General features: G+C 43.5%; 3 protein-coding genes across 4 annotated transcripts; all 3 read left to right on the forward strand.

Moving 5' to 3' along the window:
- Window positions 1–2,880: 2,880 nt before the first annotated feature.
- sall3b (spalt-like transcription factor 3b) lies at window positions 2,881–12,775 on the forward strand. Its single transcript, XM_030120862.1, has 4 exons — window positions 2,881–3,531; window positions 7,503–10,463; window positions 10,549–10,877; window positions 11,871–12,775. The coding sequence occupies exons 1-4, from the start codon at window positions 3,450–3,452 to the stop codon at window positions 12,261–12,263; spliced, it is 3,765 nt and encodes a 1,254-aa protein (XP_029976722.1). The 5' UTR covers window positions 2,881–3,449; the 3' UTR covers window positions 12,264–12,775.
- A 929-nt stretch (window positions 12,776–13,704) lies between these two features.
- atp9b (ATPase phospholipid transporting 9B) lies at window positions 13,705–54,661 on the forward strand. Of its 2 annotated transcripts, XM_030120863.1 has the most exons (30): window positions 13,705–13,810; window positions 16,882–17,055; window positions 20,461–20,611; window positions 21,717–21,830; window positions 22,365–22,473; window positions 23,078–23,136; window positions 23,970–24,021; window positions 26,448–26,542; window positions 29,751–29,831; window positions 32,241–32,316; window positions 33,738–33,814; window positions 36,849–37,009; window positions 37,440–37,582; window positions 39,332–39,444; window positions 40,909–41,160; window positions 44,390–44,551; window positions 44,789–44,881; window positions 46,326–46,409; window positions 47,138–47,308; window positions 47,625–47,723; window positions 47,841–47,930; window positions 48,233–48,377; window positions 48,793–48,857; window positions 49,494–49,649; window positions 49,801–49,865; window positions 49,972–50,080; window positions 50,619–50,676; window positions 52,528–52,731; window positions 52,958–52,990; window positions 53,921–54,661. In XM_030120863.1, the coding sequence occupies exons 1-30, from the start codon at window positions 13,731–13,733 to the stop codon at window positions 54,055–54,057; spliced, it is 3,408 nt and encodes a 1,135-aa protein (XP_029976723.1). In that variant the 5' UTR covers window positions 13,705–13,730; the 3' UTR covers window positions 54,058–54,661. The 2 variants fall into 2 exon arrangements, with proteins under 2 accessions (XP_029976723.1, XP_029976724.1); XM_030120864.1 differs by lacking the exon at window positions 52,958–52,990.
- Window positions 54,662–67,336: 12,675 nt separating this feature from the next.
- On the forward strand, window positions 67,337–113,456 carry nfatc1 (nuclear factor of activated T cells 1). Its single transcript, XM_030120867.1, has 10 exons — window positions 67,337–67,645; window positions 69,930–70,974; window positions 71,874–72,033; window positions 78,834–79,036; window positions 81,362–81,534; window positions 83,625–83,765; window positions 94,682–94,737; window positions 97,740–97,872; window positions 101,230–101,847; window positions 111,149–113,456. The coding sequence occupies exons 1-10, from the start codon at window positions 67,627–67,629 to the stop codon at window positions 111,202–111,204; spliced, it is 2,604 nt and encodes an 867-aa protein (XP_029976727.1). The 5' UTR covers window positions 67,337–67,626; the 3' UTR covers window positions 111,205–113,456.
- The last annotated feature ends 1,660 nt before the right edge of the window (window positions 113,457–115,116 follow it).

A 115,116-nucleotide genomic window follows, 5' to 3' on the forward strand; every position in this document is an offset into this window, starting at 1 on the left:
TCTTTTACTCAGTGTAATTTATTGAAATGATTCATTTTTGCCATTTTTATAGTAATGAATGAGAGTGGGTTCATGGGATCAAGTTAGTGATCTGTTTCTAGGAAAGAGGAACGGGGTAGTCTGAATGCCTTTGTGACTTCCTCCTCTACTTACCTTCACTTTGACACTTTTGTTCTGATCCACAGGCAGCAAAACGAACAAATAGAAATTATAATACTTCATCCTGCGATTCAAATGATCAAACGTGTTTCAGGTTTCATCATTTCATCGTCACTAATTATCAAGTTTCTTTAAAAATACAACTTATAGATCCACAGTGAGTCCCCAGCTCAGTAATCCATGCAGACGCCACTCGGATGGGCTTCCTGTAACTCTCTGAATTCCTCACTCTGAGTGGACTTTCACCTGAAGCCGTGCCGCGTCTTTCAGCCTGATACATCTCTACATTTCTTCTCTGAGTGGCGGGTCAGGGGCCATTAGCTTGTCATATCTCCGTCTGAGGTCTCGCCGCCTCGTACAGCAGCCGCGGCGCTCACATTCCTCAGCCGGCGTCGCCATATCTGCTGCTGCAGTAAATCACCGCAATACTGTAATCTTCATATGGACAGAAAGTGGCTGAAGGGAATCCTTTCAATCCCGCAGACTCAATTTTCAGGTTTATGTGGACACTACATCATCCTTGTTGACGAACGGTTGCTCAGAAATGACTCAGACACAAGCTTGGACGCAAAACTCGAAGATCTCCAGATAGAAATTTCACTCTGGAAACCAAAATTTTAAAGCTTTTTAAAGTGTCTGCATGAGTTTTATAGTTACAAAATAATACAGTACATTAATACTTTTAAAGTTTTTGATGTCTAAATTCCACCAAAATCCTATTTGTGGTCATATTTCACTACAAAAATATATTGAATTGAACAAATGATTATATAGAATAACTTATTGTTCTGACTTTCCAGTTTTCTGGGCCACAGCTCCCATTGAGGTCAGTGATATTTTAATGACGCGAATTTAAGTCGACTCTAAAAATCTTTCATGATGTTTTGGCATCAATTATGTCAGTAAATTTGAGAAAGTGTAATGAAAAGAGTCTGATGGGTAATGTCATTTTGAGATCCTTTTACATCTCTGCTTCCGTTTTGTCAAGATATGCATTAAAATAAGGTTTTCAGTGTAGGTGACTGCATGATGAATCCCAGTGTGTACAAGGCTGAATATGCTGGGGGTAATAAAATTAATAATTAATACCTAAACCACAAAACATTTAAATCACAGCAAAGTAAGACAACCTAACTGCTCTGTAGCCAAATGATGGAAAACCAAAATAAATCCGCTGAAACTGTTTCCAAATATTCTTCGTCGGGGCTGCTGTGGGTCTGAGACTCATTAGGGCCTTTGTGCTTGTTCTCCCTGCCTGGATGGGTTTTCTCCAGGAACTCAGCTCCCACAGTCTAAAAACATGCATGTGAGGCTATTCAGTGAGAGAAAATGCCTGCACGAGAGTGTGTGTATGTGTGTGTGTGTGTGTGTGACGCACTGGTGACTTGTCCGGGGTTCCTCCAGCTCCCTGCCACCCTGCAGAAAGTGGATGAGTCCCATCATGTCATTGTTGTAATATAAACTTTTACTTTAGTTATGATTTATTTTTGGTGTAATCCTATTTTTCCAGTTATTCGCTAACACATATGATTCAAATAAATAGATCTGCTTCTCTCGTCGATCATATCAAATAAAATAAATTGAGTGACGCGTCGCTGTAACAGATGTACCGCACAATTAAAGTCAAGTGGTGCTTCAGGTCCAGGCCAGGGTCTGCGTTGGTGGAGGCCAAGTTAGAATCTGGAAGTGATCATGGTCAAGTAGTTTCTGGTTTGATTTTGTGTGCCGACGCTGGTTACAAAGAATCAATATCAAATCAAGGAGGGTTGAGTTTCCAGATAAGCGCTCCTGGCCACTCTGGCTATTCATCATAAGTCTGTAGAAACCTGATAGGTCAGAAGAAATTATATTCCAGCAGGAGTGGGGCCTCCTTATCTCTCCATAGCAGGGGAATAGGAGACATGCCGATCAATACCAGGCTGTTGTGTAGTACTTGCAATTATCAACAGCTGATTCTGTCCTCCCCCAGCTGCATCTTTTAATACCATATAATTACAAGTTTTGGGACAATGCCTGGTGAAAGGGGATTACAGCTCTGGTGAAGTATGCTTCATTCTTCTCTCAGCTTTGAAATGGCTACAGTTTGTGGAAGGGGAGGATCAAACAAAAGTACCAAGGCAGATTTTATTACAGACATCACAGTCAAGATATTGGGTTTCATTTTCCACTTTTGTTTGTGTTTATTTATTTAATGATAACACTGCTGGGTCTGGTGTAGCTGCAGCCACCAAAATGTATATAAAAGCTGAACAAATAAGGTCGAGTTATTTAGGTCTTTGTCTTTAAACTTCACTCAGCTGGGAAGATTTCTTCTCCCAACATTGAGATATTTTTTTTTTCAGTCTATTATGGCGCCAAATTGTGGGAGGTCGTAGCAAATGAAGCAAGAACACCTCCCGTGGTATCCTGGCAGTAGCCTATCGCAGCGGCTGAGGGGCATCTAATGATGGACCGGAGGCGGAGGCAGCAAGGAGAGGGCCGGTGCCTCCTGACAAACCAGGGAGGGAGGCTCACTTCCGACAGCCACCAGCTTCAGATCGGATCCTCCTCGCAAGATGTGAGCGACATGGTTACGCGCAAAGTTTGACTTTTACGCGCGTGTTTATTCCGGCTGAAGTTGACGCGCCGGTTCATCATCACCTCGGTTGTAAAGCTTTTTTTTTTTTTTTTTTTTTTTTAGGGGGATTCGGTAATTTCCTCCTCTGTGTTTGTGTGCGTGTGGGTTCCTGCTCAGTGCTGCTGCTGCTGCTTTGAGTGTGCGCGTAAGCCCGAGCCGGGACATCCAGCAGCAGACTCCCTTTCTTTTTCCTCTCCACTCAGGCTTATTGAAGAGCTCAGACAGGGAAACAAGTGAGTCCGACTCCTGGACGGACTCTGAAGATGCTTCTCCAGACCTCAGAGTCTCAAACGAGGCTGCTCCAAAACCCCACGACACGCGCGCAGGAGTTCAGCTCGGACTAAGCCATGTTGACGCCTCTCGGAGTTGTGCGTAAAAGCGACTGTGCACCGGACAGGAAGTGAACTGATCATTATTAAACGCCGTCCCTCATTTCCATATCTCTCTGCGAGTTGGATGGACCGCAGCCAATCACCCATCGAAGGGCAGCTCGAGTCGTAAAAGCATTATCCGTCCTCCATCATAATTACACTGACATGCGCAATCTGCGGGCGGGCTTCAGCACCGACCGACGAGCGCTTATTTCACAGACCCCGCTCCCTCCGGAGGGTCCCATTCGCCTCTCGTAGATGATCCGGCGGAAGGCAGCGCAGAGCGGCTCACACACATCGACATGTCCCGGCGCAAGCAAGCCAAACCGCAGCACCTCAAGGCGGACGGAGAGGCGGCGCGGAGCGGACTCCTCTCCAGAAATGGTACGTGTCCGGGCGGCCGAGCGTCTCCCATCAGCTGGAGGACCAGCGGATCCAGCCAGAGCCACAAAGTCCAGCAAGAGTTCCCAGTATGAGAGCCGCCAGCAAACAGGCTTTTCTACACCGAGCGGAGGACAAACTTTCTGCGTTTATTTCACTTTTCATTTTTTTTTGGGCGACTCTTGTTTAATCATCAATTTATTTGCTGTTTTTTTTTTTGTTTTGTTTTTATAAATTTAAAGTAAAGCTTGCTAAGTTTTAAATGATTTTAACAAAACATTAAACACTAAACGAAAGACTTTAAAATGTTTAAATACTTTTACTGAGAGACCACAAACAACCAAACGGCAACACGCCGCATAAAACTTCCAAAGTTTTGCTTTTTAACTACAAACCTATCAAATGCAAGGCAAACTCTAAAACAACTGCACAGTGCGCACAAATAGAGTAAATGACACAAATGTAGTTTAGCTTATGAAATTTAACTTGTTTTGTTGTTTTCTTTCATAATTTCTTACTGGAAACATTTGTTCTTTAATGATGAACGTTCACATTATTAATTAGCAGAAATAATCCTAAAATAATACATCTTAGTTTATTATAGTTTTCATCCAGACGATGTTTAGTTTCTGTAAAATCCTCCAACGGTTTCATAATTATTAATATTGATGATTATAAGCAATTTTCCTATTGTATGTAATCAGATTAAATCAGATTCGGTGCGCATGCTATGATACCCCAGAAGCTTACATATTTTAATATTTAATTAGACAATCGTGTCCTCTTGCACCTGCAGGTCAGCCTGGATGTTATTTGAACCGTTTAATCAAAACAAGACTTGAGCATAAACTCATATGTGCAGTCGTAAATTAATCATTGAATCTGCCAAATCTGATTTAAAATGTTAATTCAAAATTGGAGGGAAATCAAGTTTGGCCTTTTAATCGTTTTACATCCCACCAAGCTTTATTTGACACAAGATAACTATAAATTAATTAGATTATTGTAATTTAATATAACTCTTTTCATGATGGGGAATTAATGATGCATTCATTCACTTAGATTTTTTTTTTCTGCATCAGTCTCTGTGAAGTCAAAAAAAAAAAAAGGCCTGCAAGTTACCAGCCCAGTTTAACATATTTATTAAGATTTTGATGTCATGTGGGTTTTTTTTTTTGGTTTTTTGGGTTTTTTTTTTCATCAGTAAGATTTGACTCTATTATCTTTTGAGCTGTGAAAAGGTGTGGAGTGTGGAAGAGGGCCTCCTCACTCGGGCCCTCCCACAGCCCAGCAGCCACGCAGGGGGCTCAAACACTGAGATGGGCTTTGATTGAGCCTGCTGACTTAACCTTTGTCAGTCTCACCCTGCGAGGGGCAAGTGGTCCATGTCTGGATCATAATACAATTAGTACATCTGAACCGCTGACCTCTGAGGCTCAGGGGTCGCGCAGAGAGGCAAAGAGGCGCTCATGCTGCTGAGAGTCTGTTTGCTTTCCCGCTGCAGCTTCGTGATTTTATTTTTTTCCTCTCCTCTCATCGCCAAACCACACAAGAAACGCACATAAATCCGTTTTCTGCCCCCAACATTAAGGATTGAGCAAGGATGACATTTTAAAATAAATTCCTATCAGTGGTATTCCATTTGGAAATGTATCTAAAGATTTAAATCAAATGCGATCTTTTCTTTGTTTTCACTGGAGGTAAATCTGACAAAGCGTGGATAAAATCCTGAACTACAACAGTCAAAGTGTTTTCACTCCTGTGTTTGCTGAATCGCCCTGGTGATCCTCAGACCACCCACCATGTGGCCCAAAGAATGATTATTTACCTCAGACAAGTTTGACTTTCAAGTAGCTTTTGCCACTTGACTCTGCACACGTTGGTAGTTTCTGAACTTAAAGTGGTTTTAAGTCAGATTTTAATCTCGGGGGCCGCTGGAAGCTTGGAGTTGGTCACGAACGTCCTCATTAATACAGACATTGTGCTGCTTGTTTGCAGGAGGATTTGTAGAGCGTGTTTGTGTAATTGTAAATATACCGGCCGTTTTAGGTTGTGTTTAGCAGGAGCACACAGGGACTGATTCTTTAAGGTGGTGAAATGTGGCGATAATTAGAGTGTGAACACAAACACACACACACACTCAGGGATATATGCACAAGCAGAGCGGGGGTGAGGACGTATGGGGCCACAAATGCACATACTTAGGTTAAATTTGATATTTACGCATGCAAGTGTGAATAGCTTTAAATCTGACAAATGAACAGCACGTGCATTTTAATTATGGTCAGATTGAATGAATGATTTGTTAAACTATTTATTCTTCCTGCCCAGACATTACTACACTCCAGATTTTTCACATTTCTAGATTTAGTTTAATTGCTGTTTTTAAATCAGTTCAGGGAAGGTTGGATGTTTGTAACAATAATTTACTGCTGGTTTCTCCCTGAAGTCTTTCCATCTGCTAAAACTGTCTGTTTCCTAATGGGCCAAAACCTGAACAGATGCAACAGTGAATATAAAGCGTGAAATATTTTCACATGTTGGCCACCGAAACGGGACTAGAGGAAACTCAGAAGTGGAAAAAAAAGTGCAGTTGGATCAAAATGTGTGAGATGAGTGATACGTGTTGTTGTGTGCAGCAAGAACAAATGTTTGTAGTTCTTACTGCCTTTTCATGGCAGGAAATCCTGGCATGTGAATCAGTTTTAATACATTAAATTGCCTGTAATACTCCAAATGCCTCAGCGTTGATAGAATCTGTGACTATAATCTCTGTGGTTTGTTTTAGGTCGTGCCCTTGGTTTTGATTAGTAAATCAGAGTTGTGATGTTCTGTAAATAGTTAAAATTATGATGCGAAAAATGCATAAAAGGATTTTCAAGCATTTTTCAACAATTGAATTGAGTCCATGTTGGAATAGTTACAAACTAAAAAAAAAAATCCAACTTAGAGTTGATGTTGAAAGGTAGAAACACGGATATAAATCTCTGTGAAGGAATTTAATGCCTTTTCCTTTCAATCAAATTTGTTGGAAAGTGCAAAACTGACAAAGTCATTAGTTTTAACCCTATTCTGACTTCAAGAACCTTTCAAAATAAATGCATTTCTCACTGGATTTCTGCCAGCAGCATGCTGTCACATTATCTAAATTACTGAGTTATACCACGACCAATAATAATGTTTGGTATCGGTTATTAAAGCAGGTAATGAATTTGAAAACAAATTGTGAAATGTGCGATTTACCAAATTATGGTGGCTTGTCTGATAAAGTTTATTTCACATTCTCTGAGAACGTTTTTTTTTTAAACCAACATTTTTGAAAACAACTACTTTATTTTCTTTTTGGCAAAAAACATTACACACACACACACACACACACACACACACACACACACACACACACACACACACACATTGTATTATATAAATGCAGGGGAAAATCAATGTACTGTATGGGATTTCATTATTTGTCTGAATGCACAATTGAGAGGTCAGATAACTTCATTGAGCTGGATTGATTTTCAGAGACAGATTAACATCTGAAACTCGCCGTGTGAGTTTGAAACCTCCGAAACCTTTTTTCTTTTTTATGAGGCCTGTTGAATTCAGGCTGATTACAAATGAACAAAGCTTCGTGAGCGATGCACAGATGTTCACAGTGGATCTTTAATAATGTGAAGTGAAACATTAATTTAGAAATGCTGATGTTAATATTTGCAGGTAAATGGTTAAACTTTCCCTTTTGTGGCTTATAATATTAAAATGTGATTCTTATGTAGTTTGGTTGATTCCCAGAACATGTAACCTTGCTTATAGCCGATGATCGTGAACAATGCTTATAAAGACAGAACGAGTTCGGAAGCACAGACTGTCTGCTGTGGATGTGGAAGAGGAAGTATACCCTTCTAGTGAAGGTTTAGGAGAGTAAGTGAGCGGTTTTACAGTCTTTCTCTTGTTTCTTTTTTCTTTCTTAGACATTGTGGAGGACGTGGAGAGAGAGGAGGCCAGCGGAGGCTGCCACAGCAGCGAGGAGATGCACATCTGTGACAAATGCTGCGCTCAGTTTTTCTCTTGGACCGAACTGAGTGAGCATCTGAAGGAGTGCACCGAGGATCCCCTGGTGCTGATAGTGAAGGACAGCGAGGGGACGCCCGCTCCTGAGGACTCCCCCGTCGGGCCCTCTCCGGTTCCCAGCGTCGCGTCCAGCGACTCGTATGCGGCCGAGTCCACGGACGCCGGCTTTGAGCTGGGAGAGGCGCTGGTGAATGACAATGACAGTTTGGATAACTTAGAGGAAGGGAGGGAGCAGGATGACGCCATGGAGCTCGAGCACTGCCCGCAGGACGCGGGATACGCCGCCTCTTCCAGCCCTCCGCCTCCAGAGTCGGCTGAGTCCACCTCCCCGCAGATGTCGGCAGCTGGCAGCTACAGCATGCCGAGCACAAACGTGACACTGGAGATCCTCCACAGCACCAGGGTCGCCGTGGCCCAGTTCTCCCAGGGGATCGGCGGCAGCGGCCCGGGAGGGAAGGTGGCTTCGGCGGCCATCCCGGTGATCCTGGAGCACCTGCTGGCGCTGCAGCAACAACAGGTCCACCAGCTGCAGCTTATCGAGCAGATCTGCAGCCAGGTCGCCGTCATGAACAGACAGCCGACACAGGCGGCGTTAAACCCGGCCTCCAGGTCCCTGCCTCTGGCGCCGAACCCTTTCCCCTCTCAAGGCATCGTCCCTCCTCCCATCCTGCCGCTGTCAGGAACGATGCCTTCAACCATAAACGGACAGGCCGCCGTTTCTTTGTCTTCTGTGCTTGAGAAGTCACAAAGTCTCCCCTCGCAAACTATATGCGGACAGTCCACATTCAGAGACGCTACATGTACCTCAACCCCCTCAGAAAATCCAACCCCGTCTCTCTCCAGCAGCAGCAGCAGCGTCTCCACTCTGTTGCCTGCGTACACAGGCCAACACACCAGCAGCATCAGCAGCACTCAGACGCTGAGCTCCTCCAGCCCGCTCTCCCTGGCCCAGAGCAGCCTCCTCGGCTCGTCCTCCAGCCTGCCGTTTCTACCTCAGAGCCCCCCCAGCAGTGTCATTTTCCCCAATCCCTTGGCCAGCATTGCCGCCACAGCTAATGCACTTGACCCTCTCGCGGCCTTGATGAAGCACAGGAAAGGGAAACTGCCCAACGTGTCCTTGTTCGAAACCAAGCCCAGCCCGGAGGAGCCCTTCTTCAAGCATAAATGCAGGTTCTGTGCCAAAGTGTTTGGCAGCGACAGCGCTCTGCAGATCCACCTGCGCTCCCATACAGGAGAGCGGCCCTTCAAATGCAACATCTGCGGCAACCGCTTTTCCACAAAGGGGAACTTAAAGGTGCACTTTCAGAGGCATAAAGAAAAGTATCCTCATGTTCAGATGAACCCTTTTCCGGTGCCAGAATATCTAGACAATGTGCCAACAAGTTCCGGGATTCCCTATGGGATGTCTATCCCTCCAGAAAAACCCGTCTCCTCATGGCTGGATAGCAAGCCTGTTGTAGCAGCTCTGCCAGCCACTATGGGTCTTCCGCTGTCCTCCACTATTACCAGTATCGGAGGCTCGAATGACCCTGTAAGTGTAACACCATCTGTTAAATCTCCCTATCAGCCAGCTTCTGGTGAATGTGTATCTTTGTCACCTAACCACAGAGGCAGTGAGGCTCATTTCTCTCCTGTTTCAGAGTCTCCACAGTCTAACCGTGAGACAGAAGCCTCCAATATACTGAAAACAGAGGGGATTCACCGGCCCCAAAGCTGCGCCCTGAGACAGAAAGCCAACAACCTCACCGAGGCGAGCAGCACCACCGTCCCATCTGGGACCACCACTCCTGAACCCATCACCTCAGCATCACCCGTGTCCAACTCTCCTCCCCTCTCATTACACTCAGAGGAAACTAAATTCCCGTCGTGTAGCCTCCTGGATTCTATGCAAACGTCTGAAACCTCAAAGCTTCAGCAGCTGGTGGAGAATATTGACAAAAAGATCACTGACCCCAACCAGTGTGTCCTCTGTCACCGAGTCCTCAGCTGTCAGAGTGCGCTGAAGATGCACTACCGCATCCACACGGGCGAGAGGCCCTTCAAATGCAAAGTGTGCGGCAGGGCGTTCACCACCAAAGGGAACCTGAAGACTCACATTGGCGTCCACAGAGAAAATCCTCCGGTTCAGGTGCAGCACTCGTGCCCCATCTGCCAGAAGAAGTTCACCAACGCCGTCGTTCTGCAGCAGCATATCCGCATGCACATGGTCGGGCAGATTTCAGACTCGCCCCTGATGGACGGGCTGCACGAGGTGGACGGCGACGTGCCCGTCAGCGAGAACTTTGACAGTCTCAGCAGCAACGGAAACGACGACATTTCAATGGAGGACGACAATGACGAAGAGGACGACGATGTAGAAAACATGATGGATAAATCCATCAGCTCGGACTGTAACTCCCCCCCTAAACCCTTCCCTGTTGTTTCAAGTATTGCAGCTCTGGAGAACCAAATGAGGATGATTGACTGCACTGTAAACCTAAGCCACACATTTGGTGTAAAGCCTCTGACAAATGGTTTTAAAGACAGCAGCCAGCTCAGTATTGAAGGAGCTTTATCAGAGAGGAGGATGGAGAACTGCGGTGAAAACAGTCCACGCGTGTCCGAAGCCTCACATTCACCCGGCGTGTCGGCGTCTCCCTTTCAAAGCAGCTCAGACGGCATGACGATCAAATCACCGGCGGCGGACAACGGCAGGCCAAAGTCCCGGGAGCCTTTGGCAGCAACAGTGAAGAGAGAGCGATCTGAGTCTCCTACCTCTGGATCGGCGGGTGCCCAGGAGCTGAGAGGAGCGCCGCCCGGCAAGCTGTCTGTGAAGGAGGAGGCTCCTTACACCATGTCGTTCCAGCTGAGCAGAGACAGAGGTAATGCCGAAACGTCAAGGACGCATCTTCAAAAATCCCATTTGGTGTAAGTATCTGAACATATCTGTTTTCATTCCTCCTGCAGGTCAAAGCCTGCTCACCAGCGCTGCAGCCGGTGTGATAAAAGCAGAGGTGAATGGTCACGGTCACTCGAACAGCCTGATGGACGGGCCGCCGCCTCCCTTCGGCGTGCACGTCGCTCCGGGGTACCCGTCGGTCGGCAGCCCGGGCGTGACCTCGCTGCTCGGCCCTACGCCTCCTCGCCGAACACCGAAGCAGCACAACTGCAACGTGTGCGGGAAGAACTTCTCGTCGGCGAGCGCCCTGCAGATCCACGAGCGAACGCACACCGGGGAGAAACCGTTCGTCTGCTCCATCTGTGGCAGGGCCTTCACCACGAAAGGAAATCTGAAGGTAGGTGGAGGACGCCGACAGATCATGTTCGTGTTCCAGTTACCTGCCTTTTCTGAAATGATGCAAATAAGATTATGGAAAATCCTCCAGTGCACAGCTTCTGTGGTCACTTTAAAATTTTCTGAAACAGTGCTGTGTTTAATGGAGGTTAAAACAAGTCTTCCTGCAACAACGTAGTCTCACTACAAGCAAAGAGAAACAAAATGTTTTCATCAGTCAATCAGATGAAAAAGCTGTTGTGAAACCTTTCTGTATGACTCAGAATAGAACTTGTGATAATTGTACCCCACAATATAGTTTGGCTTTCACTATTACATTAACACTAAAGGGAACTGAAAGTATCAGCCTGCACCTTTCAAAGTCAAAATCTCTGCCAAATACACATAAAATTCTATGGGATGAAAGCCTTATTTATAATTTAGTGCAACAACATATTGACTGCTCCACAAGCATATTTTGGAGAGTGGATGAATTGGCAAAATGTCCGGGTCTTGAAAAAAGCGCAGACCTGCAATTAATGATTGCCTTTTTGTCTTCTAGAGTGTCGCAATCAGTCTTGTTCATAAAATGTCACTAAATATTAAAAAGTGCATTCATTGCAAACAGCTATCAGGTGAAAAATTTAAATTGCCTCTTTTGTCGATGAAAGAGGGAAAGAAAAGAAAGTTTTGAAATTCTTGTTGTGAAAAGCCAATGAAACTAAGAAATTATGACACATTTATGGCCAAAACATTGTTGAGTAATTGATGTACAAAATTTTCACAGTTTCTGATTTTTTTTTTTTTTTGACAACTATCGTGTTTGAATTCTATTTTGGAAAAGTCTGTCCAAAGTTTCCCCATTACATGATAAGTATCAGTGCTTTAGAAAAAAATCTTGTAATTTAAAAAGTTCTATCAGCACATTAATACAAGTCAATAGACAGTGTACTCTGAGAGGCTGTTTAACTATGTTGATCTTTTGGAATAAAATCTCTTAAAATGTCATCTCCAGGTTCATATGGGAACTCACATGTGGAACAACGCACCGGCGAGGCGCGGCCGGCGGCTGTCGGTGGAGAACCCCATGGCCCTGCTGGGCGGAGAGGCCGTGAAGTTCGGGGAGATGTTTCAGAAGGACCTGGCCGCCCGGGCGATGAATGTGGACCCTGGATTTTGGAACCGCTACGCCACGGCCATCACCAACAGCCTGGCCATGAAGAACAACGAGATCTCAGTGATTCAGAACAGAGGCATCTCTCAGCTTCACCCTCTGACTGCAGGCATGGACAGAGTGAGCGCCGCAGGAGGCCCGATGAGCGGCCTGACCAAGACCGGCATGGACCTGGGAAATAACAGACATTTTTCTATGCTGATCGACGACAGCAAAGAAATTGGAATCAATTGAAATAAACTGAATGTTGATTAAATTCTTATGCAAATTGTTATGGACATTAAAGTATTTGTAAAACATCTTGTTTCTTCTAATGTATTATATATAGACTTCAAAAGGAACTTTTTATCAATTGACAGACAATAGTAGGGTATCAACATTTTGCTATTTTACTTTGCAGTCATTTGTGAATGTTTTTTTTTCTATACACTGTTCAACTTGTACCTGAGAACTCGGTGCGTAGAAGGACGGTTGCTCTGAAGAAAGAAACATTTGTTCAAATCAATAATGCAAAGAGTCTGCTCTCTCCTCCGGACAGCTGCCCACTTGCTGCTAGCTGGTGCAAAGCACAAAATATGCTCATGAATACCCTCGTTTTTGAACTGCAAAGACCTGCTGTCAATGTTGTGGTGAGAAAAGCTGTCATCCTGAAACAACAGTTTGAAGCAAATAAAAACCAGAACACCTGTATGTTCAGCTCAATACCTCACTCTGTCTGGCATGTCTTGTTATTTCGTACAAGAATTAATGAAGTTTACCTGGACATATCGAGCACATCTTGGTTGCACAGCGATGGTGTGGCAAGGGTTTTTGCCTCATAGTAAAGAGACTCCTGGTTTGAGTCACATTGAGAACCCCTTTCTGTAAGGAGTTTACATGTTCTTCATGTGTTTGGGGCATTCACACATTTTTTCCTCTCGAAGTCCAAAAACATACATTTCAGACAAATAAGTTTCTCTAAAAAGGCGTATAGGTGTGAATAAAGTGTGTATCCTATCGTCTCTCTGTGTTTGCCTTGTGAAAAACTGGTGACCTGTTAAAGGTGTATTTTATCTTCACCCACTGTCAGCTGGAGTAAGCCCCAACCCTCCAGATACTGAGTGGGATAAAGAAGTACAGAAGATGGGTGGATTGATTGATTCATGTAATGAACCAAAATATAATCAGTCTATTGCAACGCTTAAGAAACCACATTCGTTACTTGTGTCAGACTTCTTAGAATGCAAACACATTTTTATCAATACCTGAAAGCTACACTGCTCAAAAGTGCTGGCACATTCTGTAGTTTTATACTTTTAGTCATTCGTTTAAATCAATACTTTTATATTTATTGCTCTTATATTTTTTTCAAACGTACCCCCTGGATCATCTCATCCTGAAGTCACTTGAAAATTTATGCTGCATTAGAAGGCTTCTGGAAATCCCAGAATCTTATTTTTGTAATGCTATTTTTGGGTTAGCATTAGGGTAGTCAAATTTTTACGCATATCTATTGGTTGAGTTATTTTATGTACAAAATATGTAACAAAATACGAGCGTTACTTTAAGATAGCACAATACCCGTGCCCCACATCTTGAAATTGCCGTTCTTCAAATCACTTCTCTGGCAAATCATAGTTACGAAGTATTTGAATAACACTTGAATGCAACACAAATCCTCGGCGTTTTGGTGTGACGTCATGTACGTAATGCCCAGCCAAGATGGCTGACAGCATTCCGTTAAATCCGGTGCGGAAGAACTCGAAGAGAAACCCGTATTACAACTCAGCCAGACTTTCGAGGTATGGAAGGGGCGAAAGGGGCCGTTTCTGGGGCCGCGTACTCAGCAGAAAGCTGTCCGAGTCATTTGGTGACACTGGGCTGCCTGGCGTTGCCCCCCCGGGGTCCCTGTTTGGGTGCGGGGTCGTGGTGGTTAGCTTGTGTTGCTAATGTGACAGCTCCTCCGCATTCTCTCTTGTGACAGTTGAAGTGCTTGAATCATCACTGAAACAGCTGAAAAAACGCCTCAAATACCCACTCTGCTTCCACAAAATAACACACCGATATCCTGTAGCGGAGCATTCGTGTTTTCCAGTGTCGGATATCGTTGTTGAGCTCTCTGTGGCGTTTAATTTCAAGTCACATGATAGTTTGTGTTAACTAAGTTGCTTCTGGTTAGCCGCATACAAATGTCAGGATTCACCAGTATTATCATGTTTCAAACTAGGTTAGCGTGGGCAAAATAAAATAGGCGTTTCAAGGTATTTTGCTGTTTGTTTACAGTCATCTCACGTTTATATTTGATGTGTTTGTGGCTTTGGAGATGATGAGGGCTAAGTGTTGAGCCCATAGCGTGATGTTGAATAGGCTAGGAAATTAGCAGCTATGTTTACAATGTGATTGTCTGGGATTAGCCGGTGGCTTTATATGAAGAAAACTCTGGCAAATTGTTTCAGGTACAAGGTGATAGGTGAACCTGATCGAGATAGTGAGCGACTATGCTGACATCACCCAAAAGCGCAGCGCGTGCTATCAATTCTTCCGCGTTTGGTCAATATGTGTAAGAGGGATTTATGATTTACAGCTCAATCTTAATCCTCCCTTTACCCAAAAGTGCCTGCAATCCGCAGTTTTATAGGCTATATAGAAGTTGACAGCACAGTCAGTTATGGGTAGAGCATAGTGAAAGCACAAAATATTTCTGCAAAGAATCTTGAATTCAGCATTTAAAATGGGTTCAGATTTTTTGGTTTTGCTGGGTATAAACTTGTAGCTTTTAGCAGAGGCAATAGAACAAATGTGTTTTAAGCACTATTCATTTACTATTCATTTTTAAGGTGAGCATCATCTTCAGTCTGTATGAATACAGTCTGTCCCATAATTGTAAACACGATTTAAATGCACTGTACAGGTCAGTCAGTCTTTTGCGATGTGTATGTTGTGCACGTTGATTGGCAGTAGCACTACTTTAAAGCCTTTATTAGAAAAAGATAAAATCATCAGTTACACTGTATTTCTTGTTCATAATGGAAACAATTTAGCTTTTGTATTGAGGTCATATCATATAATAAAGATACAATGTAGGGATGTAGGTCAGATTGTTCCTCAGCAGTGATCCTGAAGCTTTTTCACCGATACTCAGAGTGTTGGCAGCTCTGTCAGTGAGGCCAGTAAACATTTTTACACATCAACCCACGCTCCTGCAGGATCGAGCATCAAGTCATTATATAAAAAACATGTGGGTGTTCTATAGCAAGAAACACTGCTGCTAATGCTGCACTTTGTTGGCAAATGTCAACTGTGTGTAAACACAACAGCAACGTCTTCAGCAGCTTATCCTTCATCGTTTTAGTTCATCAACTAACAGTAAGAATATTATTGAACTGTTTTATTTAATCTTTAGCCTGTGATATTCATTGTGTTGATGTTTTGGGTTTAAGATATTTCAAATTAGTATGCGTTTCTGCTCTGGAGTGAATGGACTGTGCAAATGTGTTACTGATTGCATTTAATTTTCATTTTTGTATTGATTTATTCTACATTTATGGGTTTGTACATTTGAATCGTACTCTGATCGTTGTATCTCGCTTTCTGAAAATTCTCTCCAATGTACAGTCTCTATCCATAGATATCATCCATTCTTTCATCTCTTGTGTTTCCACACAGAATAATGTCGTGGAAAGGAAATGATGGCTTTAGAAAAACCTTTTCGGTGTCATTGTATTACAATGTGATTGAACTTGTCAATATGGTTGTTACTTCTTTTAATGTGACAACAACAATATGAAGACCACTGTGCAGAGTGGTATTTAGCATCTGGGGACTTTTTGTATGTGGGGTGTTTTTCTTTTCTTTTGTGTTTTTCTTTTTATCTTGGTTTCTTGTCACATGCTGAGGTTTCCTCTCGTCGTTCAAAAGCAGAATTTAGGGGTTATCAGTCTGTTTCAGTGGTCTGTAGGTATGACTGTGAGTATGTGGAATTGTCTGTCTCTCTGTGCGTAATATGATGCACTGGTGACTTGTTTATAGTGCAAGTTAAAAGAACTTACTACTGTAAAGAGAGCCACTGAACAGACCAATCAAAATCCTGTCAATTTTGTTCCTGTCTCAATTTCATTGTGGTTTTGTTTGTTGCAAGTTGGTTTCAGTGTAAGACTGATTGTTTGCTTGCTTATTTAATGTACGTCTGTATGTGCGTTATTTTAAATGTCTTTGCTCTGCCTGGTTTCATTGTGGTTCATTCATTACCAAGGCCTTTTATGTCCTTTATGTCAGAATCCCGTCTCTCTAAAGTCATTAACGCCCCCGTAAAAAAAAAAAAAAAAAAAGAGTAGAAGCTTGTCAGAAGTGTTTATTTCAAAACGTGAATCATGTGACATCCAGTCTACGTGTTCAGAGATGGAGGAACTGAACTAACTTGCTGTAACAGTTCTAATTTTGCCTCTTTTTCTAATTCTTTTCCTTGGTTAAATGTACCACATCTGATGCTACATAATATACGTGACTGCCTTGTTTTGGCCACAGAGCTTGTTGTAATTAAGGATGCAAACGGATTGTCTGATGTAGTTAATGTAATGACAAGAGGATTTTACAAGTACATATTCAGTCTGCCCCAGGGCAGCTGTGGCTACAGCAGTAGCTTACCACCACCCAGTATGGAGAGAATGAATAATGCAATGCAATGTAAAGCGTCTTTGTGTGTCCTGAAAAGCGCTATATAAAACCAATGCATTATTATTATTATTATTATTATTATTATTATTATTATTTAGTCCGGCAAGCTGTGTAGAATTTTCAGGACTATTCCACTTCTGCCTCATTGACTTTTTCCCAAAAAAGAAAGCGTTGTAACATTGTTTCCCTGTTCCTCCAGGTATTCTTCAGAAGATGAGCCGTCTAACTTGGATGAGATGCCTCTGATGATGTCTGAGGAAGCCTTTGAGAATGACGAGAGCGACTACCAGACTCTGCCTCGAGCCCGAGTCAACCAGAGACAGCGAGGCCTGGGCTGGTTCCTCCTGGGAGGCTGGAAAGTCCTGTGTGGCAGGTAATTCTGCTATTACCTATTACAATATTGTTGTTGAAATTTTATTTTTAGACTTGGGTAACTTGTGCTCAGCATGCAGTGTCTCAGTTCGTTGTCTGTGGGAGGCAGGATTAGCTTCTTTCTTTCAGTTGATGATTTGTTTTCATTTAACTTTATTTTAACTAACTAAGAACCTAAGTTTATATTTTACTCTGCTTCTCGCCCTACAAACGCATGTACCTGACACATGTGGCAGATTTGAAGGGGCAGCTACAGAATTTCCAAACATTATAACAGAAACAAATTTTATTATTAACTTTTCTCATGTTTGTATAATAGCAGCTATATAGCTGTATCGTGTACTTTAAGTTTTTAGAGGTCACTATAATACAAAAGCAGCAACACAAATACACAGGCCTGATACATGAATGCAACGTGATGTGAAAACTGCACCATGCATGCGTATGCTGCAATAGCAGTGCAAAAGCATAAACAAGAATGGTTAAATGATATTTCTGCACCGCTTCATTTGGGCTTTTTTTTCATTAGTGTGCTTGCATTGAAATTCATGGTTTAATTTTTACCTTTTGCATTGTGGCGACGCTTCAGTTTTGTTTATAAATCTCATATAATTCATGATCTAAGGATTTTTAGCAGATACTTGATAAATTGCATCCAAAATAACGCAGTAGTGTGAAGTTGTTTCTATCTGTTCTCTTTATTTGTTGCATTTTTATGGGTAGCCGGTCTCAGGAGTGGTTTTGTCATTCTGTACCTGCGTGTGTAGTGTATAATGTCAGTAAGTATGCATATGATGATCAGTTTGGATTTCCAACGCACCGGCAGCTGTGCATGAAGTGCAAAGAGAGGATAAGGGCATGTTTTTGGTCGGGTTGCTCGATGCGCACCATCAGTCCAAAAAGATTTTCAGGTCAAACACAACGAGGCGGTTTATCCCGCTAATGATTAATTTGACAGGTTTTGCCCTCTAAAGATGCTCCTTTCTGGCTAAGAGTGGAGGCTTTGTTTATGCCAGTACAACAGATGTATAAACAAATGTTTGTGCAGGACACCACTGCCCAACACGTAGCGTTTACCCGTGTAGGAATTTCACCGAACTGTCTGTTTTCAGGGTGGTTTTATTGTCAGCGGTGCGTCTCCAATTGAAGCCGCGTATTGATCCCCCTCCCCATCCCCCCACTAATGAACAAATCGGATTTTTCACAGCTGACCAGTTTGATGCTTTCCAGTAATTTTATGTGTGCATAGTGTGGGATTATAAAACACAAATAATTCACGCTGAATAAGCCCCGACTGTTCAAATGCCATATTATTTGAATAGCATTCATTTGCTCAAATAATCGCTCTTATGAATCTGGACCGCGAGTGCACAGAGACGGGGCGCGCCGAGGCCAATACAAACAAGACTTTTTACCAAAGTTGGTTTGTTTAGTTTCATGTTTTGCCAACTTGCTTAAAAAGTGGAAAAGCCAAGTCGCTCAGCATGACGGTATACACTGACACTCTCCCCTGTGTCCCCTCAGGTGCCAGTTTGGGTCACGCTCACATCCAGCTGCTCTCATTGAAATTTACCCCCACGCTATGCTACTGTTTGCATTTGATATCAGATATGGGAGATAAGCCCCCCCCCCCCCCACCTCTGCCATTGTAGTCATTATCAGGTTGATGGAAAGTCACATACTTTTTCAAAAGTGAATGTCAAATCTGTATCCATCTCATCTCCGTTCTTCTCCATTCTCAAGTTTTGATCAAATCTCTGATGCGTCCCCAACGGTCCATTAATCTTCTGCAGCACTTTATCTGACTGAAGGTGCTGGAACCCGTCCATCACGGGGCAAACGGGGAGAGGGAAAGCCACTCACATTCATACCTACGGGCTATTCACAGTTAGGAATTACCCAAACATGCAAACGAGAAAGGACTTGAAACGGGGACCATCTCACTCACTCTGAATAGGGAGCGCTAACCATGACATCACTGCATGTCCTCATTGGAATCAGCGGAGTTAAAATGAAGAAAAGTAATATTTATCATTGTCCGTCTGACAGTAGTTTGACGTATAAGGACGAGTGGCTGGTTGAGCTGTTGAAGGGTCACACACTCCCAGAACGAGCAGGAGCTGCGCCTCCTGGAGAGACGATGACCTTTTTATCATCCGGAGTGCTCAAAGCAAAGGACGTCGTCTTCATCAGACTGTGTCAAAGAAAGCCTGGAGGTCAAATGAATTGATCCACACCAAGAGTATAAATAACAGCAGCAGTGTGTAATAATTCAGACTATGCTGATATGAGAAATACTGAAATCAGTCCAAAACACTCAGTTCATCAAGTACAACTTAGAGAGCAGTGGTTATCGTATCGGGCAACAGTCGGCAGTAACTAACATCAGATAGCTGTAGTGAAAAGGATTTAAGACTGAACTTATTCCAACATATTTCTACATTCAGTTTATTTAGTGGCGTCCTGTGGTTCACTGAAGCAATTTATTTATTTTTTTTTAACTTATTCTTTATTCAAAATCTGCAAAACAAATTCCACCATACAGCTGTAAAATACTAAATTTAACAGATACAATGTGGTACAATAGTACTCCTTGTTGCCATCAAACACTTTTTTCCCATATTACAATGAAACATTAACAATTTTTTTCTCAATAAACAAGAAGTCAAGTACAGATATAATTGTGAATTGGAGACCATTTATCTTTAAATATGTCAATTTTCATTTGCAGTCTTGCAGTTATCTGCTCCATGTGATATACTTCCTTCAGTTTGTTCTTCCATTGTGTAATGTTGGGGGGTTGAGGTTTAAGCCAGGAGGTAGTAATCATTTTTTTTGCAATCAAAAGTCACTGAAGCAATTTAAACTGGAAATTATCTCTTCAGGTTCAACTACAGGATTGTTTTCTCATTTTATGATCTGAAAACCAGAAAGAAATCCTGCAAATTCTAAAAAATATAAAGTAGAAAAGTAGATATTTTTTACAAAATGGTCGAAGTCAAAAATTGGAGTCATACATGTGCTTCATATTTAATCATTATTTACAGTGTTGATGAATACTGGAGGCATCAAAGTGATCAAAAAACACACAGAAGATTGTATTTGGTCCTGGTGTGTCAAGGAATGACAACTTTAGTTGGTGCTTGATTGTTTTGTTTTGGTTCACATCTCACTATACGTTTTCTGACCACCTAAATGTATCTTATTTTACCTCGAGTTGTTTTCTCATACATATTTTTATGGGGTTATACTGCACAATACACCTGCAACTTTTTTTTTTTTTGTATGGTGGTAATTACACCACGTTTGGTCAAATATGTACATTAACCACTGTCTTGCCCAAACAGAGAATATAATTCAGCAGTGAATGATCACACCAGATAATTTTAATGTTTTCCTTTCCAAGCTGCTGTGACTGTCTGGCCCATATATGTCGGAGGAAGAAGGAGCTGAAGGCCAGGACAGTCTGGCTCGGCTGTCCAGAGAAATGTGAGGAGAAGTACCCCAAAAACTCCATCAAAAACCAGAAGTACAACATCTTCACCTTCGTGCCTGGGGTGAGTTCCTGCAGCTCCCTCAGGGATTTTTTTTAACTTATGTAACAGAGGTTTATGCTCCCATCTTTGCTCCAAATGCAGCCGTTATTGCTTCGGCGGAGTCTCTGTTCCCACTCTTTTATAGCCCCCAGGGGGTCAGTTTATCCTTTAAGTTGAAGCACGTTGTTGTTTTCTTCCACAGATTAACAGTATGCGGAGCACAGAAGCACTCACTGGATGTAATTGTTAACTATTCTGTCATTAAGAGGAGGGTTTACACTGTCGGGGACATTAGAGATCTATCAGAGTTACTTATTAAAAAGCAAATGGTTCCATGATTAAAAGGCCCGTCTTTGGCCCGGGCCGTAAAATGTCAACTGTCTATTAGAGACGTAGATATTCTCATCGATGGTGAGCAAAACGGCTGTTTTTCTCGCTCCACTTTGAATTATTAAATACACACAAATTGAGTTTAGCAGTGTGCATTTTTCCCTAAAGGTCAGCGGGTTCATTAACTGCAGAGCATCGTCCATTGATCCCATTGTCTCTGATAAGCTGTGACTAGACACGAGACCCTCATTATTGCAAACATTATTCAAAATTTGACCTTAGATGAATGGAATGCTAAGGACCCCCGTTGATGGATCGCCCATTACTGCGCCGAAGCCTCAGCCAGTCACAGGTGCTGCTTCGGTTGCTGTAATGTAAGAAATCCTCTGGCGAAGTCCGCTGAAACTGAATCTGACAGTGTCAAACCCGCGCGGGTTTTTATCAGCAGAAAACGGCCAGTTTTCCTTTTGTTCGCCACAAACGTACTGTATTATTACTCTGCAAAGCTCCAGCAGGAACACAGTGTACCCCGGTTACCTTTCCACATGAAACCCGTACCAGGAGTGGCGTCTCAAACAAGACAGAAGTGTCAGAGTTTCCATTAGGTTAATGTAAAGTTAACGGCATTAACATGTATCAGGTTTCCTCTTGGAGCGAGCACAGTAACCCATCCTGTCTGATTTGTTGTTGCCGCCGCGTCTCCTTTTTGTCTCGTCTGCGGCCGTCATCGTCTGCGAGCCGCCTCGCTGACATGTCCGCCCGCCTCGCTGAATCTTTGTCTCCTCTCCCCTCTCAGGTTCTCTATCAGCAGTTCAAGTTCTTCCTCAACCTCTATTTCCTCGTGGTGGCCTGTTCCCAGTTCGTGCCGTCGCTGAAAATCGGGTATCTGTACACGTACTGGGCGCCTCTGGTAAATGCGCCTCGCTTTTTTTTAACTTTATTGATGTATTTGTCATTTTTTCAATGTCATGCACTGCTTTAGTCCATGACGCAATACAACTACTTAACTTTTATTTTTTGATGTTTGTTGTCAGTGCCTTTATCTATCATTTCATTTAAAAGTTACAATTTGAATGACATTTATCAGACAATACACAGAGATAAATGGAACTTGTTAAAGCCATTGAAGAAAATGATTTTTCTACACAGCCTAAAATTATAAAGAATGAAACAAAAGTTGTTAGTTTCACAATGTTTTCTTTATATTTAAATGTATTAAAATGCCCAGCCTTCATTAGTAATATTTGTATTTAATGTGTCCTTGAATTAATCCTCATTTCTTGTAAAGCGCTGACGGTTTAATACAGCTCTTATTTTGACGTTATCTTTACTTCCACTCAAGTGCGTCCACTTTCCACCCCCCGCGGTGACAGTCGGGCTTCAGAGAAAACCCTCTCTGTTTGTCGGCGGCCCTGGCATTAACGGAGCTGTTTCTGGCACTCAGGGTTTCGTGTTGGCCGTCACGATGGTGCGGGAGGCTGTGGACGAAGTGCGACGATGCCAGCGAGACAAAGAGATGAACTCTCAGCTCTACAGCAAGCTCACAGTGAGAGGTGAGTGGAGGGAGCCCGTCCCCCCGCCCATCCCTCAAACTCTTGGCTTTCTTCGTAACAGCGGGAGTCGCTCCTTTCACTGTAATTGCATTGATTATGTTCTCAAGATTTCTCTGGAACTGTATGATCTAAGATCTGTCCCCCGTGTTGAGTGTGCGGCGAAACCCCCCCCCTCCTGAGTGGTATCGATGACCGCCGCCAAGGTTGTAGCTTTTCACACCCACCGTGCGGTTCTGCATGCGCAGACGGTTACGTGCTCTCATGAGCAGGCCGAAAGAAGAAGAGGAGTCGCGGCGGATATCGGGGCGGTATAATCGAGAGTGACCCTCAGTGCCGATGTTTTTGTCTGCGCTTTGGAGCAGGGCTGGAAACAGAAGGGTATTACATTATCGTCCTGACGGTAATCAATCTGTCAGAAGGTGAAAGAGAAAGAGAAGAACAGTGGCGAAAAGTGGGCTGTGGTTTCAGGAGTCAGCGTCACTTCCAAGTGCCAGAAATCAATATTTGCATATCATTTCATAGCAGATTAAGAGCCTCACTTTAATGTGAGGTTATTTTGAGGACACGTTCTCTTGTTTTGTCTCATTCGTCCTTTTTCTTTTAGGTAAAATCCAAGTGAAAAGTTCAGACATACAAGTTGGAGACATGATCATTGTTGAGAAGGTAAAACTTGCAACAGCCATCTTTGCTTTTAAACCTATTGCTTTTTTTTTTTTTTTTTTACTTTTCAATCAACAAATCGGTTTTTTTTTGGAAGAAAATGAGATCTTAAATGGTTGTAGCTCAAGCTTTTAAAAAAAAATGTCATGTATACTATCATCTCAGATGAATTACCACTGTATTGCTCCAAAGAAGGAGAAAAAAAACAAGCATCATTGAATTTTCTTAATCTGTAGGAGCAAAAATTGTGTCCAGTCCTTCACATTTGTCCCACACTGTTGAAGTTAGAGCCATGGGGGTTGGCGGCTGGTCCCAGCTGACAACAGACAGAGGATAACACATATGACCTTTCACCTAATGAGAAACTGGGGGGGAAGCCAAATCACCTGAAGAAATCTCATGCACGAACAGAGAACATTCAAACCACAAAGACAAACTGCTGGAAAATGTGTGTGAAAAATAAAATGACATGCTGATAGAGTAAAAATAAATATTTCTTGTTCCTCATGTGTTTATATATCGGGTGATCAGGTCATTTGATGAGTAACGGGCCAAATGTGCTTGGTAAAATATGAACATTTGCACACATCTTCAGTAGTAAAAACTCTGATCTTGATCGTGAACTCAGCCTACATGCGATCCCGCTGTAGTGCTGTAAATGTTATTTTTTGTTCCAGCACATTAGACTGACAGAAAAGAGCAACTGTTTCTCCTGCTTCTGAGTGGTCAAAGTATCGACCTTGTTGAATTATTCAGGTGGTTTCAAAGGTCTTTTGTCACGGCTCTCGATAACACACATTTGCATGTGTGTTGTTGTTTTGTCTTTGTGTTTGCAGAACCAGAGGATTCCTGCCGACATGATATTCCTGAGAACGTCCGAGAAAACCGGTGAGCTGCTTTCAGTGAAGAACTGAACAGAGGGGCCGATGCTCAGATTAATTAAGAAATTAGATTTTTAGATTGTCTAAGTGACTAAAGTATTATAAATAACACAGGCTCTTATAATAAATGCCAGTGACATTAGTAATGGAACCACAGTGTGGGTTAGAATGAACTTTGTTTGCCCCATGGCACTTCAACGAGCTGTGTCAAGATCACTGGTGTGAGAAATGTGACTTTTCCACACACTGCAGTCCTTTGACAGCATCGGATCAAGTCACCCCTGTGATTCATATGATTTACCGTACATTGTTCCAGTGACTGATGATGCAAATTCCAATTAATCAATGAGCTGCGTCAGATCCTGGCTCTTTTCTGAGGGGCATCAGGAGGAAATGTTCTGAGGACATCATTTCCATCAATCTCTGATATGTCAATATGCTTGGCAGGGAGTTGTTGATGTCTTTGTCGCACACACACAGAAGCAAGCGCACACGCACGCACACACACCCACACCCACCTCGTATATTTCGTCTTTCACTACTCATACCAACACACACACACGTCTGAGCTGCCACCGCAGCAGAGGCAGAGCATGAATCACCCTCCTTGTGTTAATGTTTTCCATCATACTTAACCCTCCAGGGATGGTTTATAGTTGCCCTTTACCCCCTCTGTCAGATAGTTGCTCTCATCCATCAGTTTCATATGTAATATTACCTCAGATCAATACAGGTCACCACCGCTCAGGTTTTATCAGGCCCCGCGGCGGCCGCAGCGGCCGCAGATGCTCTGCTCTGTGCTACAGGCCCTGTAATAATGGATCGTGGCCATTGCTATGCTGATTTATGACAGGAAGACAATTAGTATACACAGGAAGCCGTGTTCGCTTCATTGCTTCATTGTTAATATGAAAGTGTTTGTGTGACCTCTTTAGGCTTAACCCCGGCAGTGTCATAAACTGAGCTGCGTATTGTTTAAAACTAACAACCTGTTTTTGAATTTTAATCCGAAAATAAAGGATGACCTATTTCATTTCTGTCCAACCTAAAGGTCTGCATCGCCAACATTCTCTGCCAGGAGGTTTTTACACATCATTTTGGATTGCTTTTGAAATTAAACTTGCTTTTAAAAATTTTATGAATCACACAAGCACAGAATGACTTGGACTGAGCTCCCATTTTGTAATTCCCCCAAGCCTCCTCACTTATGCAACTTATTGTTTTTTTGTTTGTGTCCTTGAAAACAGTATAAATTGATAAATCTGCTTGATGACAACTTTCAGACACAATAGTTTGCAAGATTGTGAGCATAAACACATCAAAGCTGTAAAAGCTGCAGTCCAATTTATAATCCTTGATATGATGACAAAACATTCCCAACATCCTCTCCACGAGCATTTAGTCTCTTGTCGACACCTGTGTCTTTAAAAAAACTTGTCAAATAATGTTTTTTTTTTTTTGTCAGCTTTGTGCTACAAGTCAAGTTGTTTAAACATGTAAATATGTCTCAAAACTGATTTCATATTTTGATGTCTACACAGTCATGCAGATAATCAGTCCTCTGTGAGATCGTGTTATATCCCCACAAAATATTGAGATAATATTAATAGTAATAGCAATTCAACATTTTCTATTCAGAAAAATCTGTAAAGAAAAAAAAAACGAGTAAAAAACTCACATTAATACTGCTGTCAATATGACTGCTTTTAAAAACCCAAACTTACATTGAAAGGTCAAATGCAGTCGGTACAGTATTTCATAGATTAAACCCTTGAAAAATGTTACTGTCAAGAACAAGATTTATATTTTGAAATTTAAACAAGATAAAACTGTGACAGAGCAAAATTTCTTTTTCAATCAACATATTTATTTTTGTTGTGACTTAACAGATCACTGTAACAAATTCCAACCTTAATTAAAAATACAAGTTTTCATCATGAACGGATAAAAATTGATTAAGAAATGCATTAGTTCTCTATATTCTAAATATCAGTGAGGAACTCCTCTGAATAATAAAGAAATAGACTCTGACGTGTTGAAGTCGTTAGTAACAACACAGTAAAACTATAGTACAGAACAAACTTTTCTGTTTCTGTTTTACAGCTCATCGTAGAGGTCAGTGAGACAAACAAATACGATATAATATTCATTCTGTCTCAGTGTGGCTGTCAAAAAAAAACATGTCATTTTAATGGAGGTTTATTGTATAAATGTGATATTTAAGAGCTTAAATGTGACTAAAACGTCTCACACACTGAGGTGACTCTCAGAAATCACAGGGATAGTAAAAGTAAGAAGAATTTGCTCAGGCAGCAGGAGAACATGCCGACCAAGACAAAAGGACCAAGCAGAGAACAAACGAGACAGCACAGCAGTCCTGACAGCTTCTGTGTGTGTGTGTGTGTGTCCGTGTGTGTGTGTCTGCGTCTTCAGGATCGTGCTTCATCAGAACAGATCAGCTGGACGGAGAAACCGACTGGAAGCTGAAAGTTGCCGTTGGATGCACGCAGCGGCTGCCAGCCGTGGGGGTAAGGAGGATACATTACGACTGAGCGAACCTCTGCTATCAGCCGGTAAAGCGAAGGAGTGCCGCGTTATCACTAAAAGCATAGCTCATCAGCCGTCCGCGCCGTGATGGAAACTTAATCACTGATGACGGACAGCAGGAACAATCTGAGCCTGACAGCAGCTTTCTTTAACTGCAGGTGATACTCAACACTTCAGATTTAAGTCCACTTGATGGCTTTTTTTCGTTGCCACTTAATGTGATCAGAGAATTAAAGTTTCAGCAGGTCATTCGATGATGGAGTGGTGGACAGCAGTGTTAGCTTTCAGGACATTTGAAAATAGAGCAAGAGTTGTGTTTACTTAGTTGGAGGTCAGGCTTTTTACAAGATAAGACAGCTAATTTGAGTTTTACAGGGTTTTTCTAAGTGAATTCAGGGAATTAGATCCATTTTCTCCCACACATTTGCACACATATCTCGGATTAATCCAGGTTCTATTGAATCAGCTGACAATAACTCAATCCAACTTGTTTCTGTGTGCTCGAGTCAGTCCAGTTTCAAGTGCCTGTATTTTTATAAACTTCATTATTGAAATTTTAATTCATGACTTCACAAAATCATAATTTGGTTTCTAAAACCTCGTGAAAGGGAAGAGGTCATCTGAAAATTGGCATTGTTTTGTATTCCAACCAAGCAATTTATATTCTTGTAAGCAGGTTTTTATTAAAGCAGTATTTCCTAAACACTTTGAATCAAGACAGAATTTACTGTCAGCCACTATCAGATATGTGTTTTTTGTGTTTATAGCACCACAATTTATTACCTGTTTCATTTTCTTTCAGACATGAAATAAAGGGTTTTTGTCCTCTTGTCTGACCTCTGACTGTCACTTTCACTACTGCTTGTCAGATCCACCCCCAGATGCTCTTATCACTTTCTGGTGTTATAAATGCATCAGGAGCTGCGACGGTCATTTCTCAGCTGTAGTTGCGCCCCTCCCACAGTCCTGAAGTCTGCTGATGCAGCTCACCTGGGCCCCGCGGGCTGCAGGAAAGCTTCTATGGCTCGCTCTCTTCTCTCCTTCACATAACATCTGTATGTCTGTGGTCGCAACTTCTTCAGTTTAGGATTTTAGTTACTTCCTTGGATGTTCTCTCTGCCAAAAACACTAGATCTGTTTGTAAGAGCGGTGAACGCAGTAAAATGAAGACCCTCAATAAAATGTGGAATTTCCATATTAGGGAATGGACTGGAAGATCTGGTTTGTTTATTTTATGCTGTAATCAAAGTAAACCGTGAGTAGAATAAGCACTCAAGCTAAAACTCATAAAATGGCAAGAATGCTTCAATAATCTCAACAGGTGTTGTTAATTTCTGCAGTCTGTCGAGAAAAAGAAATGGGCAAACAGACATACCAACAGGCCATCGACATTAGTGAGTCGAAAGAGAGACGATGAAGAACAAAGCACAGAACAAAACATTTGGGACATAAACCTTCACAATATTCGCTTCATACCCCTCGATGAGCTGCAGTCTGATCTCTGAATGCTCAGGAAACTGCAGCAAGCTTGGTCTTTGCCTCCATAACTGCTGGAGCAACATTAGCCTCCATTGGGGCTTCAGTAAAATAATCTTTCCTGCTCCTCTTTGGCCGCTCTGCCCGTGTTCTCGCCCTGAGAACACTATCTCAGCACGGCTTAGGGCTGCTTGGCAGCTGCAGAGGCGGCACGCATGCATGCATGTCTGAATAATTTAATATTTACAATCAATTTTGTTCCACCATGGCTGGAAAAGGCTGGTGTTGGGAACTCGATGGGCTTTAGGCTGCAGACGGGACGACGGAGTGAAACAGATGACTGAAGACTGATGGTTTAATGTTTTTTACTCTTGACTTCTTGAAGTTGTTTCTTTTTGTTCACGGTCCACAACCTTAGTTTGTGGAAGAGCTGATTTGTTATTTCTTTGTGTTTGTTTTTAGAGGATAAATGTGCTGAAGGATTTATTTTTTATGTCAATAAATTTCACTGAAAAGTGAAAAATGAAGTTGCACATCAGTGTGTGTGCGCGTCTGTTTTAAACTTTTGCAATAGAAGCTGAAAAAAATATAACTAAATGATAAAGGAAAGAGGAAAATTAGAAAAATGGAGCACGCATTTTTCTGATGACATCTTATGTCGTTGCCACAACATCAGCGTGTGTGTGACGACGTGAACTTTCATCCACCGTTTAAGTGTGAACTTGTAACTTCCTGCACACAGAAGAGACTTATGGTCCCCGTCTTCCTTCTTGTTACTGGGACTGATTTTACTTTGGAAAAATATTGCATATCTAAAACTATGACTCTGCCGTCTTAAAATAATCAGATTGTGGGTGAGATATGGGCTCCTTTTACCTGCAGTGTCAACAGAGCCTCAGCCATCATTTGCAGATTTTTCCCCAAAACTGTTGCTTTCATACAGTGGGAGTTCTGTCTGGAGGGCTGGAGGGGGAAAAGGTGGAGCAATATGTGTTTATCTATGTACAATTTAAGTTGTTTAACGGTTACGTTCCCTAGTTGGGTTGCCGTGTCTATTGATGCTATTTTATTTCAATGTTTTCTTTTCTCTGTCCTGATGAACTTCTGCCATTGTTCAAAATATACAAATGAGCAACACATCTTCTCACTTATTAGAAAAGAGGATCTATTGTACATGGTCATGAACACGCTTTGTTTTACATCACACACATTAATTTGCATCTGAATTTCTCTTTTTCATGTGATACTCCTCAGTGTGATGTTGTCAGCATTAGAAATGCAGGTCTTTGTTGATTTCCATTTGTTTTCTGCTACATCAATCTATTATTATTTTTTGTTCTTCAGGATAAACCAACTTCTCAGAAAATGTAATGATCTTAATAACACAAGAAGATGAATAAATAATGCCAATCTGGACAAAGTTTTTTTTAAAAAAAAAGGATCATATATGGATATTTTGCACAATGAGTTAAAAGAAATGATACAAACAATAGTGTCCAAATTAAAGTCGAATGACAGAGACTAAAAGTGTGTGTGGGGAAATATCCCTGAGGCCAGTTTTCCGAGGGAAACCCTGCATGTCCGTCAGCAGCCATGTCTTTCTGAAGTGTTGCTCACACAGATGACTCGGTGAAAAGAGCCTGTGTTTAATTTCTGAATGTGAGTCGCAGTAAAGCCATTCAGCCTTTTCTGTTTGTTGTCTTCTCGTCTCAGGACCTCTTCTCCATCAGCGCCTACGTCTACGCCCAGAAGCCTCAGCTGGACATCCACAGCTTCGAGGGGAATTTCACCAGGGTGCAGTATCTCATTGACATATTTATAACCTGTAAAACAAATCTCAAACACATGCAGATTTTTCTCTATAGAAACCGGATTGACACAGAAGATGTGTATCACTGCAATGTGTTGACAAGTGACAACAATGAGGTCTTGTGTGTCCATCTGGGCCTGTTGTTATCTCCAGCAGGCATGCCTCTTACATCACAGGCAGGTTCTCGCAGCTCCGGCTCGATCCATCCCGTCTTGCTTGTTGCTCAGTGATTTTTTTTTTTCTTCTCTCCTTCTTTCTTTTTTTTTTTTTTTTATTAATAGCAGATTAGCGAAGCCCCCACAGAGAGGAGAGCTCCAGTACAAAGGGGGGCTTTGTGGTCCGTCTTCACTCTTGGCCACACACCAGGCTTAGTGAGCGAGCACTTCCTGCGCTCATTCATCCTCTGCGGCCTTCCTTTGCATAGCGTGTGCTTTTAGTCTGAGCAGGATGGGAAAAAAAATGGGTTCCCACAGATCCGCAGCAAATGAACTTACCTATTTATGAGGGCTCCCTTCTTCTTTTTTTTTTTTTTCTTTTTCCCCCCCCCTTTCCCCGAGACGGATATGGTGGCTTTGTTTCTGTGGTCTGTACTGAAACCCTCTGCAGTTATGAACACCGTGGTGCGATGCCAATGTCAGAGCGGTCAAGCATCCAGCAACCTGCCATTTATTTTTCATGCACCTCTTCCCATGTTTGAGTGGATTGACAGGATGTGGGTGCTTAGGTATCATAATTATCATATCAGGCAGGCAATTTGAGACGAAACTGGAGCCTTGACTCTGCACTCCTGACTCCAGCCTTTTTTCAGCATTCGTCTTTATTTAAGAGACCGGGCGAGGCGAGGGGGTGAAACAAGAGGCTCCCCAGGGACTTATTTATCACTAAAACCTCATCTCCGTGCCCTCTCTACACAGTTTTTTAAAAGCAGCCAATAGATGGATGGATAGATAAAGATAATGCTGTATCATAACTTCACTCCCTCACAATGTAACAGCTTTCAGATTATTTATTTTTGACTGTAAAATATTGAGGAAAAGCTAAGAAATTTTACATACTTGTGTAGAATTTGGTTTCAAAAACATGGGATAGAATTTGAAATGCTTGTCCTGCTCATTCTTTTGAATTGAACAAGACTTAGCCAGTGAACTATCCCTTTACTTTTTACGACACCGTCACCTGGAGACACTTAAAGGAGTTAGAAAAAGTCTTGAATATTTACATCGCACTGTGAGTGTAAGGCCACACCCACGCAGACAGAGCCTGGTTATTTATTGTTTCAGGTTTTTGTTCATTAATAAAGTGTCGACGTGTACACGTCTGAGGAAAGTTCGTTTCAGAATCATGACTATATCCACCAACAGGTCCAATAGTAATCATTGACAATTATTTAGATATATATCTATATTATCATTTTAAGCTTCAGTACAGATACTGTTGTAGATTAGTAGAAACTTTAGTCTAACCACAAGAAATTATAGACATCAAAGCTCCCATCTGTGAAACACTGAGCTCTCATTACTTTTTTGAAAATAAACTCGCCAGCATCAGAGAACATACATGAAGAAATGAAAAAAAAAAAACTTGACTGGTGTAGAGCAGGGACAGTAGTGTTAAACTTATGAAACTAAATAAGTGAGGCTGTATAATTTTATTGAGCTTCTGCTGTTTAGAATTTATGGCTTGGTCCTCCACTGGAGTCCGAGCTTTTTATTTGTCCCCCTTGGGAAAATTAATTGCCCACTTCAGCTATGGTTACAATATATAGATAGATAAACAGAGTTAACTACATGTGAAACACTGCTTTTTGTTCCTGTTTTTTGCTCATAAAAGTGAATGACATATGAATTGTTTCATCAGAGTCTATTTGTATTCCTTGAATAAGTTTTTAAAATGTCCAACAGTGTAATTTGTTGTGATCAACATTTTGGCCATAAATAAACTCAGAACGACTTTAGATTAATCTTAAAAAGCAAAACTTTTCAGCGCCTGCAGTGAATAACAGTCACGAGTATCTCAAATAATCACTTTAAGAATTAGTTAAAGAGCTTTTGATTGTACAGGTGGTGAGAAACTCGCATCCTGTGTTTTTCAGCCTTGGTCAGTTTTAAATGTTAATTGTATTTTGCTGTGAATCCAGCTTGTTTCACTTGTGTGCTTCAGGACCTCAGTGAGCAGCACCGGTCAGAATCTGGCTAATTGCAGATATAAATTCATACAGCTGAGGTGTTTCTCTCAAGCTGGTGTCTCTGAAGAGTTGTAGTTTTCTTTCCAACTGGTATCCATAAAAAAGACGAACAAAACATGGACGACTGTGACTGGATGCATATTTCTGATCTGTCTTTCTGCCATATATAGACAGCGATGATTACTTTTCCTGTTCTTGTCTCTTGCAGGAAGACGCAGATCCACAGATTCATGAGAGTCTGAGTATTGAAAACACTCTTTGGGCCAGCACGGTTGTTGCATCTGGTAAGTGAGTGTCGGCTATTTCAGGTCTGTCTGTTATTATTGGCCAAGTGAGCCTATTGGGTAATTTCAGCTTCACTTCCTGTTACTTTCAAACTTGCAGTACTGTATATAAATGTAATCTCTTGGTTTGCTCTCTGAGAAAATGTTCTGTGATGACGGTGGATGACGTGTTCCCAAATACATCTGCTTGTTGGAGAGTGTTTGATAGTGGATATGGTCAGAGGGATATTTTAACATTGAAATTTAGTGATACTGAATGTTGAGTGCCACATTTTCCTGGCGTTAAACCTCACGACGGTTTTGATTGTGTGAAGAAGTGGAGGAAAAGCCACAGCTGAGGTAATCCTCCCTCGCTCCGACTCAGCCATTCCCCACAGAAACGGTTGTGTCAGTTGAGAGTGTTTGCGATGCCGCCACTGATGGCCGCACATCGATTTGCGGTGTTGCTCTCCCCCTCTGGCCTGACCTTGACCAGAACACACACACACACACACACACACACACACACACACACACACACACACACACACACACACACACACACACACACACACACACACACACACACACACACACATAGAGGCACACACACACATGCAAATGCAACCAAAAGCCTGACTTGGACCCCTTACATCATCTGTGCTTGGGAATGTCATCGTCCCTCACCGGGATCTTCTTGACAGGCACTTCTGTCTAATGCAGAAGCGTTGGAGGCTCTGGAACTGGCCCGGATCGCTGTGTATTCACTCGGCTACGGGCCCCAGTCCAGCTGTGACAAGAGAATTGGTGGCTGGCATATTCAAATTGAACCCCCCCAAACCCCCCGCATGCTGAGCCACACACACCATTTGTCACACCGCTCAATATTTCTGGAGTTAGAAGTCAACGAGAGCAATTCATCACCTTTCTCCTCCGGTTCTGTAGCCACTCTTCTCTTCTCTCGCTCCCTTTTTGACGGCGCTTCACTTTCCTTGTTTTGTTTTCGGCCCCGTTTTTTAACTTTCTTGCCATTTTTTATTGTTCAGGGATTTCAGGGGGCTGTATTTAGTTTTATTAGTGCCTTTGCTTTCCCATTAAGCTCATTTAATATTAATGACTCATTAATCCTTTGTAATAAGGCCACTGTAATGAATTGGCAAATAAAGATGGCAGCGTATTGATCGGGTTTTATGAGCTTCCATAGGGTGGCTGAAGGCCCTCAGAGTCTGAGCGTATTAAACTCCTGTCTGTTGGCTTGAGTGGCAATGAGACAAAACTGCCTCGGCTCAGCCTTATTGTGTTTCCTCTCATGCAGTTCATCTTACTTGACCAAGACGAGTGTGTGTTTGTGGGCGTGCATGCGTGCGGTTGTATGCGTGAGCTGGTGGGGGCGAGGTTCAGTTAATGAGCAGCATTACTTTCCTCCTCTCTATCTTTGGCAGGCACGGTGATCGGGGTGGTGATCTACACAGGCAAAGAGACCAGAAGCGTACTGAACACGTCCTATGCCAAGAACAAGGTGAAGAACTTGTTACTTTCTTCTGTATTCCTGCAAGGGAAAAAGTGTGATTTAAGACTTATTCTGCACAAATGGTTGTGATTATTTTTAATTAGATGTAACCAGAATCATCACTTCCACCTGCTTCTTAAAGACCTTTTGTTTTATAGTAATACATTGCAGATAAGAATAAAAATACTCAGTTTCGTGGATAATGTACAAATTGTGCATGTGACATAGCTACAGTTTAAAAGCTGTTGAAGCATTTCTTCTTGACATTAGGTAGTTCTTGTGTTATTAGTTTCATTATCTGTGGATCTGCTGATAAATCATCCAACATAACTTCTATTAAACGTGTCTTATAAAGTATGAAATTTGCTGAGAAGTCCTGGAAAAGCAGCAGTTAATTTTTTTTTTTTTTTTTTTTTTATGTGGACAGAGTAATGTTTTAGATTTGTTTTTTTAAAAAAGGAAATAATTTGGAAATGAGTTTACAGTTATCAGTTGACCTGGAATTAATTTGACTATTGTGTCTAATGTGACAGTCGTTTTAGAAGAAATATTGATATTTTAATATTTAAACGTTGCATTCTGGTCAAAGTGAAGGCATGTAATATTTCCTAAACATAATGAATACAGTAATTATAGAGTGTCTATCAGTTTACACAGGTTTTATTCTAAAAGCTGCAGAGGGCAAAGCGCCTCACACAAAGTAAGATCTGTCCCAGTTTCTCCTCGTGATTCCTCCTTTCCTCTCACCTCCGATCACTAATCAATCACTTCAGCAAGGTGATTTTTTAACCTTGACTTTCCAGATAAAGTTGGACCCGTCAATGCGAAAGGTCAGCACCAGTTGCTAATTAACCAAAAGGGAAATTAACCCAGGATTTAAATGACATTTTCAGCACAAAGTTAATCCCGCAGAATCCCCATTGAGCGTTTTGTCCCCCAGATTGAGAAGATTAATGAAAATTTGATGCTAAATATAAGATTTAAACAGATAGGCACGGGTCAACTGATAGAGCCGGGAGTCAGCGGGATCTCAGATGTGATATTTTGGCTCGATTGCGTGACTTTAAAATACAAAGTTCCTCATCAGCTCAAGCTGTCTGTACCTGTAAAGCTTCTCGCCGGCGAACGCCGTTCCCCTCCTGCTGCAGCGCCGGTTTTGACACCGGTATCTTTTATTAAGAACGCTGATGTGGCCGGTCGAATGGCGGGCCGGTGTTTTGTGTAAGCCTGACAGCTGAGAGGAATTCAATATTTCAAGGAGATGATGTCAGAAGTGCCAATATGGAGACTGGAGATTGGGGGAGAAAGTCGATACAGTGCGGCTAAAGTCGCCGGAACGTTTTGGCCTCATATAATCTGTTGTGACACCTTCCAGGACAATGCCGGCACTTGATCAATCTGACAGGACGTCAGACATGGATTCACTCTTTGTCGCAGTATTGTTACACAGATCGCCGTCTGAGTGAAGAGAGAGGACAATGTCGTTTGACAACAGGCTGCTTTTCAATAAAGATTGTTTGATGTGTGCGACTAAGTTCCAATACTCCGCTTTTCACACGTCTCTCACGGCGAGCTACCCTGAAAAAAAAAAATCGAAAAGTGAAGTAGTTCCCTTTCAATTCGAAGCTCGGCTTCATTTTATCTTCTCCACTTTCTTTATTTACACATCTCGCAAGCATTAACAATACACACAGTGGCTGAATCCTGATATACTCGGCTCTACATGGATGAATATTCATGTCCCGCGGCTGCAGTCCTTCATCAGATTTCACACACACATGCTCGAATACAAGCCACACAGGCAGATCGAATCATTCCTTTCAGTTTTAATGGCACGGAGATGAATGGAGTAAAATATGCACTTTTATTCATTGATAGCATCTTTAGGTTGAGGTAATTGAGTCCTTTTTCCACCCTTGACTGAATGAATAATGACTTCATCTGATCCCCAGCAAGGCTTGGAAAATTTAGACCGGCCATTGTTCAGGGAGAAGGGGATCCTTTGCTTTTCAGGCATGCACTGTGCTCTCTGTCTTAATTTTTCTTCATTTTAATCCACCCAAACCTGCTATTTTTCTCAATAGCTCAACCATGAACCATGTAGTGAGGCGCTGGGGTGGGGAGACGCTCCCCCGTGCCCTTCCCTTTCCCGCACTCCGCTACTGGGAGTTTACCAGCGACTGATAAATCAGTCACACTGCTCTCCCAGCTCTCCCAGTCCTCAGGGGAATGGTTTGGTGGGGGTTTAGGCACCGGAGGAATTTTGCTGCTTTTTATATGTGCTTGTCCCCTCCCCTCCTTTTCAGAGCGGTTCCTTTATCTGAGGGAGGAGAGATGTTATGTTCTGCTGTTTTTGTAAGCGTGGTGCGTCAGATGAAAGGCCTCTGTGTACAGGGCTTTGCTGTGAGCACTGCCAGAAAAGGGGAAGGACACTTCTTTATTTGACATCTTTTTCCCACATGCTCCATTGGCTGGGAGATACACTCGAGAAATAAAAGACAATTCTGACCCCCCCTTTTTTGTCTGCGTTTTTTCCAGGGCACCATCTCAATATGGGAATTTTCTCCATTTTTGAGGCCTTTTGACCTTGTGTGCATTGAGGGGTAACACTCCTCCAGCACGACAATAATGCAGTTAGTAGTTAGCACCACCAATAAACTTATTTAAGCCGTACACACATTTTGCATGATAAAAGCCTGCAGCCAAGAGTCTTTTTCATTGGCTTTGTTTTTGCTCTGTGTAGCATATTGTAGGGTTTCGGGAGCAGATGGGGAGCTTACAAAGAGTCGTCTCTCGTATGAGATGTCAGAAAAGAAAAAGGATGTTTACAATTCCTCAGTGAGACTCGTAGTCTAGACGCTTTCTGGAGGTTGTGTCTATGAATTTTCTGAGACTTTTTCATTGGAATACATCCCGATACGTCCCGCGGTATTAAATTAGAGGACAAATGTAATACTTTCTACTATGAGATTTTACTTGACGGGTTTTACTGCTTGCTGTCGTCTCTCGGTGTCTGATTGCTCTTGACTTCTCGTCCCTGCAGGTCGGTCTCTTGGACTTGGAGCTGAACCGCCTCACCAAGGCCCTCTTCCTCGCCCAGGTGGTTCTGTCCGTCGTCATGGTGGCGCTGCAAGGGTTTGTGGGTCCCTGGTTCCGAAACCTCTTCCGCTTCGTTGTGCTTTTCTCCTACATCATCCCCATCAGGTACTTTGCACTTGTTTGAAATGTTTTGATCGTTTATGTCGTGACTTGAAAGAAGGCTGGCGTGAAAATGTCTAGAGGTTGACATGCAGGTTGGAGCCAATAGTTTTTTCTGTACAACAACAGTAACAATGGTGGAGTTCATAGCTCACTGTTTAGAATTTAATGACCATCGTCGTCATAATTTAAAGCTAATGATGATTAATTATGATTAATAGTATTTGCTGCGTAATGTATATGTAGTTCAATTGCAGTGTATTATACAGTCAATAGGAAGTGTTTATTAAGCTGTTCTCGTAAAATAACAAATCAGACAGTTTTTAAAAAGCTCTTTTATCCTGACTTTTAAACCCAAACTCTTCAATTTATTCCCTGATCTTTCCATTTCGTACCTTCTCAGTTGGTGGATTCTACTTGTGTTTTCTCCGTGCAGCTTACGTGTAAACCTGGACATGGGGAAGTCTGCGTACGGCTGGATGATCATGAAAGATGAAAACATCCCCGGTACGGTCGTGAGAACCAGCACCATCCCTGAAGAGCTGGGCCGTTTGGTCTACCTGTTGACGGACAAGACAGGTAGGACTCTACGTACCGAACACTATCCATTCACTATCACTAGTAGCATTGCAATATTTCAGTTTTTCCAATTTTTTTTTTTTTTTTGCACCTCTCTTATTGTATTGCCCTTTTTAGTGAGTTTGACACCAGTGTTTTAGTCTTTGACCAGACTCTACTCATCAGATTGCTGCAAAAGCTGCATTTGTAAAGTGAAAACTGAAGTTCTTTATTTAGAGTTAAAAAGTGAAAGTGTCAAGAAATGGAGAAACAGGGCAGAAAAGTAGAAGTGAAGCGATCACTTTCTTTGTCAACCTATGCTTTCTTATCTACTCAAATAGTTTTTGCTTCAAATGCAGCCAAAAAAGAATAAATGAACTAATCTAAAATGTGATCTGTTTGTCTCCCAGATAACAGATCAGCATCTTTGAGGAATGAGAAGTATTTACATCAGATGCAGTTGGTTTAATACTCCGTTGCATATTTAATAACTATAACCTGATCGCTGTTTTGCGTCTAATCCAAGCCATTTGAATCCACAAAACAATAACCGAGATCATTCTGTCAGGCTGGCAAGTTTGTAAAGTGAAGTGAAAATAAGTCGGACAGAGCCTGAAACCTAAATTTCCAGGCTTTGTTCCTCTCTGCTTGTCTCATTTCACTATCGTGGGCTGATCCTCCGGTAACAAATCGCTGCTCTTTACTAATGCGAGACAGCGTCTCAGAGTGATAAACTCTTGCGGTGGTCCTAATATGCTTCTTTGTCTTCCCCCGCTGATCTAGGTAGGAATAGATTAGCTTTGGAGCCTATTTATCCAGGTTGGTAGTTAAAGCACATGGAAACAAGAGCAAACGATCAATCCATTAGAATTGGTTAACCCTGTGGCTTTAATGTTTCTGGACGTTAGATGGCCTCTAATCAGCTTTACGCTCTATCAGCACACGTTCTGGCAACATGCATCCATTAAACAAGGCCGCCGCCTCCATTTTAAGCATTTTTTTTCTCCCTTCTTTTTTTGTTTTCTGAAGACTCACTCGCTGTTTTCGTATGCCATGCTGCTTCTTGTTTGTTAGTCAGAGAGGACATGCAGTCCATATTGGTAATGAGATTAAGTCAGCGAGAGAAGGCACTCGCTACAATCTACAGGTCCCATGATGCACTGAGGCCAGTTGTTCGAAGACAGACACTGTGTGAGTGCGAGATGGTGAAAATATATTTGTCTTGCTGGTGTATTGAACACATTTTTAACATTTCTCTCATTTCTTAAATATAAACTTTGTTAGTTCTTCAATTCACAAATGAGCAAATTTGGGCAGTTCTGCATTTTTTCACAACATTTAATAAACCTGTGCAACTAAATCAGGCTGATTCTCGACTAATATTTATTAGCACATCAGTGTTAGATGAGTTGATGTAGATCTGTAATTCATAAATTGGGAATAAGTTTAATAATTAACTCTGCAATTGTTCATTAAATCTGTACATCACAGCAGATCTGAGGACTTTGGGTTGTTTTTATGTTTCAAAAACAGCAGTTGTTGGACTGCATATCAAAATATCTGGTATGTTATGTAGATATCTGTATAACTTTAGATTTCAGTACAATTATTTTGATATGTGACCATTATTGCTTGAAGATGAACTATAAAGCTCCTAAAGACAAGAACATACCGTTAGAATTATAAACTAAAGGTTAAGTGAAGGTGACGTCTTCTTCCAATTTTCTTACCTCCTAAATTTCTCAAATAAAATGTTCCTCTGAATTGCAGGAACTCTGACGCAAAATGAAATGGTGTTCAAGCGGCTGCACCTGGGGACGGTGTCGTACGGCATGGACACCATGGACGAGATACAAAGCCACATAATCCAGTCGTATTCACAGGTGAGGAATCACATGACAAACTACTGTTCGCTGCTCACACGGGTAGCTGTCACGCACAGACCCGTCCATCCATCCATCATCCACCCAGATGATTCAAAAAGCCACATTTTCACAAAAATAGATGTTCACATATGATATTCTGATCAATAAGCAGGAACAACTTTTGGAGACTTTGGACGGAGCTGACACTTTGAGTGGTTCTACTTATTTTTATTCCGTTTGGCAGAATGACATAGAATACAAATATGTACCATACTTCACTCAGTGTTCTTCCCACTTCATCCCGCCTCTCTCTGTAGATCAGTTTAATCAATTTTTATATTTAGCTAAGGATGCTTTTTCCAGGAAGGAAGCCCATATTGTTCATTCATCATGCGGCGTCCCTGAGAGGCTCCTCGTACTGTAAGCAAGTGTTTTCCTCGCTGGGTGGCTCAGATCTGGCTGCAGTCATGACAGAATGATATTGTTCCTTCTCAGCCAGCTCCGAACAGCTGGTGGAGGCTCAGGCCATCTGCCCCACGCCCTTATGTGTAATCCCAGCTAATGAAAAATGACTAGGCTTTTTAGTGCTGAAGCATGGCAAAGAAACAACGCCGCTACTCAGCTGATGTATGCTTTACTGTCACACTGATGTTTGGAATTAGAAGCCGGTTACTTAAAGACACAGAAAAGTTTTGACCAAAACATAATTAAAATGAGGCAAACAGAGTATAATTTAAATTCCCGCACTCTGTATTCAGGGAAGACGGCTCTAGTGTTTTAACTGTTCAGCAGATTGTTGAGGCTAAAGGACGCCCGATCTCCCTCTGTGGATCTCTGTCTCTCTGGAGGAAGGTTGTCATCTCGTGTCTGTACTGTACTCTATGACCCGCTCCTCTGTCCGTGCCTGGCAGGCCGGACCGTTAATCATCAGCCAAAAATCCTATGCTTCAGTGGAGCATGATGCCCCCGTCACACACAGCTGGCACGGCGGACCGTCAGCCTGCTTTTCCAGTCACCACTCAGTCAAACCGATGGCTGGTGTCAAAACAGAAAGCCGCAGAGAGACCCTCAAAGCAGATACAACATGACGATACACACTGTGATCTACTTCTGTCTTTTAACTGGGAACTGAGTACACAGCTAAACTGACTGCCTCACGCAACTTTGAAATCACACCCTACAAATGGAGAGTGCCTGAAACTGACCAATGAAAGTCTCCATGTTATAAAAGTGCAAAGTACACATTATACAGCCAAAAACCTGTTTTTCATTTTTTTTGTCAACAGGGCCTCTTGCTGCCTTGTTTTCAATTTTTATAAGAAAGTGCTGGCCACCCACTCTGGGTTTACTAACAGACATCTCTCCAATTTCCTAACATGTTCTAAAATGGCAACTCAAGACAAACCCTGTATTTTCTGGAGCTTCCTGATGTCTCAAACCTTTTATGGCACCCAGTCGTTACACTACTTGTTTATATTTCAGTTGCCTTCCCAGCCAGCCGGTGGCAGTGCGAGCAGCACCACGCCGTCACGGAAGACCCAGTCGGCAGGTCCCAAAGTGCGAAAGAGCGTCAGCAGCCGCATCCACGAGGCCGTGAAGGCCATCGCTCTGTGCCACAACGTCACGCCCGTGTACGAGTCGCACGCCAGCGTAAATGGAGAGACGGAGTCCGCAGAGGCCGACCAGGACTTCAGTGACGACAACCGCACGTACCAGGCGTCCAGTCCAGACGAGGTAAAGATGAATCACAGAAAAGTCACGCTGCTATAGAAAGTTCAATGTATCCTTAATTTTGACTGGTCATGCTAAGAGCCTGTAGTTTTTAGAGGTGATTTAGCACCATTCGAGAGTTGATGTGCCTCTCATTGGTAAATAACAGAATAATCAGCGTAAAGGTGGATTTTTTGATTTATGGGTTCACAGATGTCCGTTAAATGAAAAACAGATCGGAAATATTTCCTGGAATCTTCCCATTTATAATGAGGAAACCCATTCAGGGGTTTCAAAGAAAATCAGAAGGTTCACATCGCTTTAGTAAAACTTGAAAATAAAAACATTTGTTTTTAACAAATTTGTTTTCAAATGATTATGGTGATCATGAATATATCTGCAGTTCTGAGATATAATAGTTTTGTTTTTGTTTTTATACTAGATCTGATATTGACAGGAATAATTTTGTATCCCGGTTTATCCAGATCTTTCCTTCTTTTGTTGTTTTTTTTATAATTAACACAGTTATTTTTTACATTTTCTTGTTTGGTCCTTCTCGCAGAAAGAAATCTATCCCAAGCTAACCATTTATGTCCTTTTCTACAACGCCCCATGTCTCTAAATGTTTAGTGGTGATCTTAAATAACCCTGTTTCATCATAATAGTCATTTCATGGACGGAAAGTCAGAGGTTGTGAACCGCTGCTGGAGGTCAAGCTATTTAATTGTCTGTATTTGCTTCCTGGGAATTTACAACCTCCGTTGAAGGAAGAATGCTGCTCGATCCCCAAAGGCATCTCTTTAGCGTCTTCGCCTCTGGATGTTTCTTCGTGTAACCTAAGAATGGGAGCCTTTAAGGCTGAGGCTCTATAGTAAACCTAACATATAAACCTTTTGTAATTATGCTGTGTAACTTATCTGTAAAGAAATCCGAGTAGAGTGATGATGATAATTAGACACCGAGGACATGGGAGGGAACAAAAATTCATCACTAAAAGTTAGAGCCAGTCTTTATTGAAGGGTGGTTTAATGTATACTGAGGTGGAGTTAATCTACACACGCGCTCCCAGTTCAACGCCATTGGCATGTTTATCACCGCTGACATGTGAAGGTTCGTAAAGCCTTTGTGAGAGCTGCATACTTTCTGTCGAACAGCGAGGCGACTCCAGCAATCAAACCGTATATAATTAAAAAAATAAACAGCGTAAATCTCACTTTCCTTTTCGCAGATCTGTCCTCCCCCTTACTTGCTGTATATATTTATTTATATCCCAGCTCACTCTATGTCTCCTCTGTCTCTCATTGTTTCACACCGCCTAGATTGATCAATATTTAATTTTCTCTCAGAGACGATGAAAGGTGGAGGTCTGATAGTTGGTGGAACGCTCCCTTCCCTTGTACGGCGGTCTTTGTTCTTCTTCACTCCTTTATTTCCCCGTCTTTCTGTAGCTCCTCGGGCTTTTTATTGACTGCGGCTTCAGAGCTCGGCCACTGTACCTGCTGTCAGTGATGGTGTGTTTGGCCCCGCATCTCTGCTCAGCTTCTCCGAGGTGATGAGGCATCATTAAGGAAATGAGCCGGACCCTTTACAGGGGTCACGACATGGGTCATCTCACCTCCCGGTCAGCTGTGCTCTGAGCAGAGTCCTCCTGTAACCTTTGACCTCCCCATAACTTCAGCCAGGATATTTGACTGTAGCCTTAATGACCGCCATGATCAGGCTAATAGGTTCTCTGTCATTTCTTTACAAGAACACCATGTATGTCAATGTTTCGGGGCCGTGACGCAGAAAATAATATTGGAGAGGGTTTTTTTGCTTCATTCTTCTTTTCAACATTTCAAGAATAAAGTCAAAATACAATTTTTGAGACTAAAATTGAGCAGTTATTTATTTAGGAAGATATTGAGAATGAGGCTTTAATAGTGTTTTTAACATCGACCATATTGTATAAATGTATAAAATGCTCTGATTCTTGGATTTTTGTGGAAGACACAGCTGAAAGAATTGATCTGAAGGCGGCCTCGCTTTGCTGTGAAGCAGTCGCTGCTCTGTGTTACTGCTGAAACACACGACTCACATGTTGTATCAAAGCTTCAAATAGTTAAAGAAGAGCTGCTAAAATAGAGTGAAGAGGTCGGTTTAGGATCCTCGGCACATGTTGGGTGTCAGTTCATGTGTGACCATTTGTGTAGCGCCGCACACACACACACTCGATAATGACACACAGATGTGTGTTAAGTAAATATAGGCAGCCCTTTTTACTGAGCTCAAAGGGGGGAGCAGGAGAAATGATGGGGTATTAACAGGAAGTTCCAATTTGTAGGTCAGAGTATAATAACAACCTTTGAGTGAGCAAATTGAAAATGAACCCATTGAGAATTGAGTCGTGTGCAGCTGAACGCTCACTCGGGGGCCGCAGTTCCTGCTGGGGAGAGAAAGAGGAAAGAGAAACAGAAAAACACTTATCTGGAGCTGAATGAGACGACTTCAGCGGCTCTGGAGGTTCCCGTAAATCTCCCTTGTCCTTTAACTGGGAGTGAAATTACATTCGATAAGCTTACAGTCAACAAGCACAGTTGTTTCTCCGTGGAAGAAAATTCTCAATAACCTGTAATTTGGTGAGGAGTCTTTTGAATGATTAAAAAAAAAACTTTTTTTGCAGTTGATTTAAAATGTTCAAGTCTGGACAAAGAGCTTTTTTCTTAAAACGCTTCATCCTGAAACATCTTTAGTGTCTTTTAGTGTAAAAAAAAAAAAAAAAAAAGGAAATATTTTGATTAGTTTTCTTAGCTTTCACTTTGAGTACTTGATTGATATTTTTGTGCGCAATTTGCACAAATACCACAATGAACAGCAGGGTGGGGGCATTTTAAGAGTGTGGAGCCAAATGTACAAAAGCATCAAATAAAACCAGGGTAGAAATGACTTGTGGTTAGTTTAAGGCTATATAATAGACTTTATCTTTAAGATATGTTTATTTACACTGACCTTTTACAGTGATGTAATATCCTTTAATTGAAATGTAAAGTTGAAATGGAATAATGAATATTTTTTTATACATTGCAGTAACCAGCGTAATGTACATTTTCTGGAGGGACAAATTGTGCAGATTACATTAAAATCATCTCTTTTTTTCTGCACTCTTTTGTTGTTTGACACTAACATCAGCATGTTGAAGCATCGGTGCTTAACTGGAGCTTGTTTTCACTGAGTGAGTTTGTAAAGAGTTTATGCCGGTCGTGTGAACCCCCAGGTGGCGCTGGTGCGGTGGACAGAGAGCGTCGGCCTGACCCTGGTGAACAGAGACCTGACCTCTCTGCAGCTGAAGACTCCGTCCGGACAGATCCTCTCCTTCTACATCCTGCAGATCTTCCCCTTCACCTCCGAGAGCAAGAGGATGGGCATCATTGTGCGGGTGTGATGCTCATGTATTACCCCGTTGTCTACATGTTTCTGTGTGTGTGTGTGTGTGTGTGTGTGTGTGGTCTGGATCAAGAGTTGTGTGTGTGACTTTGTTTTGAAGAATGTTTTACTTGGGAAAAAATGTCAAACTCTGATTCTTTCTGCCCTTCTTACCTCCTCTTGCTTTCTGTATGTGCTGCTGTGAACATTTTCCTTCACTGCAGTAACTTTGAGTTTTCTTCTTCTCCAGGAGGAGTCGACAGGAGACATCACTTTCTACATGAAGGGCGCCGACGTCGCCATGGCGAGCATCGTCCAGTATAACGACTGGTTGGAAGAAGAGGTATAATAAAAACCATGTTGAGGAAATGTGGACGGCAGCTCTCCAGATTATTCAGGGGATTAAAGTACCAATGCCGAAATATTTATTCTTCAGTTTGTGCCACAGATGTTTGACACAATCATGAAGTTAAAGAAAAATGAACTCAACTCTTTTACAAATCTTCCACTTATTCTCCCACAAGGTTTGCAACGTTTTAAATAATTCATATTCCAAATTATGGTCAAATTGTTGACACAGTTTCATAGCCGTGACATGAAGCTGAAACTGTGAGACTAAATGTCTTATTTGTAATGAAAAGAAGGACTGGCACACACAATTTATAAAGAAATTTCAATCTTTCTGACTCTGAAACTCTTTTCAAAGGGGTGATTGTTTTTTATTTGCCAGATTTTTAATTTTATTGATAAACCTGAAAGTGACTTAGACGGTTTCATAAATTGTTGACCCTTTCAGTCAGCTCACCAACAGAAATAGTCACTGTCAGTTTATATGTTTGACTCAAATTACAAGTTTGTGGCTCGTTGGTTCCTCATAGTCTGTCTTCACGATGGCGTGAATGCAACATAATTGCAGGCGGCTCATGCAGGAGACTGAAAATAACTTTTGCACTGAACATTTTGCGTTGACACTGAAAACAATCTTGATTTGGATTTGTACTGGTCACAACTGTCCTTGATTGTCACACAATACAGTGAAAAGACTAAATAATTTTTATTTTGAATTTTTGCTTTCCTAACATAGATTAGTTATGAGTGGGAAAATATTTTAGGACTTCATTATGTTTATTTTACGTTTTTCTCTGGGCGCCCTTTGAAAGGTTTTCTCTACAGGTTTTCAGTACTCCCATAAACAAGATGACAGTGGTGGCATAAATATGCGTGTAGCTGCTTATATACTCCCGTAATCAGGACATTTCATCAAGTGATCAACAGCAGTTTATTGTGCAAAGGCCTTGTGCGCATATGTTCATAATTTTATTGGCATTATTGAGTCATTTAGCACCACGGGCAGTTTTTGATTTAATTAGTGACCTAGATAAAGTTGCAGTAATTACTGTATGTCATATTCTTGAACAATGGTGCTAATGATGTCCTCTTGGCTGTAATATCCTGCTGTCAAATCAGCTGGCGCCGCACTTACTCTGCCTGTCAATAACCAATCAACAGGGCAGATTTGCCCTATCGGTGTTTCATATCAAAAATAAACCGCCCATCCATCCCCGCATTTTACTGTGTCCTCTGACTCTCACCGGAGGGGATGTTATTCCGTATTGATTCCTTTTGGTGTTGGTTACAATATGCTGTTATTGACAGTACTGTACATGGTGCACATATAATACAGCCGCAGCGCTGCCCTGTGATTTCTCATGATCAAATATGCAGCACGGTTGTGTTATAAAGAGCACAACAATGAAAGGTTCATGACCGTTTCTCTGCTGTTTCAGTGTGGAAACATGGCCCGAGAGGGTCTGAGGACCCTGGTGGTGGCCAAGAAGTCTCTGTCTGAGGAGCAGTATCAGGACTTTGAGGTATGAATAAAAAGTTTGTAGCGTTGCTTCTCCGCTACATGGAGGTGCTGTTAGTGTGGCGGTCCTTTGTCTAGGATGGCCAATATTTATGTGTGAGTTTTTGTGTCTTGTACGACGGATTTACAGTGGATCTACTAAATAAAAAGTTCCTAGATTCCAGTTGAAATGGGAGCAAATTCCTCCTGCTGAAGCTCTTTTTGTCCAATCAAGCAATGATGCTCCTACAGGAATACAGTTATTGCTAAAATTACATCAGCAGCATCCCAATTTCATTGTATGTCATTGTATTTAGTGTGTTATGCCACGTAGTAAACATTATTGAGTAGAGAGCATGAAGTCCAGGAGAGCTCCAACAACAGACTGCAGCACAATGTTAAGGTGTTATTTGTATCATTAAAAGAGTTATTTACTCAAAATGCACTCAAATAAATTTAGAAATATTGATAAGATTGATAAGCTTAAACAGAAAGTGATTTTCTCAGCATTGCAGCCACTTTATAATGAAAGATTTTTATGTCAGCATCAGCGTGAATTAATGGTCAAAATACCTTCAGATTTGGCTGAAAAGACTGAAATCACTTGTTATGTACTATGAGAGAATTAGAGTTTGGGAATTTGTTTTACACATGTAATGAGAGCAGTCATCTAACAGCTGTGTCAGTATCGGTTTTGAACCCCTCAATTATCACCTAGCGGCGCCTCTCACTTTCTCCTCTCGCTTTGTGCAGAATCGCTACAACCAGGCGAAGCTGAGCATCCACGACCGAGCCCTGAAGGTGGCCGCGGTGGTGGAGAGCCTGGAGCGGGAGATGGAGCTCCTGTGTCTGACCGGCGTGGAGGATCAGCTGCAGGCGGACGTCAGGCCCACGCTGGAGCTGCTCAGAAATGCCGGCATTAAGGTGGGTGTTCGCATCCAGCAGGCCTTGAAAGACAATGCGAACCCCGCTGGTAGAGCAGGTTGTCATCCAGGCTCAAGGCTGGTGCTTCAGTCCGCAGCTGTGACTCCCTGTTCGAGGGGGCGGGGGCTAATTAGTGAAGACATCCAGAGGAGGGGGGGCTTTTGAAAGTGTGTCTTTTTGGTCATTTTCCAAATGAAATGTGGAATAAAGCTTTATATACATCGACATTTAATAGATTTGTTTTGAATTGAAATTCCCTTCACTTTTGTCTATTTTACCGTTTGATATGTTCTTATTCTTCTGATTCTTCTCTCAGATCTGGATGTTGACTGGAGACAAGCTGGAGACAGCGACATGCATCGCCAAAAGTTCCCACTTGGTGTCCAGAAACCAAGACATCCACGTCTTCAAACCGGTACGCCTCTCTTCCCTTCTTTCCCACACCCATCACTGTGTGTTGTCAACCACAATATTGCCAGCAGAGAAAACTAAATGTTGCTGCTGCTAATTGTATTTTGTGGCTCTCGAGCAGGTGTCCAACAGAGGAGAGGCCCATCTGGAGCTCAACGCCTTCAGGAGGAAACATGACTGTGCTCTGGTCATCTCCGGAGACTCCTTAGAGGTACTCCAGCCTCGCAGAGCGCACGGCGACATTTCCATGCACAACAGATGACGCTGAGCGTCGAGCCAAACAGGCAGAGAGAGAATAAAACCGATTCCTCAGCCAAACCTCAGATACCTTGGGGTTCCGCCGAGGTCCTCCGGATTTGGAGAGGAAGCCAAATCGCAGAAACAAATGAGACATTGATAAGATTTAAACATCAGTGATTTGATAACTCTCTTTTTTTAATTTGATAGTTTTTATGAATGTTAAACTTTCTTTTAGACTCCGGTTACATGTGTCTTCTCTTGGTGCCGTCACAGGTGTGTTTAAGGTATTACGAGCATGAGTTTGTGGAGCTGGCATGTCAGTGTCCGGCAGTCGTCTGCTGCCGCTGCTCCCCGACCCAGAAGGCCCAGATCGTGCGGCTGCTGCAGCAGCACACGGCCAACAGAACCTGCGCCATAGGTGAGTGCTGACAGCCGAAGGGCGGCAGGCTCGCCGAGACGTGGCGAGAACGGGCCGACTCCGGTCCGCAGACGGCCTGGGAAAATCCACCGGGACGGAAACTATCTGCCGACCACGTCCCTCAGGAAGGGGAAATGTATAAAACAGTCCATCGCACAGACTGATTAAATAAACAGCCCTGTTTCGTACCGCGACGTCTGTAAGATGACACATCGTTTTCCAGTAACTGAGTTGTCATTTCCCAGCTGGGACATTTTAACTGAGCTCAGTTTGAAGAGGTTATGTGGAGCAACAGCTGGAGTAATTCTGCACCTATCCACAAGATGGCAGTGTAAAACTCATCCACAGTGCAGCTGCTTTCTCTGTCACCTTTCAACACACAACCTCATGTTTTTTTGTTTGCATTTTTTAACAGGCGATGGTGGAAATGATGTCAGTATGATTCAGGCTGCAGACTGCGGAATCGGGATTGAAGGAAAGGTAAATACTTTAACTGTAACAGAGGCTTTTATTCAGGCCTCAAGTCTTTCATTTAAACCTGTAAAGTTCAGGGAAAGTGTTCATGTTTGGCACTCAGGTCATCATGAAACATGTTGATCATTGTCCAGAAAGCCTCATGCTGCACTAAACTGGAGGAATAAAAACATCCTGTGAAATTACACAAGTTGTATCAACATTTATTTTCAGTTTTTAGTTTTCTATTTGCATTAGAAGTAAACTTTAATGACAAAATGCAATTAAAAAAAGCCTGAACCAAGTCAATAGACAAGTCACGCATTAAAAAAATAGCATTTAACAAAATTAAAGCACAGCAAATCAGTAAATAAATGAAAAACACTGGCAATAAGGTACTTTAATGGAAAGTAATGGGTCTATTTTATTGGGAATTTGAAGTAAACAACAGTGTTTTCAGCCCTGGTTTGAATTAACAGACTCTTTAAACTGGAGAGTTTGTGTCGCTGGTTGAGATTATAAAAGATGGTAAAAATTTAAAGCTGCTTCCCCTGTTTAGGATCCCGTAATGACTGAAATCTCATACTACCTCTAACCAGTCTGGAAGGTTTTTACTGGTGTGAATGCCGCATTTGAATATTTGAGTCGATGTTTTTCCAACAGGAAGGGAAGCAGGCGTCGCTGGCCGCAGACTTCTCCATCACTCAGTTTAAGCACATCGGTCGTCTGCTCATGGTTCACGGCAGGAACAGCTACAAACGCTCTGCTGCTCTGGGACAGTTCGTCATGCACAGAGGGATGATCATCTCCACCATGCAGGTACAGTCACATGACGAAGAAACCAGCTGGTTCAGCTGCACATGGTAGATGCAGGTCGCACACACTTGAATTTGTCTGATTATCTTGAATAAACAGGGTGTTCTGTGTTGTAGTGAAATAGTAAAGTGCAGTGTTTTGTTTTCGTCTTCAGGCTGTCTTTTCTTCTGTGTTCTATTTTGCCTCCGTGCCCTTGTACCAGGGTTTTCTTATGGTCGGGTACGTTCCAAACCGCCTCCGCTTCAGTTTCACCGTAGCATCACAACACAGACGTGTGAATATAATTAATTTTATCTCGTTTCTGATCTTCCTCCTGAACCTCCAGGTATGCTACGATCTACACCATGTTTCCCGTCTTCTCCTTGGTTTTGGACCAAGATGTGAAGCCGGAGATGGCGCTGCTCTACCCAGAGCTTTACAAAGACCTCACCAAGGTACGCAGCCTTTTTTTATGAAAACTAATTTTCTTTCTAACAGCGTAAACTGTGCCTGATCTGAATCCTGAAGCAGGGAAATGTTTGTGGAATGAATGGACAGAATCGGATGGCTGCTAACACTATAACTCCTTTAGGTTTCTCACTAAGTCATCCCAAAGATCTGGCTATGAACTGGAGTTGCAGCTGAAGCTACTATTTACTGCCATCTCATATCTAATGAAACTCATTTGTTTTTGCTCCGAATGAATTTGAAACATCTACGAACACTTGAGGCTTTTACCTCGCAGTTGAAGTGACACTTTTGCTGCAATGCCGTTAACTAGGAAAGGAGTTCTCTTTGTGGAAGCTGCTCACTTGTGATGGTGCCCCTTTCAAATAAGAAATATACACATTTTTGATATATATTGAGCTACAGTCACTGTATATTTAATCCAACCAGTAACTGTAGTCAAAGCACTTTGAAGAAACTGTAAACTCACATTGTGTTTTACTGCTAAAACCTGTTGCTCTTTTTCTTTCTTCTCTCTTTTTGCAGGGGCGTTCATTGTCCTTCAAGACTTTCCTCATCTGGGTTTTGATCAGTGTCTATCAAGGTAAGGAGCACAGAACATGTACTGTGTTTTGTAGATGAGAACCTTTTAAAGAAATGCCACTTCAACACTACAGTGCCCGTAAAGGATTTGGAGTCTGGGATCGTCGTCCGCTGAAGCAGCTCTTCAACTACCATTTCATCATTTGTGTGCGGCGTCTCATGCCAGGGTCCCCGGGCCCCTTCAAACTCTCAGACAGTCTGTTTCTCAGTAGCTTAGGTTTCAAACCGCCATCCGCTTTTACATGCAAGCTTTTGTCTGTCCAGTAAATCGATATTTCTGTAATCGCTAAGCCATGCAGCGTGTGAGAAAGATCTATGTTCCTACTGGAGCGTGACTTCCTGACAGCTCAAGGTTTTTAATTAAAGGCTGGCCCGGTGGAGAAAAAAAAAGAAAAGAAAAGAAAAAAAGAAACATAAAGACGATATGAGAGGATACAACAGCATGGGGGGAAAATATTAGGCTCCCATCGAGCTGAACTTACCACAGAGTTTGAGTCGCAGGAATGTAACGTATGAAGCAATTATGCGATCAGTTGGAGGCAGTTGAGGCTAATGCGTGTCGTGTTATGATGAAGTGACGGCTAACAGGACGCAGGAGGCGCCCAGAAAGATGAGCGAGTGTCTAGACGCATGAAGATGTTTAATAATGCCATGACTTACCTTCATCTGGTATGAAGGGGAATGAATGGGGCCAAACTATTACTGAAAAATGCTTGTTGTGAGGTCTAATCTAGGCTACTGCACAGGCCAAGCAGGACAGGCATGAGTAACTGTTTTCAAGGGGGTTTATGCTGAATTTCGTGGGTTTTTTTTTTTTTTTTTTGCTCTCTGTGAAGCTCTATTGTCACATTTTTCTAAAATTTTCACTCAAAATCTTCCCATTTTTACAGTGACTGATCTTTTAAACAAGCAGATTTGAACATCTTTTTAATCAACCTGTTAAACTCCAGAGTGGCCAGCTCCCATGATGCCACTCTTTCAACAACTCTCAGATCTGCTCGAGTCCAGCATCAGGCTTTGGTAATTTTACGCCAGCAGCATGTTCAAGGCACGCAGCTGTACTTTGGTGACAACAGCAGCAATTCAATTCAATTCAGCTTTATTTATTTAAGTGTCAATTACAACATAGTCATTTCTCGACACTTTTACAGAGAAAACCCAACAGATCCACATGAACAAGCATAATCGACTGTGGAAAGGAAAAACTCCCTTTTAAAACGAAAAAACCCCGGCACTGTTCACACACAGCATCAGGTGCCTGTAATTTATCACCAGTCTCTCCGGTTTTGTGTGATCTTGATGAAATTGATGACAAACTTCGTCAAGCCAGGCGCTGATCTTCAAACCTCTTACCTGATGTGTGGTGAGCGTCAATGTTAGGCAGCTTCAACAGAAACACTCATTAATGAAGTGCTTCAACTGAAGATACCGGGAATTAAAAAACTGATAAGTTCACGTTAGTTTCTGAGCCTTCATCCTGCAGTCCTCCTCGTCAGGTGGACGGCGAAGGGAAAAGCATTTAGAGGATTTAAATCCAGGAGGAGTCGAAAAGTCATCCAGCAGTGAACCGAATTTAAAGTGATTGAGAGGCCGACATTTTTTATTTGTCAGACTTTAAACTTGGAGAAAGTTCAACTTGTTGCATTTTAAATGAGTTCATTGAGACGACAGGAAATGAGGCGATGCTGGAGTCCTTAAACGCAGCAGCGCCGTTCAACCCTCTCAACATTCAGCCATTATTAACCAACAGAATGAAAGAAATGAACTCTGACAGAACAAACTCACCATTCAAACACTTCTTCTTCTTCTTCTTCTTGGCTGTGGGTTGATAAGTTCTGCTTCTCCCCACCAGGCGGCATCCTCATGTACGGCGCCATGGTGCTGTTCGAGTCGGAGTTCGTGCACGTGGTGGCGATCTCCTTCACGGCGCTCATCCTGACCGAGCTGCTGATGGTGGCGCTCACCATCCGGACGTGGCACTGGCTCATGGTCGTGGCCGAGTTCTTCAGCCTGGGCTGCTACCTCGCTTCGCTCGCCTTCCTCAACGAGTACTTCGGTAAGTCAGAGCTCCGCTTCTTCTCGCCGTGCGTTGATGTAAGAACAGTCGTCGCTTTAGGATTTTAAAGAAGCCACTGCGCCTTCTCTCTGTTTAGTAATGCTGTTTGTTGTTGTGTATTCGGCCTCCCGGGCTCGGTGCCTCTGTTTCTGTCCTCTCCTCTGCTCTCCGTCCTGCACTCACTGTTTCTGCTGCACCTGTTTGCTTCTGCGTGTGTCGGCCACAGGCATAGGCAGGGTGTCCTTTGGAGCTTTCCTTGGTAGGTTTGCTGCCTGTGATTTCGTCTCCGTCGTCCATTTGTTCCTCTGATGATGTTTTGTGCCATCGTTTCATGCCGCTTCATCAGTGTTGTTGTCATTTTCCACCGTGTGCTGCAGATCGTCGTTATCCTGTGTGTGTTTGTGCAGAATTCCATTCATGCTGCGAAGGAAACACAAACTCAGTGTGTTTTCTTTAGATTCATTCATTCAGAAACATCTCTACACTGTTTGTATTTTCACTGGATTTATGATTTTATATGTCGATGTTTATTAAAGTTTGTTAATGCTTTCACATTCTCAAATAAAAGTGTTTAGCATTTTCAAAGTTTTAGCTAAAAGTTATGACCACAGGTTAAAAAATAGGGAAAAAACACTTTCATATAAAATATTTATTATGTAATTATGTAATAGGATTTTTTAAAATAAGTAACAATCCTTTAAGGGACTTTTTTTTCTTTACTTGAAAGCTAAAATTAATAAGAATCATGAATAAAATATTAATAATATTTCACTTTGTGTAAAAAAAAAAAAGAAGAAAAAACCCGAAGTACATGAAAATGTCACTTCTTAAAATCTCTAAAATAAACTTTTCTCTGAGTAAATACAAAACAATATATTGTAATATTAAAATATCAAAATATATTGATATAGCTTGAAATATACACTGCCCGTAACTCCTGTGATTGAACTGTTTTTTGTTTGTTGCATTTTCTGTTTTATTTCCATTGTGAAAGTGCGAGTCCTCGTTTGGCTCATCACCCCACCTAGTGGCACCAGTCGGTATTGCACTTCAACTTGCCACAGGTCTCATTTGAGTGAAGGATGGTTTTGTGTGTGAAGAAGTCACGATAATGTGTCTTCATTTGTTCATTCTAACCTGTAAAGATGTCGTCGACTGTCAGATATTGATCCCGGTTGTGTCCTGGCAGACCTGTCCTTCATCACGACCTGGCCTTTCCTGTGGAAGGTGTCGGCCATCACGCTGGTCAGCTGTCTTCCTCTCTACATCATCAAATACCTGAAGCGCAAGTTTTCGCCTCCCAGCTACTCCAAGCTGTCGTCGTGAGCCCGGCGGAGGCCCGGACGCTCCGTGCGTCGGTATTTTGGACGCGCTCGGTATTTCCTTAGCACTTTGTCTTCACTCCCTGATCCTCGGCGAAGGACGGGAGCCACTGGAACAATCCAAGCACTGGCAGACGTTCACTGCTCTCCGGGTTCGCGTCACTGGGACTTGGGATTTACTTGAAAAGAAGGAGCACATAGTGAAAGACTTGAAGAGGTGGGTTCAGCCCCTGGCGGCTGCACGTCGAAGGCCTGAAACTCTCGACCCCGGTTTTTTTTCCACCAAGGGTCAACCTGCCTTCTGCTTTCAAAGCATTTGAACCAATCAGCTTCGTTTTATACGGTCTCGGATGTATTTCTTTCCATGTTTCACTTTTTATACGTACGTGGTGTTCAGACGTTTTTTTAAGTGTTCTTTTTTATGGAGAGGTGTTGATTCACACTTGCTGGCCTGCGCCTTTGTACAGTCGCTGCGAGGGAGAAAGAAAAAAAAAACAGTTGTTTTCGTTGTGCGACTGTAAATAAAATCACTACCTGCAGCTTTGGTTGCGACCGTCAATGTAAAGCCACACTGTACAGATGTGCATTAACCAAAAAAAAAAAAAAAAGCAACAATTACAGTGACATTCAGCAGAAGTTGATGCTATTTTGTTTTTTCTGGGCTCAATTTCATGCATTTTGCTGGGAAAAGTCCTTTTTTTTTAAAGCAGCAGATTGTCGATGCTTTCTGTGTATGAACCTTCACTCCTGAGCAGCGTTCGGTGTTTCGCACATTTTGGCCTTGATGAAGCTGCGGAGTCACATTCCAGATGTCTGTCAGGCCGCGGCAGCTCGCTTTGTGCCTCATCCCCACGTTTGTCAGCGTGCCGAAGACCAGCAGCAGCGATTCACGGCAGCGGAAATACCGGGAGAAGAACTTGTGGAGATGTTTTGCTTTGTAGAGCTGAAGTGGAAATGCTGTTAGTTTGACTTCAATCAGTTAATTTTAACTCCATGTTAAATTCTGATTCTCCAGATTTAAGACACGTTCTTAACCTTTCAGTGTTACCTCTGTGTTACCAGTGTTTGGTTAATTTCCTAATGTTCTGCCTGTATTCTTGAATTTTCACTCAGATCAGATATTTGATGTTTAAAATCAACTTCAGATTTTTGAATCTTAAGAGATTCTCACCAAATTCAGAAACCGATACTTCACTTTTAGCCTGGAAATCTCTTGTCTTTTCATTGTTTTCATTATTTTGACTCCAGCTTTGGAATATGTTTTTCTATTTGTCAGTATTTTCACATAATTCCCCCAAATTCCTGACTATATAGTCATTTAATATTTATTCTCCAAGTTATAACTTCATTCTTCAAACTTTCTAAAGACATTTTGACCAAATTCCTGATTTGTTTTCTTTCAATTTAGTCTCAGAATTTTACTCATTAATCTTAAGATACGTTGGAATATGGACAAAGAAAATATTTCTGAAAGTAGAAATTATTCAAAATGGCTCTAATGTTGAAATGTCTTCAATATTTTAGAAGATAATCTTTACTGATAAACACTTTTGACATTTTCGACTCAATTCTCAGTATTCCTTCTCAAGCTGAAGTCAGAGTCAAGCATTTTGCCTTCAGTCCAGACAAAGCAGAATAAAAACAGACCTCCACTGGTTGTTTTCCTGGTATTTTCATTCTCTGCCGTCAGAGTTTTTTTTGCCTCTGTGCTTCTTTTCTTTATTCAACTTGAATCCTGCTGCTTTTCTCTGTTTTTGTTTTCTCAAAAGGCGAAACGCCGCCGTCGGAACACGGTGGACGTTCAGCCGTCTTCAAGGAGGAATGAGTTTTATCATTCTCTCTCTCTCTGTGTTGTTGAGTGTTAAAAAAAAAGAGTTGAAGAAGATAAATGTTAGGTTTTAGATGTCCAGCTGAGACGAGAAGAAGCAGTTTCCATCTTTGCAGGCAGGTTGTCTTGTTTTTTTTTTTTTTTTCTTCCCTCTGAGATTGAAGCGAGTGAATCTCAGGTGGACGATTCCTGACAGCCGCGCCGCGGGACACAAACTGCTCTGTGAGGAAAACGAGGCGTTGCTGGGGAAATGGTTTGAGCTGCGACTGTGACACTTTAATGCAAATTGCATTCAGTTTTTTCTGAGAAATGTGATTTCCTGTCTTTGAATGAGCGTTTTCTGCTGACGTTGTGTCCTCTGTCCTCTGTCCTCTGTCCTCTGTCCTCTGTCCTCGTCCGTCTCCGTGCCGTCGGCTCCCGTGTTTTCTTGTGAACTTGCTGTCCGATGTCCTACACTGCGGTTTCTAACAATGTGTCTGTTATTTATAAAGTTATTGATTAAAGATTAATAAAAAGGATCACAAAGCGCCACAGAAATGTTCTGTTTTTCGTATCAAGCCAACTTTGAGGTGTAAATGTTTGACACGATGCAGTGAATGCGGCCTTCGGGGTTTGACCTTATCAGATGCTACAGCTGTTGATGTGTCAGCAGGGCGGCGCAGTGCTGCAGTGGTTCACCCTGTCACCACATAACAAGAAAAAAATGGCTGCAAACTCCCTTCTTTGATGTGGAAACTCGGACTGGTGCATTTCTTGAACAATAATTGTTCAAATTCTTTATTCTCTCAGCCTTTTTATTCTTGGAATATTGAACTTATTAAAAAAAAAAGTGTTTCTATGAAATGTTAGTTTTAATGCTTTCAACCTAAACTACTGACATTTCTCTAACAAATAAGATATCCAGCAACAAAATGAGAAGATTTAAATATTAAACCTGCTTTAAAGAGACATTTCATTTGCATTCAGTATCATCAACCGGTCTTTTGATAGGAAAGCCAAACTCAGGGATTAATGATCGACATGTACAAATTATGAAATTCTATGATATATATACTGACAATAGTTGTGACATTTATTCATTTTATGAATGAAGACAGTTTAATGTAATATGTAACATTTCAAAATGCAAGAAAATTACTTACGCATTGAGTTCAGACCATTTTACAGACTGCAGCAGATTAATTATTACATGATGGAGTGAAGATTTATTATGTATTTTTTATTTATTTCATTACATTATGTGACGTTAAACGCCTGAAGAAAACAACTGGGACAGAGAGGAACTAAGATATTTTCTAACATGTAAGTTAATTAAGTGAGTATATTTATTTTATTTTGCATTTTTCATTGAAATAAATTACAACTTACGGCACAATAAGCCAGGATTGTAAATGTGAAAACGGATCTATTGAAAACAGAGACTGTCTTGTCAGGTTGTCTTTTTCTTGTGCAGTTTATCTTGTGGCCACTAGATGGAGACGGAGACTAAACATTCGACTCGATGATCTGAAGTGGAGGATGCAAACTTTCAGTTTCAAATACTATAGTTGCATCGTTATGCAAATCAACCACATAACACCTTTTTTTTTAATCTTCAAGAATTTTTTTCCGTTGTGGTCTGAATTAATGAACTTTTCAAGAAACATGCCTCTGTAATTAAATGTTTTTTGTTTGTAAATGAACAATAACCGTAAACAAAGACTGCTTATTTATACCAATAAAAGTATATTTTCACAGTAAACTGCAATGAACAAGCTCATCTGTAGCATCATTTAATGGAAACAGCTTGTGAAATTCAAATATTTTGGGGATCTTGTCAAAAAATTTCCTCTCAGAAACCTCTTTTTTTGTGTAATGTCACTGTTGTTCTTCAGATTTAACCTGAAATAACCGTAAAAATCTCAAGGAAGTAATAAATACATGAGAGAGTATTTGAGGCCACATTCAGCAGCAGTCACTGTAAATTTTAACCAGCATAACAAAAACAAAAACATCTGTTTTAAAGCACTCCAAACAATAAAAACAAACACAGTGAGCGCTCTGTCATGAAAACGCTCAATATCTGTCATCTGACTGATATTTACCAGTGACGCCCCCCTCCTGTACAGAAACAAGCCCCACTCAGCAGTAAGTGGAGGCGGAGCTTTTAAAAGCCTGCAGTATACAGACAAACCTTTTCTACCTTAAAAAAGTTGTGCTGTGTAATCTGAGGAAGCCAGAGAGAAAACACACAATGTGTTATCAATTTCTGGCTGCAGAGCAGGAAGCACTTTGTGGATGGAGGGTGACCCAGTGATGAATGTGATGGTCCGATGGCTTCAGCATGCTGAGAGATGCTCTCTTTCATCTCTTCCTCCTCCACTTCCTCCTCCTCCTCTTCATCCTCACATCCACAGACAGAGGAGCTGCAGGTCTGAGTGTGTCTGGAGCGATGATGTGAAGCAAACAGTCATTTATTGTTCTGGAGAGAAAGAGCTGTTTCTTCCTGTTTTTCCTTTATTGTTTTTGGTGTTAAGATCAGAGGTTTTAGTAATAAACAATCACAACATCGCCTGTTCTCTGTTTTGAAGGAAAAAAATTCTAATATTTAATGAATTTCTATCTCCGGGAGGAGACCGAAGATGCTGGAAGTTTCAAAGACATTTTCCCACTCCAGAACTTATGAAGTTTGACCCTTTGAGTCCAGAAGTGTCCAGATAATCTTTGATGAATGATCAATATTCACAGTGTTGTACAAGTTAGAAATATTTTTTTTTTGCGTTTCCAAAAAAAAAAAAAATTATTGCCCATTTCTGCCATGAAAAAGTGAAATGTTCAAAAGATTTCACTCTTATAGCGCTTCCACTGTTCACTGTTAGCACGGTCTTATTAAAGTTCACGTCACTTCATTGTTGTGTGAATCGTTCTGACCGATTCACACAGATACTTCATAAAGTTACACCTTAAACATTGGATCAAAAACTGAACCGAACAAAATATAGAATATTTAAAGTTTTAAAATGTTACATTGAATTGTTATTTGTGCTAAATCAAACAGCCTGACTTCCAGTTGTTATATTTTTGGTGTAGAACGCCATATTGATTTTAAGATTTAGGCTTTTTTACCAGCAGCATCAGGACGTCTCAGTGAGTTTGGAGGAAAATGATCTGGATGTGGACGGGTGTCAAGCTCCTCCTTAAATAACAAGAGTTTACTGAAACAGTCGCAGATTGTTCTGGTAGCTTCATCAGTCAACAGCTCAACAGAACGTTTTTAGAGCTGTTGTCACACTGAGAATGACTGTTGTGTTGTTGTTGTTGTTGTTGTTGTTGTGTGTATCGTGTTTTGCCTGTTTCTCTCTGACAGCTGGTTGACATCCTTCCTTCTGGTGTGACGGAGCACAAGAACAACCACAGGTACAAGTTGCTGCGGTGAGTTTTACCTGTTTTTCCTTCATGTTTCTGTATTTTCATGTTTCATGCCGTCTAAATGTCACCAAAGTTACTCTGGGTAGAGAAGCACAGAAGGTTAAATCAGGGTGAAGCAGATTTCTCGATTCAGGATCGTACGAACTGTGACTTGGTTTTTCTCACAAACGTTCAAGTAGCATTAAGAAAGCATCTTGATTTGAACCGAGTTTCCTGCTACAAGTGATGCATCATGGGAGTGATCGGTCAGCTTACAGGCACAGCGCAGATATTACAGGTCAAAGAAATCAGATTAAAGAGGAAAACTACAACAAATATTCTCTGCTATTCAACACTATAAACATCTGTTTTAATGAAATACACACATTTCTACACAAAACTCTGCTTTAGGGTTTTATAAATAAGAAAACTGAATTGAGAAAAGGGTTCTGAACTTAAGAATTCATCATAGTTGGATGAAAAAAAATTAAGAAAATCATCTTTAGATTTTAAATTTAGATTAAAGCTTCCAAGACGAGCTTGATCTCTCTGTCCAGTGAGTCCTGCAGCGGGTCCCCGGGTTCGAATCCAACATTCAACATGAGGAACGCAGTTGTTACCGACCCTCATTTATCTCCACATGCATGCTGCATGTGCGTCGACCCGGGCGAGCGTGTGCGTCGTTACTCATCTGCCGCCCCCTGACAGTCAGATGTGCTTCACACATGGCGCTCGCCCCGCGCCCGTTACGTAAAAACCTCCACAGGCCGGTCAAACCTCCCGTCTCCGTCGCCTCTGGCCGAGACTCGGCAGCTGAGACGCTTCACGCTAAACACCAGAGGCGATCGGTTCGCCTCCCGAACAGCAAATCGTCTAAATCTGCGGCCCTGCAGAAGGAGCTGGGGGGGCGGAATGAAAAAGCACTTATGCTGCAGAACTTTAAGTAACACGGGGTTATTTGTCAAATGAGTATATTTTGCTGCTTTTTACATTCAGAGAAGGAGACCTGCCATTACGCCATTAAGCTATCGTGTTACTAAGTGGCTCCTGTATCCATATTCCCTCTGACCGGGCTTGTTATGAAATTCCACCTCCGCCTGTGTGAATTAAGAAACGGCGACCAGCAGAGATAAAGTTTCGCTTAATGATAATGATATTCCCTGACAGGCTCCGCGGGGGAGAGGAGAAATCTCCTGTCTCTCCTGGACCCAAATGCAGAAAACATTCCCACTTTTCATTATAAATTAACTGACGTGTTTTTTTGGGGTGATGACCCTCGAGTTGAGAACCGCTGACCTCCCGGTTCAAGGCTGGTGTGTGTTCTCAGTTTCTAGTGTGTGTTTATTGATCCTCTGGCATTTAAACCTCTTCATGGGTAAAGTGAAAAGATATTTTACTAATCGTGACTTGGCCTCTGTTTCCTTTCCTGATCTTTCAGCTGGTGGTTTCCTGTTTTCTGTCGTCTCCATCTCCCTGCTTCGCCTCTCATCCCTCCACTGGGTTTGTGTGTTTTTCTCCATCCACTCCTGTTTTCCTGTTCTAAAGTTAACTTTATCTTCACTTGCTTTTGCTCTCCTGTTTTCAGACTTTCTAAAAGTGTAAATTTGTTTTTCTCACCAATGCGAAGAAAAATGTTCCTAAACAGATAAACCCGCAGGTATTTTTTTTTTTTAAACTCTTATTTTTGTTGTTGCTGCTACTAAAACTTCTCTGTGAGGATGTTTGCAGAGCAGAATGGTCTGAGTACAGACTTCCTGGTGTGCAGCAGGCCTCTCGGCGGCGTGCACCGCAGCGGCCGGCAGGCAGGCACACTGGCCCCATTCTGGCTTTATGTAAACCGCCTCGTGCACGTGAAGCACGAGCAGCAGTGGAGGGACAGTAACTCGCTGTTGAGCCCGGCTGGGGAGAACATGACCCTCCCGGCCTTCGGCGAAGCGAGCGCTCCCCCCCCTCCCCCCAGCCCTCCCCGCTGCCACAGGCCCTGCCAGGCTCCTCCCTCGCCTGTAACCAGGCGACCGGGCCTCACAACAGGAAACAGAGCAGGGGATTCCGTCACAGCGGCGAGAAAAAAGGAGAACATTGATGGGAGTCAGGAAGTCTGACTGTAAGAGAGAGCAGGGTCGTCGGCGGGGGCCGGCGGGCCGGGGTGTGGCGAGGCAGGGGGGGGGGGGTCACCGCTCCTCTGACCGCCTCAGTAACGCCACAATATTTAGCCTCCCTCCTGGACCCAATAACAGGAACCTGCAACGGTTTCAAAACAAAGATATTTACTTTCTCGTTGCTCAAACTGAACATCGGATAAACACAGCTTTGATCAATATCAGGGGCTGGACCATTATATCAGCGGGGGGAGAAGGGGGGGGGGGGCTTCAAATATGGTGGATAAATAAATAATGCAGTCATGTGCAGTGTTCATAGTACCTCACTTTACACACTGAAATATCCGCCGCTCAGCTTTGGAGCCACTAGCAGCGTCATTCCACTGTCTAGTGACACACTGTGTTGTAACTGACTCATGTTGAAATTTGCCTCCAGATAGATTTGGGATAAAAAGTTTCTTCTCAGTAATTAAAATTCAGTTTTTTTCCACTCCAAAAGCCTGATGCAAAAAAAATCGCCTTCTTTTTTTTCAAAAAATTGGGCCAGTGTTTTATAATTCAGAACGAGGTCATCTAATACTTCATCACTGCTTGTTTCATTTGATTCCAGCTTTAAGTACCTTTCCTCTCATGTCTCCTGTGTCTTTTCAGGCCACGGCGAGCGTCGCCAGCTGGAGGTTACTTCATGTTGCCCGAAGCCAGTTTTCTGGTCACAGTCTGAACGAAACTCCTGGTCAAAGAGACTATTTTTAATGCTTTATTATTCCTCATCAAGAAGCACTTTATAAAAGAGCAGCTATGAGTGCACATATGGCAAGAGGTAAGCTCAGAAACACAAAGACGCACAGTAATAATTTTTCAGTTTCCCCTTCAAATCATTTTTCCAAAACAAACAGGTGATTCAGCAGCGGGAAGGCCAATATTTTCTCAATAACGTTCAGCGCCGTCCAATGTTCCATCGTGTTTTCGTCCGGGTCCAAATCGAGCCAGGTCTTTTTGGTTTTCTGCGGGTTCGAACTGTGGAAAGAAAATCGAGTCGAGGTCTTTTCCACCTCGCTGGGTCCAAACCACGTCATACCGGGCAGAGCTCTGTGAGCGTCTGGCAGCGGCCCGCCCCCAGCCAGCCATCCTCGAAACGAGGATACACCGAGCAAAACGCTGAGGGAGGCAGCGGGGGTCAGAGGAGGTGGTCAGGGAGGTGATCTACGGCCTGATTGAATTAGAAATGCGATTGTGTCACTTGTTAGCCAAAGAGATTGCGCCAGCGGGAGGCTGTGTGTGTTCACCGTGTTGTCTGGTGTTTGTGTTGCTCTGCTGACTCACTGTGGAGGTCACACTCTGGCTCGGTGTGCCGGATGTTTTCGCTGAGGTGACGCCGAGGACACTCCAAATCTGAGGCCTCCTCAAAAACTACAACGTCTGTTCACCACGTCTCATTTACGTGCCTCAAGAACACAGTCTGATTCAGTCCCAGAGTGCTTTGCACTTTGGCTGAGTTGGCCATTGGTAACATGTGTTTTCTGGACTAATCAGGCTGCAGAGACACGTCAATATCTAATCCTGCAACACCAAAGCGGCGTTGTTCTGATTCCGATTATGATCAGGAGGAGACGACAATGTGATTCAGAGCAGCTGAGTTTTGTGTCAATTTTACAATGATCCAAAGGAAACAGAGAGCTTATTGATCCTAACTTCAGATTCTCTCTCCTGAAAAATAACCTTTGAAAACTTTCTGAAAGCAGGACTGTAGACCTTTGAAAGGGAGATGTTCGGTCTTGAAACACTTGGAGGACGTGTGAGCATTCGCTCGAGTTCGTTAGAAACTTGTTCTAACAAGTGTTGCAAGTCCTACGGTCTGATCTGGACTTTGATGTGGCTTCATCTGATTTGAATCCTCATTCAGACTCGTCCCGTAAGACTTAAAAACAGCTCCATCAGTTCAATCAGTCCAGTGTCTGATGTGTCGCTTTGCATCAGCGGTGACAAGCGGCTCCGCCGATTTCAAAGAGGATCCTCCGTTTGTTCTGAAGTGTCTTTGTTATCGGTGCAGGATGCCGGCGTTGTTTCTCATTAGATGCTCCGCTCTTCTTTTTGTTGTGGCTCTGGATCCGTCCGGCCTGCAGTGGCCTGTTACCAAGGTGTCCGCTAACCATCGCCAGGCCTCGCTGGAAAAACCACGAGCCGCCGCACCTCTCTGACGCAGGCGAGTCCACGAGTCAATCAGCAAGCGCGGCTATTTATTAACAGCAGGCCGGTGGAAGTGTTTACAGCAGCACATGTTTCGGTTACGCTGCGGAGCGGCAACACCCCCCCCCCCCCCAATATGCCCCCAGCTCTGCCCCGATTAGGCCCTCTAACCCCATGAGAGATTTCCATGAGGTCAAAGAAATGAGTGGGGCTCTCTAAATGACTGGAGAGCCGCTGAGCCACGTCCCCGTGATGAAACGGCCGGCTAGGATTTCACAAGTGCCGTCACTCCCTCAGAAGCCGCGCTGCGGAGCGGGGCTCGGCCAGAACGAGATACCAGCTAGTGGGGTGGGGGGAGTGCAGCTCTGGATGTGGGACATGCATACCAGGCCGTTGCACATTGGAGGCAAATGTGGATTGAGAGCTGGTTTCTGAAGCTGCTCCCTGCAGACCGTGAGGAGGGAGGGAGCCGGCCGAAAGCCGCGGAGCTGAAGACGTGCAGCTGGACGCTCAGCAGACACTCTGCTTTATAGCTTTGGTCCAGAGAGCTGAGCAGCAGTACGCTTCACACTGCGTTTTAAAGGAGTTATTAAACCTTTCACAGCGCTGGGCACAGAAAGCAAACGCAGAAGAAACCCCCAGAGACTCCTCATATAACCCGAAACAAGCACAACATCTACAAACTGATTTTAGAATAAAAACACAGGGGCTTCTAGAAGTTGGGTAATTACCTTCTGTCTCATTCCTGAGTTTTATTCTTCCCTGAGTGGAGTTTGCATGTCCCAGGTTTCACACGGCGCACCTCTTCACAGACGGCACATCGACCGCCGCTGAAACCGCCCCTGCATGACATTTAGCTGCAACTTTAACTTGCAGGTATGCAAGTTTGTTTTTTTTTTTTAATCCATTTTGATCAAAATGTGAATGTGTGTTAATGTGTCTCCCTGTTTGGTGACGGCCTGCTAAGACAGTGATCTGGTTTTAGTCAGCTGACAGCAGCTGGAGCAGGAATGATCGGAGAATGAATTAATAGATTCATTCACACAGAGACAATGGATTTCTGCAGTTGCTGCTGTTGCTGATTAGACTACTCTTTATCGTGGCTTCATTGACAACCAGAGCAAGGCTTTTCCTTTCTAGAATATATCCAGCAAGCATCGTGTGAAGATCACTTTGGTTTTCTTCTGTTTTCTTTGCATGCACTTTGTCGACCATGTGAAGGACACTGATGGGTTTGCATGGGTTTCCAGTATTGTACAACTTCTAGGCGAGGCCTGGAAACATTTGCTCTCGTTTATACAGCACCATCTTGATCTATTTAAAGGGGTTGCACAAGATATGCACAATATTTCAAAGTATAACAAGTTTGCCATTTTGGACCATCTATTCCTGCGGAGATGGGAAACTTTCAGAAATCTGCGGTCGCTACAGGAGGAAACTCATCTTTGCATTTCAGTTGATGCTTTCAGGGATCATTTGCCTTCATCTCACTCCACCTCCTGCCTCTTCCTCGCCAACATTTTGTTTGGATTTTGAAGTTTTCATAAAAATTTTTAGTTTAAGATTCTTTGAAATCAGAAGTAAAAGTGAGCTTGTCTCCGTAAACAGCAGTCCAGACTTCCCCATTTAGTCAATCTACAAAATAAAGAAGCTGCTAAATTATTTCGGAAAAATGTGCAAACAGTCATGCAGAACCTAAACTTTCCACACTCAAATGAAATTGAAGCGGCTCTGCAGGAGCGAGAGACCATCCCACCCCGCTGCTGCAGTGACTTGGTGCTCCACTTCGGTTATGACACCAAACACGGCGCGCTGATAACACGCAGCGGCGCTGCGCGGCGGCTCCCCACCTCCAGAGATGGACACGCTCTCGGAGAGCCTTCATGTGACTATTGTCATCACAGAAACCGCCGGCCCGCTGCCAGCTGCTGAAAGGTCTAGACTGTCCAAAGATAGCAACAAACCAGGCCTGCAGTGCCGAGGAGAGACGAGCCCAATAAGTATGCGGCGACCGCAGAGCGCGGCCTGTGGAAAACTCTATGAAGATTCTCAGTTCGGCGTGTCAAATGACTGGGTAGAAGGCTTGATTTTTATATAGTGCTTCTATGCGAGTATGGGTAATTATGTGTTTTGTGCCCCGCAGACCTGCAGTCTGTCAGGAGGAAGTGGAAAAGCAATTATTTGCCTTTGCAATAACTTCAGAAACCCCACGAGACACACACATGCAAGATCTTAAGGAATGTCTTCATGTTTTATATCTGTTTGGTGAAGCAGCGGCGGAGCTGTATGTTCTGGCTTGTTTCACCTCACCTGTCCTTGTTCCCGCCGCCGCTCCAGGCGGGCGGCCTTTAACCGAACATCCTGTAACCAGATGATGAATGGCTCTTTCAGGGCGAAAATGGCAGCAGTTTAGTGTAAACCGCTCCAGAGAATCGCTCTGCGCATAAATCTCGATGTTTCATGCGAGGGGTCTCGCAGCTGTTGACTCCTTTGTAAGGGAAACCAAGGGGAACAAATAGTGCAGATGAAGAACTTTGATGATGGTGGCGGCCACAAAAATGTCAGCATGGAAGAAAATACTACAGCGGTCCAACAGATTGTATGAGAGTCGGAGCTCAGCTCACTGAATGGAGGTTTATTGTTGGGTTTTTCTCTATAAAAGCGTTTAGAAACGACTGCATTGTACCCGGCACCTTATAAATAAAGCTGTACTGAATTGAATTATAATGTATGCATGCATTTTGTATGCATTTATTTGATGATTTCTACTTGAAACTTATTTAGTTTTCAGTATTTGAGTATTAATTCAAATGATATCGTGTTTAAATATGGATAAAAGACCTTTTCACTTTGGTCATTATTTTTAGAAAGTATGCTTTTGACCCGTGGGTTAACAGTTTCCCACGTCTGGTGTGGTTAAAGAGAATGTAAACTGTAGATGAACACATTCATTTAGTCAGAGATGTGTCTGTGATCATGTCATGACTCATGAGTCAGTGGTAATGTGGTTAGCTTTCACCCAATACCTGCTGAGATTATCTCGAGACCAATTCTGTCCATTTGTCTCTATATCTATATCTTCATCCAAGGTGCGGTCGTCAGCTAGTCTCATCTGGCTATGGGTAAAGGTGGGATATACATGTAAGGTCACTGTAAACAGTCACAAACAATCACATAGATTTCAGTGAGAAATTAAACACATATTGAACCTGATTCAGAGATAAGATCACAAAGTGCTCAGTGTTTCAGCAATAGTGATAAGCATAAAGATAAGGCGAAAAGAGATCGAGGCTATTTATAACAAACAAAAAAGCAACAGCACACAATTAAAAAAAACCTTTTTTGGAAATAAAAACAATATTTGAGAAAAATGGATAAGAGCAAAATTTATACTAAATACTGAACTGAGAAATAAAATAAATCAATAACAAAATAAGATAAGAAGAAATAAAGTGCAATGTCAGCTCTTGTTGAGCTCAGTGATGGAGCAGGAACAAAGCCGTTTTTTCTAAAGCTTTGTCTTTTTTCCACATTGGGACTAAAACCCTCAGTCCAGGAGGAAGAAGCTTGAATTCTCATCGCATTGGTCGATCGCGCAGCGCTTCTGGGTGATGGAGGGAGAGAGAGGGATGGGTCCATGTGGCGGTCGGGTCGGGCTCGGATGCGTCAGGGGGGCGTCGCGGGTTTGGGCGGTGCGTCGCGGCGCGTCGCGCGCGCCGGGGTGATCCCCGGCTTTAAAAGCGCAGCAGTGGAGCGCGCGCCGGAGCAGTGCGTCACGGAGACCCAGCAGAGCCAGGATCCCCCCAACACAGACGAAAATAGTCCCCCCGCATCCGGACATGCTCTTTTAATATTTTCATCTCGCTTTTGTTTCTGTTTTGGATGCAGCTCTCTCCTCCTCGTGCTCACTTTACAGCCCTCTGTTTCCAGCGGTTTTGAAAGGTTATAATATTTCTCGGGAAAGGATCCGGAGCAGCAGCTGGGGAATTAACACACTTTCCGCTATATGGATAAGGAATAAAGCTGCACTCAGAGTTTGATCTCAGGCTTTTCACCGTGCTGAAAGGAGAAGATGAAGTCCGCTGAGGAGGGTGAGTCTGACTTTCATTTATCACTCTGGACTCTTTCTAAATAAATCACAGAGCAGCGCGGCCACTCGTGGCTTTTACTCAACTTCTCATCAGTTTGACACTTTGCACCCGGATGCGACTCGCTGAAGCAGGATGTTACTTTGAATTAAGGTCTCAGCGACACTTTCCCACTTGGATATTTGTATGGAGCACTGGCGGGAGTGAGGGTAAAGCTGCGGCTCGCGCCCCTCCCTGCTGAGCGGGACCGGGTGGGCGTGGCTCTGGGTCTGTGGAACTCCAGTGACTTCAAGAAGTGGGTTCTAAATAGCCCCAGAATTCAAGCTGCAGTAATGACTGAGGTGGCATTGTGGGTAATAAAGTGAGTGATTCAGAGGGGCGGTGTTGAGCTCAGACCCCCTCCGGCTACCTGTTGGGATAAATTTAGAAAACCAACATTTCACTGCCTCTGTCTCACTGCATTGTAAATACGGGCATCATTTTCTTTTATTACGAGAAGTCTGACTGATGTCATTCTCTTTATGGCGAGGCCCCTAATTCTCTCTAATTTACAGCAGGCGGAGCGGCGGTGACTGCATGCCCGTCTGCTGCGGCCGCATCACTGATCCCCCACTGCGGCCACAGCCATCCATACAACCACCACAAATCCCATGCACCCCTCCATCCACCTCCTCCGCCACCCCCCCGGCTGTGACCCCAGCCGTCACAGGACCCGGGTACAGCCTGCAAACAGACCCGCCCCGTCCCTCCCGTGTTTATTCTCAATGGCTGTTGGGGCACGAGACCGGCCAACTGGAGCGTCGCTGTGTTTTCATTGTGTTCCAGTTTATGGGCGCCATGTGCATTAAGTGGTATAAATCTGGCAAGGTGGAGTGGAAAAAGCTACCTGGCCTGGCCTTTGGTTATTTTTAGACCGGAGTTATTTTCGGCGGTGTGTGTCGTGTCTCCCAGCCAGTTTGAATCCAGTCATTTCAACCCTTCACAGTGTTTGAGTGACAGGATTCAGACTTTTTTTTTTTTTTTTTTTACCAAATGCACAAGTGATAATTCACCTTTATAACTGTTTATCGTTATTTGGTAGCATCCACATCTCTTCCACTTCATCCCAAAGTAATCATCGATACTTGATTACAGAAAACGTGATTATATAGTAGTAATGCTGCTCGGGCAGAGAGTGAAGGAGCTGAAAAATTCTAACTCTTCTCACAATAAGAGAGACGTTGCTGCAGTTTGCTCCTTTGATTTGGAAAACCATCTCCTATTTCCATACAGTGTTCCTAATGAATGCTTCCATTTTCAGAAAAGGAATAACATCTGAAACAGAAGGAAGAAACAGAGACACCTTTTTAAACAACGCCTAAAGTGTCTAGATCATATTTCAGGTGCTTTTTTTCCCCCAAAAGCACATCATATTGTAGGGCGTTGCTGCTCAGTAATGTGTAAAATGTGTCAACAAGTCAGGGAAAAACTTCACAGTAAGTAATTGACACCTGCTATGCAAAATTCTAAGGTAAAATATGTTTGAGTGTCTGATTTTAGTCCGTTTTGCACTTTTTACATATAAGTGATATTTTTTTGAAGGTCGTTGTTGTGTTGTCAGTTTCTGCTCCTTCAGTCCTACCGACACTCCTGGTATGTCAGAGATTTCTTTCAAACTAAACCACAGCTCGAGCATGAGTCTCTGCTTTGAATCTTATCTGTTGTTGTTATTCTCCGGCTGCCATGTGGCCGACAGCTCTCTCTGTCACACAGGCAGCTTCTCTCCGGTCAGACTCCCCCCCCCCCCCCCCCCGTTGTCAGTAGATTTAATCCTGATTTGAAAGTGCTACTTTCCCATTTGTTTAGCCTGAATTCAGACCGGTAACTCCTGCGCTGTATGCATTTTGTTGTTCTGCATTTTATTGTCTGTAACTCGATGACTAAAATATCACATTTTTTAACATTCCCTCTATGCAGCTGCATCCGCAATGCAGCAAATACTAAGTGTTGGTGAATACTTTAAAAACAAGCATTTTAAAGTCATTTTTAAAAGGAGATATGGATTGCATGTTACAAGGTGAAAATGCTCTTTTTAAAAAGCTGCTGTGAGAGAAGTGTCTTTAACATTCAGCCTCAGGAAGTGGCCAAGGCCGAAACCAGTAGGCAGCTGTTCTCTTGCCATTATAGGCAACGCCTGCGCGGCAGCTCTCATAAGACTGCACTTGGCATCCGCCTCGCTCTCAGAACGCCGGCCAGTCAATGTGTGTTTGATTATCTTTGTAACAAACTCAATGTGTTTGCGTTTCAGATGCATATGGCTACACGCCAAATGTCAGCCTCTCCCTGCCGCTGGCCAACCCCTGCCTCCCCTCGCAGTACCACAGCCTCCAGTCCAGCCCCACCATCTCCGTCTCCGTCACCGAGCCCCACAGTTACGACTCTCAGGATGACCTGCGGCCGCCCGGCTACTATTCATCTCCCGGCGTGCGACCGAACGGGGCCCCGACCCTGGAGAGCCCTCGCATCGAGATCACAGCCTACGGCCAGTTTCCTGAGGATGAGGTGGAGGAGAGCAGCCTTCCTGTTGCCAAGCGAGTCAACTCCATCGTGACGCTGACCCTGCCCAGCGCGGACGGATACCGCGACCCCAGCTGCCTGAGTCCCGCCAGCAGCGTCTCGTCTCGCAGCGGCCTCTCCGACGCCTCCTCCTACGAGTCCAGCTTCTCCTACAACTACAGCTCTCCGCAGAACTCCCCCTGGCAGTCTCCCTCCGTGTCCCCCAAGGGCTCCACCCTGGCCCTGCCCGGGGACGGCTACGCCTCCGGCGGCTCCCCCCGCCACTCCCCCTCCACCTCTCCCCGGACCAGCGTGACCGACGACACCTGGATGGGCCAGCGAGGCTCCCGGCCCAATTCCCCGGCCGGCGCCAAGAGGAAGTACAGCCTCAACGGCGGCGGCGCGCCGCACAAACACTTCCCGTATTCGCCCAACCATTCGCCGGGGCCGTCCCCGCAGACCTCCCCCCGCCTCAGCGTCACCGACGAGACCTGGCTGCCCAACACCAACCAGTACACCAACTCAGCCATCCTGGCGGCCATCAACGCCCTGACCACCGACGGCGTGACCGACCTGGGAGAAGGGATCCCCATGAAGGCCCGAAAAACCAGCCTGGAGCACAGCGCCACCGTCAGCCTGAAGGTGGAGCCCGGAGGGGAGGAGCTGGGCCCCGGGGAGCTCTGCCAGGACGAGCACCCCGCAAACCGCCTGCCCCTGAAGAAGGAGGCGTACTGCGGAGGCTTCCTGGACGTGCCGCAGCACCCGTACTCCTGGACCAAGCCCAAGCAATACGTCAGGTAGCACAGCTCGCCAGCCTTCGCTGAGATAGACCCAATTTTTACAGGTTAACTCACCAGGCTTCAAGATAAGGAGAAAATAGAATATGTTTGACCTAAATATTCACATGACAGATACGTGTGAATAAAATAAAAACCAGATTAAAAAAATGACATAAAACAGTCACAACAAAATAATGAATATGAATAAATAATAAAAAATATAAACAATTAAAATAACAAAAATGAACTAGTGATGCATTTATCTGAATAATTTTATAAATAAATGAATTTTTTTCAGTGGAACCTGAAACAAAGAAGGCTCATGAAATTGCATATGAGAAAAAAATATGATATGAAAATTGGAACAATAAGAATGCACTTTATGTAACACTGTTTAAATACAAAGCTAAGCTTTACAGGGTATGTCCAAAGCTTTTCTTTAGATATTTCATCACCTTTAGCTGTCTTCAGATATTCAGGCAGCAGGATGTGAGAAGTTTCAGGAGCACATACAGTGTCATCCATCCATCCATCCATTCATCTGAAACTCTTCAAACAAGTTTTTAAGAGTCTTTTTTTCATGTTAGAACTTTCAAAAGTTTTGTGACAAACAGACATTAATATTAAGTTTTGAATTAAGATTCAGTTCATGTAAGAAATCAGAGGCAGTTTAGAGGATTTGAACATTGTAAAGGTTGTTTGAACTTTCAGGGAACAATTTATGTGTTCTTGAGCATCAGGAAACTGTGAATTCATACTTTTGGTTTTTATAGGATAGAACCATGATGAAGCATGTTTAAAGTATTATAATGTCTGGGCTGTCAGTGCCATCACAGCCTGAAAGCCTGAAGCCTGAAATGAAATGTCGTCCTCCCTCCTCGCTGAGCTGACATGACCGATGTGTCTTTCTCTGACAGTCCGTCTCTACCGGCCCTGGACTGGCAGCTGCCGTCCAGCTCGGGACCGTACAGCCTGCAGATCGAGGTGCAGCCCAAATCGCACCACCGGGCCCATTACGAGACGGAGGGCAGCAGGGGGGCAGTGAAGGCTCTGGCCGGAGGACACCCCGTCGTCCAGGTCTGCTCAAGATCTTCTGCTGTTGTTGTTTTTCCCTTAGTCTTTTGGGAAATTTGACTTCCCGCCCCCTTTACAACAAGCTTGAAATGCTGTGAAACTGAATTTATGTTTACACATATGTTTTCTCATAAAATTTAACAATGAGACCCTTCAGAAAAAAAACATTTTTGGTAATTTATCCTCACACTGCTGCCCTGGGGGACTGAACCTGAGCTGGACCGACACATGGTGCAGCCATTAGGCCCATTTTCACTCTCGCTTCTTACCTCGTCATTTCTCGCCTCAACACTCACCACCACAGCCCCCCCCCCCCCCATCTTTACCCCATGTGTTGAAGACGACCGGGGCAGCATGTGTTTGGTGACCTGGCTCTTCTGTTATTCATAGGTGTCACATTTGTGAATGGAATACCGTAGGTCTGCTATTAGACAGACCGGTCCAGTCAGTCAGTTCCTGTCCAGACGCGGGTGACTCAGAGTTTTCCATTGCGTTCTGCAGCGCAGACAGTTACAGAGTAATGTAGCATGGCCAGTAACAGCTTAGTCATGAGCTTTAACCACAGTAGCTCTGGTGGTCGAGCCTGCAGAAAAAAAAAAAAAAAAAAAAAAGTTGTGGACAACTGCAGATGTTTTGGTTATAAACCCATCTGGTCCCCTCAGCTATTACTGCACACCACTGACCTCACTCTCTGAATAAATAGAGGGTCTGCCGCGAAGTGCCGGGCGCAGAGAGCGGGGCCGTCACTTTCGCTAATGCCTCCTGACGTTTTATTAATGCATTATAATAAATCTACAAGTTCAGCCCGTGTTCATCATGCGTGGAGCGGCTTTCTGTGTTTGCCTTTCAGTTTGGATAAACTGACCTCTGAAAATGTGCGTTTTTATTGTTTCTTTTATATCCGCGGAGAGTTGAGCTTAGTTGGCTAATCGAGCTGTTTTAGCCTGAATTGACGTTACAGAGCAGCCAGTATTAAGGTCAGACTTTGTTCCAAGTCGATACTGCTTGCTGATTTTCCATCAGTTTTAACTGAAATAACAGAAATAAGAATTTTTATGCTGGAATGCAAAGCAGGGGGAAACTGAGGGCCACTTCAAGTAAGTCAAAGGCCTGCTTCTGTCAAAGTTCCTGAATAATAACGAGCTTTAGATCATATTCTTTGTACTTTTTGCTACTTTTCAGACATGGGAAAAGTATGACCAGGCATAAATTAGCTTCTACAACTGCAAAGGATAATGCTGTTATAGTGCCTTGTATTTGTTCTGCTCCATAAAACTCAAGTAGCATCAGCTAAAGAAAAGCTAACTTCAAGTAAAACACGGCGTCATTAATGCAGCACTGAGCAAACCGGATATTTGTCATAGGAATAAATATTTGTAAGTGATAAACCTCATCTGTGGCCCCCTGGAGTCATTAACCAGCAATGAATCATATCAGTCATGAGACAGACGTGACTTTATTCTACCAAAAAAGAGGTGAAAATTGAAAGCAGCTGCACTAAACTGTCAATGCTCCTAAAAGGATTTGTTTTGTCATGAAAAATGTGGATAGATGCATCTGGGTTTCTGACAAACTTTTGCTGACCTTCGCTTTATCCTCCCAGAGTTGCTGTAGGAAACACTGTGAGCAAAATCATGTACAATAAAAGTGCAAAATGCTGAATTGTAATTTTTTCCAGCGATGGTAAATGGACATTATGGCTTCTTCAGCTGTGCCACAGTTAGATTTTACTCAATTTTCAGATAAAACAATACATTGAAATAGGACTCACACTTGAAATTTGCACTTACAAGGCAGCAGTTCTGAATCTTAACACTTGACAAAGTTTTAACAAGCTGATCATAGAAAATGGTTACAGCAAAACGAAAACATATGAAATACAGCAAGTGGATTCAGAACATTTCTGTGATATACTCCATTCCTGCTGAGCGACCCTCTGTTGGTAAATCTACCTGCATGTAGCCTTCAGTGAAAAAAAAGTTTGGACGCCCCATCTTTACACTGTTAGTCACACATTCACACCCGTTCAAACACACACACGATCCGGGGTTCAGTGTGTGTTGCCTCAGGACGGGCCGTTTGACGAATGGTCAGAGTGAAATGAGGGATCGGATCACCGACTTAGACTGAAACCGAGCCGGTTCTACCAACGGAGCCATGGCAGCCCGCGTGCCCGCGGGCAAGGATCTCGCTAAACCTAAAGTTTAATCATGTTTGCACGATTTTCCTGGTGATTCTTCAATCACACAAACGCAGGAAACCAACAATTACACGTATGTGCAGAGGTGGAAGAAAAAAAAAAAAACAACCTAGAAACCAAAACATGCTGTACTTTGAGTGCCTCACATCTGTGCACGGCTCATGTTTTTGACCTTGAAAAGGTGCTAATGATTTAATGACAGGGGTCTGCGTTCACTTCAGCTGAAACACAGTGCGTGTGTTTTCTTTAAAGCTGTACCCAACCTCCCCAAACCCAACCCTGTACACCCCCACACCACTTTTCTTTTTTTCTCTCTCTCTTGTAGCTACCACCCCAACCACACAGACTTCCCTTTGTTTAGGAAAGTTCCCGTGTGTGGGGCTGACATCATCGCGCTGCATTTTGCGGAGGCGGCAGCGTCTAAAACCACACACGTTTCTGGCAGCCTCCGATGGAGATGTTGGAGGGAGCCTCAGACGAGGCAGCCCCATCTCTGTGACTTCCTGATTACATGGTGCCCGGGGCGCTGCAGCCTCCGCCGGCTGACGGAGCCTCTGCGGCTCGTTCCTCTGACTCAAACCCTTCCCAGACTTTACAGAGTTTTTTTTTCTGGAAGTGTCCTGCTCCGTGTGGTGCGCTTTTTCTTTTTTCTTTTTTTTTTTCTTTTTTTTTTTCCCCCACCCGGCATCGGCACAGTTAAGCCGGCTGTTTTCTGTTCTTTCTCAATGCCATCGCCGCTGCCCGCCTCGACCACACCCGCCCTCTGCCCCGCTGAAGGGCTGTGTGCAGTCCTCGCCGCAGCAGCGCTCTGGCAGAGAGGAGACATTCCCTCCTCAGTTCTGTGAGGTCTTCTTCTTCTTCTCCTCCTCCTTCTTCTTCTTTACCCCGACTCAAGTCTGCTCTGCAGCCGTTGTCTGTTTGGAAAGACCATTTTGTAGATATTTTTTCAGAGTCATGAGCTGTTTTTCTGGCCTCGCTCCTTTTCTCCAAAGCATAAAACCATGACAGGATGAAGTAGTACTCCCTCTGGGTTCAAGGTTTCTAGCTTTTATGTGGAACCCAGTTAGCACAGGAAGTACAATCTGATCTTTCTGGCATCCTCAAGCATAACTTTTATGCATATTTTGTTCTTCAGCGTGCAGCAGAACATTTTACCGGTATGTAAAATTACAGGACGCCGCAATAGGCAAAAAATTTAAATAAACAAATAAGAATACATGCAATAAAATATATAGCAGCAACGCTTAATGTATGTAGTTCTTTATTCAATCTTTCTAATGCTATAAATGAATAAATTTTATCAGTGATTTAACACGGGTACTGAGAACACAACACACACACAGACCCAGAAAGCAGGAGCAGCTGGGTGAACTGGCTCATCTCTTCTGAAAACTGGCACACAGGCCGACGTGGAAAAAGCACACAAACCATACATTTAAGTAAACGTCTCCACCTGTGTGTGAAAAGTGAATAAATTTGAACGACCAGACCAGCTTCTGTGACTGAATCAACTTCTACCATTTGAGTCACTCAGAGCCGCTTTTGGAAATCTTTGGTAAAGTGAAGCAGCATCACAGTTGGCAGAAGCAGGTACAAATGTTCTCCTCTTAGTGAGTGAGGATAGCCAGTTTTTTTGTGGTTAAAGTAGATATAATGATTTAACTGCTTCACTGAAGTCATTTTTATACAATTCCCCCCTTTTGGAGGAGGTTTGGGTCAGAAACCTCAATGTATTTAGAGATCCTACCAAGATGAAGCTACAGCGTTGGTAAAACTGGATGCACATGAGTGGAAGTATGGATTCTAGATTAGATATAATGAATTCACTTTTCTACATTTTTTTAGATGCTGTCTCAGCAGCCTCAACGTGCTTTGAGATCGTACTGAGATGACGATAATCGACATGATTAAGTCACTTTAAACACCATGTATTGATTCAAATTCAAGTTCAAACAAGCATAGAGTCCATTAAATGACACTGGAGAGGATGCTTCCCCTCAACCAGGAGCACATCACTTTTCCGAAATTCAAGGGTGAAGATCAGTAACTAACTTTTGCATCCATTATTTCTTGCAATGATCCTCTTAATATGGTCCCAAAAATGCATTTTAAGATGGAATTGATCAAATGCATAGATTTTGACTCAACACCCTTGATTCCAGTTGATTACAGTTCAGCCCTACCACAGTGAGGATACAGTTTCTTTTACCCATACATGATTGAAGTTGAATCTCACTGCTATACAGGCCCAAAGTTAGAACAGAAAAGAAGTGGCCAGATGTCCTTCGATAAGAGGTTTTACTCTTCGATCTGTGCGGTTCCATCTTTTAAGGCTATTTTTCTTTTTAGGTCAAAGCCAACATAAAAGACCTGTTTTCATCAAATCCTCATAAGTGCTGTAATGAACTGCTTGCACTGCGCCGCGCCCTTGGCGCTGTGGGGTGTGTGTGTGTGTGTGTGTGTGCGTGTGTGTGATCATCCTGGGGTCGGTCTCAGGAATGAAGAGGAAGCCCCCCGGTTGTCTCTCCTCCTCTTGTGCCTTGCACAGCCGGAGTCTCGGCATTCCTCTGCCGGGTGATAATGCGAACTCGGGCGGGGCGGCTGCATCCGCGCTGTCAGACCGCGGTGGGGGAATTTACATGAAGTCGTATCGAAGTGATTGAATTGCGCCAACAAATCATCGGTGTTGTTTTGCAATGCAAGAGGGGAAAAAAAAAAAAAAAGTTTGGTTTAAACATCAAGCATTTTATGTCCTGAGATGATGGATTAGAATTACGACTTGTATTACGAAAGCTGAAGTTTTGGAAGAAAAGTTAATTAAAAACGGCTGAAAGCAGGCAGACGATATCCCGTTTGATTATTTTTATTTGTCTAGACCCTGTTGCTGATAATAACTCAGAGCAGATAACGAGCGATCTGTAAATAATTACATTTTGAAGTGAGCGCCTTCACCTCGTGCGCGGCCGACCTCCCTTCATCGCACTTCTTCCTGTTGCCCGGATAAACAGCATTGCTAGGCAGCAGCCCATTTCCTTACACAAATACACAGGGCCTTTGCAGGCTCTTAACCCTGACAGGGATCCTCCTCTCAAATCACATGCTGTGCCTCCCCGGCCGGAGCCTTCCACTCTCTTTGTGGGCCGCTCGCCTCGAGTGCTCCCCTTATGTAAGTCAAATCTGCGGTCTCCGTTTCAGCGTTTCCACACTGATAGTCGCCGCCGACAGCCTTTTCCAGCGCGGCCTATAATCACACGGGATTGCCGTCGTAGTGCTTTGAATCTGCGGATGTTAGTTGCACATATATTGCACATTTTAGGAGTTTTCTTTTTTTTTTTCTTTTTTTTTTGCCAGTTCGTTTCTTGAAAACTCTTAAGTTCTCAAGATAAAATGCAGCTTTTCATTATCCAAACATGCCCAGTTAAACTTAGTCATTCGATATGTTTGAATACAGACTTCTCAGTGAGGATACTCTCGTAACACTTGACCTTGACTGGCCTGAAATGCACGTTTCACTAATTCGAACCTCACAATTGGAGGCGTTTCAAGTACAGCATAACCTAATTGAAGAGCGTGGAAAGACTTTAAACGCTTCAGTCAAACAGGAGCAAGTCCAGTCGTGACGTTTTGGCTGAAGAAGTGAAGGAATGCAGGAGCCTGAAATTTAAACCAAGAAATTCATCCAAACGAGAGGGGTTTTTTTTTTTTTTGTTTGTTTTTTTGGGGTTAGATCAATAAATTGGCGGTTTGTGCCAAAGCACGCTGATGAACTTAGCGTCACTAAAAATGTTGATTAGGTTTATTTGGTTTTTCCTTGTCAACCATTCAAAATAAAATGAGGGAAGAGTGAAAAAGTTTGGCAATTGAGCTTTGAACTACTCCAAAGTCCTGCCAGAGGATTTGATACAAGACAGTCCGCTCCATATCAAATAATGATGTGCCATAATAGAGCCTATTTTGTCATTTCATTGTGTTCTGACTTCAGAAGCACTCTGCTGTAATTCCTCTGCCGTCACGCTGCATGGATAACACGCGCAACCCTCAGACGGCGTGTCAGTAGTAGCCGCCACGCTCGGGTTTCACCCCGCGGGTTCTGGGCCGCGTGCCTGCAGCCTGCCGTCTGGGTGGCCGAGGTCATCCTGGCAGGAGGCCTCCTGTCAAACAGCACCTCTGGAGGTCTGAGATTTCTTTCTTTGGGAGCGCCGGGTCGAGCCCGCCACGTCTTCACCCCGGCATCCAGTGGGGTCACCTCCCAGAGTTTTTACACGACCCCGACCGACTGACGTGACCTTGACTTCTGTCAAACACCGCCGCGGTGTTGTAATAAGCGGACGGATCGTCCGCGCTGCCTGTAGGCGGTTCCAGCTGCGTTCTGGCACCTGTCCCTGGGATCGCCATGTTGGCAGGCCCGACGCAAACTGAGAGGAGGTCAACACTGCGCATCGGTTGTAAATTAAATGTGTGGGTGATGAGTACAAGATATTAAATGGCTACTTTGTTCGAAATGTTTACTCCTGACAGACCAGCGTTTGTCTCTGACAGCACGCAATGTGGGATATTTTTATCGGTTTTGACTCGGCGTTTGTGTGTCCCTCTGCTCCCTTAGCTCCACGGCTACATGGAGAGCGAGCCTCTGACCCTCCAGCTCTTCATTGGCACCGCCGACGACCGCCTGCTCAGGCCCCACGCCTTCTACCAGGTCCACCGCATCACAGGCAAGACCGTGTCCACCCCGAGCCACGAGGCCCTGCACAACAACACCAAGGTGCTGGAGATCCCGCTGCTCCCAGAAAACAACATGAGAGCCATGTGAGTGACGCAGAACGCTAACGCCAGGTTCTTCTTCTCACTCTGCCTTGACTTATCAGCTATCGATTATATCCAAAACAATTAAAACCAACCTCCCCTGGCAGCTTCTTTGTTTGGGGTGTATGAACGGGTAAATGTGACCTAAAGGGGAAAGCAGTGTGACAAAGCTACGGATGTGAAAATCTGTAAGATAGATGAAATCTATTCAAATGAAAACGTATTGTTTTTCAAGAGTGACTCAAAGCAGATGTTCAATACCCAGAAGTTCAGCAGAGACTCAACATTTTATGCAAGTCGTTGTCAAACTTTGGATTGTTGAAGACAAGTCGAAATGGAATCCGAAGTAATTTGAGGCAGATCCTCATCATATTCAGTCTCCAGTCTCCATGAGAGAATGATCAAGAAGACAGCTATTACATTACGCGATCTGTCTGAAGGATTTGGAGTTTAACCGGACCAATCTTTGGGGTTCACGTCCAGTTACCTCTTCCAGTCTTGACCAAACCAATAACTTTATAACTCACCATATGCTTTCCTCAAACATTCAAACGAGCTGCATTCTGGATGTCGCTTGGCACAAATCTGACTCTCTGAAATGCTGTTTAGCTGAGCTGGTGGGGTCTTGATGGTTTTAAGTTTCTCATCTGAGAGTTCACCATAGCTTATAAAGTGTATCTAAAAGTCAAAACAACAACAAGAACAAAGATGTGCTGTAAGGAGAGACTTGCTGAGAGAGAGAGCTGATGATGAAAAGCTCTGAAGGGTTTCAATGGTTGCATTCATTCCAAAATAAGTAAACAAAACTAAAAAATCAGTCAGAGCAGAGTACATTTCACTCAAAAACAGCCCTGCCAAGTACAATGCACCTTTAAATGACGGAGCTTTAACCTCACGAGCCAGTACGATCGAGCACCACATGAAAAATGAAATATTATGATCACGACTTCTGTACCGTTCTCGATAATCAGGTCCAGCAGTCATTCAGCAAAGCAGCATTTAACCGCTTTAATTTTCTTTACATTTAAACTTTATTAAATCACTTCAGCTGTAACACATTTCGCTCCTCACAATATCCTCGAATCCAGTGAAAGTATAAAGACTGCTGCTGCTCTGAAAGTGCTGACTGCTGGGTTTCGAGCGGTCTGTGCGTGCCGGCGAGCGTGTGCGTCTCCCTCGGGGTTCGGGCTCTGAAAGCGCGGCCCTCTGCTCGCAGACGGTGGCTTTCCCACTTTATAAGCCTCGGAGATCAGATTACCGGGGGAAGCTGGGAGCCGCTAACAGGGACCTGGGGTTTCTGTCTGGGCTGCAGGCAGCAGCATCCTGCTCACATCAGCACTTTCGCTCACTTTTAATGGACGCAACACATAAGCTCCCCTTATACGACGGCTTCAACCCCGGGACGCCGCTTCGCCTCGCACGCCGAGGACACGCCTCCTGACGGCGCGGGCGAGGGATTTGCGGGAGATTTATTGCTGTTGACATGCGCTCCAGTGAGACGTACAGAGGTTTTATAATGTGGTATAGAATACTAGCATTATTGTATTTCTGAAGCCGTTGATTTAGAGGTGAACTGTTACAACATCGGCTCAGATTCTGGTCTTGATAACAAAAACGCACAACCTCTGACTTGGTATGAGTGAAGTTAGCTCAGCAGACAGCTCTTTAAAAAGTGAAAAAGCATCTTAATTGTCCTTTTTTTTTTTTCGTGCAGTTTGATTCAGTGTGCTGAAACTCTGGCCCAGGATGTGATTTTGCTCTCTGTGTAGGCGAGAGTCGAACAGCTGGGGTCTTTAGCATCAACACCTGATTACTTCAGCAGCGAAGCAGACCCTGGTGTCTGCACCCAGGAATGCAAGGGAGTGCTCAAATGTGTGTAAAAGTTGACATTAACTAGGCTTGGAGGAATGCAGCATCAAGTAGCGCGGCGATGGAAAAGCCAGAAAGCATTTTGGAGAGGTGCGAGGAATTAAAGTATGAAGACGTGTGGTTCAGACGAAGAGGCTTGGTGGGGAAAATTGTGCAAGAGATTGTATTTTTTTTAGCCTCTCTATATAGATTTTTAGCAAATCCATGATGTAATGAAAGTTCCCAGAGATTTGTTTCTATACAGCTTGAATTTTGCCCAGAAGCAGACGCTCTGAGGTGTGAACGCTCCACTCGGGGGGCGCCGGCGTCCTGCAGGACCGCTCTGACGGAGCCCAGAGTGAAATCATTTTCCATTTGGCCGATAAATCACAGTCTGATTGACTGTGACACTACAGATTTCATCATGAAGTTACACAATGGCGCTTGACCCTTTTTCTCTTTTGTCTTCACAAACTGCAGAATCGACTGCGCCGGAATTCTGAAGCTGCGCAACTCAGACATCGAGCTGAGGAAGGGCGAGACGGACATCGGACGCAAGAACACGCGGGTGCGGATGGTGTTCAGGGTTCACATCAACCAGGCCACGGGGAGAACGGTGTCTCTGCAGGTGGCATCGAACCCCATCGAGTGCTGTAAGTACCTCCTCTGGCTTTGATGTCTCCCTCACAATGTCCTGAGGAACACTAAACTCACTCCTCCACTTCCATTTCATGCGAAGTAGTGACTTTTGGTTGGATGCGCAACATCCTCTCAGGTTTTTACATTTCAAGATTTTACTATTAGGAGGCATATATAGCCTGAAAATGCCACACCTGCTATGTTCTAGTTCATCTAACTGATGTTACGATAAAGATGAAATGCCAAAATGGTACAAAACAAAGTGGTTTAGAAAGAGAATATAAAAAAGAACGCTGTCAAAATACAGATAAACAAGTTCCTTGTGCAATTGTTCTGAGAATCATTCGGATCAAAAGTTTTTATTTAGTAAAACCGAAACTCAGCTTACAAAGATCTACTTCATACTGAGGACAACATGCTGGTCAGTCTCCTTCAGCCGGATCAGATGCTGCATTTTAAAAGATCACAAGGTAAGAAAACAACTGAGAACCAAATTAATCAGTTATTTAAAACTCAGAAATTCTAGAAGCTGATTAAAAGTCATATTGAAGAGCTACTAGTTCCAGATTACAACAAAAAAAGCCTGCTTTTCTTTGTTTATTTCATCATAGAGAGTATGAGGTTACCGCCTGAACTGTAAGGTTTGACATCATTTCCCAACATTTTGCAGGTGTGGCTTTACCAGGTGGGGGTTTGTGTTTTTCACTGATAGGTGGGGCATGTCTCTCTGTTTACACTGAATCCCTCCTGATGCTGGTCCAGCATCTTGCACGGCTGCCATTGTCTTCAAAATGTGTTATTTAAGAGGCATCAGTGTACCAATTGATGTAATCGTTTCAACAGTGCTCTACAGCAGCTGATCAATATTTATCTATAGTGGTTTGACTTCGATATTATTCTGGGATTCACACGTGGACAGTGTTAATTAGGTCTCCATTAGCCATTATAAAACATTTGCACCCAATAAATCCATCTTTACCACGAATTAACAAAATGTGAGCTCAGCTTTTAACATCCGAGTAAAAACCAGCATTGAATTAAATGAAGGCGACATTTATTGCCTGTATGGATGAATCTATAGGCAAAAGACAGGGCAAACCCTGGACAGGCCTCTTCTCAATCGAAGGACAAACACTGGGACTCAAACCGGGAAACCGCTCACTGTGAGGCGAGAGCACTACCCACTGCAGCACAGCGCTGTCCTTTCCAGGACATGCCTGTGTAAAAGCTATTTAGGCCTCGCTCGATAAAACGGCATCGACTCTGCGTGCTGCACTGGATTTGACCTTTGAGCAGAGCGGGACAGCCTCATGCAGATCAGCCGCTCAGCGAGGCTCTGGCTCTGAAAGCTGCCATGCAGATTGAGTCTTATGAGGTAAATGAAAGACAGTAGTTAAACCGTGATCTCAGTCCCCTGAAATAGGCCATTGTGAGTTTTCTGAGCGGCTGCCACAACGCAATTGTTTCTGACCAAACTTCACTTTGTGTGAGTGAAGCAGGACGGCACACAGATGGAGAGACGCGGCGGAGATGTGGGAAAGATTGATTGTTTCCAAAGACGGAGAGTTAGCTTTATCAAAATCGGGACGCAGCAGCATCGAGTTACACAGAGATGATCCCCGTGTGAGAAAAATCTTCAGCTTTCAATGAAGCCCTACTTCTGTATCCCGCTCAATCACAGCGAATTAACAGACTTCTGCAGACACACCTGGCCGAGACATCAGCTTTATATTTAGCCGAAGACAGGAGAAGGTTCGCAAGCATCGTACGGGAAGTAACAGCTCATTTTGGAAAGAAGTGAAACCGAGTAAGGAGCGAGAAGAGCAGGATAGAAGTGAGGAGTTTAGTAAGAAAGATGAAGGGGAAGAAACATTCGAGACAAAGCGTCCGCCGTAATTTCAGGAAAACACAAATAAACACAGTGTGGAGCCTCTCCCTGCTCGGAGGAGGGGAGGCTTCGCAAAGCAGAGGCTCGCAGCTGCGAGCGAGGCGAGGAGGCAGCGATTCAGCCCCAGTCTGGATGCTCAGGTCTGCATGGGGAGTGGGTGTGTGTGTGTGTGAGCGAGCGCAGCCGTGATGCCTGCTATTCTCCTCCCCGCCGCAGCCCAGCGATCGGCCCAGGAGCTGCCGCTGGTGGACAAGCAGAGCCTGGAGACGTGTCCCGCCCCCGGGGGGGAGAGGATGCTCCTCGACGGACACAACTTCCAGCACGACTCCAAGGTGGTGTTCGTGGAAAAGGCTCAAGGTAACGGAGGAGGAGGAGGAGGTTTGGGAGTTTCGCAGCAGCTCTGTGTGTTTGTGTGTGTGTGTGTGTGTGTGTGTGTGTGTGTCTCCCTCTTCTCTGTTGTTGGAGAAATCCCAGGATTGCTCTCTCCCTCCCTCCCTCCCTCCCGTCTCTGTCTCCTCCTCCTCCTCTTCCCCCGGCCGTCAAAATATCCTCCGTTCTGCCAAAGTGCCACATGTGGAGCACATTAATGCGCCGTATTTTTAACCCGGCAGATTTACATTTGCAGAAGTTTCCATTGCCTGTTCAGAGGAGAGGAATGGATAACAAAATGCAGCATGTGTGTGTCTGTGTGTGTATTTATCACTTTTGTGGAGACCTAAATCTGCTTACACACTCATATTGTGGGGTCTTTTTCTCTTGAAGGCAAAAAAACAAAAGTTTTTCAAAAGAGAACTCATCAAAGTTTTAGGTGAAGACATCTTTTGGGGTTAGGTCATGGTTATTGTTAGGGTCAGGCAAGTTGTACTTATGGTTAAGTTTAGAGTGAGTCTGCAGAAAATGACAGAATGTCCCACGGAGGCAAGAAGAGACACCATGAATCTGTGTGTGTGTGTGTGTGTGTGTGTGTGGTGTGTGTGTGTGTGTGTGTGTGTGTGTGTGCGTGGGCGTGTGTGTGTGTGTGTGTGTTTCTATACTGGCTGTAATTTCAGTAAAGCTGCTCTGTGATTTATCGGGACACCGTCAGCTGTAGGGACACAATTTGAGATTTCTGTCAGGAAATTCATTACATTCCACAAGTTTGTGTGAAAATAATGTGAGTTAATGTGATGGCACAAAAAAGAGAGAAACAGCCATTGTGTGCGTGAATGTGTAACTTTTTGTTTTTATTTCCAAGAGGGGACCTCAACCTGATTGCACACGGACCCACGGGGTCCGGCATTTTACCAGCATTTTTTTCGGTTGAAACATCTTTTGTGGTTGAAGAAGGTTTGGTTAACATTGGTTTACCAGCTGGGGTTAATGGCAGTTTAACTTCCCCCGAAGACACAAAACACATGGTCCTAATAAGGAAATTCATTAATCATCATTAATCATCCATTAATCATCATTCATTAGACTAAACTGATTGTTGGGAAAAGGCTCCAGCAGAAGCGCCGGTCAGGGAGTAGTTAGGGATGAATAAGCGTGCAATAAATTCACATGAATTACTGTCATGTCCTCAAAAGACATGAAAACACATTGTTTTTGTCTGTGCGTTTCTGTACAATAGGGAATAGGACACACATTCACACAAAGGGTCGTAGTCAGAAAATTCATTCAATGTTTCTGAATAAAACGAAAAAGAAAGACTTTGATTTCTCCTCCGGTTGGACTGAGGTGAAGGTCAGATTTATGGAGGAGTTTCTAGTTATGGCTGAGTTATAGTCCGTCTGAAGGAAAGTCAAAAAAATGTTCCCATATGAAACAATGTGGATATGAGAGGGTTAGGGTCAGAACCTTGTGTGTGTGTGTGTATGTGTGTTTGTGTGTGTGTGTCATCCCTCAGTGTTTGTTTCTTCTTTTCTTACTCCTGGCAGTTTTGCTTTGAGAGGATAAGGGGACTGTTCCCAGATGTTGATACGACGAGGTTTACAAACAGCAATTTCCTTGATTAGCTCCAGCAAAGCAACGTGAGCTGCAGTTTGGGCCAAAGCTGAGCAGCGTAAACACCCCTGATCCTATCAGGCCGGTGACTCATTCAGGAGAAAAAGAAGGAAAGGGAAGCATCTTCATTGTTCCACCTGTGAGAGAAGGGATTCAAGGTTGACTGGACACACACACACACACACACACACACACACACACACACACACACACACACACACACACACAGAAAAAAAAAGACTTTGGCTGGTTTACAGCCTCTTTATTCAACCCTGATCTTGAAAATGTGTTGCTCACCACCAAAAACAGTTTAAATATAAAAAGCAAGTATAGAACCTTCAGTCTTAAAATTATGTAAAAAAAACGGAATTATTATTTTCTTCAGGTGTGTTTGCGAACCGTCCTGTAACCCAGACACACTAAAGACCAGCCTGTTCTCAAACGTCAACAAATACCAGCTGCAAAACGGATGCAACAACTGGCAGGTTTACGTGACTCTTCAGCCGCGCCTCAGCCACTTCATCCATCTTGCAGTGGTCCATTGTAGAACTGTTTTACTTTGTACGAGCGGAATTCATTTGAACTGACTTAGCAGCTGTAATTTCAGAGTAAACCAACTCAGAAACGAAAAAGAAAAGAAAAGAATCCAGGGGGGCAGTCCATCATCAGAGAAAATCCACGTTTGGATCTTTTATCGATGCGGCTACAGTGAAATTTCATCCCTCCAGAGACACAGTGGGTGGAAATAGAAGGGAATTATTAGTGATGTGTTTTTGTGTCAAAACATAAATCTCAAAAATCCAAACTAAAAAAGCTGTTTCCTTTGCTTAAGTGAGAACAAGATTCAGATCTTTTTTCCCTGATCTTTCCATTTCCCCCATTTTAATCAATCTCAAAGAGTTAATTAACAAACAGGCCTTTTATTCTATTATTTTATACTTTATGTCTTTGATTTTCCTTAATTTCTGTAGTCTGTAGTCTCACTGGCAGGTGTGAGAGGATAGTGTTAATCACTGAACATTTCTTTAATTCAAATGTTCAGAAAAAAACCATCTGTGTGGTTTTTTTTAATTGAAATATCAAAGTCAAACCACACTTTAAAAATACCCTCAAGTTGTGGTTGGAGGCATAAAAAGTGATTGAAGAAAGTGTGATCAGCGTTTATAAGCTATTTCCACCGCCAATCTCAATGGAAGGTGTGTTTTGTGCCGCAGCCCTTCAGGTTTCACTCCACCTCTGTGTCCTTTTTACGAGTCACGCTCTCTTTACTCCCAACCGGGCGTTTTGGCCTCCGGTGGCAATAATTGATCGGTTAAAAGCTCTTTGCTATAAAAACGGCAGTTTGCTGTGCTTTTGTGTGGCGTCGGAGGTGAGAATCAAGCCCCTGGGTCAGCTGCTGCTCGGCGCTGTGAATCTGGCCGTCTTTAGGGCCATGTGCTGCTCTGGACCGGCGCTGATGGGTGTGCTCCCTTGTTTTTGATGAGGGTTTCCCCGCGTCTGGCACCAGCATTAGATTCCTGGGCAATCCTACCATGGAAACACCCTTGAGGCCAGGCTTCCACAACACTGCCCTCCTCCCTCCCTCCCTCCCTCCATCCTTCCACCTCTCCATCCGAGCTGCGTCACCAGCTCGGGGTTCATTAAGTCGACGGGTTGCAGGTTCCCTCCCGGATCCCGCGGGGTCGTCTTCGCAGCTGCTCCCCGGGCGGGCAGGTAAATAGAAACTGTAGACAAGCAGAGACCTCGGCGGTCTCTGGAGTGAGGAGGCTCTGCAGGTATACCAAGACACTGCAGCATGAACTTCGTGCGCGCGAGCCAAGAAAACAAACGTGCGCGCTTCAAAAAATACACAAATCATCCCCGCTTTCAAGGCCGCGTGTATAATTTGCAGAATCTGGAAATTTAATATGCTTTTATTGTTATTTTACTCGTGCCAAAGTGGAGCACTGAGAAACCATTTAACAATCAAAGTCATAAATTCGGAGTGGTGGATTCCGTTGCCATAAAGGACTCGCGCGTTTAATTTCACCGACGAACTATTTTCCTGCAAATGTTCCAGTAAAGCACTCTCACACAATAACACTCAGAAAGCCGCAGGAACATATGGACATTGACCGATGCAAATATTCCTACAAGTTATGTGTTTGCATGCAGCCCTGTGTGTGTGTGTGTGCGTGTCAGTTTCTCCAGCAGGATGAGTGACCCACCATCAGACTGAAGATTTGGGTCGTCTTGGTTTTCGTCTTAGTGTCGGACGGGGCTGACAGATGTTTCCACTGGTTGTGACAGACGCTGAAACACTGATGCACGTGTCAAAAACGGAGACAGGAAGAGCCGCTGACCCAGAGACCTCGTGTTACAGCTTCATATTCATGTTTTTGAGTGTTTTTGTTGCTACCCATGACTCACAGAGACGGAAATCCCTTTTCCCTAAAGAGCCACGCAGACACAAACACACACACAGATACACACACACACACACACAGATACACACACACACACAGATACACACGCTCTGTCACCTGTTCCTCGGCAGTGAGCGTACGTTAGTGGCGCTTTATCCTTGATCTGGCCTGCCTCGTCCCTCCCGTCACCCGCCTCAGTAGAAATCAGGGAGATAGCATCGGCTGTGTTGTCACTCCAGGTTACGGCCAATCAGTCATCAGAGATTATGGCTGTGCGGCTGCAGCGCTGCAGACATCGGCCTGTAATCTAAGCCCGGCAGTCTCACCTTGCTTCCATTTGCCCCTGCCTGCCCCGAAGATGCTGCCTCTGATAAGCCGCGGTCAGTCCATTTGGGAGATGAGGCCCTGCTGTCCTTTCTTCACCCCTCTATTCTATGGATGACTGTTTATTTTCTGAAAGACAGAAGACTCAAGGTTTTTTTGCGACGCTACTTGAAACTTCAACTCAAATTCGGACAAATTGTAGAAATACAGTAGTGTTTTTTTCCTGTGTGGAGTTTGCATCTTCTCCACGTGTGGAAATTTTTCAGGTATTCCTGAATAATATGACTTTAAACTACACATAACATCACCAGATAAGAATTAACATCCATTACTTTATGTAATTTTTGAGTTTTGTTTTCAGTTTTGCATTTAAATCCTCTGCATTCGTGCTCCAGTGACTTTTGATCCACTGTTCTTTATTGAAGTGTTACTTTTGTGAACTCTTTAACATTGCATGTTAAGCAGCTCAGAGAATTGGGAAAGCATTGCTCAAATTGACCAAATCACGAGGTAAACTCCAGCTGAGTGATATTCACACACTTTGTAACTGTTAAGATTTTACTTCAGAGCTCGTTTCACTGTTTTTTTTCCCCCTCATTCTTTACAGTCTCCTCATTGTTCATTTCTTTACCCAACGCACTTCAATAAAGAGCCTCCCCCTCCACAGGAAATGGCATACACAAGGAGGAAGCTTTAAGCGAAAGGCCTCGTATTTTGATATATGAGTGGGGGTCTATCACATTCTCCAGGTTATTTATAACATTTTCTGTGTTGTGAAAAACTCTACAGCAGAGATTTTGTTCTTTTTCACATCAGCATGTGCGCCAAAACAATTGGCCAATGAAGCTTAGAGAGGGGAGTTAAAGGATTATGCCGAATTATAAACAAAGTAAACTAAAGTCAGTTAAAAAATGCAGAGGAAAGCAAATAAAACTGAGATTAAATTAAAAAAAAACCTGACAATAAGCTTCCTGCACAATCACATTTCACCCTCTTGTTGATTCCTGTCAATTGTTTTCTTCTAGTATTTTTAGTTTGGTGTGATTTATGAGCCGCGGGGCCCCAGTGTCATTATTAATTGTATTTCAAAGAGAGATCCTGAAGGAAATCCTTGCACAGGAAAAAAAAAAAAAAAGGGCCCGAACTCTAACGAGTGCTTTCACATCTGGCCGGCTCCTCTGGACAGCTGCCTGGTCTGCAGCTATCGCTGTGAATAACTGTTTCCTTCATCTATCAAAAGCTCTCAGCTGCAGTGCAGCTCTGGCCCCGGCCCTCTCTCACCTCCACTCCTCTCCTCCTCCCCTTCTTTTTTGGATGTCCGAACAGGTAGAAAAGTTCAGCTTTTCCCCATCAAACTGGAACAATTTGGACTAATTGCTTTTGGCCCAGAGCGGTGAAGGAAGAAAGACGATCTGAAAATTGAACTGTGGGAGGATTAACATGCTGCGAGGCTGCAAGATGATATCTGTAGTTACCAGGAGGAAAATACAGACAGCCGTCCATCTGGAATGAGCTGTGGGCAGTGTGCAGGGCTGTGAATAATGCATGACAAAAACGCGATTTCGACTCCATGCAAATTCAGTTTTATTTCGTCACAGATGGTGGCGCCTCCGAAAACCATACTTTTATTTTCATTTCAACATGTTTTATTAATATCACACCATTCTTTTCCCAACACAACCCAATTCCGTTTGAGAATGTCTTGCTTTGCTGTGAAATGCTTAAGTTTCTGTAAAATGATTCAAATCTTACATTAGAGTAACTTTTTCAATTTCAGTTATTTTTTACTGAAACAACTTAACCAATATAAAAGAAAAGAGCACACAGCGTTTTCATTTACATTGCACATCATCAAGAGCAGGAAGAAAACAATGAGACAAAATCCACAAACAAAGTAAACAAAAGGGAAAAAGTTAGCTCTGCTAGCGTTGTGTTTGGAGGGAGAGGTTGCTTTCCTTTGGTGGTGTCGATGGTCAGTGGGCTTCGGTTTCATTACAGTCACAGAACAATGACTTCCACTCGAAGCCGCTCGGTGGTTTGGCTGCCTCCGACGCTCCGGAGAACAATGGCCGTTTTCATAAACAAATCAATTACAGCTGCATAAACAGCGCGGATTATGTTTTTGTAAATTACAGTGAATGATTCATAAAAATGGCCGACTCCCACCCTTTGAAAACCTCCTGGGATTCGGAGTGTGGATGACGCGCTGCGCTGACGGGCAACGCTGCAGCTTCGCGGTATCTCAGCCGCCCGCAGCAGCAGCAGCAGCAGCAGCAGCAGCTTCCAGAATCCACGTGTTTTCAGGGCGGCAGGAAGGAAGAAGTTTCAGTCATCAGGCAGAGGACAAGGGAACTCTTTCAGAGTGCCACATGGGCCCGAGCTGAGCATGTGTTTATATTTACTGTACGTTATGAGGACTTGGGCACATGCCACCCCGCTGTTTCACTCTGGGCACCGGCGCTTCACTCCACCCAGCCCCAATTAAGGAGCACAAGGAGCCGTTTGATTCCATTTATAAACACGACATGACAAATAACTGTATTGTATATTGTTTGATCCCCCCTCGGCGGCCGTGACTCTGTGCAGCACACCGCCGCTGTGTCATTGACTGCTCTGTGTTATGTCTGCCCTGAGAAAGTAATGATTTGTATAGACCATTGCTAACGAAATGTGAATCGGAGGACTTCTGAGGGGCTGGGCCGCCGCCAAGGCGAGCAGAGCGCGGCCTGGGCGTTGTGAGAGCTGGAGAGAGGGGTACTGGGTTTATATGGCCGGGGTGGTTTTAGGGGAGAGGTTTCAGCCTGAGTTGTTTAACTTAGATAATATTGGATAATATCCAGCACAGTGGGCCAGAGAATTAGAGACCATATTGTGCTTTCTGAAGTTTGGTAGGAGGAGAGCTGGAAGAGCCGCCGCCGCCGAGCTGTTTCATTGCATCGGTGCAGATGTTGCCCTATAACTCTGGAACATTCTGCGGTTATCAATTACATACTGTGGTTATCAATTATCCGGCACACTCTTTTCAAACAAAAGGCATCCCACGCATTCAACTTTTCAAAGCTCTTTTTGTTTAGTGGGTGTTTTTTCATTTTTTTCTTTCCCCTCCTTTTTTTTTTTTCAGTTCTCCAGAAGTTTCCTGGCAATAGGTGGACGGGCACAGAAAGCAAATTGCTCAATTTAATTTTTCTATCTGTGTATTGATGTGAGAAATGATGTGAGTGAGTCAGCGTGCCAGAGAAAGGCAGACAGGGGAGGGAGAGAACGGGAGATCTAAAAAACATGTTTACCTCCTGTGGATTGACATCGACTGCGAAGGCTTCCCTTCTGGAGAGCTTCCGAAAATAAAAACGGACCAAATGGGAGAGGGCAGACGGCAGAAACAGACTTTTAGATTGCAGTTTGAGTCATGTGAACCCTTTTAAAATAACTTCTGGGACATTATAAACATTTTTTCAATCAATAGCAAGTAAATAAACCGGACGACGTGTCACATCACTTCAGAATGAGGATCGTGTGCAGCTTCCTGTGTGACAAGCTGTTTCTTTTTCTGTTTACACCGAGATAAACCTGTTTCCAATGCCTGATTCATACAGCCAAACAATGCTCTGTGTGTATGTGTGTGTGTGTTTGTGTGTGTGTGTGCGTGCTTCCCACATGTCTGCACCTTGCATGTGCACCAGATTTCGCTTCTTCTTAAGTTGCTATTTTTGGTTACCTGTATGTTTTTCTCATTGCTAAGTTCTTTTTAGTTTTTTTTTTTTTTTTAAATGGAGTTTGCAAAAAAAAAAAAAAAAAGTCAAATCAGTGTTACTTTGCTTTTTGCTTGTTGTTTTTTAAAGAATTTATTAAAGGGCCGCATCAAGGAAAAACTAAACACAAAATAATTATTTTTAAAGTCCATGTGGAACTGATCCTATAGAGAAGAGTAAAATATCGGGGTGGGAAAAAACAAAAAGAACAAATGAGGAAAAGCTCTTTCAGAATTGATAAAAAGTCGAGAATAAAGCTCATGCATTGTGAATAAACCTAAATTTCATTAATGTACTTCAGTTTCCTTTATTGAAAACTGACCAGTTTGTCCCCGACTGTGACCTTTTTCTATCCCAGTCGATTCATTGCTCCACACTGAGCTCGGTGTAATGCTCAAAGGGACCTTCTGATTTTTACCAGACACCCCACTAATCAGTAAAAGCTGCAGATTTATTTGTCTGCCGTGCGTCGTGCACAGTGTGTAGTGCATTTCACTCATTTTTAGTTTGCAGCTCATCAGGGGGAAAAAAAAAAGAAAAAGAAAGCTTCGTTCCAGTCGTCTGCAGTCATTTCCATTTGCTCCTAATGACTGTTGCATAAACTTGCATTACATGTGCTGCATGGCGAACGGCGGTCAGAAGCATCTATCAGAAATAATACTCTGTGCTATGTTCTGGAGAGTCAGCCTTGCATATCAGACAGAGATTAGAGGTTTGGAGAGATTTAAAAAAAAAAAAAATCCAACAGTTTCTTAACCCTTTGTGGTACCTAAGGCTCTTTCTCAGTTCTTTTCACACCATGTGGAAGAAAGATCAGTTTGCTTTACAGACTCCTGACGCAAGACAATTTTAACAGAGTTTGAAAATAAATATAAATAAAATAATTCTACCAAATTAGGGAATTCCTGTATCTTATAAGCCTAACCCAGAAATGCTGAATTACTGTTTGTGTCTTTATGGTCAATTTAATGTTTTTAGACCGTTTTAATTATACAAATAGAGAGGAACTGTGTTGAACTGCAAACTGAAATTTGACGTTAACAATGAAAATCTTGTGAAGTTATAACAGTGGATTCTCTTGTTGATCAGTTAGATTCCTTTCATGTCTGTCAGAGGATTTCTTCTATACTTTACTTTATTGAAAGCATTTCCATGTTTTCCTTTATTCTTCTGGCTCGGGGGGGGGGGGGTGTCAGGGACAGGAACGGCTTCAGTTCTGTTGTGAAACTTTTCTCAGAGTTAATTGGAGTTAAAGAGAATGATGTTCTCTGTGGGAACAGCAGGTGGTCCGGGAATATTTCCCCAACAGGACCGCATCCTTTTTACTGGATTTCTCTTAATGCCCTCAGGCCAGGGTTTCTTAGCTGCGCCCATGAGGACAAACTGAGTGCTTGAGTCTCTTCAGACGGCTGAATCTTTGGAGCTCAGTGGAGGGAGGAGGAGGAGGAGGAAGAGGAGGAGGAGGTTTTTATATTAACAATTTGCCGTCATGTTGGTGGTGAATCACACTGACTGGGATAAATAGTCTGAATCCCACAATAAAAGGACATAGTCTATATGAAATATCCTTCAGTCACACGCTCAGATTTAGTTTTTTATACTCGTGAAGTGCTTTGGTGAGTGTCATTCAAAGGGTTAACAAAGTAAGGAAGCCCACAATATGTGATGCAGATGATATTATTTCATCCCAGAAGCTTAAACTCCGGTCTGTGAGTGCCAGGCATGTGGAGAAGCTGCACAGAGACGGGGAAAGCGAGCTGCAGACAGAGACAGAGAGAGGTAAACAGGTCTGGCTTGTCTTCTCAGACATAATGGAAGCTGTCGGCGCTGAGCTGCAGCTCCTCCATCGCCGCCACCTCGCAGCTCGTGTACGCACCGACCAGTAGTGTCTCGTCTGTCCGCTCGCTTCAAACGCTCCACTTATCAAGCCGCACGTATCCCCTGTTCATTTTCTGGAAAAGGTTTGGCCTCGGCGAGCCCTGGTTTTCTGTAAACTGCTGCCTCCGTTCCAAGCGAAGTCGGTTTCACTCGGCTTTAATGTTTCTAAGGCCTTGTTAACCAATCAGAGCTTTGACGAAATTGCACTGGTTTCCTTCTGTGTCTAATAAATTGGTTACAAAATATACTTTCACCGGCACCTCATTGGGCAGGATGACAAGTCGTACAAGCTTTTTTTAGCCGGGCAGTGTTTCCAGCAGTCCGTATGATGCCTCCTTTTATTGCCTGATGGGAAAACTTCTTTTTTTGTGGCAAGGAAAAAAAAAAAAAAAAAGAACACCCCACATTACCGGAAAGGGAGAAAAATAGCATTAAACAATGATTATATGGGGATAACAGAAGGATTCCTGTGAGAATAGAAGAAGTACGGGGTTTGACAGCGGAGGCGAGATGTCGGTTTCCAGCCGTCTGGTTTTAACGAGCCGACCAGCTGCTCCGGCATGTTGGGATTCCTCACAGAGATGAAGTCAAGGTTCCTCAAAGATGTCGCTCATCCCTTTGGTATGACTCTGGTTTTTTTAGGATTGCATCAGATTTCTCTCTCTCTCGGTCTCTCTCTCTCTCTATCTGTCTGAAGTTTGTCAGACTGAGGATATGAGCTCATGAGCTGTGGGTCAGACGGCGTGACGTCTGCGATACCCTCGACTCCGCGGACCTGTTTTATGGATCACTGATGTAACAGATAATTTTAACACCACTCATTCCATTTCTTCATTTCTGTCGGGAGCCAACTAGGTGGATTTTTTTTTTCTTTTCCCCCTGATACACTGTTACAAAACCATTTTTTTTCTGTGTCTGCTCTTTTTTTTTTCAGACGGTCACCACCTCTGGGAGACTGAGGCCAAAGTGGACAGAGACGTCTCAAAGCCTGTAAGTGACACGAGTGATCCAATCTGAAGAATCTGGTGTCATTTTGGAAATCAAGAGGATTTTGTATCAAGCAGCTGCGCTGAAGCTTCGAACTAAACTCCATAATTCTTCATCTTCAGGTTTTAAAACCAAACTGATGATAAACCGAGTTAGTGGTGATGAGTTACACATGCAAAAAAAAAAAAAGGCGTCGCTTTACTAAATGTTTTCTATCAAATGTTATTTGATAAAGAAATCCTATTTTTATTATTCCGGTCTTGATAATGTTCTCATAGCTGCTGTGATACATTAACTGAGCCTCCAGTGAAATGTAGGTCATCTGATTCTCTCAGAACGTTCAGCAGGAGTTACATCGGCTAACAGCAGAAAGATGCTAACATCTGGATCAAGACAATTCTATATGAATTAATGACAAGAGAAGAAGAACATGCTGATGAATCACGAACGCCGTGGTTCTCGTTTCTGTGACTTGTAATTTGACATAGTTTGTGCTGCTTTCAGGAGGGCGGGGTTATTTCCTCCAGGCCAAAAAAAAGGAGTTTAGTGACTTAGTAACAGTTGCCTCAGATAGCAGGACACAGAGATGTTAGTGTCTCACACATTTAAATGTGCAGGACATTTATTGGAGTTTTTACATCAGCATTAATGTTTGGGAAAATCTACATAGCTACTTTATTTGTATTGAACATTTTAGCAACTTCAATAGTTTTACTTTGTCAAAATGTAAAAAATGAAATAATAATTTAATGCAGGTGTGATATTTGGTCTGAACTCTGTCTTTATTAGCTAAATTCCATCTTTTTTTCAAGACATGTTCTCATATCAGTGTAAATAAAGTGGAGAGAGTTAAAACTATAGTAGATTAATAAGTTTTGTCAGATCTTCATGTCGACTGAAAACGAGTTTTAAAGCAAAATGCAGACACTTAAATCATTTCCACTGGAGTCCTGCACCTGGTCTTAATGTAGGATGGTATGTGCACATAGATTCCTTTATTATCACATAATTAACCTAAATGTTTCCATTTTCTGTCTGCTGGATGAAAAGAGCTGCTCAGGAGCTGCAGTTTAATAATCTTCATCTGAAAACCGTAGCATGGATGTGGCTGTTTGACAGGCTGAGCGTCCAGCAGGAGACGGTAACACTGCTGTTGATGTTGTCAGAAGCCCTGAGGGGCGAGCGGCGATGTGTTGTGTTTGAAACGAGTGGAAAAGGTGCTCCAAAGTTCAACGGCGAACCTGTGGGAGTCTGAGCTTGGCGGCGTGTCCCCTCTTGGCTCGGGGAAACTCTGAGAGAGAGAGAGAGAGAGAGAGAGAGAGGGAGAGAGACAGAGGAAGAGAGAGAGAGAGAGGGGAAAGACGTGGAGGGAGTCTGGGACAGAGACGAGGGGATTAGAGGGTGTCTCTATGTGAGGCACTGCACCTGCTCCCAGTGTTTTCCCACTACAAAACACACACACACACACACACACACACTCTCTCTTTTTCACAAACACACACTCATGCAGCAACTGCTGGGGCACATCTGTTTGCTGGAGCAGACAAAGCCCCCCCCCCCCCCCCCCCCCCCCAGTCTGCTGGACTGGACCCACTTTAAACAGCGATGCTGCCTCGGCCAAGTTTAACTTCTGCTGAACGAACCGCAGACACAAAATACCTGACCGCCTGTGTCACCCGCACACGCCGAGCTTCCCCAGAAGAGCCGACATCGGGGAGACAACGGAGGATTTCATTTTCATCTCAGGAATTATTTACAATTAGACGCAGACTGCTCACATAAATTCGGATAGACGTCCTTGAAACACTCACTCTGGGACTCCAGAAAAATGCTGCTATACGCTCAATTTGTCACATTTCTCTCCCTCCCTCTGAGCGCATGAGAGAAATCACTTTTGTCAGGTTAAACATCTCCACATTAGAGCTTTTTAGTGAAGCTGAACATCTACTGAGGCCAGACTCACAATGCAGCACATGTGTGCATAAAGCCCTCAGCTGGCGTTCAGCCTGCTTTTCATAAAAAGCTGTAAAGTCACATACTGGCAGCAGCGTCACCAGTGAATTGCTGCAAATGTCCACGCTCGGTCTGGACTGAAGAAGAGGAGCCGTTTCAAATCTTTTTTTATCAGCAGGGAGTGAAAAAAGCGGAAAGGCCTCATCTGGCTCCGTTTGGCTCGAACAGCTTTCAGCGGTAATGATTTAATGTGACGCCTATCAGCTCTCACCTGGACCTGCCGGGTTCCGCCCGTCCTCCGAAGCACAGTTCAGCAGACGGATGACTTCCCTCCTGGCTACCGAGCAGCACTTCCAGCGCTCTCGCTCGTATATTTTCACGCATGCATGCTCAGAAACACACACATGGGGCCGAGGTGTCCACAGGTTGAACCCGGGAACCCGGCGGCCGCCGGCCGGGCTCTCAGCAGGACGCTCTGCCGTGGAAATAAACTATCTGCACACGCCCAGGTTCACTGTGCTCCGATCGGCCCAGTTCTTCGCTGTGCAAACAGCCAGGGTGCTCTCCAACCTGACCTCTTGGTCTCTTTGTGGCTCTTGTGCTCGGAAGACGTTCAAGATTTTATCTGACAGATCTGGAACTCAGAGCCACCCTGATGAGTTTTAATACACCTTCAACACGTCTGGTTATGAATATTAAATCTTTACAACTAAGATGATGGAACCAATTACAGAACAAAAGTTAAAGTATTATAATAAATAAGCAATGTTTCTTTATCTTAAGCCACAAAAAAGTCAGTGCAGGTTTGATGGCTGTAATGGAATAATACATGGAAATGATAACAAGAAGGAAACCTTTTGTTGCATTTTGCCGGTTTTTCTCATTATTTCAGAAAAAAACTCCATAAAAGTGTCAGGATAGATAACTGCATGATGTGTGCTGCACTGACACTGCTTGAACTTGGACAGATCTGCAGAATCAGCCATTGAAAACTGCTGCGATTACCAATATATATAAGATGATGAGGATGTTTTCACTCTTGTGTTCTGCAGAATTCGCTCCTCGTTGAAATCCCCCCCTACCGAAACCAAAGACTCTCCACTCCGGTCCACGTAAACTTCTACGTCTGCAACGGCAAGAGGAAAAGAAGCCAGTACCAGCGCTTCACCTACGTCCCTGCCAGTGGTAAATCTCTTAAATATTAAATCTCCTTTGCTCAAACAAAGCTTTAGTTGTACAGTGGGCTGGACATCCTGCAGGAGGGTCCAGAGGACAGAGCAGCGCAGCTTCACGTGACGGTGACCTTTAAATGTGTGTGGAGTTGAGAGAGGCGTCGGTTCACTGCGCTGAATGAGGTGTTCTGGCAGCCTCGGCCTCTGGCACTTTATCTAAACATAGTTTGCATGCCTCAGGGTCCTGGAGACACGCAGTCCCTGGACGGGTGGTAAAACTCGGCGTGGCCCCCCTCTGTGCAGGGTGGACGATACGCTGCTGTGGTCCTGCAGCGGTGGACCAGATGTTGATGGAGCAGGCCAGGATTCACTCTGAGGACTGTGCAGATGAACACACTCACTGTTTGCCAGTAGTAGCAACGAGTCCCTTTGTGTTTCACAAATAAAGTGTAACTAGTTACTTGGGAATGTGGCTGTTATGTTAGCTTCTCCTTCAGTTGGGCTTCTCCTGATAACGTCCTCTTTGTTGGTAGTGTTGCCGTGAACTGTACTTTACAGCCACTCATCAACGCTTTTAAGACTAGATTAACTGGATTCATTTTGATTTTATGGATGTAGAAGTGTCTAAAATGTGCAATGAGTGCGTCATTCTGCCCCTATTTGAGCTCAGTTATCAATATTTGGCCGTTCTTTAATATCACTGTGTGCTTCTCTTTCTCTGCTTTCTGGTACTTTTCGATTTCTTTATACTTTTAAAAAGCAGACTTTCAGTGGTGCTAAGATAGGAGTGAACAGGTCAAGTTCAGCTTTGAAGATGCTCTATTATTTGGATGTTAGTGTTTCTTGAAATAAGTAGACATACGAAGTTATGACTGTGAGAATAAGCAGATACTAAACACTTGAGAAAAACTACCAAACCAAGGATGAACGATGGGCTACTTATCCTGATCTTCACTGGAGACAGCGACATTGGACAGTGCTATAATTCACACAGAAAGAGACTTCAGCTTTCCAGCTGGCTGTTAGACCTCAGTAGTTGTGTTTGCATTACTTTTTTCTTTTTTTTTTATTATTACTGGGTTTCCACCAATGCATTACTTACTCAACACTGTTATCTGAAACGACCTGAATTTAGTGAGAAGCCGTGCTTTGGTGTGCTTGGGAGGGGTCAATAATATCCTTTTAGTGCGACTGTAAATGTTCCCGTTAATGACCAACAAACAGTCTCTTTCAGTTTGCCTCAAATGAAGCTGACATTTGCTGAACCCAAAACACCATCGGCGGCGAGTTTAATGGACAAGCAGTCAAAGCAGTTTTACGAAGAAATGAAAAGAAACACCCTCTCATTAACCTCCACCTTTCAGGCCCATTTTCCATTTTTTTTTTTTTTTTCACTGTATTTTCTCATCATCAGTTGAGCGCTTCACTCCTCTCAGTCTGCTCTTTGACTTTCACAGCCCAGACTAATTAGAAGCATTTCAGGATTTACCATCTGAGGATGAGAACAAACTGTTTGTATTCGCTCTCGTCTGGCGGTTTTGCTGGGGAGGAACAAAGCAGCGCCATTATTCCTACTCCATTGTAAAAAGAAATCCATAAAATCTGTTTGTTTTCCGTACCTGTAGCTGGGAAGGGCGGGGAAAAGAGAGAGTATGGGAAAAGCACGTTTTTTTTTTTTTTTTTTTTGACTAGCGAAGTCATTGCCAAGCTAAATATAAACACTGACCCATCAAGTGAAATGTAAAAACCGCTGCTAATTGCGCTCCGGGCTTGGAGCGAAAATCCAGTGGGTGGTTCAAAGCCGTGATTCAGCGGCGCTGGCCCAGCCCTGTGCGTGGGCGCGACGGAGTGCCCCGCTGTGAAAGTGGAGCATTGTCCTCGGGACGCGGAGTGTAGAAGGGAGGGGACGGACTGGACCGGGGCAGCCAGTGTGGTCAGTGTCTCCTCCAGGCTGTCAGCGGGGCCAACCGGCAATCCCTGGGAAAGTCTGAAGGAACGCCGCAGATCGAACACAAACGGAAAATATGAGCCGTCCCTCCGTTACCCAGTGAAGATGTGTGAACAACTTCTACATCTTTCTGTGTTCTTCAGTGGGTTTCTTGCTGCAGCAGCAGGTGTTTGATACAGCAGCTCGTGCAACTACAGATTTATTTTGGGACTTACAGCCCCGGGGAAGACTCTCTTTTGTGGTTCTAGAAGAAGCGTTTCGCTCCTCTCCTGCTCCTGTCTGAGCGTGTGGCTGAACCTCCACAGACACACTTCCTCCAAACAGGCCCGAAATAGGCGCGCATTTGCTATTTTAGTTCTGCGGTTGGTGTAAGCATCTCCTCGCAGTTCCTCTTGTAGAATTGTTGACGGAGGAAGCTTCGGCGCGGTGCGACACGTCCCAGTTTCACCACTTCTACTGGAGGCGAAAGGTGACAAAAAACACACAGTTAGATCTAGAAAAAAGAATTCAAAAAGCCAGTCTGTTATTTGTAGCTAATTTCTTGTATAGTGGAACTCCTTCTCATCCCTGAGACTTGCACTGCTTTCTATTAGCCGGAATTTTGATTCTTTTTCAAAAGCTGTAAAATATGGTTAGAATTACGAGCTTGAACTTGTAAACTTCAAATACTGACATGGCATGTCAGGATGGCTGCATTCAGTGTGACCAACAGCGTTTCTGTGAGGTTTTTTTAATGTATTTTTAAGCTTTTTAACAATCCCCCGTTTAAAAACTGCTAAAGTCTGCTGTGCACGTTGCAATGAGTTGCAGTGGTGACCCCCGTTTTAGAAAAGGGAGCAGCCAAATAAACACTTGATGTACAAACATCTCTTGATCACCGGAGTCAGTCAGGTCCGTCGTGTCTTTGCTGTGGAATCTAGATGAGCGGCCATGTTTACTGAGAGGGAGTCCTGCCTCATTTGAACTGGACGGCTGTCCTCGCCGCCGGGGTCGACTCCATCTTCACAGAGACCATTGTGTCTTTTTCAGTTTCTGTCTTTATCTCAATGAGTGAGCAGTAATTTACTTGAAACCGCTGAACCCCGCTGCGCCTCAAGCCGTGTATTTTATATCACACATTGAGTGGATGTTAGCACCAGAGCCGTTCCAGCTAAAATAGGCCTTTTAATGCCGAAGCTGCCAGATTTCTCCCCTTGCGGATGAGTCATCCTCCTTTTTTTTTCCTGCGTTTTTCGGCTTTTGTGAATATTTTGGGTCGAGTGGGAGAGCCCAGGCTAAAACACAGAGACTCATTGATGAGAGTGTTTGTTTGGCAGAGGGTATCCTAGCCACAAACCCACTCACTCTCTCTCTCTCACACACTCTCTCGCAGGAATATGTGTTTACTCATTTAGCTTCTGTTTCCCTTCCTTTTCTTCTCAGTTCCGACAATAAAGACCGAGCCGCACGATGACTTTGACGGCCCTCTGGTGTGCGGCCAGCAGGCCCCGGGTCTGTCCCTGCTCCCCAAGCCGTACTACCCGTCGCAGGTCATGACCCCGATGATGGCGTCGGACCTCCGGCCCTGCGTGGTCGGCGGCGGTTACTCCGTCGGCCAGCAGAGGCTGGTCGCCAAGCCCTCCTCGCTGCCCTCCTCCTCACCGAGCTCCAGCCCCAAAATGCACGACCTGTCGCCGCCGCCTTTCTCCAAGTGCCTCCCGGTCGGCGCGGCGGTGCCGCAGTCCCCGATCCCGCACGTCTCCATCATCCAAGAGACCCCGGGGCGCTACCAGTCCCCCGGCCTCTACCCCCCCAGCAGCTCCGCCTCCTCCTCCCCGACCTCACAGCCCTCCACCCCGACCGACGCCCCCTTCTCTCCGAGCCCCCACTGCATGACGCCGGCGCCGCCGGGCGGCGGCAGCACCAGCCCCGGGGCCCAGCAGCACCCCAAGGCGCCGGAGAGGGGCCGCCCCTCCCTGCAGGAGGACGGCAGCCCCCCGACGCTGGCCGTCAGCATCAAACAAGAACCACAGGAGCTGGACCAGATGTATCTGGATGATGGTGAGCAGAGATTTTCAGATGTTTGAAATTTCTTCCGGAGAAACCTGATTAATGAAACATTATTTTATTATCTTCCAGCATGTAATGATTTCAACATAGCTGCAGGTGCTGATAGCGCGTTCGATGAGCATCCTCTGACTCACTCATCGTTTCGCCAAGGGCGAAAATATTTGGCCTTCGAATCTCAGTTTGGATTTATTTGTGCAAAACTTTTCAACCGTTGTCATTTAATGAAAGTGTTTTCGGGCAAACAGTGTTGAAAGTTTGAGGACGGAAAAAATGAGACAATGTGAAGCTGCAGCGAGCAGACAAATTATCTCAGCGCAGAGATTGGAGACAGGGGGAAAAAAATAAAGCAAAAGTCTGTCCAATGTAAATTAAATCTGCCTGAAAATGAGTGGTATGATTAGTTTAAGAGTAACTGGGAAGTGGGAGAATTCAGATTTCTTTGTAGTAAGTGAACGCTGTCAAACATCCAATTAAATATAATAGAATATCTTATGCAGTTGCATGAGATAAAACTGTTCCCAAAGCACCTCGTAGTAAATTAAATTTATCGAAAGAAATTGAAAAGAGATAAACTTCATGAGCTGAGCGCTCTTTATACTTCATCAGAGAACTGCAGCGTTTGTGTTTGTCTAGAAGTGAAAGCTATTGATCATATTGACTTCAAAAGCATCGTCGTGCTGACTTACATGGGTGATCGCATTGTTTTTTATCATCTATGTGCAGATTTTCATGGGGTTGACACAACTTTTGAGGTTCCCAGCTCCTTGAATGCACCATTCATCTCACCAAGAAAAGAAAATTCATACAAAATCATACAGTTTGTTTGAGCGATACGAGGCAAGATGTTATTTAAACTTTGACATGGACACAAGTCCATACCAGGGGTGTTCAGACTTTGTCATTCAGGGCCGGTTGACCGTTTGGAGGGTCAACAACCCCTGATTGCAGTTAAGATTATTCAATATTGATGACGGCACCTCAGTGTTTTATTTATTTATGTAGCCCTGTTCTCTGTTTGGACCAAAGGTGTCAATGCATTCAAATAACCTAGATCTGATTTCAAGGCAAACAGCAAAGGCTGTGATTGGTTCATGCTTCACAACATTTGATTCTATCAACGTGAGGTAAAACAGGATGAGTGGTATAAAGTCTGACTTGGCGTCTTGATTAGCCGTGTGGTTGAACCTTGGACATGTTGGGGAAGTGTTTAGCCCTGGTTCCAGAGTTCTGGGCAGACTAGTGCAGAAAATGAAACTATTCAGAGCTAAATTTACTTTGTTGTGATTTCTGCCACCATAAGATAAAGAACTAAAGTCTCTTTGAGCCTAAAATGTTGCAAAAAAAAAAAAAAAATTCTGAATGATTCCTGTTTAAACTTAATTTGTGTCACTCCCTGCTGTGTTTCGGCTTGCATCAGTTACAGGCTCCTTTACGGTGTTTCTAAAGAACCACAAGTGGTGATGCAGCCATAAAGATGTTTATTACTGCTGCACCAAAGTTGCATTTGTTCACTGGACTGAAAATTCTTGTTCATTTTTCATTCTTTCACTTGAGGCATTTGTTTCATTGTTTCATTTGAGGCATGTTTCATTCGTGAAAATATTTAAGTAGATACCTTTCCTGATCTAACGTCCTCCAGCAGTTGTAGTTTTGGCAGTGAGCTGTTCAGTTTGCATCCCGAACCTGGAGGCCAGCACTCTGAGACACTGAATGTCTTCCTTGTGGAACTTCTGTGGACTCAGTTTTGTATTTCGCTCTCTGTGAAGGTGAATGTATTTCGTGTGACCCCCCTCGCTACGCGTCTCGGGGAGAAAACAGGATTTCAGCAGCAGGAACCTCATGATCTCAGCGCTCTGGCGCTCCGCGCTCACCGCTGAGGTCCAGGCGCTGTGTGCTCTGTGTTTGCGGTGATATGAAATAAATTGGATAAACGATCCTCCTCGGGGCGAGAAAAACAGTCTGGCTGTGCGTCGGGTCTGCAGCGGAAAGGAGTTCAGCTGATAGAAAAACAGAACCCGGCAGCTATCAGCGGACAGATGGAGCCGCGGGGCTTTGATCGGTCACCAGAGCCGTCTGGCTCTGCTTCCTGACGAAGGCGGGCGACGTGCTGCTGTCTTGCTCTTCTCAGACCGTTTCTCTGCCTTTTCCCCCTCAACAGTTTGCCTAAATGCTGCAGCACCTCTGCTCCCTGTCTGCGATGATAATTGCCCGGACAGAAGCTGGAGTTTTGATTTGTAATTACCGTCTCTGCCGCGCCGCCGCCGCTCACGCAGCGTTAAGGCCTAAACCAGGTGTAGTAAATAAAATCAAGCTATTTCAGCGAGCCGCAGCAGCCATAATGGATATTCCTGAGGAGCCGGGCCCCTGCTGACACTTGCTTTTGTTGGCAAATTGAACCCGATTTCACTGAGCGTTCCAAACCTAATGCAGCTTCTCACTTCATTAAACCCTTTGGCACAGTTTCACCACTTCGCTCAGGTGTTACAGGCGTTACTGTAACTTGTGGTCGGCGCGCTCCCTCCAACTCACCCAGCTTCTCCTGACACTGTTAAGTAGCTAAGAAACTAAATCTCACTGAATATGAATCAGACTATGATATTTTCAGCTTATTTTGGGTAGAGGATGATCTGCAAGTTCTTTCCCAGAAGGCCAAGCATTAATCGTTGACATTTTCATTTAATATAGAGCAATTTAATTCAATTTCACAGTAATTTAGCCACTTATGCTGTTAAATAGCTGCAGTAAACTGCATGCATAACTCAGAGGAGCACAGGTGGTTTTCATCTCCCTCATTGAGCAGCACAGCCCTCTGATAATCGCCAGGATCCCCCTCTGGTACACATATTTTCACACCATCCCCTGAGAGGTTTGCACACATGGAAACTTTGAATCGTCTTGAGCTGCAGTTTAGGCCGCAGGGTGCACACTGAAAACGCCGCCGCCAATGCCGGGGGAGATGAGGCCGCACCGCCGCCGCCGCCGCCATAAAACTTGCTGACTGCGGAGCTTTGCTGGCTTCCCTTTGGCTCGGAGCGAGTCCCGGAGAGGCGGCCAAAGCCATACGTTACATCTGCACAGTAGTGCGCCCAAGACTTTTGTCAGCGGTGAGGTAACATGAGTAAAACGTGCGTTTGGAAGTCGGATGCGAGCCAGAACGTGGCGAGATGTTTTTTTTTATGGCGTGTTGTGGTCTTGTTGCGTGTCAGAACATTGAGATTGATGTTCACAGACTCTGGGTGATCATAGGAAAAGTATTTGTGAGTCCTGACCTGACCGAACACCCCCAAACCCTTTTAGAATAAAGTTTTAGTCTTTTTTTTAAAACATTTAAGTAAATCATTGGTTTATTTCATCTTCATCTGCATCAGCGTCCACATCTGCTCCGTATTACTTCATACCAGTTATTAATGTGTTGCTTAATATAATGAGGAGCCAGAAAAGAAGAAAACACCAGTAGGAGATGTTGTAATGTGAAGCAGCAGCCAATAAAAGTCCCTTTATTTAAAACAGTCCTGCTTTCTAACTCCAAAGTTACACTTTGGAGGATGCTCGTGTTTGGTTCACCTCATTTCAGAACCAGACAAATTAAAATTCACGATTTGAAAATGACGCAAGGCGAAAATCATGACTGATGAACTGCTAGAGGAACACACACTTCAATATACAAAATGTAACTGCAATTTATTTGATGTGTTTATATCAGAGAAAACATTCCAGTCCATCCTATAATGATTATTATTTGTCATGTTTTCTGTCTGAACCTTCGCTGTACAAGATTTATTTCAGTTGTTCAGAATAATGGGCTTTACTGCAACAAAATGGTTTGGTTTCATGTGTTTATGTGAAAATTATGCGCCTTTAACAATTCACCGAATAGGAGCAAAGCTTTCAGTGAATAACACATTGTATTGGAGGACAGGCGTCTTCAGAGAATGTTTAAAATATCAATATGTGTGATTTTGGTCAGTTTTACTCCGCTTGGCAGGCACAGTTCATAAATTTATACATTTCAGTGAGTCACCTATAAAGTTCAGAACATTCAGGATGAAGCCGCAGTGAAAAGGCTTTATTAAAATCTTACATATATTATAGGATTTTTGTGTTCACGTCACATTTTCTGGCTTTTATGAAAGAACCTTTTCACTGTGCGCGTCCTCCTCTCTTCTGCACCCTGTTTTCTTAACGCGCACAGAGTTTCCATTGAGTTATTGTTCAGACGTTTACTCTCTGAAGAATACCTGGTTTGACACAGAACTAAAGAAAAGTCTTGGCAGCGGCTGCGCCGGAGAGCTGCTCTGTGGTGCCGACTTGCAGTAACCCAGTAGGAGCCTCGCGTTGTGGGCCAAGAACATCTCGTGGCTTGTGGCCTGGACTTGACGTGGCAGTGGGGTGGGTGGGGAGTGGGGTGGGGGGGGGTGGGGGGGGGGGATACTGGTGCTTTCTGCCCCCTAATAGCTTCTCTCTTTCAGTGTTTCATCAGGGCCGCTGAATATCTCAGCCTTCGATCGGTTCCTCTGCAGTCTGGTGTTATTGCAGGCCCGGTCACGTCGACGCGCCTCAGCCTTTAATGAGGCGAACAGCGCCGCCGTGCTAATTGTTCGGGAGTTCCTCGTTTGTCCCGGGTTTCCTGGTCGGGGAGCTGGGCTGTATCAGCCGGTTCCAGCTGCTGTCAGCCTCCATGAGACAGGAAACCGGCTCCTGGATTACTTCATATTCAGCCCCACCTTGTCTGCTTATGTAACGGCGGACACAAACCTGCGCCCTAACTATGCGGCGTCCACCGTGAAATGAAGAGTAATGCGGACAGATATCACAGGAGTCAACCACAGACCTGCGCAGGATGCTGTTTTAAGTTGGTTAGACTTAAATCCAATTGAAAACCTTTGGAAGGAGCTCAAATCAACCACTGAAAAAATGGCCTCCGTATATTTAAGGTTCACATTCAGAGTAGTAGTAGTAGAACTGGTGACTCTAACTTGATGATGCTGTTGTGAATGTGAGTGACGGTGTGTGTCTGTGTGCGTGTGTGTGATGGGCGGGTAACCTGCTGCCTGCACCCTCCGTCAGCTGGCATCTGAGTTTGATAAAGCAGAACAGAAGATAGAGGATGAAGTCAGGCAGGGCAGAGCTCGGTGTGTGGATGTGGTGTGAAGCCTCTGCTCAGAATCAATGTGACCCAAATGACCCAGATGTCACTGTGGTGCTGCTCCTATTTTTAGCTCTTTGTTGTAAACACACTTACAGATCGATACATCGACTTAGTTCTTTTTCTTTTTTCTTTTTTTTTTTTTTTTCAATTAGATCCTCCACATCAAATGTGACGGCCCGGTGAAAAGTGGGCCATGGCAACAGATGCATAAACAGTGAATGTGAAGGCCGCACAGCAGCGACGATAAAACGTTACAGTCTTGTCTTTGGTTTTATATCAGAATGGAACTGATCTGACTCTGTCTTTTCCCCGCTTCGTTTTTATGTTAAAGCCGTTCCTCCACATGTGGCTTTGTGTAAGACAAATATCTGTACGGCATAACTCTTCCCACGTTTCGATTGTAACTGGACGGGCGACGACATGATATGGAGGCCCGACGATGCCTTGACGTCCCAGATTTACAGCCGGCGTCCCGGCTCGACGGTGTAATAACATCCCCTCCGGCTCTGAAGTGAACTCCTATATCCTTCTGCCTGCAGAGGCACAGGAGGTCAACGCCAGATCAAACAGAGGAGAGGAGGTCAGGCAGTTCAGCCGCCGCTGCCGGGAAGGGCAGGAGGGTGGAGATGAGGTCCGACTGTTTATTTCTTCAGCTTCAAGTATGTCTTCTGGTAACGCTGGTCACGCCTCCAGAGGAGTGGTGGCAGCATGGCGGAGGACGAATAGCATCTTCCCTCCTGACACGCTCAGAAAAACCGTCTGATCGCAGTGAAACCAACGACGGATGAAAGAGTTGCAATCAATAAAATGAATATTTGATAATGTATGTAAAGTTCTTCGATCTGGGAACGATTCATAGTTTGAACAGTTGAGTTTTTACCTTAATGTTATAAAATCAATCACGATTGTCTCTTCTTATATAATGTGAGTAGCTTAGAAATATAATGCTCTTTGTTGGAAGGTAATAGATTGAATCCATAATGAATGGGCTTTATCCTTTGCGAGTCCCCCAGAGAAAATGATTTAGAGCGACTAAATATAAATATCTTTTTCCTCCGCTCTGCCAAGTTCTTCACAAAGACACATTGCTGTGAATCGGGGCCTCGTGGTCACGTAATAGGCCCAATGTGTTTGTGCGACACGCTCCCGTGATATGGCCGCCCCGCCGAAGATATCGAACCTCTCCAGAGTACTCTCTGCTCCTTTTTTAAGAGCAGCGGATCGGCTGCCGAGCACGTTTACTCGATGTCCGGACGAGAGTGACGTCTCACTCCCCGCTCTGTAGCTGCTCCCAGCCTCAGGTGGTTTATTTCTGCTCGGTTTGCGTCCACGCTTTTGTCTGCTTTCTCTGAATTTACCTCTACCTTCAGGTTCTGACAACACGCTTTTATTTTGTTGTGTGTTATTGTGTTCATTTTTCACGCTTTACAAAGTGTCATTAGAAGAAGTGTACGTTATTGAAAGGGAGTAATTGATTAGTTCTGAGTTTAATATTGACGTTATGAGTTTCTGCTTATGGAAAATGAAGACTAATTGTTACATGGGATAGTCACAAAAACCAGCAACAAACAGCTTAGATGAACTAACTTGCGCTCAGCTCATATAATGGAAATAAAATGTTAATAAAGCTGCTAAAGTTTGGATATGGGCTAACGTTACTTATAGTCGAAATATTTAGTGCTGCTGTCAAGTTCACTGATTAATGAGGCCTTCTTGAAAATGTAGAACTTAGTCAATTAAAACAAACTAAGGTTTTGTTGATATTTAAGGACATAATCAGGCTTTATCAAATTTAAATGTGATTTGCTAATATGGATTCACCCGGTCACTAATATCCTTACAATGTGCTAAATAATAATCATCATATACTTACGTTTTAAGCATTTATGTGTGTGCATGATTATTTATTTATTAATTGTCATTGAGAAGCATCTGTAGAAGTTGTAAAACCTGGTAAATAAAATGAGTAAACAAAACATAGTGAGAAGTGAACGTGCTAAAAAAAAAAAAAACAAATGACAGTAGTGTAATAGAACTTTCAATGTATTTCTATGTCAAATACCTGCTGACAGATATTGTATTTAACATCAGATGACCTGGTTTGATCCTGTCAGAGCGCAGGATGGTGACTCACTGCTTCCTCCCAGTAGAAACACACATGCAGCGTCTCGGGGTTTCTCTGCTGCGCCGTCAGATCACTGGAATTAAGAATAATCGGACTACTACAACACACACACACCTCTCTCCTCAAAGAGTGGTCAAACACACGCTTTCATTCTGGGCTTTGGGTTTGCATGTTCTCCCTGTGCTTGGATGAACAGGAGTGTGAAAGATTTTTAAAGACGTGAGAATATATATGTATTTTTGATCAGTTTTCACTGTTCAACAGATAACAGAGAATTTTTAATGAGTGCTAACAGTGAGCTCAGTTATAGCACAAACGGATACATCACCTCCAACAGCTACTCAACTCTTTTGGAGAGACGTCATTAACTGGATCACTAGTTTTGGAGAAGTAATCAGTTACTTTCCTGTCAAAATAAGTGCCGTTTCTCATTCCCAGCTCTGGTGGGAAGTGAGCGATTGTTCTGCTGCCTGTGGTGGAAATAAACATCTTTTATTGGAACGAAAAGGGGAAAAGCTCCTTTCATTGTGTGGAGGGAAATCTCAAGTTTCCAGCCTGCTTTTCCTCTCCGTCCAGCCAGTCAGAGGGAATTCCTCCCCCGGCCCTCTGGCTGGGTTTCTGGAGGCCGGTTCCAGGAGTGTTCCCCTTCTCCTTCCCCTCATGAAGCATGAGGCTGATTCAGACCGAGGGGGCAGCAAATCTCCTGATGAATGAGTTCCCAGACAGGAACAATAAGAAGGAATGGAAAAGAAGAGCAATTCCCATCCCAATCAACTCTACTAAGGAAAAAAAAAATTTAAAAAATCCAGATTAGTCATTTAGTGTGTTATCGCCTCATTAATATCCGTCTGTTTGTCCCGGTTTAGCTTCAGTCGGCCTGCTTTGGGACGATTCCACGCCGTCGCTATACAGCTGATAAAAACAGATAAACAAGCGCACCTGGATCCTTCAGAGACGGCGGGAGGTTGCATCATCCCTCCTGATAAAAAATGTCTGGGGATCTCACATATAAAGTGATTCTATTATGTCGGCTCAGAGGAAGAAACACACTGCTGTGTGGCTCTAAGACTTCATACGCGCGAGGGCAGATGAAGCACTTTAACGCTGCACTTACAGATGTATTTATGCACAGCGTTCTGCATCTTTTTCTTTTTTTTTTCCCCAAAACGTTGCTGTTTTCACTAAACGCTGCTGTTGTCAAGCTAAACTTAAAGTAAAAGGTGAACTGAACTCACTGCAAGAAGTGGTGCTGTTTATATATTTCAGATTTTTACCCTAAAATCTGGTGGTTAATTCAGTAATTTATCTCTTTAGGATGTGTTTTTAGCCAAGATCATATAACCAAAGACAATATCTTTGATAGAAAACAATAAGATCCCTCATTGTAACTAAAGATTTGTCTGTCCGTCTCATTTCCCAGTCGTCTCTCAGCCGCTTTGATTCATTTGATTGATCTTTCTCAGGTTTGGACCAATTTTAAAGCGTTTGAGGTCTTGATGGGATCATAAATAAGCTGATTCGACAGGAGTCAACATGAGTCCAGAGCTTTATGAATGAGTTCACCAAGTGTGTGTGTGTGTGTGTGTGTGTGTGTGTGTGTGTGTGTGTGTGTGTGTGTGTGTGGGAGTGTTGGAGTAAAGTTCTGATCGACAGCTCACCAGCTCTCATCACCGCGGTCGGATTGAAATGTTTTTAAATTCCGACTGCTGCAAGGAAATAGGCTTTGTCATCGCCGGTCCTGCGCCTCGGCGGCGGCGAGCAGAAAACAAAGGAAAAAGCTCAGGAGGTTCATGTTCCTGTCAGATCAGGTCGCTCTTGAGCGAGAGCAGGTTTCAGGGCTGTTGAAGATGAGTCCACAAAGATTCAGTGATTTCATGCTTCGGCTGCCTTTCATTAGTCTTTTTTTGGACATTTTTGTATTTCTACTCCATTATAACTTTGTGACTGACATTGACTTCTGCTGTCTTTATTCAGTGTGCTCACCATCCTTTTCTCTGTCTCTCTTTTTGTTTTCGCAGTCAATGAAATCATCAGGAACGACCTGTCGAGCATCTCCGTGCACAGCCACGCGTAGTCTCCTCCCAAACTGACACAGGACATGAAAAAAGAAGAAAAAAAAAAAAGGGAAGCACAAAACAAAGCTGACTCCCCGCTTCACGTGCTCGGACTACAGCATACAGGAAGCAGCAGGAAATCAAGAAGAGAGCGAGATTCAAGGAGAAGAACTGTAAATGTCCACATGACCAGGGTCCAACGTGTGCCTTGTTTTTCATATACGAATGCCTTTATATAGAAAAGACGTGAGGAATCGATCACATATGTAGCAACCAGACCTGCCGTTTCCAGCCCCGACTACAAAGCGTGCTTTTAGAGGACCAAGTTTTGTGTTTTTTGTATGTCTCCTTCCTGGTTTTCAGCAGTTTGTAAATGAGTCAGTGCCTCTGAATGACGTGATTTGTATATAGCGTATGAGTAGTGCTTCAGTCAGCATATCTGCCTTCGCAGGGAGAAAGTTTGAAAGAGAAGTGCCTTTTTGACTGGAAACAAACAACCGGAGCTCGAGTCCGACTTTATGTTTTCAACCTCCAATTATAAGACTCTGTTTTTTTTTTGTTTTTTTTTTGTTTTTTTTTATATGACCTGATTTACCTTTTCCTTCACGGCAGCCACAGCGAGCAAAGAGTGGCAGTTACAGGATCGTCATCATATGAAATCGTCAGCCTTTATTAAAGTTTAACTTTACCTATTAAATCACCAAATGTTAAACCAATCTGATCGGTCCAGCAGGGGAAAACACAATCTATGTGTGTTCAACCTTTAATCTCTTTTTTTGCTCCGTATGGTTCATTATTGTAAAAAAATGTTCAAAAGATTAAGGAAATTAAACACTTTTTTTTTTAGGTTATTTATCACCACCAACAAAAAGCACTTGACCACTAAACTTGTAAAATGTTCCATTAAGGCAACAACAGATTTATTTAGCAGTATAAAGTGCACAGATGAAATTTCAGGGCGTTGGTGCATTTGGGTGTATCCAAACACGGTCGTGCTATTTTAACAGCAGTGAGTAAGTGTGTGTCCAAAGTGCAGCGTAGCGTCCAAAAATGTTGCACTGATTCTCCTAATTATTGGTGGGCAGGATTTTCTTCTCAACCACAGATAAACCAAGCGGCGATCACATGCCGGGGACTGGTTACCACGTGAATCCACGATCCACAGCGGAGAGAAACGCTCAGGTCCTCCCGCTGGAAAGCAAACAAAAGAGAGAGATAACGGCAATATAAAGTCAGTGGTAATGATTTGGTGAAACTTTTGTAGAATTAAAAAAATGCATTGCTTAGAGTTTTTAACCAAAGATCTCAAGTTAAAAAAAAAAAAGCCAGGGCAGAGTTCACTTATCCACACAGTCAGACTGCTGCGGTTCAGCAGTGTTTTGCTGGTATTTCATGGTCGTCTTTCCCTATGCAGGTATTGCCACATATGCCCAAAATTGAAAATCACAGAGATACACTGCCGCTGTCAGCATTACGACGCCCGCTGGAGGTCGCCGTGATCGCACACTTGCGTGCAGCTCATTGCCGTTGGGGAAGACTCTAAACCCCCGCGTTTCCCACAATGGAGGGTTAGTAACGCCAATCGCAGCGCAGGCGACTGCTTTGTTATGTTCAGTCGGGATTCAAACTCACAGACTTTACCCAAAGTTCAGGGGTTTTGCATCTTGAGGTATTTTCCATTTTAAAAAAAGAAGAAAAAATTCTGCTGACTTGAATGCAACAAGGTTCCTGGAGTAAACAGTTGGCTGCAGAAAAAAAAACCCGTTTGACTTTTATCAAAGTAGGAATCATCTCAGTTTTGACAAAGCTTGACTTTTATTCCTCCCTGGAAGCTATGCAACACACACACACACACACACACGTACAGTTATTTAGTCTGTGGAAGAATGTAAACACTCGCCGTCGTACCAGAGAAGCTTTCTGACCCAAAGCATTAACAGCAATACAAATATATAATTCTTTTGTTTTGTTTTTGTTTGTTTTTTTAACAGTTTTTGTATTTTCATATTTATTCTCTTAGCATGTGCTCTGTTTATTCATGTTTATCATTCAGCTTCTTTTACATGGTTACCTGCATACTGTGGTTTATGTACTAACTTGTTCCGTGCTCTCGAGGAAACTGAACGGGCTCATGCACTTGTTCTGAACTTTATATGTATTTATGAGTCTTAATCCATGTAATTTAAGAGCACGGGAGAAGCCATGTTTACTGAGGAGGTCATTTTCAGTCAGCGACTCATAACTCTGCTTTGTGATATTTTGTGTATTTTGTCAATAAATATGCCCTCAGCTCTTCATCCTGTGTGTCTCTGACTCATTGTGAGCGTGAAACCAATCGATATACTGTATGTAATGTAGGAAAAGCAGATTACCAAAAAAAAAAAGCAACAAATGAACACCCTATACAATGTCTAACCTCTCACAGTTTTCTCAAATTTGTTTTGCTCTTTGTGGAAACATCACACACAAAAAAGACAAAAAAACCCTCCTTTTTTCCCCTAAATTTTTCAGCTTTGTCACTTGAATCACTTCAATAACTTCAGGTCTTCCAAACAGACAATACATTTCAGGAGTTATTTGTTCAAAACATTCACAGCAAAAACAAAGATTAAATCAATACTGATGATTCGGAGCCAGTTTCTCCCTCTCATCCTCTTTAGGGCCAAAAACCTGCCACCAAATGATCCTAAAATGTTTATTTCAGATCTTTTCCCCCATGAATCTCAACAACTTAAAATCTTAAGAAAACTCTTATAAATACATATTACTTCTCGTGCTTTAACTCTTTTAATTCCAGTTTATATTTTGTAATGTTTTGTGATTTTTATTTTGAATACAATACAATGCAATGCATACAAATGATATGAAGATGGAGATATTATTATATTTTTATGCCAGATAACCCCTGCCATGTGGCCAACGTTTACTCAATGACTTCCATAAAAGTTTTTTAATTGAATTTTAATCTCACAGCCAATGTACTGTAAACCAAGCATGAGCAGCAGGAGATATCAGAGGCCTTTGCGATGCTCTGAGAAGAGAAGCACGTGCAGCGGGCGCCCCCTGCTGGCTTAAATCCTCAGTGCACACTGAGCGCTCGTGGTCAGCAGGGTTTCTGCTCTGAGGCAACATGTCAGGACTGACAGCAGCTTGTTTCCATAAGCTGTTTTTCACTGTGTGTGAGCTGTTGACAGGCCCTGATGGAAAATAACATGAAAATCAGGAGCTGTGTGTCGTTGACTCTGCTCGGCTTCACGCCTTTCAGGGAAATCAGCGGTCACCTTCTCTCTCACCCTGAGAGCTGGGATGTTGGTCACTCTTCATTAACACCAAGCCGCAGCTGGACTCAACCGGTAAGAACCAATTTCACAGATCAGCATTATTTTATCATGCATATGACTCTGTGTCGAAATGTTTCATTTTGGGAGGTTTTCTATTTATTGTCTTTAGCTTGTAAAAAATACACTTTAAATACTTTACTATGCTTAAAAATATACTGGAATGCACCTCAAATTAAAGAGGAACCGTTCTCTATTAGTTATTTGTCCAACAGTGGTCAGGAAGCACTGCTGCCTCACAGTGAAAGAATCTTTGGTTCAAATCCAGGCGTTGGCTCCATGATCCGTGACCCTAGATCAGTTAAAAAAGTAGAAATTGACTGGATAGACAATATATTATGGACAAAATGAGACATTCAACAACACTTACCACTTTTCTTTATATGAACAATAAATTCTGTCATGAGGATGTCTAGTTTATATCATTACAGTCTCAAAACGACTTCAGCTTGATTTGTCTCATTAAAAGTTATACGGACTGTGTTCTTTTCTCCATCAGCATCCTTTTCCAGCTCGGTCCTCAACGATGGCGAACGCATCCCACAATGCCTCAGTGATCTCTGATGACCGCCGGTCCTGTCAGCACAGAGCGGG

Source organism: Salarias fasciatus, chromosome 22 (genome assembly GCF_902148845.1).
Source record: "Salarias fasciatus chromosome 22, fSalaFa1.1, whole genome shotgun sequence".
Taxonomy (NCBI): Eukaryota; Metazoa; Chordata; class Actinopteri; order Blenniiformes; family Blenniidae; genus Salarias; species Salarias fasciatus.

What these genes read in the sequence shown, in the direction of transcription:
- sall3b (XM_030120862.1), top strand. Translation starts at nt 3,450, where the DNA reads ATGTCCCGGCGCAAGCAAGCCAAACCGCAGCACCTCAAGGCGGACGGA. An exon ending in CGGACTCCTCTCCAGAAATG is followed by an intron (nt 3,532 to 7,502) that starts GTACGTGTCCGG and finishes TTTCTTTCTTAG; the next exon opens with ACATTGTGGAGGACGTGGAG. An exon ending in CCACGAAAGGAAATCTGAAG is followed by an intron (nt 10,878 to 11,870) that starts GTAGGTGGAGGA and finishes TGTCATCTCCAG; the next exon opens with GTTCATATGGGAACTCACAT.
- atp9b (XM_030120863.1), top strand. Translation starts at nt 13,731, where the DNA reads ATGGCTGACAGCATTCCGTTAAATCCGGTGCGGAAGAACTCGAAGAGA. An exon ending in CAGCAAGCTCACAGTGAGAG is followed by an intron (nt 22,474 to 23,077) that starts GTGAGTGGAGGG and finishes TTTTTCTTTTAG; the next exon opens with GTAAAATCCAAGTGAAAAGT. An exon ending in AGCGGCTGCCAGCCGTGGGG is followed by an intron (nt 26,543 to 29,750) that starts GTAAGGAGGATA and finishes TTCTCGTCTCAG; the next exon opens with GACCTCTTCTCCATCAGCGC.
- nfatc1 (XM_030120867.1), top strand. An exon ending in GAAAACAACATGAGAGCCAT is followed by an intron (nt 79,037 to 81,361) that starts GTGAGTGACGCA and finishes CACAAACTGCAG; the next exon opens with AATCGACTGCGCCGGAATTC. An exon ending in ATCGAACCCCATCGAGTGCT is followed by an intron (nt 81,535 to 83,624) that starts GTAAGTACCTCC and finishes TCCCCGCCGCAG; the next exon opens with CCCAGCGATCGGCCCAGGAG.